Source organism: Hippopotamus amphibius, chromosome 5, assembly GCF_030028045.1.
Source record: "Hippopotamus amphibius kiboko isolate mHipAmp2 chromosome 5, mHipAmp2.hap2, whole genome shotgun sequence".
NCBI classification, from domain to species: Eukaryota; Metazoa; Chordata; class Mammalia; order Artiodactyla; family Hippopotamidae; genus Hippopotamus; species Hippopotamus amphibius.
The window spans coordinates 124,142,657-124,286,835 of record NC_080190.1 but is presented as its reverse complement, the minus strand read 5'-3'; the positions used below and the strand labels follow the sequence as shown (position 1 = coordinate 124,286,835).

The following is a 144,179-nucleotide window of genomic DNA, read 5'->3' as shown; positions in this document are numbered from 1 at the left end:
TAAAGCATCAAAACTGTATCAACCATTTTTTTCTAATTGAAAATATGTTTATTAATTTTTCTAATTGTTAAAGGAATACAATTTCATTTCAAATAATTTAAGACTAACTGAAACATATCTTGGTAGAAAGGGAAAGTCAATTCATAATTTATCTACTCCATAACTCCGCACTCAGAGCTAACAACTGTTAATTGTTGGGTATATATCCTTCCAAACTTCATCTCCATACATACTTATATAGTAATTGAGCATCTACTCTGTGCCAAGAACTCTTCAAAGGTATTGTGGCTACAGGTATTAATAAGATGGACTGATTCCCTGCTCTAATGAACACACTATTTCAGTAGAGAGAAAGATAATAAAATACAAGACTTATGAATAAAATAAAGCAAGGTGTAGAGAGCGATCAGGGGATGAGAACACCTGTAGGTATAGTGATTTGCTCCTCTGAGATCTGAATGACAAGAGCGAATTAGCCAAGTCAAAACTAGAGGAAGAGAACTCCAGGCAGAAAAAGCATCAAATGCAAAATCCTGAGTTAAGGATGAACTTGGTCTATCTAAGAACCAGAAAGAGGTAGGATAGGTCAGAGCAGAGTGAATGAGGGGAAACTTGGTTAAGATATAAGACCAGAAGATAGGCAAGAGCTAGGTCATGTATAGGGACGCTTGAGAACAGGGAGAGTTTGGAGGACAGCAGATCAAAACACTATCTTCAGCTGCACAGATTGCTGTGTTGTCAGGTTAACAATTGAACTCAAGTCTGAAGCTAGGGAGAAAAGTCAGAGGTGCAAATAGGAACCTCAAGTCAGTGCTTGAATGGCATTTAGAGCCCAAAGACCTTCTCAGATCACCCAGGGAGACAATAAAGTCCAAGAAAAGAATAGAATCCAACACCAGACCCCAGAGTAAGCCACTTCTTAAGGTCAGTCAGAGGTCAGGTGAAGAGGAGATGAGTAAGGAAGAACCAAGAAGAAAACCGAGAGAATACAGTGTCACAGGAAGCAAGAGGAGGGTGCACTTGAAGAAAAATAAGACATTATCTACCTCACATGCTCCTTTGAGGTCAAAGAAGGTGACAAAGAAATGACCACAGGATTTGACAACATGGAAATAATTGGTGAGTCACACATAAACACATGCAAAGATGAGGTTCTATTACAGACTTTTTTACAGCACTAAAAAAATGGGTACCATGTTGTGGATGTTTCCCATGACAATCCATGTATATGCATTATGTGTGTATCTGCACAGAGCTCTTCGTTTTTACTCTGTGTGTAGTCTTCCATTGACTAAATGTACTGTACTTTAGTTAACTGATTCGCTATTGGTGGGCATTTGGTCTGTTTCCAGTTTTTGGCTACAGAATCCATAGATTCATTTCATGCTTTCTTACCTCCTTAAACAGAGACCACAAATATTTTTTCACAGGTAATTTGTGATTATAATTATGAATATCTGTCATTGTGTGGCAGTACACAGACTTCTCAATCCGTTTAGATTTTTTTAGGGCATTGCACCCGTTAAATATACTTAGACTGATGTGCTTTTTGAATTACTGTCTGTTTTCTATATGACTCATTAAAAGCAGAACCTTTAGGTGACCTGTCATAGCAGGACATCACAGTCAGAGAAAACATCCATCTAAGAGCCAGTTTAACCCTTTGGAGTCACCTCTCAAGCAAACAAATGGAAACAAACTCATGAAAAAAGGTACATGGGACCTCTAGGAATTCTCTGCAACTTCCCATGTATCTGTAATTTTGTCAGAATTAAAAGATTTTCAAAATGGTAAAGGAGAAGTACATTCACAACTCCAAGAAAATGTCCTTAAACTGTTTTCCCCACCTGCTCCCAGAACACCATAAACTCCTTTCAAATATAGCCTGGATTCCCCTACCCTGACCTAGTCTTTCTACTCCTTCACTCACTATCCTTCTTCCAGGCAACAAAAGCCCAGGACGCACACACACACCCAGTTGTCTTCAGTGGGCTGAGGAAAAGGAGAGGCGTGAATACCCATATTCATTTTTGTTTGTTTACATATGGTTTATGTCTTCCTTCTAGGGATGTCACTTCTCGCTACTGTCCCATGTCCACACATGGCATCTATCACACCCCTAACATGCTGCCTCTAATCTGATGAGTGGGGACTGGGATGCTGGTTACCGTTGTCACAACTATTAGGCGGTGAGGAAATACCTGCAAGGTTTCCTGATGAGTCAAGTGCATAGAGTTTCGCCCTTGGACTTTATGCTGTCTTAATGTGTTTACTGCAGTGATCGGAGTGTCAGGAAATAAACAAATGCTAGCTGAGTGGGAAAGTCATGAGCTTGCTTTTTTATTCTCTGTTATGTTTCAAACTTAATCTTTCATATGCAGAAAGGAGTATGTTTTAGTTGCCAGAAGGCCTGGCATGAACCGAGCTTATCTAAATGCTCTAACCCCTCCGTAGTCTGTCCATTTCCTCTGTATTTGTAGAGTCGTGAAGGGACCACACTGAAGTGCAGAGGAAGAAGTTCTGGGCTTCAGAGAATACAGGGCCGAGTCCAACACACCATCCCCACGAACAGATACATACAAAACATGGGAACTCAAACTAGAGGAACAGAGAGTAGAAGGAATGGCTCAAGCTACCTGCTTATGTAACCTGATGGCAAACAGGTCGTTTCTGTTAAGAAATGCAGTAAACATAGCTTACATGTGTGTGATTGCTCTAAATGAGCTGTGAATATGGTCAAACAATTGAGTCAGACCAGTTGTTTTCCCAAATTCACAAGTGAAACCAACTCAATGGTGCAACGTAGATCACCTCAATCAATGCAAATCTTTTCACTTTCCAGGAGAATCATGGGGTTCCCATGGACCAAGGCTCCTCCCATGGACCCTGTGAATCAGGGCAGGTCAGTGCGAGAACAAAGTGAAAAGGGCTGGTGGGGTGGGTCTTGTTAGGATTAATTTGGAGCTTTCATAATAAGCTCTTAGGAAATGTGTCTACTCACATTTGTCTATTCACGTCTTCAACTTTTTCTAGGAAAAAATCAGTTTTGTTATGGCATGTACGGAATATCTTATTCTCAAACATTGTTTTGAATCTTAAGCACAGAGGTGTCAAGGTTGTAAATGCACAGTGTATCTAAATGTGTCCATTGAACAAATACAATTTTACAGGACTAGAGAATAAGGTGTTGATAAATTCTATTTTAGAGAATCATAATTTTTACGTTAGTTTTGAGGTTTTCACTTTTTAAAGCTTCCGGCATATACTTTCCTACTTGAATGAAATAATCAACTCAGGTAGGGCAGGTATTTTTGCTTTTTGAAAGATGAGAAAATAGAGGCATGAAGGTTTAATAGCTTGAAATAGTTCAGATGGTCAAGAGAGTGGAAGCTGGGATGAAACCAGGGTTTGCATCTTGGCTCTGCCACGAGCGTACACCTTAGCACAAAAGGGTATCCTCCCCAAGTCTTTGCTTTCTTCCCTGTAAAATGGGGATGATCACAGTGCACGACTCGTAACACGGATGTTGAGATGCTAGAAGGTGTAACATGCTGCACCCAGGGCTTAGCACCATCTGTGCTCAAAACTGTTTGTTGCCATTAGTAAGGGGAAAATCCAGGACACGACCTCAGATTTTCTGAACTGAAGCCCAGCATTCCTCCTTTACAGCTCAGAACCCACAAGAAGTTCAGTGGCACCAAACCTGACTACAGATTGAGGAAAGTGTAAGCACGCCACCTACACGTTCAAATGTAAAGGTGGTTCGTCGAGCATGTGTGGAACACAAGCATGTGGAAGGCGCTGTGAGGGGATGAGGGGGAGATGCAGAGATCATTCAGCAGATATTTCATTCATCCATTCATCCATGTTAACGTAGCACCCGCTTCATGTAAAGCACTTTTTAGGTGCTGGAGATACAGAGGTAGATAAGACAGGCAGACTTAAGGGGACACAGCCAATCAACGGGAGAGCAAATCCACTATTTGATGTCTGACAAAGCATCATTTCTATTATCAGAAAAGGTCAAGCAATGCATCAGTTTCATGCCTGGATCCTCAGGTGCTTGCTCATGTAATCCACACGGTAGCAGGAGGAGTGGGGCAGGGTTGCCTGCATTCACAGGGGGCTTCATGCTGTGAGGTTCTGGCTCCGAGCCCCAGTGCAGCCCCTGCCACGCTGTATCACAGGGGGTGGCCCATCCCCCAAGGAAAAGGCAGGCCTGAGGGCTAGAATCAAAGGCTAAGTGGCAGCTTTGCTTTTATTTTAAGTCTCACCGTAATCTGAGCCTTCCGGAGCTTATCCAGGAAGCTCAACTGGACAGAGGAAGAAGTGAGAGCAATGGGCCCTTGGACCCACTGGGCCCAACCAGCTTCCCCAGGAGGGTAAGAGAGCTCTGGGAGAGAGAGAAGAAGAAAGCAGTCAGTATAGAGAGATTGGGAGAGAGAGAGAGAGGGAGGGAGGGAGCGAGAGAAGGGGAAGTTTGCTGAGACTTTTTCCACTTCTTTTTTACTTGTTACGAATCGTGCTGCCATGAACGTTCACGTTCAAGTTTTTGCGTGAACAAACGTTTCAAACATCCTTGCTATAGAGCTGGGAGTAGATCTGCTGGGTCATGTGGTGACCCTATTGAACCCGACGGCAGTCATCAGTTGAATCCACTAAACAAACTTGCTTAAGAAATAATGAGGGGCTTCCTAGGTGGCGCAGTGGTTAAGAATCCACCTGCCAATGCAGGGGACGCGGGTTCGATCCCTGCTCCAGGAAGATCCCACATGCTGCGGAGCAACTAAGCCCGTGCGCCACAACTATTGAGCCTGTGCTTTAAAGCCTGTGCACCACAACTGTTGATCCTGTGCTTTAGAGACCGTGCACCACAACTATTGAGCCCATGTGCTGCAACTACTGAAGCCCACACACCTAGAGCCTGTGCTCCACAACAAGAGAAGCCACAGCAATGAGGAGCCTGCACACCACAACGAAGAGTAGCCCCCACTCACTGCAACTAAAGAAAGCCCGTGCACAGCAAAAAAGACCCAACATCAGCCAACAAAATAAATAAATAAATAAATTTATTGAAAGAAAATGAACCGATCAGCCTTCGCTGATCAAGCTTGATTTAATTGTCTTCCAAGGGTCATGTAGCCTCAACAAGATGGTCCCCTGAGTTGTTTTTCAGAAACTTGGACTCAGCTGTGTCCAGTTTGAGCTCAAGCCGGCTAAGACGGGTCAGGACCACAGACCCTCCAACTGCGCAAGCTCAAATGTCTGATTGGTGACCTTTTGACCTCAGTGAGCCCCAAACTCCATTCAGAACAGACAGGTAGCTTAGATGCACCTGGGCAGAAGGAGGATTACCTTGTCTTTTTTCTTATCCCAATCACCTTTCCCCATGCCCCCATGGCCCCCCCCCCGCCCCCCCCCCCCCCCCCCCCCGCTTATTCCATAAATAGCCCAAGCCCCTGCCCTCTGGGGAGGTGGAGCTGAGATTTCCCTGCATGGCTGCCTTGTGAATAAGCACTTTCTCTGCTGCAAACCTCAGCGTCTGGGCATTTGGCTTGCTGTGTGGTGGGCAAAGGAACCTGTTTCCCTAACACTATGTTTTAATTTTTTCGGGCAAACTGTTTTCCGAAGTGACTGAGCCATTTTACATTCCCACCAGCAAGGTGAGAAGGTTCCAATTTCTCCGTGTCCTTGTCAACGGTTACTTCTGGCTTTATGTTTTTAATTACAGCCTAGTCGGTGTGAATATCGCATTATGGGTTTGATTTGCATTTCCTGAAGGACTAATAATGCTGAGCAACTTTTAGCGTGATTATTGGCCCTTTGTAAATCTTTGGAGAATGTCTATTGGAATGCTTTGCTCATTTTTTAACTCTGTATTTGTCTTTTTGTTGTTCAATTGTAAGAGTTCTTTCCATATTCTCGATGCTATCACATATGATTTTCAAATATTTCCTCCCATGCTGCGGGTTGTCTTTGCACTTTCTTGATAATATCTTTGGATGCACAGAAGTTTTTAATTTTGTTGAAGTCCAATTTACGTATATTTTTATCGGTGACATACTTTGGGGGTCATATCTAAGAAGCATTGCCAAATTCAAGGTCATCAAGACTTAACACCTGTGTTTTCTCCTAAGAGTTTTATAGTTTTAGCTCTTATATTTAGGTATTTGATCACTTTTGTGTTCATTTTTGTATATGCTATGAGGTTGGGGGTCCAAGTTCACTCTTTTGTATGTGGATATTCAGTTGTCCAACACCATTTGTGGAAATGAATGTTCCCACTGAAATCTCTTGGCACCCTTTTTGAAAACCGATTGACCATATACGTAAGGGTTTACTTCTGGACTGTTTTCCCATTGATCTATAGGTCTATCCTTATGCCAGCACCACAGTCTTGATTTACTGTAGGCTTGTAGTCAGTTTTGAAATCAGGAAATGTGAGTCCTCCCACTTTGTTCTTTGTAAAGATGTTTTGGATATTCTGTATCTGACATTTGCTTATTAATTTTCAAATCAAGTTGTAAATTTCTGCAAAAAAAGAAAAAAACCTGGGATTTTGATAGGGATTGCACACATTCTGATCAATTTGGAGAGTATTGTCATCTTACCAATATTAAGTCTTCTGACCCATTAAAATGGGATGTCTTTCCATTTATTTGTCTTTAAATTTCTTTTGATAATGTTTTGTAGTTTTCAGTTTACAAATCTTGCCCTCTCTGTTAAATTTATTCCTAAGTTATTTTATTCTTATTGATGCTATTTACAAGGAATTGTTTTCTCAATGTCATTTACAAATTGTTCATTGCTAGTGTATAGAAAGAAGCTGATTCTGTTACCCACCAGGGTTCTTGGCCTCCTTAATCAATAGAAATTGATCAGAGGCCAGACAAGAAATTCAGGTAAGGCTTTATTGGGGCCCCTGCTACAGCAGGAGGGGAATGAGAACTAACAACAGGTTCCCTTGCTTGCTTGCTCCTTGGCGGGAGGAGAGGGGGTCACCCAGCTGGTTCCTTATAGGGGGTGAAGGTAGGGGTGTGTCCGGGGTGGGCCAGAGGGGTGGCTTAGGGGTGTTGTGTGCAGGTGGCCTGCGCAGGAGACTGCTTTTGCTCCAGGCTCTTCAAAAGCAGCAGCTGGGTTTTTTGGTCTCTTTGTATCTTTTGTCCAGAACTTGTCCCAACTGTGCATGCATGTAGTTATTTTTAGTTCCATACAGTTTCTATGTATTTTCTTGCTGGAGGAGAGGGGTGTCCAGGTGCTCCAGTAGAGGGCTGTCCAGGTGCAGGCGTTCCAACACTGCAGCAAAGCATCCCAGATTCCAGCCGGTCTCAATTTGGGGGTGTTGATTTTGCGTTTGCTGAACTTGTTTATTAGCTCCAAGAGGTTTTTTGGTGGATTCTTTAGGCTTTTCAATATACAAGATAATCTCTTCTGAAAATAGAGATAGTTTGCCTTTCAAATATGTCTGTCTTTCATTTCTTTTTCTTGCCCAGCTGCCCTGGATGTAACTTGCAGTACAATGTTGAGAAGTGGTAAGAGCAGATGCCCTTGTCTTGTTCCTGATCTAAGGGAAGAAGCTTTTAATCTTCTACCAATAAGTATGATGTTAGCTGTGGATTTTTCATACACTCTTTAGCATGTTGAGGAAGTGCCCTTCTGTTTCTAGCTTTTTTAGTGTTTTTGTCATGAAAGGGTGTTGATCTTGGAACTCATATATCCTCTTTTATGTGCATACTTTTTCTGCATCTATTGAGGTAATCATGAGGTTTCTGTCCTTACTGTGTTAATAGGATGTATTTCATTAATTGATTTTTGTACATTGAACCACCTGTGCATTCCTGCGATAAATTACACCTAGTAATGATGAATAAGGCTTTTCATATGTTGCTATATGCAGTTTGCTAGTATTTTGAGTGTTTTTACATCTCTATTCATAAAGAATATTTGTCTGTAGTTAATTTTACTTGTAATAACTTTATCTGATTTTGTATCAGAATGAGAAAGCGATCTCTCCTCTTCTAAGTTTTGAAGAATTTGTGAAGAGTTGTTATTTCTTGTTTAAATGCTTGGTAGAACTCACCAGCGAAGCTGCCTGGTTCTGGGCTTTTCTATCCACAGGAATTTTTTAAAAAATTTCAGCTTCAATATTTTTCTTGTTAAAGGTCTATTCAAATTTTTATTTCTTCCTGCATCAGTGTAGATAGTTTGTGGCATTCTGGAATGTGTCTATTTCATTTGGGTTATCTAATTTGTTCACATACAGTTGCTCTTAGAATTCTCTTATCTCTTTTTTTAATTTCTGTAATGTTGGTAGTAATGTCTCCTTTTATTCCTCATTTTAGTAAATTGAGTCTTCTCTCTGTCTCTCTCTGTCAGTCTAGTTAAAGATTTGTCAATATTGTTCTTTTCAAAAGAATCAGCTTTTGGTTTTGTTGACTGTATCTATTGTTTTTCTAATCTCAATTCCATTTATTTATGCTCTGATGTTTATTATTTCCTTCTTGCTGCTTGATTTGGGTTTACCTTGCTCTTATTTTTCTCAGTTCTTAAGATGAAAGGTTAGGGTATTTGAAATCTTTTTTTTAATACATGCAGTTGTAAGTTTTTCTGTAAGCGTTGCTTTTAATGCGTTAATTTTGGTATGTTGTGGTTTTTTTTATTACACTAGTCTTGAAGTATCAACATTTTCTACTTTCCCTTTATCTTTTCTTCTTGGCTCCATTAGCTGAGAGTGTTAACTTCCACATATCTGTGAATTTGCCAAATTTCTTTCCGCTATTGAATTCTAATTTCATTCCATCACGGTTAGAGAACATACTTTGTATGATTTCAAACCTTTAAATTTATTAAGACTTGTTTTCTGGCCTAACGTATATCTGTCCCAGAGAATGTTCCACGTAGACTTGAGAGGACTTTGTATTCGGCTGTTGTTGTGTGACGTGCCCTATATACGTCTATCAAGTCTAGTTTGCTTACACTGTTGTTCAAGTGTTCTGTCCCTGTTGACCTCTTATCTAAAATTGTTCTGTTACTGAAAGTTAGGTATTAAAACTTCTGCTATTGTTGAGTTGCCTGTTTTTCTCTCTAGTTCTGTCAGTTTTGCTTCATGTATTTTGGGGCTCTGTTGTTAAACGAACATGTATCTACAATTGATCTATTGTTATTTTTGATGGATTAGTCCTTTTTATCATCCTAGAACGTGTCTAGCAATAATTTTTATTTTACATGTGCTTGATTCTCCTATTAATGTGTATTTTTAGGAAATATTAAACATGCTCCAACCATAGCGCAAACCAGAAGGTAATATGAAAAGGTAAATTTTTGTCGTTTTATAGTTTATTACTTTTTTCATTAATGTACATTTGTGCTAGAAATCTGATGGTCATGTTTTAAAACATTAATGCTTATGTCGCCCTCTAGTGGAAAACCATATACACTGACACTTCCTCTGTAGTAAGGGAAACCAGAAGAAGCAACCCTAACTCTCACTGATGGAACCATGAACTAGAATCCTAGAAAGCACTGTGTAAACCCAGCTCATAGAAACAGAGCCCAGTCTCACCCCCCACACTTTGGAGCCACCAAGTCCTAGGCTTGGGGAGCCTCCATTCTGTTGTAAGACAAGGCACTGGTATTCTCAAAACAAGGTAGCAAAACCATGCAGGTGCAAGGCCCAGGAGAAGCTCCGAACCTGGAGACACCAGGACTAGTCCACACAAGTTTCTCTGTTTTCATAGCATGTGGACAAAGATGAGAAACCCAGCAGTGGGTCAGGTTGCCAGTTACAGCTGCTGCTTGACTCCTGATGACCGCAGGGGGTTTGCAGGGTTGTGGTGCTGGATCTCTGAAATGAGCTTCCCTCTGTGACTGTGTTCGAGATTTTTCCCTTCACTTTGGTTCCTAGCAGTTTGACAACGATGTTTTTAGGGGGTTTTGTCCTTTTTGAATCTCTGGCTTGTGTTCTTTCATTGATTTTTTTTTTTTTTTTGGAAAATTCTTGGCCATTATCTGTTCAAATATTCTTCTGCCGCTTTCTTGCTCTTTTTCTGGGACTCCAATTACATGTATGTTTGTTATCTCACAGTTGTTCTTTATTATTTTTTTCTCTTTGTGTTTCCATTTGTACGATCCCCTGTTGACTTATTTCAGGTTCACTGCTCTGGGTGGGCAGACCTCAGCAGTTGCAGCACGTGGGCTCATTAGTTCTGGCTCACAGGCTTTAGAGCACAGGCTCAGTAGTTGTGGCGCACGGGCTTAGTTACTGTGTGGCATGTGGGATCCTCCCAGACCAGGGATCAAACCCATGTCCCCTGCATTGGCAGGTGGATTCCCAACCACTGTGCTACCAGGGAGACGCCAGATAACTTTTCAGCTTTTCTCTAGGAGTAGCGAAGGACAGATTTCCTCAGTTTTCTAAAAGCTGTGGTCCAAATCAGCAAGCAAGAGTGAATTTCTGTGACCTAGAGCAAGCTATAATGATTCAGTAGCACATCGCATACTTTTTTCCTCCTTTTGCTCTAATTAATATAAACTTCCTCTTGAAGGGGGTGGCCTCAAATTGTGTAGAACTCTGCTCTCCCAAATGACAATTTATTTGGTCTACCCTTCTTCCCCACATGAAGGAAGTATTGTGACATGGCAAATTGCCGAGAAACCCTAGCTGGTGAGACACAATTTCTAAAGATTCCTTAGCTTAATCTACTTTTCAGCATTTATTGATTGGAAATGGATGGGTGTGTTTGGAGCATGATAAATCTTTCTATTTGGCCATTAGCCAAGACAAAGTGCAAGAAGATAGCTGATAACTGGTTGAGCTGCAACAGTGAAATAACGACATGCAAAGGCAGGGCCGTCACGCATGGGTGGTTTTACCCCCCTGCTTCGAGATCACCATCTGTGAGTTCTAAACTGATGACTAACTAGGCAGTGTGTCCACCCTGTTTTTAGCTTTGTTTAATGAATGACGTCATGGCCGCTCTATATTGTACTGACTTTTCATACAGCAGTGGATAACATTATTTATTTTGGTTTAAACTGCTAAAGATGATCGAAATTTTAAGCTGGTGAGCCCAATGATGTATTTCTGGCTCTAAGAGATTTGATCCAAAGATCAAATTCTCCTTTTGAGGTGTTTGATTTTCCTTCAGCCAATGAGGCTCTGTGCCTTCAAAGCAATGTGGATAATGACATTCATTGCTTTCGCTAAATCATCATTCCTTGTTCTTTGGATCAGTGTAAGAACTGCCCAGTATTTTCCCAAGCAGCAGTGGTATGACGTGGCCCCCACTGTCCCTTAGGCTTAGAGCAAGGCGGATATTTTTCAGAAGCTGCGGCAGCAGAATGCCAGGGTTCCCAAACTAAACCAGTAAAAGCTCTGGTAGGGTTAGCCACGTAGAAAGGGAAGCCATGAATCACCAGCGTAAGTTAAAAACTGAAGACATCTGGTTAGAAGAAAATTAGAGAACTGATACTTCTGAGGATGTGAAAACTTCCTCAGCAGATCTCACATCTTATATACCATGGGACTCTGATATCACCCTGGAAATGAAGCATAGTTTTCTTCTCTTATTAATTATCTGGCTGTTATCAATTCTGCTTCCTGTGTGACGCACGTTTTTAGTGTACTGTGACTCACTACGAAAGACTACTTTCCAGTTTCTCTGAACACGTCTCATCATCCCACAGGTTGTCTGTACCTGGTCCACCAGAGGTATTGATTGGGCACAGGTGCTATGCTGGATAACTGAACCCACAAGGATAACTAAATACTGAAAACTCTGACACAGTGCACTGTGAGCTGTGCACAGCTGCAACCCTGCCCAGAGATCCCTCCCACCCCACCTCTCCTCACCCCCAACCCTCCCTCCCTCCTACCTCAGTCCCAGCCCCTCCCTTTCTACAGCCACATCAGTCTTTATTCCTTTCTACACATCCTGATTCCAGTTTTGCGTGTTTCTCTAGTCTGCAGAATTTTTAAGGATTGGAAGCAATGAAACATCCCCACATGGCATCCCTGTTATATAGTGCAGATATAAGGTTGTAAAAGAATTTCTTTACAGATTCTATCACTTGGAGTCATATCAGTGAACACTTAGCGAATGGTTTGCCTTGCTGGTAGAAATATTTATTTATACTCAAATATTGTTGGGTATAATCTGGCATACTTTCTCACTCTTGTTCACATGCTAGTCATCTAGACATTGTTTTAAGGTCTAACGTGTAGACACCAATTACCAATGTTATTTGTTTCAGTACATTGATTCTTCTTATCAGTTACTTCGAAGAAGAGTTTGATCACTTCTCTGTAGATGGGTTTGCTCCCATACAGCTCAGCCTCTTCCTACAGGTGCTAATTAGGGTCCTTGGCTGCTTCTCCACATAGAGGCCACCCAGTAAGGGGAGGCTGGTACACAGTCCTTCCTAAATATAAGGATTTATCAGATATTATAAATCATGACACTTATCAGTAGAGGTAAGAGTCTCTTCTAGATACGATGCATGGAAGTCCAGCCTTGAAGAGAAGTTGCAGAGGATCAGGAAAACATACTGGAAAAGGAAAATAGCATTAAAGGATTAACGTAAAGGATTGCCAGGGACTTCCCTGGTGGCGCAGTGGTTAAGAATCCACCTGCCAATGCAGCAGACGTGGGTTCCATCCCTGAGCTGGGAAGATCCCACCTGCTGCGGAGCAGCTAAGCCCGTGCACCACAACTACTGAGCATGCGTTCTAGAGCCCACGAGCCACAACTATTGAGCCCATGTGCCGCAACTACTAAAGCCTGTGCACCTAGAGCCGATGCTTCACAACGAGAGAAGCCACCACAGTGAGAAGCCCGTGCACGGCAAGGAAGAGTAGCCCCCACTGTCCAAAACTGGAGAAAGCCCGTGCAGCAACAAAGACCCAGTGCAGCCGAAAATAAAAATTGAAAGAAAGGAAAGAAGCTGAAAAGATATGACACTGAATGCAATGTGTGGTCCCAGAATTTCCTTAAAAAAATTAAAAAATAAAAGATTGCCAGATCTTAAGTTATACTTACCACACATTCTTTCATCTTGCATATTCAGTATTACTTGACCATTAGTTTTGCACTTTGTGGCTTAATTCCTGGATAGTTCATTTTGACAAAGTGAAGTTTCCCTTTTTACCTAAATCTTTTTGGCACGTAAGTTGTGAATTCTTAAGCTGGTTTATTCATTAGATTGCTATCAAATTGTTTCCCAGGTTTATGTGAACAAAAATGTATAAGGATTAAGCAAACAAGTAAAGTTGGAGTCTTAATCCAAAAAATGAATGATAAAAATCAAGGCCATCAGCTTTGTTAAAAATGGTTAGTAACTATCAGTATTTGGTATGTGTTTTGTTTTTATATTCAATTGATATAGAAAAATAATACACTAAGTTAATTTAAAAACCCTTGTTTCTATTTGTTTCTTTACCCAGGAGTTACAGTTGACCCTTGAACAACAAGGGTTTGAAGAGCATGCGTTCAAACCATCCTGAACACGCCCTATCATGTCTGAACTGCATGGGTTCACTTATACGCAGGTTCTCTTTGGTACGTATATAAATATATACCTGTCGAACATCGTGTGGAAGACTTGAAGTAGACAGGCTTCCTTACATAGGCATAAGGTGAGTGATATTTAACACAAAATTAATAATGTGTTAGTTTTCTTACTGTTTTATAACTTTGCTCTCAATTACATTACTGTACCGTGTGCCTCATTCTCATAATTGGAAGAACTGCATGTCAGCCTATCATCACAAGTGTTTTTTTTGAAGTGTAACAATATTTCCAACACTATCATGAACATGACTATAACACTATGTGTCATAAAATTCTATAATGATTCATTCATTCTTGTGTAGGCTGGTCTACTGGGACACAATCCCATTGCTGCCTCTTCGTCATCAGTGCATGAATTGTTATACCTGTAAATAAACATAAATTTCTTTTTCACTTTTTTTCATTTTTGGTGTCTAGTGTTAGTAATATGTATAACAGATACAGTGTTTTGTATCATATAAGACAGTACAGTATTAATACAGGTACTGACAGATGATTCATTTTGTAAACAGATGACATAAATTTACTGTATCAATACAGCACAGCACTGTAAATGTGTTTTCTCTTCCTTATGATTTTCTGAACATTTCCTTGTCTCTAGCTTACTTTATTGTAAGAATACTGTATATAATATGTATAACATACCAAATATGTGCTGATCTACTATTTGTTATCGGTAAGGCTTCTGGTCAACAGCAGGCAATTAGTAGTTACGTTTTGGGGGTGTCAAGTTATACATGGAGTTTTGACTGAGTCGAGGGTCAGCACCACTAACCCCCACATTGTTCAAAGGTCAACTGTATTAAAAGGATGATTGTAAATTTCCAAAGGCAGGAAATGGAGGAGGTGTGTTTTGTTTTGTTTTATCATTTGTTGTGAGTTTCCACATTTTCTGCTTTGTGATCAGAAAATGTGATCTTTTGTGAATTCTGCTTTTGGGACTCTATTAGAAATTTTTCATTGTGGCCTAATATATCATCAATTTTTGGTGAGTACTCCATGTGGATTTCACAGTAAAGTACTATACATTTTTACATGTTAAGAGTAGGTTCTATATCCTTTTATTAATAAGAATTATTACTCATACTAAAAGTTTTTTATAGCCTTACTCTCCTCAGTTTGATATTTTGATTTCTGAGTTATAATAAACTTTCCGAGTACGGTTAAGGATTTGTCAATTTCTCCTCATCATTCTTTCAGTTTTTGGTCACTATATATTTGGAGCTGTATTGATAGGTATATGCAACTGTGGAATCAACCAGCCTGGGATCGAAAATATTTGAATTTTAAAAATTCCAGAAAGTTCCTAAAAAGAGAACTTGAATTTGCACGCTGCCATAGCATTTACATTGTGTTTACAACTATTTACATAGCATTTATATTACATCAGGTATTATAAGGAATCTAGCGGTGACAAAGTATATGGGAGAATTTATATAGGTTATAAGCAAATACTGTGCCATTTTATATGGACTTGAGCAACCGCGGATTTTGGTGTCCATGAGGGGCCTGGGAGCCAGTCTCTGAAGGATACCAAGGGACAAGTGAATAGGTTCATGATTAAGGAATGACTATCTCATTAATAAAGCCTTTTGCTATATAGTCTAATTAGTTTTATATTAACTTATCTTTTTTATATTAGTGTTTGCCTTGAATATCTTTTCCAGTCTTGTAATTTTTAAATTTTTAATGTGTGATTTTTAGATACCAAAGAGCTGAAGTTTGTTTTTACCACAGTATGAAATGAGAGTCTCTTTTAATAGAATGAAATTATCCTTTTCATGTTTATTTTGGTTTCTCATATTTGTCCATCTTTTTATTTTCCAATTTCTTATTTCTTATCCCCTTCCTACCTTCCTGGCTGGAGGGTTTTTTTCCCCTCTATATCTAATTTTTATTCCCTTGTGGCATAGTAGTTATATATGCATATATATACATATATGCATTTGAAATTATGTATATTTGAAATAATATATATTATTGAAATTGTATATAAGGAGAATATCTACATAGAAGCAAATCTCCAGGATTATGTCCTAATAGTTCTGTACTTCAGTTCATACACCTAGAAGCAATCTGCTGTTTCAGATGTTCAGTTACTTTCTAACAGCCGCAATATATATCTGTATATTCATATATTAGCTATTAGGAGTTAATGTTTCAATGTTAATAGTGCTCTCTTGCTTCTTGTATTTACTTAGTTGGGTTTGGAATTGCTGTGAAATATTCTTGCCTTCACATCAGCCGTTCTGCCTGTCTTTGGGGCTAACGTTTCCATCCGGCCTGGTTGCTGGTGGGAGAAAAAGCGACTCGGCACCTGTGCTCATTGCCTAAGTGCTTCTGAGTGTCCCAGGGGCGGAGTCTGTTCCACTAGGACCTGCCTCAGTGAGCTCCCAGCAGCAGAGGGCCTGCGGGTGGAGTCAGATGTCGCCTGGGGAGAGGCATCTAATGCAGGAAGCTAAACAGTCTCTTGTTTTCACAGAGGCCACACGTGCTAGGGTGGTACAGTAGACAGAATAATCTTCCAAAGATATCCATGTTCTCATCCCCAGACCTTGCGAATGTGTTAACTTACATGGCAAAGGGATTTTGCAGGTGTGATTAATGATCATAAGATAGGAAGACGAGCCTGTAATCCCAGGGTCCTTATAAGAGGGAGGGGAAAAGTAGATGTGGTCACAGAAGCACTTTGGAGGAAGCACTTTGAAGATGGAGGAGGGCCCTGAGCCAGGGAATGGAGGCATTCTCCAGAAAGGGAAGGAAGTGACCTCTCCCCTAGAGCCTCCAGAAGGAACACGATTCTGCCAGCACTTTGAGTTCAGCCCATAAAACCCACTTCTGACTTCTCACCTCCAGGACAGTAAAATGATAAACTTGTGCTGCCTTAAGTCACTGAGTTTGCCATACTTTGCTACAGCAGCAACAGGAAACTAAGGCAGGTGGCATCTTTCTCCAGGATTCGTGATCTTTGGGTGTGGGTTACCTATTCTCCACACTGTCTTCAAGGAAGTGTGGTCCCAGCCAAACTGGCCAAAGCTCTTCAGGTAAAGCTGCTTCGTCCTTCCCTGCCCCAGGCTCAAGAGAACAGACAGGTGCGGGTCACTGCCCAGATGGGGCAGCATGGAGGTTTGTGCTTTGGTGGAACAATGCTGCTGGGTCTTGTTGGCTGCTGGAAAGGCAGAATGGCCCAGGCACGGAACTGGGGCTGGTCAAAGATGAAATGTTGCTCAGAAACGTGGGGGAAACAAAGCAAGCTGAAGAAGCGCCCTCTGCCCTGATGGAACCATGTCTGCGAGTGGGAGGAAGGCGTGGTCCTGCTGGTTAACTGCCCTGCTCTGGCTACTCCCCCAGAGACTCTTGGCTGTGAGTCTACAGGGGGAGGAAATCTCCAGGATTATGTCCTTACAGTTCTGCACCCCAACTCTTACATCTAGAAGCAACATGCTCTTTCAGATGTGCGGGTGCTTCCCAAGCACGAGTTGTCTTCTGGAGACCGTGACCTGCAGCCCTGGGACCCGCCCTCACTGGCGCCAGACGGACCATCCCTTCATCTCTCTCTCTGACTCAGTATCAGAGCTGGTCCCCCCTCTAACTTTACAGTAACTCTATTTGGGGGGTGGGGGTCCCTTTTCTATGCCTAGCCCTGAAATTTCGTCTGAATTGTTCTTGTTGATTCTGCAAGACTCCAGAACTTCAAATCTTAGAGGATTAGAGTATAGCTTCTTCTCCTCCAAGAAGTCTCTGACTTTAACTGAGCTGGTTCTTCTTCCTCCCTGTGTAAGAAGAATCTGCTTCAAGGTGATTTTTCTGTTCCTGGCTGTGACTGTAAAACAAGCGGCAATCTCTCTGCGTAACAAGAAAAGGTAAGCAAACGTGACTTTTGGTGGTGCACCCGTGATTGGGCTTGAGTCCGCATTGTGTGACTCACCAAGAGTTTTGCCGACTCACTTTGTACATCATATTCATCCTCTCTACTGACAGAAATCGAGCTTTACTCACCGTTGACAGTTTCTGGCATATTAAAAATGCTCAATACATATTAAATATTTTGAAATGATATTGTGGCAAAGAATGCCAATTGCCTGTCAATATCCGTTCTCCCTTTTTCTTGAATGTCAAAACTCCGGGGAAATGTGCTTGGCTACAAAGTGCTATTTCTTAGACCCTTCTGCAACTAGATGTGGCCAGTGAGATATAATTTAAGTGGTCTCTGAAACTTCTCAGAAGGCTTCTGTTGGGGCCCAGGGTAAAAGTGCCTCAAATAGCATATTGATTATTTTGAATTAAGGTTACTTAAGAAATGGCCAACACAGGAGGAATACTCTGACCCTTCCTTCTGTCTTCCCGAAAGCAGGAAATATATCGCTTATGTGAAAGGTGCTCTCCCTGCATTTGTGTAGAAGTACACCCTTGTCACCAAAGATCTGGAACTTGGGGCCAAGAAGCTTGTTACTTCTGTAAATGACAACCCCACACCCAAACTGTTTACAGTCTTCACTAACTGGGCACTGCAAAGCTAAGTTTTTTTGTCCTGTCCATTTCTCACAAATTTATTGTTTCTTTGTCTAAAAAGTATAAAGGCTTCCTGCTTTGGCCATTTCTTAGGTCCCATTTCTATGGAGCCTCTGTGAACAGGATTAAATTTTTTTTTTCTCCTGTTAATCCGTCTTGTGCCAATTTTATTATGAGTCCAGCCACGAGAACTCGACAGGGCAGAGGGGGAAATTTCCCGTTCCCCAACACCTCATAAAAGGAGGGGGACTTTTTGGCCCATCTCCCCTTCCTCTTCTTTCTGTCTGGGATGTGTATGTGATGGCTGGAGCACAGCAGGAATTTTGTGTTATGAGGTGATTGTAGTTCTGAATTTCCTTTATGTGAGAAAAATTAATGTATCTTATTTAAGCTGCTTTATTTAAGGTTTCTGTTTATAGCAGAACACAATACTACTAAAAATCAAGGCTTTGTTGTTGCTTGTGGAGCAAAAAAGAAAAGAAACATGGAGAGAGGATTGAGGAAACACGATGAAAAAAACCAAAACAGTGTTAAAATTCTAGCAGTGGTGTTTTCTTTAAAGTCTTTCAAAGAACAAAATGTACAGTTTGTTCTGCTATCATGTGTTTTGGGAATGGGAATTAGCTCATACACAATTGATAAATGAGGGGTGATATCAGTGTCATGATGCTGATATGGGATTTCCAAGAGACCAGGAGCAAAGTTTCTCCACAATTAAAAAGCAAGCCATAGCAATATGCAAACACCTTAAGAAAGAATTCCTGCAGAGGTACCTTCCTTTAGTGAAAGCGGGGGCTGGGTTAGTGGTTTCAGGAACTGCTATGCATTTCCCAATGTTAAGTTATCTGGTAAAGTCATGAAGACAGAGAATGTAGTTAGAGAAGTATTTTCCTTTGTGTTTAAAAAAAGAAAATAATGATGAAGGCTCCTAAATCAGATTTCTAATTTTGAGAAATCTGGCCTCTTAGAAACAAATGCCCCTATTTCTCAAAGAAGAAAAGGAAAGCCCCCCCAAGTTCAAAGGCTGCATAGGGCAGGCTCTAGTGGAGATTGACTGAGCTTTTTTTTTTTTCTTTTTAATAGATGCTTGTTGTTTTTGTTGGTGCCCCTGCTATAAAGTTGGGTGGTGTGGTCTGCCTCCACCCTGTCCATCCCATGTGCCCTGTTATTTTTAGTGTATGCTTTTGGAGAATGCAAAGCTTCACATGAATGCATATATGACTTTATAAAGAAATAGCAGTTCAAAGGAAACAGTAAGAATAGCATCAGAGCAAACTGTAACCAGAAGAGGTACTCCTCTTTCACATCTTAACACCAATTCTTCCGTCAAGGTTGGCTTCCCAAACTGCCTCTTTCCATGATTTTATTTTCTCTTGTCATCGAGAATAAAATCTTTTTTTAAAATTAAAAAAAATTTTTTTAAGGATCAAAATGTTTATTTCACCAGGGGATAGAACTTTGAAAAATATTTAGGTCTAACTCAAAGAGTAGTCTTATTTTCAATTTTATATTTTTTCTAATTTTTTGATACTATAGATAATAATGGATAAATATTTATAGATGTTTTGGGGATAAAAGAGCATGACACTAAAAGACATTTTTTAGTATACAATCATTTTTCTCTTATGTACTGCTCTTAGGGCAAAGCAGTACCATTATTGTTTCCATAGGAACAGTTATTTTTTGAAAGCCAGAAAGAATGCAAAGCGAGGAAAGTGCGTGAGGAAAAATAGTCACTCAAAACATGCGTTCATGCCTCCCGAGTACTGTTTGGAACAGTCATTGCATTATTCATCTGCATGAGAAATAAACAGAACAGTCTAAAGAATATTGCTCAGGGTTTTTGTGGGGGTTTTTTGGTTTCTTTCTAAATGGATTTTAGAGTTTTGCAGCTTCCATCTATACCAGAAAGAGGAGAAAATCTTGAAAAATGCAAAGCCTTAAACACTTTACCATTCACACTCCTTTTCTCAGGAAGCTACTAGAGGATGTAGCTCTTCCAAAGCCAGGAGCATGAGGGAGGGGATGCAGGAATCAGGGGTGCAGGAGACTAGGGGTGTTAAAGGACCAGGCTGATGGTGATGGAGAGTCCCCAGAAACCAGCTCTGAGGCTGACAGAGGAGCAAATTACTGAGACGGGGCTCGGGAAAGGAGGTCCCAGGGAAATGGAGCCAAGAGGATGTGCATATGGACAAGTGACGTCAAGGTCTGTTGCAGCTCAGTTGGGGAAACCAGGAAGAATTAGCTGTAAGACCACGCAGAGCTGGTTCTAAGTTGATTTAGAAAGAAGAGGTAGGACAATACTTGTGCCTCCCGCTGTGTGTGTGTGGGCGGGGGGGGGGGGGTCACACATCCTGCATCCACTCTTAGGATTTAAGAATAAGAAAAAGGGACGTCATCTTATTACTTTTCAAGAGTTCCAGTAACAACCCTGTACTTCAAATAGGTGATTTAATTGCAGTAAGCACGTGGAATTTTTCCCCTTTTTGTGCCTGTGGCCAAGCACAGAGGGTGGCTCGACCTCCCAAAATCCTGGTTGGAGAGCCTCACCTCTGCACCTTTCCACGGGAGTAAAATTTCTGTTGTTGCTGTTCTCTTGCTGAGTATCCTTATCCAGACCTCTGGCTTCAGATAACATCTGCGCACCTCTTTCTCCCAGTTTCCCAGGTCCTGCCCAGATCTGACACCTCAACGAGTTCCCTGCTCATTTGATCCACCTCTTTTACAGATGTTAGGTTTACAGTCACATACCCCCTTCTTGCAGAGGGAGGGCCTCCTTCGTGTCAATCTCTGGAGAGGAGGCTAATCCTCATGGAGGAAACGAAACCCCCCCCCCCCCATAAAAACCACGCAGGGTGATAGAGAGGAATTCTGGTCTTTACATTCTTTCTGGTCTTGTTTTGTTGCCTTTAGTTGCGTGAGCCACCTGCTTCTTCCCTAGTGGTTTCCAATGACAACCAGGAATCCAAACTTAAGTTAAAAATGTAACAGTTGAAATGCTAATAATGCAACTAGTGACCTGTTCACAGGGTTGCCAGGGAGCTGAAGGAATCACTGAGTTGCCAAAGAACAGTGTCTCAACTTCCTCTTCTCCCAGCAGCTGAAATAGTCTATTGACACTGATTATTACAGAAATCTTAAGTTCTGAGTTGTTACAATGTGGAAAAAAGCGTGGTTCCTAGAAACAGGAAAATACGGTAATTTTAGAATTCTAGAAAAGTTTTTTTGTTTCTTGGGCATCTGCCAGGCATCAGAGGCGTTTTAAAGCATAGCCCCAGCCCTCAGGAAGTTTCTATAAGATGAAGTAATGATGAATACGGAAGAAACCACAGGGAAGAAAAGCAAAGACCACTTCTGATCACGTGTAAAATACGGTGAGGACTGTAACATGAGCTGAAGGACAGGGTGAGGTCCAAAGGTCAGATTAATACAACTGCCCTATTATCCATCCACACAAGGAAATAAGTGAATGAAAGAAAGGACGGTAATTTTCCATATGAATAGGGTTCAGAAGTTATACATTTTCCTGGCTGCATAAACACAGCTAACATGGTTGATTCTGAACATCTGGAGTGCTTTTGGCCACGTATAACTTGGAACAGTATCTGGCATCCTTTCTAAGGGTGTGTGTATTCACAACTTGGGAAGGAATCTCAACTAGAATTCCACAGTTGAAAGCAAATACAATTTTTTAACATACTGATAGAGTGCTATCCTGTGTGATAGAGAAACAGCAGCCAGTAAAAGATGGAACCCCAGGCAACCCAAATGTCCATGTAGCATGTCTCTTGTGGAATGTGGGTGTATTCACAGACTTCAATGATTTTACATTCTTAATGGAACCCAGATGCTCGTAAGTATTCCGGATAGTATTAAAAATCAAACTTAATAGAAGTGGCCACAAAATATTGTAGTGTTCCTGTAATAATTGTTTTGGACACTGATGTGCAAAGAGCTGTATTCTTTTACCAATACGGCTATTTCAAATTGTTTGCCGAGAAAAACCTGGCATCTGTTCACCAATGCCAAATAGAAATATGGAGACAGAGCTTTGGAGGGGTAGAAAGGGAAAGCTTTATTACTTTGCTGGGCAAAGGGGGAACACAGTGAGCTAGCACCTCGAGAACTGTGCCCCCCTCCCTGGGGAATAGGGAGAGGTCTTATCGTCGGGGCTCATGGTCAGATGCAGGCGATAAGGACCAAGGCAGGAAAAGCCGTGCATTCTTCTGATGGGCTGGTGGTGAGGTAGGTAGGAGTCAGCATCCTCAACCTTCAGGTCCAGCTGGTCTGGGGTCTACATGCCTGTGGGCAGCACACCCTCGTTAATCATTAACTTCTCCCACCTGGAGGGGGTTTCAACGTCTGCACAACAGCTCGAAGGTATTATTGTGTGTCTTGTTGATGGGGACACAAGGCCTTGCCCCGAGGCTGCTTTTGACCTTTCTCCCTGGTCTTGTGCCTCCCCTCCCTTCACGAATTAACAACGGCTTGAATCTGCCCATTGGAACTCAGGGAAGGTCAAGGAGGCTGAATGAGGGCTGTTTTCTGCAATCAAAGAAATAGAGGACACCGAAAGGCTTTGTGCCCAGGAGCCCCACAGGGCCCTGCTCGGTATCAAAATCTACTCTGGTAAAGTTTTATATATTATGAATCACTTTTCTAATATTTTCTGTTATAGAAATCCTGTACCAAGGGCGTAAGATATATTTAAATTTCTTTCCTTCTAATTATTCATCATGGCCAACGCAAGAAGGTAGAAAATAGAATCTTGAAGCAAAACAAATGACCCAGCTGGCAGTTGAAACTCCTTGTTTTTAAAGTCATGTTATTAAAAGTTTTTCAGCAGCCCCGTACTTTGTGGTGGAAAGAAATTTCTAAATATCATGAAATTTGTTTTAATTTTTAGGAAAGCAGAATTCCACATACACCTTTGAAAGGGGAGCCAAATGCCATACTGTAAGTTAATTTAACTTACATTTGCAAGTTATGTTTAACTTAGTGTTATGTCAACCAACCGTCTTGGTGTCAAATGTCAGAGACATGGCTCATGCCCGTGATGGGATCCTTAGTGCAGATGATCGTGTCACTACGGGCAAGATAATCTCTGGCGAAAGAACTGTAAAAGTAGCTTTGTAAAAATGGTAACTACCTGGGGAAATGGTAACTTAGCACCAGAGACGTCATTTACACAGGAAAGTTCTATTACCAAATAACCAGCTATACTCAATCCAAACTTAAAAAGTCATATTTACGCAGGAATAATTACTCAGCTGTCACAAATGTCTAGGCTTTACAAAATGATTTGTTGTTTCAATGTTCTTTTTTAAATAGGGAGCAGCCCTTTTATTTATTTTTTAAATAAACAGCGATCACGTTGACAAAATATCATTTACATTTTTTTTCAGGAACATATTTTCTTTTCAGTGAGATTCTCTAGAAGGTACATAAACAAATTTGTTCCAGGGAAGTCAGCTGAGGAGTGTTTCGAGTGGCAGTTTCACTTCTCAACAAAGCATATTTCATAACCTCGTTACTGTAAAACCCTGAGGAGGGAAGCATGTCCGGAATAAAGGCTGATGTCATAGGGAGTTCAGGGCAGTCGGATTTGTCATGTAGCTGAGATTTTCAAAAGGAAGAGGAAGTTACTTACTTCAGTAGAGCGAGTGGTCAGCCAGGGTTTGACCATTTTGGGTCTTGTTGGTGAAGTTAAATCTTTAGAAATAACAATGCTACTTAAGATAGTATGTTCATATTTCAGGGACCTTAAAAAGACAAAATTCTCAGCTCTGAAAATTGAAGAACAATGCATGCTAACTATTCGCCTCTTCACTCTTTCCCATAAGCAACATTACCAACCAGAGAGATAGATCTAAGAGGTATCTTTTAAAGTAAGAGCACTGCACTTTAGGTTTCCACTGTACATGGACTATTAAAGAGATTTTAACGTGCAGTAATATCTTTGGGTAGTCATACCCTACCACGGTAATTATTAGCGTATATTCATATTTGTGAATCTATTTTCGTATCAGACCACTGAAAGTCCTAAAGAAAGTAACATGTTCTGGAAAACAACTACATTCGAGTTGTAGCTAATATATTTATGATCATGGTTTGAGCCTAAACCAATAATATTTCAGTCTTACTGTGTCTCCATAAATATTATCCGAAGATGAGTCATGTCTAGTGACATGACTATATATCTTGGTCACTTGTCCTCACTTTTTCACTGCTTCATACTCTACTTCCTTATCATGAATTCACCTCCCTACTCCCAGAAGCACGAATCCCACACTGGGTTCAAGTTATTACTTTTGGGGGAATTCCCTGGTTGCCCAGTGGTTAACACTCTGCACTTTCACTGCCAAGGGCACAGGTTCAGTCCCTGGTCAGGGAACTAAGATCCCGCAAGCTGCACGGTGTGGCCAAAGAAACAAAGACAAATTATTACTTTTCATGGAGATATTCATCCCAGAGCCTTCTATCAGTTTTGTATGGGACTGCATAGCCATCATCCCAGTATCTCCCTTCACCATCGTCCTTCAACTTTTTAGGCTACGCTCCAGTGCTGAAGCCTCTGTGTTGTGGGAACCTTCTCATCCCATTTTCCTTTTCTTGCAGTGTTCTTATTAAGTGCAGCAAAAGGCACATTTGCTTTGTCTTTTACTTCCTGACAAAGGGAGCATGAGAGAGAAGCTTGTTGATTCCTTGTTGATATCAGGGTGTCTTCATTCTGTCATGCTGGAATGATATAGTTTGGCCCAGTACAGACTTCCAGGTTAGACATCACTTTCTCTCATAATTTTGAAGGCATTGCTCCATTGTTTTTTAGCTTCAGGCATTTCTGTTGAGAAGTCCAATATGTTCTGATACTTAACTATGGGTATATGATCTGGGAACTCTTAGGATCTTTAAAGTTTCACAATGATGAGCTGTGGTGTGTGTGTGTGTTTTTTTTAATTGGAGTATAATTGCTTTACAATGTGTTAGTTTCTGCTATACAATGAAGTGAATCAGCTGTATGTATACACATATCCCCTCCCTCTTGGACCTCCCCACCCCCATCCCACCCCTCTAGGTTGTCACAGAGCACCGAGCTGAGCTCCCTGTGCTCTACAGCAGGTTCCCACTAGCTATTTTACTCATGGTAGTGTATGTCACTCTAATCTCCCAGTTCATCCCACCCTCCCCTTCCCCACCACGTCCACATGTCCATTCTCTATTCCTACCCTACAAATAGGTTCATTTGAACCATTTTTCTAGATTCCACATATATGCATTAATGTACAATATTTGTTTTTCTGGCTTACTTCACTCTGTATGACAGACTCTAGGTCCATCTACATCTCTACAAATGACCCAATTTCATTACTTTTTATGGCTGAGTAATACTCTGTTGTATATATATGTTCTTCATCTTCTTTATGCATTCACCTGTCATTGGACATTTAGGTTGCTTCCATGACCTGGCTATTGTAAATAGTGCTGCAGTGAACATTGGGGTACATGTGTCCATCTGAATTATGGTTTTCTCAGGGTATATGCATAGCAGTCATATGGTAGTTCTATTTTTAGTTTTTTAAGGAACCTCCATACTGTTCTCCACAGTGGCTGTATGGGTCCTATTAATGTGGAGACATTTGTTCTCCAGTTCTGGTCGTGTTCTGGCATTCGTTGTTTGAGGATTTCCTCCTCTTCCTGTTTCCTTCCTGGAAATTTTAGTATTTGGATGCCAGACTTCCCAAATCAATGCTTGATTTTATTATTCGTCTTCTATTTCCTATCTTTTTGAAATATTAGTTTCCTTTTCTGGAAGATACTGACTTTATCTTCTAAACCTTCTAGGAAGTTTTTATGTTTTTGTCATAAGACTTTTTAATTTCAAAGATCTCTTTTTTAAAACATAATATTTTGCACAGTCCTTAAAATATCACCCTGTTCCTCTGCAGCAACTTGCTTCTCTCTCTGAAAAAGATCAGTAATGGATGTTTAATATTTTTGTCTCTGTTTCTTCCCATTTCCTTTTTTTTTTTCCCCTGTTCATTTCTTCATGTGAGCCTTCCTCAAATTCAGGAGACTCCTAGGCTATCTGCTTATTTTAAAGATGGGACTAAAAGATGGGGCGTGTTAACTGAGGGGCTGCAGTACAGAACGATCAGGTCAACTGTCAGTATCTTTAGGTCTTCTCTCCTGAGTTTCTCCTGAGAGGAATCTTTCAATCTACTGCTTGCCTGAGGTCAGGGGATGGCTGCCAGTCTGTCTGTGAATGTCACTGAAGCCAATGGACAGTTGGGCAAGGGGGCTGGGAGTTTCACTATTCAGTGTATAGATTTTCACTCATCAAGGTCTGCGGAACAAGATGTTGACAGGGCTGGTTCCTTTTGGAGCCTCCAAGGGGAGAATCTGTTCCTTATCTTTTCCAACATCTAGAGGCTGCCCACATCCTTTGACAGATGACCACATCATTTCAATCTCTGCTTTCTTCCTTACATCTTCTACGGCCAGCTTTGATCTTCTCGCTACCACCCACCCCAAGGACCCTTATGACTACTACAGACCCAACTGGATAGTGCAGAACAACCTCCCTATCTCAGACTGCTTAACCTAGTCGCTTCTGCAAAGTCCCTTTTACCATGTAAGGTAAAGTATTTACAGGTTTGGGGGATTAGGACATGGGCATCTTTGCGGGGGGGGGGGGGTGCTTTTTCAGCCTACCACCACTGGTAACTCACTTCAACTTTAATAAATGCAAAAGCAACCCTCTAACCTTCCCACCTCCTGCACTGCTCACCCTGCTCTGCCCCACCTCAGCAAGTGTGCCGACCAGCATCCGCGTTTGCTCATCCCACCAACCACTACGTCATCCTGATTTTCTTTATTCTAATATTTTTTGGATTTCTCTGATTTTCTCCATCTCTACTGTAGTTGATGCATCAGGACTACTGTAATAGTCTGCGAGTGTGACTCCAAACATGCCAGACTCAGCCACGCATCCAATCCATCCTACAAGCAGTAACCAGAGTAATAATTTAAATGCAAATCTAATCATGTTACTCTTTCAGGAGCCTCTGAAGTAGGAGCCCTGCCTACTTCTCCAGCTTTATCTTAAGCTATCCTTCTTTTACTGTTGTGTGATGGTGGTCTTTCAGATCCTGAAATGCATCAAGCTGCGATCTCTTCTCTTTGCCTAGAACAATTCCTCCATTTGTCACTTGGCGAGCTCCTACTTTTCAGCTTAAGAGCCACATCTTCAAAGATGCCTTCTTTGAACTCTTAGACTAAATTTTGTTCCCTTATAATATCTTTCCATAGTCCCTTGACCCTTTTCTTTTAAAATTTATTTTATTGAAGTATAGTTGATTTACAATGTTGTGTTAATTTCTACTCTATGCCAGAGTGATTCAGTTGTATGTAAATATATTATTTTTCATATTCTTTTCCTTTATCGAAGGATATTAAATATACTTCTCTGTGCTGTACAGTAGGACCTTGTTGTTTATCCATTCTTTATATACACTTGAGTTTTTCTTGAACACCCATCACAGCTCTGTGTAATTATTGTATTTTAAATTAATAGACTTTATTTTTTAGAACAGTTTTAGGTTTACAGAAAAATTGAGTAAATAGTACAGAGAGGTCTCATGTACTCCCATCTCCCCAAACACAGCTCACCCTGTCCTTAACCTCTTGCATTAGTGATGTTGGTCTGTTACAAATGAAGGCCCAATATTGACACATTATTGCACATCAGGTTCACCCTTGGCATTGTGCAGTGTGTTCCATTCCATCCACAATTCTTTGACACCGCCTGGGTGTCCTACAATTTCATTCAATCTGGCACTAACCACCCAGAGTTAGTGTCAGATCCTACAAGTCAAAGGACAAGGTCTCTGACAAGACCACACCCACATGACACAAGAACCACAAGTGGCATCCTCATGATGTTGGCACTTCTGTCCAACTTCGTTAGGGATTCGGTGATTCCCACAATGCACCTTCAAGTTTATACTTGGAATAACAGTTTTATCATAAAGCACAGAAACAGCCAGATGAAGAGATACACAGGGCAAGGTCTGGGAGGGTCCCAAGTGCAGCAGCCGCTGTCTGGAGTTGGAGGTGTGTCGCTCTCCTGGGACATTGACACATTTACTAACCAGGAAGCTCCTTCAGGCCTTGGTGTTCAGACTTTTTAGTTGGGGTTTCACGGCACAGGCATGACTGAGTACATTATTGCCCCTAGATGACTCGCTCTTCAGCACCCTCCCATTCCTGAAGGCTGGAGAGTGTGTCTGAAAGTACCAGCCCTCTAATCTCGTGTTTGGTCTTTCTGGTGACCAGCCTCCACCATGAAGCTCTGTAGGGCCCCTCTCCCTCCACCCCCACTGCAGCCATGAGCCACCTCATTAGTGTAACAAGGACACAGTGGTCACTCATGAAACTCCAAGGATTTTTGAAAGACTAAATATATATACATACATAATTATACCACATACTGACCATAATGTTATGTATCTACCATTATAGTATCATACAGGATAGCTTCACCATCCTGAAAAAAATTCCCCTGTGCTTCACCTTCCCCATCCTTCCCCATATTTTCCAAACCCCTGGCAACCACTGATCTTTTTACTGCTGCTATCATTTTGCTTTTTTCCACAACGTCACATGGTTGGAATCACATAGGAGGTAGCCTTTTCAGACTAGTTTCTTTCACACACAATATGCGTGTAAGGTTCCTCCATGTCCTCCACGGCCTGGTAGTTCGTTTCATTTTATTGCTGACCAATATTCCATTTATGGATTTACCATGGTTTATTTATCCATTTACCTATTGAAGGATATCATGCTTGCTTCTAATTTTGGGCAATTATGAATAAAGCTGCTATGAATATTCCTGTGCAGGGTTTTGTGTGGATGTAAGCTTTAAGCTCATTTAAGCACATATCCATGAGCATGGTAATTGGTTCACATGTCAAGACTGTGTTGAGCTTTGTAAATTCCAAATTGCCTTCCAAAGTGGTTGTAATGTTTTGTGTCCCCGTTAGCAATGAATGAGCATTCCTGTTGCTCCACATCCTCACTGGCATTTGGCGTTGTCGGTGTTTGGGGTTTTAGCCATTCGAAAACGTGTGTGGTGGTGTATTTCAAATTGTTTTGCTTTGCAATTCCCTAATGTCATGCTGTTGAGCCTCTTTAAATACGCTCATTTGCCATCTGCATATCTGCTTTGGTGAGGTGTCTCTTCAGCTCTTTTGCCCAGTTTTAAATTGGGTTCTTTTGTTTTTGTTGAGGTTTAAGTGTTCTTTGAATATTTTGGATGCAACTCTTTGATCAGATATGTGTGCTGCAAATATTTTCTCCCAGTTTGTGGCTTGTCTTTTCATTCTCTAAACAGTGTCTTTCACAAAGAAGAATTTTTAAATTTTAACAAAGTTTAACTTGTCAATTTTTTCTGTCATGGATTGTGTTTTTGATATTATATCTAAAATCTTATGACCAAATCAGAGGTTACCTAGATTTTCTCCTATGTTACCTTCCAGAAATTTTATTGTTTTGAATTATAAATTTAGGCCTATGATCTATTTCAAGTTAATTTTTGTGAAAGGTGTTAGGTCTGTGTCTAGGTTCTTTTTTTTTTTTTTTTAATTTTTTTTCTTTTGCATGTGGAGGTCCACTTGTCCCAGTACCATTTGTTGAAAAGACTACCCTTTGTCTACTGACTGCTTTTGCTCCTTTCAAAGGTCTATCAAATATATTTGTGTGAGTCTATTTCTGGGCTGTGTATTCTGTTCCATTGATCTGTTCTTCTAGTCTTTTGTCAGTGCCACCCTGTCTTGATTACTGCAGCTTTATAGTGAGTTTTGATGTGGGGCACACACAGGCCCATGACTTTGTTCTTCTTCCACCTTGGGTTGACTCTTCTGGGACTTTTGTCTTTCCATACAAACTTTCGAATCAGTTTGTTGATATCCAAAAAATAACTTGCTGGGATTTGGACTGAGATTGTGTCAAATCTATCAAGTTGGGAAAAACTGACATCTGGACAATGTCATCCTGTTCATGAACATGGACTGTCTTTCCATTTATTTGCATCTTCTTTGATTTCTTTCATCAGAATCTTATAGTTTCCCTCCTATAAATTTTGTACATATTTTTAGTTATACTTATTGTTTCATTTTTTGTGCTAATGTCAGTGATACTGTGTCTTTAATCTCAAATTCCAACTGTTGGGACTTCCCTGGTGGTGCAGTAGTTAGGGATCCGCCTGCCAATGCAGGGGACCTGGGTTCGAGCCCTGGTCCAGAAAGATCCCATGTGCTGCTGAGCATCTTAAGCCTGTGCACCACAGCTACTGAGCCTGTGCTCTAGAGCCCGTTAGCCACAAATGCTGAGCCTGAGTGCCACAATTACTGAAGCCCATGTGCCTAGAGCCTGTGCTCCACAACAAGAGAAGCCACTTCAATGAGAAGCCTGCACACTGCAACGAAGAATAGCCCCCACTCTCTGCAACTAGAGAAAGCCCACGCACAGCAACAGACACAACACAGTGAAATAAATAAAAAAAATGAAAAAAAATTCCAACTGTTTATTGCTGTTATAGGAAAGCAATTGGCTTTTGTAATGTTAACCTTGAATCCTGCAACCTTGCTATAACTGCTTATTAGTTTTAGGGGTTTTTTGTTTGTTTTGTCAGCTCTTTGGGACTTTCTACATAACCATGTCACCTGTGAACAAAACCAGTTGTTTCTTCCTGCCCACTGCAATTTATTTTTTTTCCATTGCAATTGTTTTTAAATGTCATACCACAACTCTCTGAGGGCAAAGTTTTCATCTTACTGTCATCTCTTTTATGCTCAGATTTTTATTTTACCATAGATTAAATTATTATGGCACTAAATTTAGCTAGAAATAAAATACATCTAAGCTAATGCTATTTTGTCAAGTACTCTGTTACTCCATGGTAAGTATGGAAAACTTAGGTAAACTGTGCCTTTGCATGTTAAAGATGATGTATCTATCTTTGATGTAAGGACAAAGTAAGACTGCTGTATATATCACGTTCTTAGGACAGTGCCTCGAACGTAGCCCTTAAGAAATACAGTTTTTCAGTTTTTGTATTAGGATTTCTTGTGTGCACTACCACACATAACCTTCAACAACCAGCAAACTTTAGCTCAGATGGACAAAGTAATAAAAACCAAAGAAGAAAGTTGTGACATAAAGAGGGCAGGAGTCCAGAAGGGTTAGTAGGAGGAATGTTTTAGAGCCTGTGGGTGTGGTGGAAGTTCAGGGCTGGCCAGGAAATCGTCAAACGGTAGGTTCTCAGGACTCTGTGTTGGAGGTGATGGGAACTAAGCAAGCAGGAGCGCAGATGAACAGCACTCAGTGGGCAGCACCGGGACGGTTAGGCAGGGACTGCGAGGGCAGAGCAGGTGGGAGGGAGCAGCCGGCTCCCGTCTCGCCCCGCCCCCGCCCTGTTACCATGGGGACCAGGTCACCTGACGGGGCGCCGTGCGCCTGCGCGGGTGGAAGGCGGGGGCGGCGCGGTGCCGCGCGGCGCGGGCGGTGCTTGGGCGCACGCCGCCCTCCCCTCTCTGGGTCTCCGAAGTCCGAGCCAGTGACCGGCAGCGGCGACGGCGAGCGGGTGTCTGTGGCCTAGGTGAGCAGCCTTGCGGGGAACGGCGGACGCTCGCGCGGGGACGAGGGGCGCAGGCGTGGGGCGCCGGGCCGCTGAGCGGAGGGCGTCTCGGCGCAGCGCTTTGTGGCGGCGGCGTTTTCCCCTCAGCGGGCGCCGCTCCGCGCCCCTCCCGGCGCCCACCCGGGCCCGGGACGAAAGTTTGCGCGAGCGGCGCCCTTCGCCCGCCCGCGACCCTGCGGGTTTCGGGGTCGCGTTCGGGGTGGGGGGCGCGGGCGGGGTTGGGGACGGAGCCCGAGGCCCGGCCGGGGCGACGCCTGCAGCCCCCCGCCGCCGTCCGCCCAGACCCTTTTTGTTCGCGTCGGGTGAGCTCCGCGGGGCGGGCGGGGTGGGGGGACCGCCGGCGCTGGGTCGTCCCGTCCCGGTGCCGCGTCCCCGGCCGCGCCGAGTCGCCGTCCTCGGGGCCGCGTCGGAACGTCCGCGGCTGGAAGGAGGAAGGAGGTGTGTGTTCGGCGGGCGAAGCCTTGACTTTGTGCGAGGGGGTGGGGGAGAGGCTGTTCGGGGGCGCTTGTTTCTGGAGAAGTTGGAGGAAAGGGAGAACCGCCCCTAGCAGGGTGTGCTCAGCAGGAAACATCCCTCGAGGGCTCGTGATTCAGAGCTTTCGTTTCAGGATTTCCTTGTAATAACGGGAGGCGGAGGCATATGGATGTGGAAAGTTTGCCTTCTTACCAAAACGGGTTTATTTAATCTCGGAGTCTTTTAATGTGCCAACTTTTAACAGGAAATTTCTGGGTCTGTCTTGTCTGTGTATGTTATCTGCACACTCATTTACTGCTATTTTTAATGTGTACATTTCTTGGTACATTTGGTTTAGGAAACTCATAACATCCAAATTGTTTCAAAGAAGAAATAGTTGATTAAAAAAGGAAAGATACATGGAAAGACAGCCGCAGGCTGGTTAGCTTTATCTCAGATATAAATTTGTCCATTCTTTTAGTTTTTCTCTTCGAGGTTGAGGGCAAACAGTAAAAATGTGTTTTTACATTTTCTGTTTTTAACTGAATTCTACAAACTTTTGTTCTTTAAATGGTATGTAACTATTATAGTTCAGGTAGTTTGTGCTATACAATAAAAATAAGGAAATGGAATGTCTTTTAACAGGTTTAGGAGATATTCTGTTAGAATAAATACTTTGGCACCATTAATTTTTAGTTACGTTTGGGCATTATAAGAAAGGATATGAAAATCGTGAGTAAAAGAGGAAGCATTTACTAATAGTTGGCAGTTGAATGTGCTATTCAGTAAACAGTTTCTTAAATTGAGCATGACTCAACTATTTTTTTTTCCTGTTTTTGCCGGATTTAGGTACTTATTTTAGGTAGTAAATGCTGAAAGTTTCTAAAAAGAAAGATCGCCCCCCGCCCCCAGCAACATCTGTTACATCTAGTAATAGTTATATTCACATTTATTAATTTATTTCCAAGTGCTGCCAAGACTTTTTGTACATTTAGTTTTTGAGGAGGTAAGCAGTTACAGGCTCACCACTTAAGCAAAAAAGGAGTAGACAGTGTAAAGTCTCCTTCCTTCAAGGTCCTCTGGCCAACCAAAGTCTCTTCCTGTAGGAGCCCACTGTTTTGCATTTCTTAGGTATCGTTCCAGGATATTTTATACCTACACAAACAAATATGTTTTCCCCTTTGTTTTTCTTTTTTTATTAAATTGTAAAATACACATAAACTTTACCACCTTAACCATTTTTAAGTGTACAGTTCAGAGGTATTAAATACACTGACATTGTGTAACCATCACTGCCATCCATCCCTTGAACTCTTTTCATTTTGTAAAATTGAAACTCTACACTCATTAAACAATAACGCCCCATTCCCCCCCATCCCTGGCGACCATCATTGTACTTTGTGTCTTTATGATTTTGACTGCTGTAAGTACCTCATGTAAGTGGGATCACAGTGTTTGTCTTTTTTGTGTTTGGCTTATTTCTCTTAGCTTAATGTCCTCAAGGTTCATCCATGTTGTATACTGCAGAATTTCCTTCCACTTTAAGGCAGGATAAAATGCCATTCTGTGTGTCTACATATACTACACACACACACCACGTTTTGCTTGTCCAGTCACTTGTCTATCGACACTTGGGTTGCTTCCATGCTTGAGCTGTTGTGAATAATGCTGCTGTGAACGTGGGGATACAAATATCTCTTCAGGTCCAGATTGCTATTCTTTTGGGTATATACTCAGAAATGGAATTGCTGGATTGTATAGAATTCTATTTTTAATTTTGGGTGGAACCGCCATGCTGTTTTTTATAGCACCTGTACCATTTTACATTTCCACCAACAGTGAATAAGGGTTCTAATTTCTCCACATCCTCACCGCCACTGGGTTTTTTTTGGTAGTTGTCACTCTGGTGGGTGTGAGGTGGTATCTCATGGTTTTGATTTGCATTTCCATAATGATTGGTGATGTTGAGCATTCTTTAATGTGCTTATTGGCTATTCCTCTTTATTTTTTTTAAATTAATTAATTTTATTGGCTGTGTTGGATCCTCCTTGCTGCACACGGGCTTTCTCTAGGGCCACTCTTTGCTGTGGTGCATGGGCTTCTAATTGCTGTGGCCTTTCTTGTTGCAGAGCACAGGCTTTAGGTGCGTGGGCCTCAGCAGTTGCGCGCATGGGTTCAACAATTATGGTTCACGGGCTCTAGAGCGCAGGCTCAAGAGTTGCGGCGCACGGGCTTAGCTGCTCCGCGGCACGTGGTATCTTCCTGGGGCAGGGCTCGAACCCGTGTCCCCTGCATTGGCAGGCGGATTCCTACCCACTGCGCCACCTAGGAAGTTCCTCCTCTATATTCTTTGGAGAAATGTCTACTAATGGTCTTTGCCAGTTTTGTTTGTTGTTTTAGGAGTTCTCTAAATACTCTGGATATTAATCCCCTATCAGATATGATTTGCAAATATTTACTCCCATTCGATGGGTTGCCTTTTTTTCCTTTTTGGTGGGTTGCCTTTTTACACTATTGATAGTGTCTTTTGATGCACAAATTTGTAAAATTTTCATGAAACCCAGTATGTCTGTTTTTTCTTTTATGACCTGTGCCTTGGTGTCATATCCAAGAAATCATTGCCAAATCCAGTGTTGGAAATCTTTTGTCCTGTGTTTTCTTCTAAGAGTTTTACTGTTTTAGGTCTTATATTTAGATTCTTGATCCATTTTGAGTTATTTTTTGTATATATGGTGTTAGGTGAGGGTCCACCTTCATTCTTTTGCATGTGGATATCCAATTTTCCCAGCACCATTTGTTGAAAAGACTGTCTTTTCCGTTGAATAGTCTTGGCACCCTTGTCAAAGATCATTTGACCATGTATACAAGGGTTTGTATTTTAGGCTCTCTGTTCCACTGGTCTGTTTGTCGTTATGCCAGTACTATACCATTTTGAATACTGTAGCTTTATAGTAAGCCTTGAAATCAGGAAGTGTGAGTTCTCCAGTTTTGTTTCTAAGATTGTTTTTAATTTCTTTCAGCACTGTTTTGTGGTTTTCATTGCACAAGTTTTTTTACCTCCTTGATCGAATAAATTCCGAAGTTTATTCTTTTTGATGCTGTTGTAAATGGATTTTTTGTGTTTTCCTTTTCAGATTACTCATTATTTATGTATAGAAATGCAACTGATTTTTGTGTATTGACTGTATCCTATTACATTGCTGAATTAGTTCTAATGCTTTTTTGTGGAGTCTTTAATGTCTTCTAAACCCTAAATATATAAGATCATTTTTGAAAACAGAAGTAACTTTACTTCTTTTCCAGTTTGGATGCCTTTTATTTATTTTTTTGCCTAATTGCTCTGGCTAGAACTTCTAGTATTGTGTTGAAGCATAGTGTGAAAGTGGGCATTCATGTCTTGCTCCTGATCTTAGAAGAAAAATATTCAGTCTTTCATCGAGTATGATGTTTGTTGTGGGTTTTGCATATAGGCTTTTATTATGTGGAAATTGTTTCCTTCTCCTGTTCCGTTGTGTGTTTTTATCATAAAAGGGCGTTGAATTTTGTCAAATGCTCTTTCTACATCAGTTCAGAAGATCATTTTTTTCACTTCATTTTGTTGATATGTTGTATTACTTTGAACAGTTTTCATATGTTGAACTATCTTTGTATTTCAGATGTAAATCCCATTTGTTAAAAGGTGTCTAATCCTTTTAACGAGCTGTTGTTCTGTTTGCTAGTATTTTGTTGAGGATTGCATGTTCGTAAGGATGTGGTCTGTAGTTTTATTTCCTGTTATGTCTTTATCTCACTTTGAAATGAGGGTAATGCTGTCCTCATAGAATAAAAGTGTTCCGTCTTCTTCAATACTTTTGCAAAATTTTGAGAAAGATTGGTATTAATTCTTCTTTAAATGTTTAGTAGAGTTCACCAATGAAGCCATCAGGTCCATGGCTTTTCTTTGTTGAGAGATTTTTGATTACTGATTCAGTCTCTTTACTAGTTATGGGTCTGTTTAGATTTTCTGTTTCTTTGTGATTTAGTCTTGATAGGTTTTGTGTTTCTGGGAATTTGTCCGTTTCATCTAGGTTATCCAGTTTTTTAGTGTACAGTTCATAGTGTTCTCTTATGTAGACTGTTTTATTTCTGTAGAATCAGTGATAATAGTCCTACTTTCATTTTAACGTGTTGTTTTCTCTTTTTATGTCTTAGTCCATTTAGCTAAAGGTTTGTCAAGTTTGTTGATCTTTTCGAAGAACCAAATTTGGGTTTAATTTTTTTTTTCTATTCTGTATTTCATTTATCTCTGTTCTGATCTCTATTAATTCCTTACTGCTTTTAACTTTGAGTTTAGTTTTTCTTTCTCTGGTTCCTTAAGTTCCCCTTTTTTTAAATTTTATTTATGTATTTATTTATTTTATTGGCTGTGTTGGGTCTGTTTTTGCTGTGTGCGGGCTTTCTTTAGTTGCGGTGAGTGGGGGCTACTCTTCGTTGTGGTGCGTGGGCTCCTCATTGCTGTGGCTTCTCTTGCTGCGGAGCACGGGCTTTAGGCACATGGGCTTCTGTAGTTGCAGCACATGGGCTCAATAGTTGTGGCTCACGGGCTCTAAAGCGCAGGCTCAATAGTTGTAGCGCACGGGCTTAGTTGCTCCGTGGCATATGGGATCTTCCTGGAGCAGGGCTCGAACCCATGTTCCCTGCATTGGCAGGCGGATTCTTAACCACTGCGCCACCTAGGAAGCTCTTCTCCTTCTTTTTAACACAAATTTAATCATACTTTATGTACTGCCCTGTATAATGCCTTGTCTTTTCCAGTTAATAATAATATCTTGGACCGCGTTCACTATCTTGGATATCTAGTGCTTCCTCCCTTGTTTCAAGAATTTTGCTGTTACAGTTGGTGCTTCAGTGAATAAAATTTTAAATTTGTTGCTTTTTTGTATGTAGATATATTTGTAGACTAAAAGCTGAAGTGGTATTGCTGGGTCGGAGGGTATTCGCGTTTGTGATTTTGGTAGATATTGCAAACTCACTCTTTATGGAAATTATAGTACTTTACATTTTTACCAGTAATGTGAGAGTATTTCTCAGAGCCTCAATATCTGAGTGTTGTCAAACTTTGGATTTTTGCCAGTTCAGTAAGTGGGAAATGGAATTTATGGGTAAAAAGCAGTTATTCTACTTAGAGTTCTTCATGTGACCGTAGTTCTCAATGGCTTATCATCATAATCTCTCTGGGTATTTATTAAAAGAATAATTCCCAAGTCCTTCCATGAAATCTGTGTCATCCTGGGGAGGTATTTTTAACTAGTGCCCGAATAATTCTGATCTGGTGATGAGCCGAGTTTGAGAAACATTGCTGTGGAAGACTGCTTAGGATTTTATCAAAGTGTGCTGCTTGACAGCGAATCATCTGGGATGCTTATTAATCTTTGGTGTACTAGAAAACAGGGGCATTACTATTTATCATCTGGGTTCAATGGATATTTTTTATTTTTATTTTTTATATTTTAGGTCGTGAATACCTTGCGGAAGCAAAAATAAAGGCATAGGGAAACCCAGTTTTACTAGAAACAGAATTTTAATAACAACTTGAACATAAGAAACCCAAAATTTTATTCTAAACTTTACTGGCTTTGAAGGTATGTATAGCTGAAATGGGCAGCATCTTTGAGTATGACTAATTGCTGATCAACTGTCATCCGTAAAGTTGGGAGATATCCTTTTTATAAATATTGATCCAGATTCAGTTACCTCTCTAATATGTCTTAACTTGTCATTACTTTTAGTTCTTCTTCATGCACTTGATTGTCAAAACACAATACTGATTTTAGATTTCACATCCATCTCAATAGGTGGTAACGTTACTGTCTGGTAATTTTTGTACTTGCGTTGTCAGAGTGCAGTACTTTTGCGTACTTTCATGGTTCATGATTTTGCGGGGATGACCATCTACTTTATGTTTGCAAAGAATTTTCATTTATACTTTTGTAAATAAATACCAATTAGAGCAATCAGAACAACAAATTTTTAAAAATTCCTGTACATTGCTGTTTTCATCTGGTCACCTTTGTTTAAATACTTCGCTTCTTTTGGCTGCTTACAAAACCAAATCAAGTAAGTTTTGCTGTGTAGATGTAAAAGATGAAAGAAGATGGTAAATCTCCTTTTTTTTTAAGCTCTTTATTGGAATATAATTGCTTTACACACTTGTACCAGCTTATGAGGTACACCAGAGAGAATCAGCTGTATTTATACACATATCCCCATATCCCCTCCCTCCTGCGACTCCCCTGCACCCTCCCCGTCCCAGCCCTCCAAGGCATCACCCATCATTGAGTTGATCTCCCTTTGCTATACAGCAGCTTCCCACTAGCTATCTACTTTACAGTGGTAGTATATATATGTTTATGCTACAGTCTCACTTCATCCCAGCTTCCCCTTCGCCCCCCTGCCACCCCCCCCCCCCCACATCCTGTGTCCTCCAGTCCATTCTCTGCATTAAATCTCCTTTTAAACAGGATCTGGGGACGTGTTTCAAAATATTGTATGGTAAAGTTCTTTCTGAATGATTAGCTGAAATATCTTATTTCATTTATTAAGTAAGGCATATTGTTTACTCATTGATCCTTAAGTTTGAGGGATTTCAGTTAGGGTAACTTCATCTGAAAACTCAGTCTGAGGTTTGCTTATGTGATCAATTGCCTCATTATCATAAAAGCCTACAGTACAGATATTTGTTTCTTTGTATTCATCTCTGATTTGTCTAATAAATATCTTCCTCCAGTTTATTCTTTCTGCCACCATGAGTGAAAAGTGAAAAAATTCCACATTTTATACTGTGTTGAAAGAATACATTTTAGAAAAAAGGCTACAAAGATGGTGTCTACAGACTTTATACATTCTTGGAAGAGGATGCAATACTTTGGGCAATATAAACTGAAGGATGACATAATATATTCCTAGAATGAATAAGTGTAGAGTGATTCTACTTTTTGTTTGTATTGTCATTTGGGGTGTTTTTTAAAGCATACTTGGGAATAACTGATGAATAATGATTAAGGAATTCCTAGATAAAGTAGCAAAACTGTTTCAAAATGAGAAAAATAAGTTCACTAAGATTCAGTAATGGATCTTGGATTAATAAAGGGGTCCAGTTGAACCCTTGTGATATTTGTAAGGTGGAGTGATTTTACTCTGTTTAAAAATTTTTTTTCCCAGTTGCTTCTTCCCTTCCTCCCTGACTTCATTTTTTTTTGTCTAAGAAAGAATAAAAGTCATGAAATAGAACTTATGAAAAAGAAACTCAAAATTTAAGATTGTGTCCATTGGATCCTGATGGTATACAAAGGGTTAAAGGGCAGATTTCTGGACTCTACTCCAGACTTAACTGTTTTAGTTTCTGGGGCTAGGACTCAAGAATCTGTTTCATTAACAAGATTTCCAGATTATCTTTATGGACTTAAAGTTGAAGACACAATGTTTTAGGACCTTAAAAAGGTTTATATTTTATGACCATATGGTAGTACTTTCGGTTATTTCTCTGATAGAGCATTTCAGTCCTGTGCTGTGAGGTGATATCTCGTGGTTTTGATTTGCATTTCCCCGATGATGATACCCTTTCATGTATCTGTTGACTATCTGTATGTCTTTTTTGGGCAAATGTCTATTCAGCTCCTCTGCTCATTTTTTAATTCCTTCTCTTTCCTTTCCTTCTCTTTCCTTTCCGTTCCTTTCCTTTTTTCGTTTTTTTGCTATGGATTTATATGAGTTCTTTCTTTAGTTTGGCTATTAATCCTTATCAGGTACATGCTTTGCAAATATTTTCTACCATTTGGTAGGTTGTCTTTTCAATTTATTGATTCCTTTGCTATACAGAACGTTTTTAGTTTGATATAGTACCACTTGTTTATTTTTCTTCTGTTGCCTTTGCTTTTGGTGTTAAATACAGTCATCAATCACCAGGAGTAATGTCAAGTGGCTTATTACCAACATTTCCTTCTAGAAATTTTATGGTTTTAGGTCTTATGTTCAAGTTTTAATCCATTTTAAGTTAATATATTTGTGTATGGTGTAAGATGGGTCCAGTTTCATTCTTTTCCATGTGGTTGTCCAGTTTTCCCATTTATTGAAGAGAATATTCTTTCCCCATTGTACGTTTTTGACACGTTTGTCATAAATTAATTGACCATACGTGCGTGGCTTTATTCTTCAGCTCTGTATTCTCTTCCATCGATCTATGTGTGTGTTTTTATGCAGTCATACTGTTTTGATTACTATAGCTCTGTAATATAGTTTGAAGTGAGAGAGTGATGTGTCCAGCTTTGTTTTTTCCCTCAAGATTGCTTTCAGTAATTGAGGTTTTCTGTGACTACATACAAATTTTAGGGTTATTTTGTTTCTTTTAAAAATGCCATTGAAATTTTGACAGAAGTTGCATTAAGTCTTTAGATTACTTTGGATGGTATGGATATTTTAACAACATTAGTTCCTCCAGTCCAGGAGCATGGAATATCTTTCCATTTATCCGTGTTGCCATTTCTTTTGTCAATGTCTTATAGTTTCAGTGTACAGGTCTTTCATCTCCTTTTTAAAATTTATTTCTTTGATGCAATTGTAAATTGAATTGTTTTCTTAATTTCTCTTTTAAAAAATATAATTTCTTTTCTTTTGTTTATTTTGGCTGCATCAGGTCTTAGTTGCAGTATGTGGGATGTTTGTTGAGGCATGTGGGGCACGAGCTTCTCTTTAGTTGTGGTGTGTGGGTTTTCTCTCTCTAGTTGTGGTGCGTGGGTTCTGTAGTTTGCAGCATGTGGGCTTAGTTGCCCTGTGGCACGTGGGATCTTAGGTCCTCGGCCAGGGATTAAACCTGAGTCCCCTGCATTGGAAGGTGTCTTCTTTACCGCTGGACCACCAGAGAAGTCCCCTGAATTTCTCTTTATGATAGTTTATTATTAAGGTATAGAAATGCAACAGATTTTTGTCTGTTGATTTTGTATCTTGCAGCTTTGCTGAATTTATCAGTTCTTACAGTTTTTTGGTGAATCTTTCAGGTTTCTCCATATTAGTAACATGTCACCTGCAAATAGTGACAGTTTTACTTCTGGCTTTCCAATTTGGGTTCCTTTTATTTTTCTTGCCTGGTTGCTCTGGCTAGGACTTCCAGTAGTATGTTGAATAAAAGTAGCAAGGTGGGCATCCTTGTCACTACATTTTTACACCCTCCCCCAACCCGTTTTACGCTTTTGATGTCACAGTTTACATCCTTTTATCTGCGTTTCCCTTAACAAATGATTGTAGTTGCAGTTTTCGTGTGGGGTTTTTTTTTTTTTTAACTTTTGTTTTTCAGCCTTTATTAGTGATTAATCCACCATCTTAATAGCTTTAGGTTATTCTGAACTTCTCTATACATTTACTTTCACCATTGGGATTTATACTTTTTTTCCTGTTGCTAATTAGCAATTTTTTGTTTCAACTTAAATCTCTTTACAGTTTCTTATAAGACTGGTCTAGTGGTGATAAACTTCATTAGTTTTTGCTTGTCTGGGAAACTTTACCTTGCCTTCAAATCTGAAGGACAACTTTTCTGAGTATTCTTGGTGGCAAATTTTTTGGTTCAGCATTTTGAGTATGTCACTGATTGCTCGGTCAGCTGAAGGGAAGGCCTGGAAAGAGAATTCTGTCTTTCGTTGGTACAGTATTAGTGTTTGATAGAGTTTTAAGTGAAAGTGAAATGAGAATTCTCACGCTGATGTGTTGGAATTATTTTCAGAATCCTCTTAAATCTCATTGTTGGTCATTCTGAAATTCCAACCATCATTGAAAGGATTTCAAGGGTAGCTTTGTGGTTCTTCAGAAAGGGCTAAGTAATTTTGATGCTTAGCTTTAGGTCAAAGGTTTAAGTACTGTATGCAAGTGAGTTAACTGAGCCCTTCAGGAAAATGATACAAAAATTCATTATTCTTCTGGAAAGCTTTTAACAGTGTTGTTCAAAGTAGTAGACTTGTGAGTTCCCTGGTGGCCTAGTGGTTAGGATTTCAGGCTTTCACAGCTGTGGTCCGGGTTCAGTCCCTGGTTGGGGAACTGAGATGCCACAAGCTGCTGGACATGGCAAAAAACAAAACAAACAACCCAAAAAACAAACAACTCCCCAAAATCAACAAAGTAGTAGGCTTACAAGATAATACAATTAGGATTTTTCAGTAAAAGTTTTAAAGATATCTTGTTTACAGTAATTTTGATAATATTGGCTGACATACTTAATACACATTTGTTTCCTGTCAGGATAAGGCATGGTGTTAGATACATAAAAAATTAAATGTGGGCCTTGATCTCAAGTAGCAGAGTTAAACATACACTAGCTATAATGAAAAGCAGAGTGAAACTGCTGAACTGAGAGAGACAAATAATGTTGGACTGAAGTCATCAAAGATGACCTCACAGAAGTGGCTCTTCACTAAGATTTTGATAGAAAAGTCCTGGAAGAATATTCCAGGAAGCAGACAAAGCTTTTACAAAGATGTGGAGGCACAGAAGCACTTGACTGGGGTGGGAAATGGCAAGTAGTTTGTGGCTGGAAAATTGTAATGTTTGGAAAGAAATTGGATGAAATGAGACCAAGAAAATAGTTTGAAGTAAAATCATTTAGGTATCCTTTGTATTTTAGGAGAATGGTGAGGTTTAATTAAGGTCAACATACTTAAAGTGAACAAACCAAAAGTGTTTAAAAAGTATAAGTTGGGGGTGATATTTGTTATTTTTTTTAAAAATTCTGAAAAGCCCGTTTCTTTTCTAGGCCTGAGTGTGTGGGTGTGAGTGATCTCAGAGTTGTTCAGACAACCTCAGCTAATATTTGTTTGAAGAAAAGCTTCTGTGGGGAAAAAAATTTAGAAAACTACTCAGTGAGTTTTGAAATGAACCACTCATGCAGTCCATTTTTCATGAGGAAAATGGGATCTTGCAGGTGACCAATGGCAGAACCAAAAATAGAAATAGCACCTGGATTACCAGTCAACATTAGTTCCAGTGAATCTAAAGTGATTTTGTATATGATGTTGATAAAATGGCTGAAAGTTTAAATAAAATGTGTTTAAGAAGAAAGCTTTTAGGGAACTGATATTTTGCAGTACAAAAGGTACTTCGTTTTATTTCCCTGGGTTAGTAGAATTAAGTCATACTTGATTGTGCTTTCTCAAGAATTTGCATTTTATTCACAAGCCTAAGCCCTATTTTCCTCTTAAACTGTATCAGGCTACTTCTTTTTCTTTTTTTTTAAATATAGTGTATTTATTTTTTAATTTATTGGCTGCATGGGGTCTTCGTTGCTGCACATGGACTTTCTGTAGTTGTGGGGGGGGACTACTCTTCATTGTGGTGCATGCGCTTCTCATTGCGGTGGCTTCTCTTGCAGAGCACGGGCTTTAGGCATGCGGGCTTCATCAGTTGTGGTGCGTGGGCTCAGTAGTTGTGGCTTGTAGGCTCTAGAGCACAGGCTCAGTAGTTGTGATGCACGGGCTTCTTAGTTGCTCTGCAGCATGTGAGATATTCCCGGACCAGGGCTTGAACCCGTGTCCCCTGCATTAGCAGGCAGATTCTTAATCCCCAGGGAAGCCCTATCGGGCTACTTCTGTTCAGCATTTTATTGGAGGTTCTATCCCAGAGCAATTAGGCAAGAAAAAGAAAGAACATGGGCAAAGGATTTAATAGATGTTTCTCCAGAGAAGATATACAGATGGCCACTAGGCACATGAAAGATGGTCAACCTCATTAGTCATTAGGGAAATATGAATTAAAACTACAAGATGCAGCTTCACATCCACTAGGATGGCTGTAATTAAAAAAAAAAGACAATAGCAAGTATGTATTATGCCATTCTATATAAGGGACTTGAGCATTCACAGATTTTAGTGTATATGGGGGGGGGGGCAGGGGGCTCTTAGAACCAGGCCCCTGCAGATGCTGAGGGACAGCTGTATTTGCCAAACTATTGAGAAATTAGAGCCCTCACACATGCTGGTGGGAATGTAAAATGGTGCAGTTACTTTGGAAACCAGTTCAGTTCCTCAAAAAGTTAAATATGGAGTCCCCATATAACCTGGTGGTTCTACTCTTATCTGTATACCAAGACAATTAAACATTATTTAGTTAAACATTACTTAAGTTTAAGTTTTACTCAAAAAGACTTGTATGTAAATGCATCATTAGCAGCATTGTTTATAAGTCAAAAGTGTAAAGCCACCCAGAATGTCGTCGACTGAGAGGATACCCAGAGGCGTCCTAGCCATACTATGGAATATTATTCAGCCATAAAAAGGAATGAAGTACTGGTATAGCTGCAACATGGATGAGCCTGGAAGCATTATACTAAGTGAAAGAAACTAGACACAAAAGGTCACACATTCTGTGATTCCAAGTTAAATGTCCAGAATAGGCGAATTGAGAGGCAGAAAGTAGATTCATACTTGCTGGGAGCTGGAGAGAGGGGAGAGTAGGTAGGCGTGGAGTTTCTTTTTGGGGTGATGAAAATACTATAATATTAGATGATAGGGATGGTTGCACAAGGCAGAATTTACTGAAAACTATCAAATTGTATACTTTAAAAGAGTGAATTTTGTGGTATGTGAAATGTATTAATTTTAAAAAAAAGAATTGTCATTTAGCATCTGGCTAAGAGAGAAACCATATAGTAATTTGAATAGTGAAAGTTTAATGTACAGAATTTTTGATGATAACATGATTGAAGAAACAGGGATTGGCTAGTCAGAAGTAAAGGAAACTTTAATGAATACAGGAAGAGCAGATTTAATAGGTGTCTACTCATGCCAGGGCTGAGATATTGTGTCCCAGGATGAGATGTCCTCTTCCTGTATCTGGGATCTAGGCTTTATTGGAGAGAGTGCAGCCGTCACTCAGTGGATGGTGAAGTTGCTGAGATACCAAACTTACTGGAAAGTCTCCCTTGGGGGTGCTGGGGAAGGCCATCCACAGGAAGATGCTGCACCTTGAAACTTGTGGGAAGCCACAGGAAGGGGTGCTAGGGAGAGCCACTTGAGGAGATGCCTTGCTGGTGACACCATGCTGGGAACGTGCTCCACAGATTGCTGGACCGAGTGCTGGGGAAGGTTGGCTGCTGTGCGCTGCAGGAGCTGGATGCATAAGTTGCTCCCTGCATGAGCGAGGTGCTGGAGAGGCGCTGTGGCAGGAGCTGGGCGGGAGTGAGTACGCTGGAACTTGGAAGAAAACCCTTTCTCCTCCAGTGTACCGCCAGCTTCCTCTACTGACAAAGCTTAGCATCTTACCAACTGGCAAAAGAGCAGTAATTAAAGGGCCCATCTCCATTTTCACAGAGCAACCAATCATGGGTGGATTTTGATTGGGAGGTAATAAATTGATAATGTCAAACAGTATACCAATTTAGAATATATTGTTTTGTTGGGCTTAAAGGAAGTGTTCATTTCAAAATAGCCAAACAAAACTTTGGAGCACATATCCCTGTATTTCTTTTAGAGAGTTTTGTTTTAAATTACTACAAAAAGCAATTCACAGTCACTAAAAGTCATTGAACCATATAGGAATGTTTAAAATATAAAAATTTCCCTCTTATCCCTCACTCCGTTACCATCTATTTCATTCACGTCACATAAAGATAGAACTATTGTTAACAGTTGGTGTATGTTGCTTTTTATATATACATATTTATGTAATATGTGTATATGCCTATTTTTTCTTATAATAGAGGTTTACACATAGATAACACGTATGAGCTGTTGTAGATTTTTGTTAGAAGGATATAATACTCAGTTGCCAAGAAGCCCTGTGTAAGATAAGTGAGTCACATAATTGTTCTCTTTGATTTTCTAAACTTTAGAAATGAAGGGACTTTTACTAAGGGAAGTTTAAAGTCTGTAATGGATATAGTTTGATCATAGAAGGGAGGAAGGGGTTTGGCAACTGTTCGCTAGTCAGCAGTTTTTAGTATTAGCTAGATGGTCATATTTTTCCATGTGTTTTGCAATTTAAATGTCTCTTGTGTTAAATATTTATACATGTTCATGTGTATGTTGCTGGCTGCATATACTATTTAAATTTCAATGAAATCTGAATCATAGAAAATGTTCGTTTTTTTCTTTAGAAAAATCCTACAAAAATGTCTCTGTACCCATCTCTCGAAGACCTGAAGGTAGACAAGGTGATTCAGGTATGTTTAAGTCGTTTAATTTAAATACTTTTTTTTTCCATGTACGCTGTGATATGTTCTGATTATAGGTGAAGTGAAGCAAGACACTTAAATAGTCGATATAGTTCTTCATTTTTACACTTTATATAGACTTTTCAATTTTTTTCTAAACAGTTTTTCTAACTAAAAAGTTAGAAAAGCTAGAGATTCATTTCACTGAATTAATGAGCATGGGATATTATTTGAAACAGGACTTAAACTCTTCAAAGATAGCTTGGTTTTATGACAAAGGTTTAAATTAAATACATTTTTAAGTTGGTAAAAAAATACTCCAACTTCTTAGACATTCATTGTCTTGTTTAAAGTTCTGTACATTGTTCTTTTGGGTTTTCAGGTATAACCAGTCTTTAAAATAATTGTCTTCTCTAAAGTTAAAAATTACAGAAATTGGGAGGTACATGCTGCTTTAGAAAGAGTAGTAGTGTAAAAGCACAATGAAAGCGTAGTGATTTGTTTCCTTTTAAGTGTAAGCAGCAGACAGTTCATGTGTTCCTGCTCTAAATGGCAGTATTAGAGAGGACAGTATTTCTAATTTCATTGTCAGAAATTTTTGTATTCCTTTATATGAGTATTAACTTTGAAGATAGATTGTTCTGCTTAAGAAGAATGTTTGCGATTGGGATGAATTGTTGCTGTTTTGTAAATTTTTATTGTTCTTTTTAACAAGAGTTAATTGTAGTATTTAATGAACCCATCTTGTATCCAGTTTACTTTCAACTTGTTCTATCATGAACTCAGAATTTTTTCAGCTGTTATTTGTTTTTCTAATTTGACAAGATAAATTGAACTCCCTGTTATATTTCTTTATTCCGAAAAACTTTTTGATATAAGTGATGAAGTTCTTTCATTTTGAGTTGTTTAGTACTTCAGAGATCATTTAACTGAGATCTTGACCTCAGCTTACTATAAATCAGATTTACTTCTTAATAATTATTTAAAAAGTATTAAATGTTTATTGCAAACTGGTGAGATGAATACAAGTGTTTTTTAGGCAAAATGTTGGCCCTTTTAGGGTGAAAAAAAACAGTAACAAATGTGTAGCTGAAATATTGGATAAATATGGGGGGAGATCGTGAACACACATTTTCCGTCATAGTTCCCCTTGGGATATTGATGGATGGTTTGTAAAATCTCACATCTGTTCAGCTGCCAGGGCTTTGATACCTGACGGTTTAAGTGGTCTGTTCAGTCATCTCAAATCTCTCTTTTTTCCTTTGGTATTTTTGTCATTTTTCACATATGGTTTTTATTTCCACATAGTTCATCTGAACAGGCACACTTTATTTTTAAAATGCTTTTATTTGAAATATTTACCCTATAAGAATAACAGTTAAGCCATTAATATGATATTAGAGCACTAAAGTGTTAGGATTTACAGATGGGTCTGAGAGTGACTGATTTCCTTTTTGTCCTCTTGTTAATTTTTATGGAATTGAACTTTAACCATAGTAGGCTTTGAGCAGAGGTTTTTTTATTTTGAAAGCAGAAAAAGAAGGAAACAGTTGATACTGGCAGATGTTGGATTGGAAAATGAAGAGGGCCACAGTCTATATCAGGCTGACCTCTTTAAGGAGAAGCAAATTATGTGGATATTTCCATTAGAAGACTTTTTATGTTCTGAGCAGAAAGCTAGCTGCCTGGAGATATAACAGCGAGTAAGGGGGAGGGGACAGGTGGTTTTTAATTCTCACTGGATTTAAAAATGTAGCCACTGAAGTCTTGGGCTATTTTTGTTGTTTTATTTTTTTCTCCATTTTCTGTGGTAGGTGATATGTGGATTTTTGTTTTTGAGATGCCTCTGTAAAGGTAGTATTCATTTTCTCATCTTCTGGCCCTTTACACCACAGCAAAACTAAACTGCAGCAGTGAGCTGACAGTTCATATTTTATAAATTGTTTTACAGTAACCATTAGGCTGTGGCTTTCAGTATCATATGGTCCCTGAACCTCTCTGTCCATTATGAGTGTTTAACAGGAGCCTTTGGTTGCCACATCTATGCAAAATAAGCTGGTAAGAAACCGTGATTTCATCAATTTCCTGTCACGGTGAGCAGAGATTGATACTGGTGGCTCCAAGAGCATGGTGTCTCCACATGCTTCTGTAGTGGCAGAAACAACACGCTCTGGCATAACTGTGCTGCTTGGGACAGCCCCTGTCTCCAGACATCACCCCCCCCCCTTTTTTAAAATAGTTTGAGATTTCAAGTTTAAGTGTGAAATAATTTGCTACATTTAATGGCTTAATAGTCCTTAAGCCCTTGTTGTACCATGTTTCTTTTGTTTTTACTGCAGAATATATAGTGATTAACTTTGTAGAGAGCTTTTTATATATGTTCTTCAGTGTTCCTTGGATAAGAACAATAGCAATGAATGAAAGAATAGAAATAATCGACCAATGTAAAAAATGATCAGTTTCTTAACATTAGTAAATTCTATTTTTCAGAGCGGTTTTAGGTTCACAGCAAAGTTGAATGGAAGGTACAGTTTCCACTCAGTGACCCCTCCTTGTGCACCTCTCCCCCACTCTACCTACACAGTGCACACAATGCTGGCCTTCCCCCACAGCCAGCATCCTCACCAGAGGGTAGATTTGTTACAATTGATTAACCTGACACATTATTGCCACCCCATTCACTCTTGCTTGGCCGTGTTCACTCTGTTGGTTTGGACAGATGTATGGTGACATGGCCACTACTGTAGTGTCACATAGAATACTTTCACTGCCCTCACAGTCTTCTGTGCCCTGTCCATTCCTCCCCCCTTTTCCAGAATGTCATATAGTTGGAATCATGCAGTATTTAGCCTTTTCAGATTGCTTTCTTTTGCTTAATAATGTGCATTTAAGGTTCCTCCATGTCTTTTCATGGATTGATTTTTTTTTTCTTAGAGATTATCCAAGAAGCAATCCATTGCCTCCTTTTAGCTGATCATTGGTGAAAGAATTTTCAAAGTTCAGCATACTTTAAGTTTGTGGATATATTTAAAATTATGAAGATTTTCATGCTGCATTTTATTTCAGTTTAGATGGTGACAAGTTATGAAACAATAAATATTTAAGAATGACTCAATAACAAGCATATCAGAACATTTACAGTCCAAAGGAGCTAAGTACCTTCAGTGCTTTTGTAGACTTTCCTTATTTAATTAAGCTTCCATCTCTCCAAGCATCTTTGGGACTACTCTTAGCATTAATTTCAGGGCTAGGTTGATATATAGGTATAAACTTCATTACTTGACATATTTCTGATTAAGTAAAAAATGATATTACAGATGGATCTTACTACTTACTGCCAACCAAAGACGCATGTCTATTTTAGAAAGTCAGATGTATCTGTAAAGGAAAAAGGAGTTCCATCAGTGGAATACTGAACACGACTGAGCTGTTGAAGGCAGTCCGGGAGGAGTTCCTGGCCTGCTTGTGCATGAGTCATACTGATAAGTGTACACACTGTCAAAGTTTTGGCAAGCTCAACAGTTACATATTACATTACCATCATGTTTATGTCAGTGATAAAGTATGCGTTTTGCCTACTTCGTAGTAGTTTTGTATTTAGTATAACATAACCCCTTCTTATACTTGCTAAAATATAAATATTTAAGTGAGATATGCTAAAATGGCAAAATAAACATTAGCAACTTAATAAATATTTACATTTTTAGGTGTTTTTCTGATATATGACATATAAATATGGTTAAGCTTTTTTCTGTATGTAAGATACTTTTATGTTTACTTAGACTGATTAACAAAAGAATAATGAAAGTATAAAATGTGTAACCATCATTTAATAATTTATTTTGAAAATATTAATTGCAGTAGCACTGTGAAATATTGGTTATAAGATGTGTGGAATGGTGCTTAGTCAAGTTTTATATGATAGTGTTAAATATTTATAATATGAAATATTTACTTTGTTTTTGGCTGTGTTGGGTCTTCATTGTGGTGCGTAGGCTTCTCACTGCGGTGGCTTCTCTTGTTGTAGAGCGTGGGCTCTAGGCATGTGGGTTTCAGTAGTTGTGGCTCATGGGTTTAGTTGCTCCATGGCATGTGGGATCTTCCCGGGGCTCAAACCTGTGTCCCCTGCATTGGCAGATGGATTCTTTTTTTTTTAAGAACTTTTATTGAGATATAATTGACATACAATGAACTGCATATATTTAAAGTGTACAAGTTGAATTTTTTTTTCTTATTAGTAATATATATATATATGACAATCCCAATCTCCCAATTCAGGCAGGCGGATTCTTAAACCACTGTGCCACCAGGGAAGTCCCTGCAGTGATTCTTGAGTGCAGTCCTTTGTTTCATGGATACTTGAGGTGTTTGAATTGACAGAAATTGGGGAGGGGGTATTTATGCCAGCACTCTCTTGCACACGGCTAATGCTCTTTAGGTAGCATGAAACTACAGCTTCTTTTAAAAGCAGGTTTAAATGTATAGCTAAGTATGTGCACTTGTTTACATGGGAGTTATTTGGTTGCAAGCCCAAAACTGGATGTTTAAGCTCTGGTTATATGTTTTTGATTTGTGTATTTTCTTTGAAAAATATATTGCTAAAGAGTTTGAAATTAAAATTTCCTGAATAAAACTAAAGTGTTTTAGTTTCTTTTTGGAATTACAGACTTTAACTTATAAATTATATAAGAAGTTTAAGTATCTATATAGCATTGTTGTTAGAATTTTCTTCTTTTCTTTTTCAGGCACAAACGGCCTTTTCTGCAAACCCTGCGAATCCAGCGATTTTATCTGAAGCTTCTGCTCCCATCTCTCAGGATGGAAGTAAGTGTATACTTTGGGTTCATTCTCCTTGAACCAGAGATATTTCTTAAACCTTCTTTTGTTGAAATAGGGGATCCAAGGGGTTTGTTTTGTTTTTTGTTTTTAACATACACAGCATGAAATTGGTGGTTAAAGTTCTAGTAGTAAGAAGAAAAAAAGTTTATTTAAAAAAATAACCCTTTAATCAAGAGAGTGAACTAGGAATAGGGTGTGTTTTACGACTTAATGAAGATAAGTTACTTAAATTTCAGCCCTTAAAGGCCTTAACTTATGAGTGATTCATTTATGAAAAAATGGAACTTGCTGAACTGTCCTCTGTCTTTGCAGGGCTTGGAGGTTGGTTCAGTTGAAATTTCTAACCGCCTCCTTTTGAGGGAACTGCCTAAATCTTGGAATCTCTCCCCAGGCTCTATATCCTTTCCCCTGGTCCCTTTTCTTTCTCAGTTCATAGGGTTTCAGGACACAACCCTTAAATAACATGACTTAAAATACAAAGGGAGTGTTAAATAGGTTTTTATGGCCTGTCATAACTATAACATTGTTTCTTTTAGAAAAAGAGCTTTGGGACATAGTACCTAACTCTACTATTGAGTTGAACACTGAATAGTAGAGTTAGTTTAGTATTTAAAGGTACTGTTTCGATAATTTCATTTATGTGGTTAACATTCTTAAAATGATGTGACACTAAATAAACTTACAAGCTTTGAGTTTTTGTTTGCTTTTTGTAGTTCAGAAGAAACTTTTCATACTTGCGTTTACTGAATGAATTAAAAAGTAGCTGACTTGACAGTGTACATTTTTGGTCAGTTGTTCTTAAGTGGAGAATCAGGGTATGTTTACAAAATTCCTAATCAAATAGGTTAATAAAAAGGAAAGGCAAGATAATTTGGAAAAATTATTTCTACTCTTGAGTATTGAGAAATCTGAGGTTTCAGTTCAAATGTCTTCATATTTTACTTCCACCTTTAACATTTTCTGTATTTTCCACTTCTAATTGTCATTACAGAGAGTGGCATTTTCCAAATTGCTAATTTAAATTCATCTTAGGTTTTATACGTGAAATGTAATTTTTTAACACAAGTAAAAGTCCATGATAACAGGTTTTGAATATTCTATCAGTGCTTTTCTTTCTTCATTCACTCATTTGTATTAGATCTCTATCCTAAACTGTATCCGGAGCTCTCTGAGTACATGGGCCTGAGTTTAAATGAAGAAGAAATATGTGCAAATATGGCCGTGGTCCCCGGAGCACCAAGTCAGGGGGTATGTATAGTGTAATTAATTTTGAGTTATTTAAAAATCATACTTCACACATAACATATAAGCTAACTCATCTTTGTGGCTAACTCACAAGTTTGTAACTTTAGCATTGACCTCTTCTCAGGAATTTTAGATTGCCTTCTGGATATCACTTTTTATGTAGTCTACTTCCTTCTGTGCTATTACTACTTTCTAATTTATTAGGAGTTAAAGATTCACATGCCTTTGGTCCGTTCTCCTTTTTAGTCAGTTAAAGACCTAGTGATTCTGCTCCTGCCCTGCTGCTTGTATTCATGTTGTCCATCCCAGTTCTGCTATAACCCTGTTCAGGGTTGGTTTCTATACTTCTGCCCTAGATTATTATAGTAGTCTCTTACTGTCCCTCTAGTAACTTCTTATATCAAACAGTACTAAGCTGCTGCTAGGTCTGTCATATATTTTTTTTTGCTCATAATCTTTTAACATTAAATCTAAAGCGTCTTGTAATTAGACCCCAAATTCTCAGCTTAAATGTAATGTATCTGAGTCTTTTGTTAAAATCATTGCTGTGAGACCACAGTACTTTGTAGCACTCGTCATAATCACAGGTAAATGCTGAACTTCATGGAGACGGAGTCCATGTCTGTGTTGTTGCTGTGATCCCAGTGCTTAACGCAGTACCTGGCTTTTACGTATTCACCACGTATTTAGTAAAAAAAAAAACTTGCTTACATCAGTCGGGGTCCCGTTGGGACAACAGAAATCACATTAGATTTTTCAGTAGAGATAACTTAAGAAGTCAGACAGAGAGGCTGAAGAATTTAAAAAAGCAAAAGTGGAACACAGATGTAATTGCAGAAGGTAGCTGCTTCTCCTAGGACCGGGGCTATGCAGGTTGGAGGTTGGAGTTATCAGAGCCGACAAGCTTGATGGAAGAGCCCGTGTGCTAGGCCTTGAACCTGGGAGGAGGGGAGCCTGCTGTGGGTACTGATGCCCCGGACGGGTCGCGATGAGGCTGGTCCTAGGAGTGTCAGTAACATCTAGAGAATGGAATCTACTGCTGCCAGCGGCGCTGCGGGCTAGACCCAGGCAGTGCTGCCAGGGGCAGGGGCAGGGGCAGACAAGCAAGAACAAGGCACGTGCCCGCCTCCGCGTGGTGGGTGCAGACCTTAACCCTGGCAGAGGACGTGTCGTGTGCACAGTCCAGGCCCTGACCTCACCGAGTAGGGTGGCTTGGAGTTGACAGATAGTAGCTTATACCTCTGCTGACCACTCCTCTGACCATTCAGTATATCCACACACTTTTTTTTTTTAATTTATGTATTTATTTTATTGGCTGTGTTGGGTCTTTTTTTTGCTGTGCACAGGCTTTTTTTAGTTGCAGTGAGTGGGGGCTACTCTTTGTTGTGGTGCGCAGGCTCCTCATTGCTGTGGCTTCTCTTGTTGCGGAGCACGGGCTCTAGGCGCATGGGCTTCACTAGTTGCAGCACATGGCCTCAATAGTTGTGTCTCACGGGCTCTGAAGTGCAGGCTCGATAGTTGTGGCGCACGGGCTTAGTTGCTCCATGGAATGTGGAATCTTCCTGGAGCAGGGATCGAACCCATGTCCCCCTGCATTTGCAGGTGGATTCTTAACCACTGTGTCACCTAGGAAGCCACACACACTTCTTTATAGTTTATAGTTTCCCCTTAAAAGATGCAGTTTTTCGTACATTTAGGTTCAGCAAATATTTTCTATTAAGGGAACCATGGAAAGTATTTTAGGCTTTGCTAGCTACGTATGTCAGTACAGAGAACTCGAAGGCCTTCAGGGAGAAATGAACTTGGCAGACCTGAGAGAAAAGGCCTAGGTGATGGGCAGGTAAGGCAGCACATAGTAGCAGGTGGCATTGGAGGGGTGGCCTTGGAAGGGTAGTCAGGGCCAGGTGGTCTGTGGCCTTGTGCAGCATGGTAAGGGCTTGGGCAGTGAAACAATAAGCTGAGTTGTGGGAGTGACATAGTCTGATCTGTTATAAAAGGTTCCCGTGCTTGCTGTGTGGAGAATGCATAGAAGGGCAGGATGGAAGCAGGGAGACTATCTAGAAGGTTAAAGTAGTCATCCTCACCAGGAGTGGGCAGAGGTCACGTGGTGTTGGTCATGTGGTCATAATAAGACACAAAGTAAGTACTTAGCAGTACTTGCTGGAAAAAATGGTTTCTTTTCCAGAAGTAAAACCCACTCCAAAGCTACTCCTTTTTTCCCTGTATTCCCCCTAAGTAATTCATTTGCTTCTTAAGTTTTTGTTTTTCTATCCTATCACCTTATTTTCCTATGCTCTTATAGCTGTAATCATTGAATTTTTGTAGTTCTTCAAAAGTTATATTTTGTGGTATTGTTATAATTTGTAGTATAGCTCTGTGTGTGTGTTACTCCGATAGATTATCAACTTTAGAATATGCTGTCATAATTACAGTGAATTCTGAATGAAAAAATTTGCAATCTGCGGTATGTGTGTAGCTGAGATTCCTCTCTCCCTATCGTTGCTGCTCTGAGCATCACAGTTATTAGGTAAATCAGAGCTTTTTGTGAAAGATTCCAATTAAGAAGCCTTGGTAATAAATAAGCTCTTCCCTCACTGTCTCTTTGGTAGAGGAAAGGGTCCACTTAAAACAATAAGCTGATTTTGGTCAAGAAAACTTGAAAAAAAATGAGGAACTTGACACATGGTACCCAACAGAGTCCCTAGTGCAGCTGTTCTAGGGCAGTTTGGTGTGTCCGTATAGTTGGTTAATCCCTAGATGTGTATTAAAGAGGACGAGAAATCATATTTACTGTCTTGTGTGTCAGTAGTCGTGTAACATGCACTTTTAGTCCTGCCAGTGGAGCTGTGAAGTAAGAAGGTTGCCCCTTTTATAGAAACTGAAAGGGTAAGTAGATTGTTGAAGACCAGGCCATTCAAAGAACCCTCTGGAAAATGCTGTGTGAATTTCAAAAGTATGATGTGGCCTTTATAAATTTCAAGGATAATATATTTGAGCTGAAGACAAGCCTAAGTACACATGAAACAAATGCCAGTGAATTCACGAGGCAGCAGACAGACAGTCATTGAATCTCCTGGAGACAGTGTATGTGGGAATAAGTTACCTGAAGAATTAGTTTAAACAAACAAACAGGGTCATTTTTTCAAAAATCAAATTTTATCTGAAGGAAATAATTTGCAGATTATATTTTGGGAAACCACAACTGAATATATTCAAGTAAATTATCATTTTAGATTTTTTTCAGAGAAAATGTTTTTAAATACTGACAGGTTGTGTGTGTTTTTGTCAGCAGTTGGTAGCAAGACCTTCCAGCATGAACTATATGGTGGCACCTATAACTGGTAATGATGCTGGCATCCGCAGAGCAGAAATTAAGCAAGGGATTCGAGAGGTCATTTTGTGTAAGGATCAAGATGGGAAGATTGGGCTCAGGCTTAAATCCATAGATAATGTAAGTATTTTTAGTGTTTATTTGAATTTGTCTAAATAGCTATTAAGTAATCAATGTTAGAATCATTTAAAATGTAAATGCTTTAATGAATTATAATGGTGCTCTGTGATCGGGAACATTTTAAATCTGCTGCCTTTCCACTTGGAGATGGCTGCCCTATTCTGAAGAGGCAGAGTTGGGACTTCCAGCATTACCTTGAATGAATTTTTTTTTTTCTTTTTTGACTCCTTTTCCCAGAATGAAGTTTACTAGTCTGCATGTATCATAACATAGGTTTATACAAATAGAATTCTGGCATTGAAATAGGGCAGCACATGTGAAAGTTGAGAGAAGACAGATCACTGAGAATCAGTGGTTTTATAATGTGTAGTTTTAAACTAAATGAAGATCATATAACTTATTATAATGTGGTTTTACAGGTTTTTTATTTCTATCCTTCAGTTTGGGTTTAATAGGGCATTTTCTAGGCAACAGTGACTTTACCTCTCACCTTACCAGGTTAAAGAAATTAAACCCGGTTACTCTCTGAGGAAGCCTTTAGGATTGTTAAGAAAGTGCTGAGTCTTTACCCCGATTTGTGGGTTTACGTGTTGTTTATTGGATTCCTTGTCCTTTTCTGTCTTTGGTCTCGTTAGCTCAGTGTGTCCCCCTTTGCACATAGAAAATGAGGATGTGGCACATGGTGGAAGTGGCTGAGGCTGGTCCAGAGCCCCACTGCCTCCCAGAGGGCTGCGGGCATTGTGTCTTCGCACACTTGTGGCTTGTGCAGGACACGGGAGCGTGCTGCTCTGGGAAGCTCAGATCCCACTGCTCTCCCTTCCTCTTCAGTGAAAAGAGCACGTGCCCCTTCCTCTGTCCTAAAGAAAGAGACCACACTCTTCGCAGCCCCCGTCCGCTGTAGCAGTTCTCCTGGCACTGGTTTTGTCCACTTGGCTGAAGCTTGTTGGGCCGGCCACTTTGCTGGGTGCCGCCTAGGTTTAGGCACTGCCCTAAAGTCTAAGACACGCAACATCATACCTGACCCAGCTTAAGATGGGAGAAAGGATCTAGCTTTGTAGATGCATTCATATTGATATTTTACTAAGCTTAGTGTTTTATATTTATTTATATTGTGTTCACCATCAGTGATTGAGAGTTTACACGAGGAAAAATATCCCTGTGGGTTTAGTTCTCAGTTAGTTGTATTTGAGTTTTCTGTATTTACTTCATAGTAGATTCCTGTAAGAACTGGAGTGGTGTTGAACGTGCCCGCCTTTTTAGGCTGTTAAATCTCATTGTAGTGATTATGCATAATTTAGCAAGTGGGTAAAGGAATTCTTCCGTTTAAAAGGTAGAGTTCTGACCTTATTTCATTTTTTAAACTGTAAGAGAAATCATGAAACTAACACTTTCCCCCTAAATAATCATCAAGTGCTAATACCTGTTTGGTATTCTTCAGACTCATAGAAAGCTTATATTCATTATAGTAATCCGACTTTATTTTCCTTAGTCGTCTGATTCCAAGATGAGGTGCTGGAGGTAGATTTGAGGTAGAACTTACCACTGAGATCTCACTTTTCTACCTGTTTCTTAGGGTACTGCCTTGATAATATTTTCAGCTTCTTTCTTGGGGGTAATGACACATACTCATGCAGTTTTTCTTTTTTCCTTTTTTCTTTTCCTTTTTATAATTCCTCAGGTAGATTGCTAACCTCAACAGTTGGTTCCTGATTTTCCAGCATTTTAGACCTACAGTAGTGGTGAATTACCAGTGATTTCCTTGTTCCCTAGGGTGTATTTGTTCAGCTAGTCCAGGCCAATTCTCCATCCTCATTGGTGGGTCTGCGATTTGGGGACCAGGTGCTGCAGATCAATGGGGAGAACTGTGCCGGCTGGAGCTCGGACCGGGCACACAAGGTGCTCAAACAGGCTTTTGGAGAGAAGATTACCATGACCATCCGTGACAGGTGAGCTGACCAGGCAATTCATGTGGAAACTCAAGACTAGTGTTGTTTTCTTGGGCTTTTAAGATTCTTTGAAGGTAGTATTTTGTTCCAGAAAATGATCAAAATAATCAACATTAGTCTTATACTCTTGCAATTGTGTGGTGCATATTTTTCTTACATAGTTTGACTTTTTTAAAAACAGCATTTTGGTTTTGCATACACCTTATTTCAGAGCTTATAGAAATTTGTCCTCTAAGAAGTTACTTTCCTGTCTTAATCCATTTTTCTAGAAAATAGAAGAGGTTAGAAAGGTCGCCAAGCAGGGATCTCAGCCTCGCTTTCCAGTTTCCTGCTCAGGGTAGACACGCGGTGCAGCCCCTGCAGAACTCCACGGGGCCTATGGGTTCAGAAAACTCAGTCTGGCTGCCTAGGTGGATGAGGCTCTAGTTGACACGGTGGGAGGATGGAACTTTTTCTTTAGCTCGTTTATAAAGGGAAACATTCAGCATGTGTACCAGGGGCCTCCTTTCCAGCCACGGCTGTTGAGGGAGGATCTGGGTCACATTGGTAGTTAGCTCTGGGGCTTTGTATTTATCTCAGTTAAACTTGTTTTATCTACTTCTGTGTTTCTGCTTCTCACACAAGGTAGGTATTGAGTAAACGTTTTGTAGATGAATGCCACTTGTTTATATCTAAGGAAAATTTCAAAAAGTAACTTGGACCAACAGGAAGACATGACTGTTGGGAACTTTATAATGTGAAAGTCGTGTTTTGTCATGAAACCCACGCAGTAACGTGGCAGCAGAGTTGTGGAGAGTGAGCGGGTGCAGCTGGTGGACAGGGTGCCCGAGCAGACGGCCATCTTTCGGAAGCTCTTTTTTTTCCTAAGGGGCTGGGGAGCTTCTGACTTGCTGCTTCTGTGGTTCTTTTAAAATAGAACAAAATATCTTCTATAAAGTTTTCAGAATCAAGATATGAGAAATATTGTAAAGGTTCTAAATATTTCCTAAGAAAAATTAAGCTGAAAAGTTAAAGATAATTCATTTTTAAGACTGATTTTTGTTCAAACCTTATTCTTTTTTTTTTCCTGTCTTATTCTTAATGTTAAATTACAGTGAGTACTTTAAAGGAAAAAGCATATTGATAAACTGCATGAAGCAGTGTGTTAAATCTTTGATGCTTACAAATAAGAAGGAAATCTTAAGTTAGGCCAACCATAACGGAGAGAGCTTTTAAAAAAAATAATCTTTCACACTAAGATGTGTAAAATCAGCGCCATACATACTGAGTCGCTCTTATTTGAAACTCTGAATTTATTGTAAGAAAGTATCCAGTATGTCAGAGTGGAAATCCATTAAAATGTTTACCTTGCAATTGAAATTTTAATTGAACCATTACATTTACAGGCCCTTTGAACGGACAATTACCATGCATAAGGACAGCACTGGACACGTTGGCTTTGTCTTTAAAAACGGGAAAATCACATCCATAGTGAAAGACAGTTCTGCAGCTAGAAACGGTCTTCTCACAGAACACAACATCTGTGAGGTCAACGGACAGAATGTCATTGGACTGAAGGTCAGGAGCAGAACTTATGTCTTATTCTGTTGCAGTTTTATTTTAGCAAGTGTCGTTTTCAGTAGTGCTGTTATTGACCAAAATGTAGAAACTCAGTGGGGACCTGGGCTCTGGCCGTGCTCTTGGGCCGGGGCTGTGTCCTGGAACTGTGGCTTCTGTACCCCTGGGGCTGGGCTAGATCTCTGAAGTTCCTTGAACTAGGATTCTGTGGAGACCTGAGCATAGACAATTTTGATGACATTCTGGATGAATGATTGCTTTTTTCAGTGCAGGAGTTGCAGGAAATGAGTAATAGTTGATGTTCAAATTAGTTCATTTTTATGGTTTATTCCCTCCACGTATTCCTAAACAGAACTATTTTGAGTTCTAAAGGTTGTCATTAAAACCTGCTCACTTCATTAACTCAGGTTAAGAATACCCAGTTGGCCGAGGGGATAAGATCATATTGTGTACAGGGCCAGTGATTTAATTGTAAATAATGAAAGACTGAGTTGTTGGCTAATGTATTCAACTCGGTTTACTTAACAGTTTTGTTACCACCTAGGAAATTGTGATTCTATTGAATTAAAACTAGTAAAGAAACTAGAAAAGTTATAAATACCAAGGGTCACATTAGCAAAACCTCACAGGACATGTATAAATATATTTCTTTAGCAAGAATAACTTAGCTTTTATATGTATTTAGTAAAACCTTAGTAAAATGAGTTTTCATTGTGTGTTTTCAACAGGACTCTCAAATCGCAGACATACTGTCCACAGCTGGGAATGTAGTTACTATCACAATCATGCCTGCTTTTATCTTTGAACATATTATTAAACGGTAAGTAGACAGTTCTTCAACTTCACGTGACTTCGGAGAAGCACTGTGCTTCTTGTAATTCTCAAACCTTTGGGCTTTTTTTTAACGTAATGGATGACACTGGCATTATCTAGAAATTTGAAGTAAATTATTTAAATCAGAGGAGTTGGGAATGTGTGGGGGGTCATCCTCACTAACCAAGTATGGAATAAAATCCACTTCCTAAATTTTGATGTTTCCTAGTAGAAAAAAGGTACGCAGCAGAGGTGGACAGGCTCGCTCATTCGCACTCTGCCTGCAGCTCCTCTGCTCAGGAGAAATCTACTTGTGGTTCACTAAGGAGAGTTCTTGGAGGTGGGGTGTTGGAGGAACGGTGATTCTCCAGAGCATCTCAGGAGGCAGGCAGACATGTGAGGTGTGCTGTCCGTCCTCAGGAAGGAGGTCTGGGAAACTGAGGCGGGGGGAGAGAGGGGGGTGGCCAGGGCTGTCTGCCTTGGAGCCTCTACCCTCTGGCCTAAGCCAGTAGAGAATTCTTTCAGAATCTACCTTACATGTGGAACTACTATTTAAAATATTAAAAAACATACCTGTAATGAAAGTTTTGTTTCAGCCTCTGGGTAGAATGTAGCTAGCTCCTCTTGGGGGTTTTGGTGGGGAGAGTTGTCCAGGACTAATCCTTCAAGAGCTCACTTCTCTTAAACCAGTGATAGCTCCCCCTTCCCCCATTTCCCTCCCGTTAATAGCAGCGTTGTCATTTTTTCTTTTTTTAAAGGTCTGGCCTTAAGATACAAAGATACAAGGGCTTGCTTGTATCTTATCTAACTTCACAAGGATACAGACAGCTTTTCACACTGGGTATTTTGCAAACAACTAGATTACCTGAGACCCTTAGATCTGAACTCTCTGAACTCATTAAAAAAAAAAAACCCTTCCCCCAGCATTCCAATCCTTGGTGCCATCAGTACTGAGTTTAAATTGGAGTTTTCTTGGGTCAGTGTAGTATTTTTGAAAAAAGCCAAACCTCAGTGTTTCATGGAAGTGACTCTCTCGTAGGATGGCCCCAAGCATTATGAAGAGCTTGATGGACCATGCCATTCCTGAGGTTTAGAAGTCACAGCACCGTGGAAACTTCGTTGAAGTTCTTCCGTTTACGTCTTCTGCAACTTACCTTTCTCTTATGCACATGGAGCTTCCTAGGAGCCAGCGAGCATATGCTGCAGGAGGACCTTCCTGTCTTACAGTCAGGCTGGAAATCTTACTGTTTGATCTGATGTCTTGTTCAGACTTCAAGATAGTTGTAGCCTTATCCTGGTTTTACAGTTGAAAAGACTTACCTTCATAGACGAGTTTCTTTACTGGAAACCTGATGCTTTTACAAGCTGTGTGATGAGGATGACTGATACAGACTCAGCTTTCTGTTAGAACCAGTCAACCTTCATCTTGAGTATCAAGTAGTGCTGTTCATATCACTTTACTTCTATGGTATATTTGCATTTTTACTGTGTTACCATAGTACATTTAGAATTACTTTTTTTTTCTCTTTCAGTTGTGTGTGTGTAAAACACCAATTAAGTAACACTGGTTTCATTCCATGTGAGCATTATTATACAGTGTATGTAGGCTGCAAGGGACTGTATTGATTATCATTACATTTTTAACTGCCTTCACTTAATATGCTTGAACTGTCGCCTTAACTATGTTAAGCATCTAGAATAAAAGCCAAAATATAACTATTGCTGCCTTTCTAAAAGCCCGAATGCAGTTCTATATTAAACTGAAATGTACCAGAGCAGCGTAGTGGCACACACTTGCATTGAGATTTTCTAGTCCTTGTGTAATGGAAACTTCTTTCTTCTAAAAGTTACTGGTATCACTTTCTCAGAAATGAATCACATATATTTAATTAAAAATTCTTGTACTAAATAGGATAAACCTTGACTCCTTTTTCATGTGTAGATTAAGTGGGATGATACCTGATTTTGGCATTTACCTGTAACCTGTAACCTAGCTGCTTTGGGATGGTCTTAGAATGCTGTCCTGGTAATTTGTTCCATTTCCTGACTCCTCCCTGCAAACAAAATGACAGAGACATGTCATCCTGATTTTTTTCCCCTTCTCTTTGGTTTATGCCTATTCTATTTTAATTAAAAATGTATAAATAAAGTTAAATTTTAGTCTGTCTGTTATTGCATCATTGGAAACATTGGGCCTGTGGGAGAGAGTCATCTCCCAGAGAGGCCGACACCTGGAGCCTGAGAAGAGCCCTCCATGCTGAGGGCCTGAGTGTCGGGAGAAGTGCTTCCAGCCAGGAAGCCCAGGCACACTTGAGGCTGGGCAGCAGGACCTCAATGAGCCTATTGATTCTCCCTAGAGGCACCTGGGCTGAGTTATGTTTCACAGTCAAGATACACCAGGGTTTTTAAACAGTAGCGAAAAATCTTAAATCACATACTTTCTGTGGTTCAGAGGTTGAATATAAAAGAAAATCAATGCTACTGCTTCACGGCTTACCTTGTGTGAAATTCAGAAAAACCAACCAATGCACATTTCTCAGTTTGACTCTCCACCTTGTTATCTGGACTTGGGTCTGAAGATAGTTCCAAAAGTGTAGGATGACGTTCACGATACTAAGTATGGTTTTCTAGAAGGATCAACACTTGAAGTACAGAGTACTTTGTAATATATCACTTAAATAAGAAAGTGAAAACTGCTTTCATTACAGAAAAATATTTTTAATGTAGAAAAGATGAACATTTAATAGCTATAGTGAAATAAACCGTTCCTATACACAGTAAACTGTTATAAGAACTGCTAATCCTTCCCCAGGTTCTTAGAATCTGGGGCCAGTAGGTTACAGAAAGTAACCACTCCGTGAAAACACACACCCCCAAATCCAGCGGGCAGCCATCCTGTCACGAGGAGGACATGATCGAGAGACTCGGCAGTAGCAGAGAATACTCACACTTTCTTGGAAAATCCTTACGTTGTTCAGTGCTTTTGGGAAGTTTCCCCAGCCTCTTCGCTACGCTCTTTGCCACCCAACCTGTCTCCTGCCCACTGTCACCCTGGGATGACCACCTGCCTTACAAACGTAATATTTTCTCCCCTATACTGCCACGTCTTCATCTGCCTTAGAGGATGACAACTGGTGGCTTTCAGTGAAGTCACCATGATTTATAAAGTTTAAAACCACAAATTTCTCATGTGGTAAAACTTCTAATTACTGTAATTGCACATTCACCAGTTCATTTAAAAGTTTGGTTTAAAAATGCATTAAATAGAGTTCAGTAATATTCGAGGAAAAGGCACTTAATACTGCAATTTCCAGAACGTGATTTGTCTGTCTTCCCCTCCTGTGATGACACTGCTACACTGTTCATTCATCCACATACACGTCACAGCACCTGCGAGAAGAGAGGTGTGGTTAGCTTAGGGGGCGAGCAGACCAGGAGGCTCCACGTGGTTGCATCCTATAATACAATTTTGGCGTCAACTGAGAATAACTACTCAGTACAAGGAACGTGGGAAGAATGAGAAACTATTTAAATGTAAAGTTAAAGCTAAAACCACTGGGAATTAGGATGCAGAACAGAATACAAATATTACGTACACCTACGACGAAAGTCAGGAAGCAGATGAGAGAAGTAGGGAAATGGTGTGAGTTTGCCGATTTACTTCCATTTCTATCAGAGGGAGTCAAAGTGTTATTGAAAGCTAGTGAGCTGAGGAAGAAAGGCACAGACACATCACTTTAACGTTTCACGTTAAGAAGAAATAACCACACACAACCGTGACAGAAGGGACGGGAATGAAGGTGGGCAGTCGATAGATACTTATAATAGTAGAACACAGGAATTAACCATAAATCCTCCAGGTTTTCAAGAGGAAGACATGCAAGTGTAAGCAGAGTGAAAAACCAACAGGCAGAACAATGACATACACAACAACATCGTTCAATAATAAGAGACACACGTCCAGGACACCAACTGGAGAAAGTCCTCCAAGGAGGAGATCTGGGAGGTGGGAGTTTGGGAGGAAGACTTCGTTTTCACTAACTCATTACTGCCTTTTTTTAAAAACCATGTGCATGTATTAAATGCATATACAGCTTTTACTTTGTTTTTAATTCTTCATGTGGAAGTTAATGTAAAAGCTTCTGTTGGGTTGGCCAAAAAGTTCGTTCAGATTTTTCTATAATCCAAATGGACTTTTTGGCCAATCCAATATTTTGGAGTCAAATATCTGTCAACATAAATCTAAATCCTGAAGGACCCAAGAGATGCAGATGGCTTGGCCAGCCAGGATCTGGAGGGGGACGTCCATGGGGAGTTTTCTGCCTGAGAAGAGCATGTCTGCTGGTGGGAAAAGCAGGTCTGAGTGGAGTATTTAGGGAGAAGGGTCAGGTCAGCAGCAGACAGCTTACCTGTGTGGCCCTGGATTCTCTCGCTGATCTTCCCCCCGAGGAGGTCCCAGACAAGCAGCTCACCGGACTGACTCCCAGATAAAACAGAATTTCCATCCCAGAGAAAGCACCTGCAAGAAGGATTCACAAATCCTTTCACTGTCGGTCACTGAAGGAAGGGCCAAAGCAGGCCCAACGCCCTGACTGTGAGCCTGTCTGTAAATGTCTTCACCACGAATAACTCGAGAAAGTGTACCTCTGGGGCTCGTCTGAAGTCATAGAAGAGATGAGCATTCCCGTCTGCACATCGATGACGTTTAGACAGCCGTCTCCTCCTGTGCTCAGGACATGGCGACTGTCTATAATGTGAGGCGGAATGTGGATACGGGTTACAGCTTCAGAAGTGTGTTTTAGGTGAGTCAGAAATTTTATTTCTGAATCCAGAGGCTGAATGTTCACTTGAGCTACTTGTATTTAACCAGTAATGACTATCCCCCTGAAATGCTTCTGTTTTTAAGACACTGGGCTGATGACCCTTTGGTGTAAATTCATTTACACTTTACAAATTAATTTCTCCAGTGACAAGCAATTAAAAATATCCAATACAGCTTTTCTAATAGTTACAAATGCCACATATACTGTATTCTTTTTTTTTTTTTTCATATACTGTATTCTACCAAGAAGCAGCCTTACCCATAGGTAAAACTACCTGTTTTATCAGCAGTGTTTTTCTTCTTATATTCTTATTATTTGTTTCAAAATAATAAGTCCAGTTCCCCTGGTATCATCTGTATTAAAAAGGCTAACACTACCTGGGCTGAAAGCAGTATCACATACGATCCCTGAATGACATGGAATCTGGTGCAATATGGTGGCCGTGGTGAGGTCCCAAATATTCACTGTGCCTTCTCTGGTGCCTGAAACCAACAGCGTGCTTGCAGCGTTTAAACTGATTGTATCAACCTAGAGAAGAACACAGTATTGCACTTAGAATCACGGCCATTAAGCTGTGTTTCCCTAGCCCATTTTTTCAACACCACCTACTAAGTGACAATTTAAAAGTGAAAATCTTCATATGCCAGTGAATACAATGAAGCACCTGCTGGGGTAAATGTACTGCTGTTCTAAAGAGCCTAAAATACAGAAACAGAGACACAGATGAAGAGAACAAACGTATGGACACCAAGCAGGGAAAGCCAGGGGGTGGGGGTGGGGGGATGAATTGGGAGATTGGGGTTGGTACATATATACTAACGTGTAAAATAGATAACTAATAAAAAATTTTCAAAAAAAAAAAAAGCCTAACATGGACAGTCTCAGAATGATAACTGAGTCATAAGTGGTAGCGGGCGTGCCAGACTGCCTGACCTGAAGCACCCCAGCTCCATGACGATCTGGGGGATTTGGGGGGTGGGGGATCTTTCAAGATTATACTCACATATAGTATGACCTTGAACTGCATAGTAAATAAATATTTCTCAACCAACCCCAGTTAATCTGCTGACCATGCAGATTAGGCATCCGTTCACCTCAGAGGAAAGGTGAGATGCAGCCATGACCTTGTGGAGACAGAGAGAGTGAAGAAGACGCGGTGCCAGCCTTGTTCTGCCCTGACGGAGAGCACCGGGCCATGCAGATGGGTCGGTGTCCTCACCCTAGACAGAGGGCCCCTCCCACCCTTGGTGTCAGAAAACACCTCTAGTTGCCCAAATAGTTTGAGGATACCCAGATACTCAACGTCGTCCTCAGACACTGGTCTTTTGAAAGTTTAGCTGGGTGGTAGCTAATTGTCAAAGAAACAGCAAACTGGAGGGAAAAAGACAAAGCAGACTTGGAAGCCCAAAGAGTCAACTCCAAGAAAAGAGCTGAGAGCCTCTGCTCTCCTCCGACGAGCAAGATAAACAAAGCAAAAGATCATCAACACCCATGTGGAGCCAAGAAGCCCCGCCACCCTACGCAGGGCCCCGCCCCTGGTACTCACACTGACGTCATGCTCCAGCTCGGCCAGCAGGTTGAACTTGTGTCTCCTGGAGCCTGTCATCTCCGCAGGCACCCCGGACCACACCTATGATGGGACACATTGCAGAAGGTAGTTGCAAACACTTACTATAAGAGCATTTCTAACACGTGCAGCGGAAACTCTCCTGACTGATCAACTCCTGTTCAACAGCCGCCAACAGAACGAAGAGCCGTCCCTCTGCCGCGCGCCTGAGCTTTTACTCCCGCCACCATGTACTTCCCAAGGATCCACTGTACCCGTGTCTGCTTCCATCTCTTGCACTTGCTGTTGTGACTTAAGTATTGTGTGAACTAAAGAGATCAGGGTGCGGAAGTGTTTTAGCATCTATTCAGGTTTTGAGAAAACTCAAAAAGGCAAGTCACCAAAAAAATTTACTGAAATTATGTGTAGGCAAGAAAACTTACTTACAAGAGCAGAAATGATGAAAGACTGTGGAAGGAATTCTAATGGTTTTAGGTTCTTGCTTTCTGTTTACATAGATGCAAATTGGAAACCAAAGATGATGAATCCTGCTGTGGTTTATGCAATAAAGTTGCGCAGGATTCTGAAGAAAAGGTCAAGCATGGTCTTACAGCAATAAAGGTGAAGGAATGTGCATTTCTTGTTCTAACTTTAAATAAAATGTGTTATAATTTAATGGTTCCCCACTTTAACTTACTATTTACTGATCAACTGCTAGTTCCATAGCTGCGTGAGCTAAGAGGGGCCGCTGTGTGTTTCCCTCTAAGGCTGCCATCTAATGAACCATCCAACCCCAGTGGAACACAGGACAAACTCAGGAAAATGTCTTTTTATATTAAGATGTGCACACACTAAACAAGGAACTAAACAAACATGGGCAATAGCCTTCTACATCCTTACGTGTCACTGACACTGAAAAATAGTCAAAAAGTGACTGAACACATCAACAGCAGGGAGCTGAATGGCTTGTGATATTTATATGAAGATGAGTTAAAAATTACCCGCCCCCCGGTTATATTAAAACTTCTGTTGGCCGCAGTATCTCAGTGCGGATAATTTTTGACTCACCCTCATATTATCCAAACATTTTAATTTAGAAATCGTATATAAACCTTCACAGTAGAGTCCCACGACGCAGAATACAGCCTGTTGTCATGCCAACAGATCTTACTAACAGCATCATCATGTCCCATTAATGTGTCCTGGCGTCTTCCAAACGCTATGGAATACAAATAGCTAACATAAAAGATAACGAGAACTGTTAAGACAGCATTCCAGCTTCATGGTAAGACTCTTAAATACATTTTCAAGAAACGTTAGATTGTTTAATTCTATACTTACTAAGGCCCACTGGCATTACAAATTACTTGTTCTCATGTTTTAAACCAAAATACTCAAAATGTAAATTTAAAACTAGAAATTCCCAGGTCTGGCTCATCTGTGTTTTCCCCTCAATTTAAAAACTTATAGAAAATAGAGTCCAACTGCAGAAATGATTAGATTGAAATAATTTGAAATAAATATTTAAAAAATAATAAAATAAATAATAATCACATCCAAATCCAACCATCCTCACCTGTTCCCTTTTGAAACTAACGGGAGATCCCATGTCCTCCTGTCTCAAGTCCACACAGGAGCTACCCTGCGTGTGGAATCACAAAGGGGCCCTCACAGATACGTACACATTGTTATCCCACGACGAGCTTACGACGGTGGCATCTCCTGGTAAAAGTAAACACGATGACAAAGCCTGAAATACAAATGATCTGACATTAGTAATTTACAAAAATTACTGAATCCTTAATGTGGTAAAAACTATCATACAAGTTCCCACCAAAATTAACACTCAAATTCTGTTTATGTTGGCCTTCCTCATATTTATGAACTTCCTTTTCAGCTGGCTAATTCCAGATGCCTAGTTTCCTCCCAAATGTAGAAAAGAAAGTCAATGTGTTGAGTGCACGAGGACCTAGCCTGCTGGTCCTCACTGCCCTGAGCTGAGGGACCTCCACTTATATCAGAGTGAGTCATGAGGGGTGCAGGTGGGAACTGTCTTCAAGAGTCCAAATACCTGCTCTGAGTTATAGAATCACGTGGGGAAGGAAAACTTCCAAAAGTCTTCAGGAAATTTCAAAATCTTTCAGATGCTGTACATTAACAATAAAATGTGTTTTTTCAGAACTGGTTTTCTAGTATTAGGCATCCTATCAACTCGGAAATGCATTAAGTTACGTAAGCAGCACATACACATTTAGTCTGACAGTTCCAAAAAAGGCAAGATTTATTAAGGAGAATTCTACTGGGTAGCACCTCAAGCTTTTTAGGTTACAAATAAAACCACAACAGCATGAGAAAGAGGCAACCTGAAAAAATTTTTAATTGAATTTAGAAGGAATCTATCTAAGGCATTCTGTAGCTACCGCACAGGAGTAAACCCGATTATTTGGGAAGAAACAAACTGTCACATACGTGTGTGTATAAAACAAACTGCTACATGAATTTCCACCATGACACTGATGTAAAATTAAAAAGAACTTGGACTTCCTAGGTGGCGCAGTGGTTAAGAATCCACCTGTCAATCAATGCAGGGGACAAAGGTTCAAACCCTGCTCTGGGAAGATTCCACCTGCCACGAAGTAACTAAGCCCTTGTGCCACAACTATTGAGCCTGTGCTCTACAGCCCGTGAGCCACAACTATTGAGCCTGTGTGCTGTAACTATTGAAGCACATGCGCCTAGAGCCCGTGCTCCACAACAAGAGAAGCCACTGCAATGAGGAGCCCGTGCACCACGATGAAGAGCAGCTCCCGCTCACAGCAACTAGAGAAAGCCCGTGTGCAGCAGCGAAGACCCAACACAGCCAATAAATAAGTAAAATAAATAAATTTATAAATTAAAATGAACTCAACTCACCATATTTGAAAATGATATACTTCTTTGTAGCATCTTGGATTCTTTGGAAAACATCTTCAAGGTGGAATCTAATTTAATAATGACAAAGCAAACATTTATAAGGAAGACTTCCTGACCCTTAGAGATGACCAGCATACATGGAGGTAACAGGCAAAGTGACAGAGAGCCATCTCCCCCATAAGGACTCTACAGTCTGTGAAGTTCTATGATGCACAGCAAGGAGGTCAACTTAAAGCCACAAATGAAGGCAGTTAAGCCTAATACCTGACAGAAGTTAAACAGGAGGAAAAGATCAATTTTAATATTAAAGAAAACAAAAAGATCTTGGCAATGTAAGTTTTTTTTTTTAAACAGCCCAAATTATGGTGTGATATCCTTGTACTGCATTAGCATTATAGAAGAGAAGCACTGACTTTCTAAATAATAATAAGCTAGGGATTATTGTGTCCAGGCTTGTAATTTCCTTGCCTAACAGAAGCTTTAGAAGTGCCTCAAGGTAACCTCTTAAACAACAAGACTGCAAATTACCAGGTGCTCCAAATGTCCCATATTTGAAATAGGTAACAATATGTTTCCTAATTTCAAAACACACAAGATAAATAAAAGGTCAGATGAGCTTTAAATAATTTCTTCTGTATAGTAAAATCTAATATTTTCACCTAATTTTTGTCAACACCAACATGCAGGAGCACGCTGGGGCGTCCTACAGAAAACTGTCGGCCAGCCTGGCGTGTAAAGATGCTTTTCTCAAAATCAAAGCTTCCCTCTCGCACTAGAGGTGACCACGTCAGAGGCTGCTGAGAGCTGGTCTCCCACGTGACAGGGTTGCCTGCACACCTAGACACACAATACTGCACCTCTGAGAAAGAACTGTAACTATGGGGTGACTGTCAGGGTGCACGTAAGTCAGTAATACAGGTGTAAATAAAAATGCACAGAGATCAGTAACATGAGTTATTAACAGTGAAGAAACAAACAAAAAAAAAGCTTTTGACTAAAAAGAACCCCTAAACCCCTTTATTTGCCAAGCTCACAAAGAAGCACTGGGCTTTATAAACCTCAGAGGTTTAAAGCCTTGATGCTCGTAAAACTCATGGTTTACAAGGACAGACCAGCACAGGGAACTGAGGGGTTTAACAAACCATGACAGACCAATCCAGTTAAGAACGCAGGCTTTGCTGAAAGATAAGGGCTTTGCCTTGTGTGATAATGTTGGTGGGGTCCCGGCAAAGCGCGACTGCCTCCTCCCCTCAGAGCATCATGTCTTGGCGACCCTGGCAGGCCCAGTGGGCACACTGCACGGGACCCTCGTCTGGTCCACAGTAGGATCATTTCCTGTGCTTTGTGGAAAATTCTGCTTTATAGAATCTGAGATCATATTTGAAAGAGAAGGACACACTACAGATGCAAAGCCACGACCCCAGAATCTGACAGCAATAACTCTGATTTACCCGGAAGCATGTAGTTGGACAGCACTTTTCCTCACCTTAATGGATGAAAAATAGAATTTCCTACGGTGGCGACTAAAGCACAAGTAGCCAGCCCCTTACAAGCCACAGCTACCAACTCTGTCCAAACCAGGGGTCTTAAAGCTCAAGCAGGGTGGCTAAGCTATTCCCTTCTCACCTTCACTCCCTCCAGTGCGCCCGTCACCATACTTCAAACAGGACGGGGACGAGACACGTTTTAAGTAGGTAAACATTGTGCAGTCTGCCAGGAAAAGCAACGCTGTGGCTAGCAGGAGAGGCTGGACGCTTAGCCCTTTTTCAGGATCAAAACCGTGAGGTTCTAATGTGTCACTAAGACACAGTTACAAGTCCTATCAACCAGCCACTGCAGGGCTCCTGCATGATTTTGATAACGTACAAGACATTATCAACGTATGAATTAGATTTCGAGCTAAGTTCTACAGTCAACACCCAGAAATACACACTGCGTGATGAATGTGAAAAACATCACAGCACCTCTGCCTCCCCACGTGCTGATGGGCTCCGCGCCGGCGACGCCCCGCCTGGGAAGGCATTTTTCATTATTGTTTTTGGCTAATTACAATGAACTTTTATGTAATATACCAAAACTAATTGCTCAAAATTTATTTTACATGGAGGTGGCATCAGTCCTGGACCGAGAGACACTTTATGATTCCAGGTAACTCACCTTTCAGGTAGAAAAACATACCTTGTGAGGTTGTGAAGACAGACGACCCGTTGCGAGAGACTGCTATTCCAGTGACAGCCCTGTTGGAAAACAAACTTTCATAAATCACCATCAACCAGGCGCTAGGACAACGGTCTCTTTCAAAGCCCTGATTTAATTTAACTTAGCCCACGTTTCTGGCACTGTTTTCTTCACAGTTCCTCTGCTGGCCCTGCCCCACCTTCCACCAGGCATTAGCAAGTTACAGTGTGGCAACTCCTAACTCCATCCAGCACCGCGTGTGGCTGGAGAACACCCCCACTCTCAGCTCCCACAGGCTGCCCTAAGCAAAGGCTGCCTCACGGCTGCCCGCTGGAGAACCAGCAATGCTAGCTGACCGCCACCCAGACCACTGAAACTGCCCCGTGCGGTCACTGTACTCGTGTGGCCACTTAGCATCTGTGCAATGACGATGCCCCTGTCTGGTCCTGAGACAGGCTGGGACCTGGGACCCTTTGCTGCAGGGCTTGCACTTGGACAAACGTCTCCTCGAGCAACAAAATACAAAGAAACTCTAAGGGACTAAAAATAACTGCATGTGCACTTGGGGCAAATTATGGACAGCAAGATACAAAAAGACCAAAAACCCAATTGCCACTTCTGAAGAGCTGGGAGCAGAAGGAGGGTACTGCCCGTGCCCCCTGTACACGACACCACCAAAGGGGTGGGCAGAGCCCCTAAGGCACCCCTCCCTGGACACCGCACCCCATATAAGGAACCAGCTCGCCCCTGCCTCGTGCAGCAAAAGGGAACCTGCTGTTTGTTCTCACTCCCCTCGTGCTGCAGCAGGGGCCCCGATACAGCCTTTTCTATCGATGAAAGAGGCCAAGAACCCTGAAAGGTATCAGTCCCAGCACGTCCTCTTACAGGTTCACTCACGCCTCCACTGCCTCGGGGGGCAAGGCCCCTTTCTACGTGCCGTTTAGATAAGGTGACAAAGCAAAGCTGTTGTTATAGTGAATAAGGGGGGCTACGGGCTTCTTTGAAGGAGGCTGTGCTCTGATTCGGAGCCACTGACTGGAAGGGGACCGGCCAATTCTGTTCCACCCACGACCCAGTGTATGTGACATCAAACGTCAGACGGGACGTCGGAGGCCCTGGAGCAGGACAACGGGCCTTGTATCCGGGCCTGAGCTCTGATCTGGAACAGGACGGGTCCGCAAGCTCAGTGCTTCCCCAGCCTTCCCGCCAAAGGCCCTGACCATCGCTGCAGACGGGGTCCGAGGACACTCAGGACCCCTCTGGGGCCAACAGCAAGCCCGATTTTGGGGAATTAAAGTTTTTTTTTTTGGTTGTGTGTTTTAATTCTTGTGAACTTTGCAATGTTCTGTGTGTGTGTGTGTGTGTGCGTGCGCGCGCGCATTTGTTACCATTTTTAAAAAAAGATACATTTTCCCCAACAATATCTGTAAAGGGAACAGGTGGGGAGGAGTGGGGAGGATATAGGCTGTTCCTCCCCAAGCTTCACACCATCAAGGACCCCTCTGAGAGGCACACAGCCACCTGCTCTCTGCAGACCCCAGCCCGCGCTCTAGAATGACCGATGGCAGAGAGCTTTCCCGTGTCACACTGACCCCGGGTGACTGATCACTGTGGACAGTTCAGGGGGATAAAAACCGATCAAGACAGCTTACAACACAACACCCCCCGTGACTCAGCTTACACCGGCTTCACCCCAGGCCAAGACCCCAGCGTGTGAGGCCGCGGCAGAGACGTTCTTACTCTTTGTGGATTTTGTGTTGCTCGTGGAGCTGCAGTCGGGTGATGTTACTCCAGGCCAGGGTTCGGCTTTCCTCGGTCAGATCTTCAAAAGACTCTTCGCCTGGAGAGACTACATTAAATTGCAGCTGAGTCAGTCAACTACATTTCCAACCAGCGTTGGAGACAGCAAGCATCAGTCACAAGATTTTCTATTAAAATGAAGCAATCAAGAAACAGAACTGCCTTGAAATGTGCTTGTTAGATAGCTCCGTTGTTACTCAAGGGAAAAGAATGAGGTGTATAATCTAAATAAAATAACGATCATTTGGAGAAAGATTGACATGTATCTTTGAATACTACAGTATTTGTATACTTTCATCAATGTTTACAGTTTTCACTCTGCACCTAAGTTGGGCACTTCCGGAAATATGACACTGAGTAACCATTTCCTTGTCAGCAATTTCTGCAAAAACCTGACAGTTCCCTAAGAACGCTGCAGTTTGCTTTTGGTTTCCAGAGGCAGAAAGAAGACATGAAACCAGGTACTATCGCACTCTTGGACAGGACTAGCTAAGCAATCCCTTCACTTCTGTTTTAAGAAGGGCTGGAACAAGTTCTCTTTTGAAATAATCCCTGTGGATGGGCCCGGTGACTAAGCAGAGCATGGGTTTAGGGACATCACGAGATCATCTACAGTCTTCATGACTTAACCCATGGGGCTTTATCTCCAGAGAAGCGCTTCCGGCCAGGCCTGGGTCACATGACTGCAGGGAGCCCAGCTGTGCGGCCCGAGAAGCCTGGACATGCCTGGGGCAGAGAGTAGAACTGGAGAAGAGGAGAAACCAAGGCACTCTGCTCCCGAGGTTCCTACAGTGCCAGACTCCTGGGAGCCTGGGGTCTGAGGCTGTCTCCTGTGAAGTGTAGGACGTGGGTAACTGCATGAAGGGGAGTACTCTTTCCTCCCTTTCCAAATACCAGACGTGAGAACAGGGTCAAGTTCATTTTAGCACCTGGCGCAGATACTCTGTAAATGTCTGAATAAGAAAACAGAACTGGCTTCCCTGGTGGCGCACTGGTTAAGAATCTGCCTGCCAGTGCAGGGGACACGGGTTCGATCCCTGGGCTGGGAAGATCCCACATGCCGCATAGCAACTAAGCCTGTGTGCCACAAGTGCTGAGCCTGTGCTCTAGAGCCCGTGAGACACAACTATTGAGCCCACGTGCCATAACTACTGAAGCCCGTGTGCCTAGAGCCCATGCTCTGAAGAGAGGCCCCCACTCACCACAAGAGAAAGCCCGTGTGCAGCAGTGAAGACCCAATGCACCCAATAAATAAATTAAAAAATACATTAAAAAAAAATAGAACTAGATAAAGAAAACAGCACCTTGAATTCAAGACCTGTATGTGGGGGCGGAAAAAGAGTCAGGACGTTGGAAATCATTTCTGGGAAGAGCTGGGCAACAGGACCTTTGCAGCAGCCACGGCCAGGACGGATCAACATGAAAACATGAACCACTAAGAATCAAACATCAGCTCGGAAAACCACTGAAAAGACCATAAGAATGACAACAAAAAATACTGCCAAGTCTCATTAGATTACCAGAAAGTAAAAGTGATTTGATTACCTTTAAAGTCAACAGTTAGACACAAACAAAATGACAAAAAGAGGTTTACTTGTAGGAGAAACGCAGTGAGACAGTAAAACAGAATCATCTCTAAGCTGCCCAGGGTCCACGATGCATTTCCTCTCCAGAATCTTCAGAAACGTCTTCATCAGAGAAGAGAAGGTACTCACGCTGTTTACTCTCTTTACAAAACATACCTGGGGAACCTGCTGTGGAAGCATTGTAACTGCAGGGCTGGGACGAGCTTTTGAACTTTGGGGTGATCCTTCGAGGATGCGGTGTCACAAAGAGCTGCTTTGGGGTCTGCCCAAACTCCAAGATCTGGGTGAGCATGGCTATCTTCTCATCAGGGTCCTCGATGCTTTAAGACAGAACACAAACCATGTGGTGACCGCTAGGTGCGAGCTCTCTGAATGCACGGATTTCAAGTGATGCAGCAGAGAGGTTAACCCTCAAACAGTAAGAGCCACTACACGCGAGGACTGTCTAGACCGTATCACAGAGCTTGAATTTCTGAGGCTCCGTAATTTACATAATGGTGAAAGCAAGCTGTAACGCATTGTAACATTTCCATACCTTCATATTACCAAAAAACTGCACTAATCGTTTATAAAAGGGGTCATCTGGAACAAGCAGAAACTCCTTATAGACATATAAATACCTGTTCAAATCGACACCTCCTTCGTAGGTCAGGGGATGAAACACTGAAAAAAGAGATGTAGAACACTGTTGAGAGACATACTGCTTTGTTATAATATACTCTGTTCAGAATTTTAAAAACTCAACAACGTTATTCAAAGGAACTGATTTTTATTGTGCAAAACAGTCTAATAATATGCAACTTGGGTAAATATCAAGTGTGAACTATTATCTTTTCCGAGCGGCAGTCTAACTGGTGGAGAGATGGTCTCATCTCCGTGTATTTCTGGCTCAGCATTCCTCTCCCTGGGGGAGGACAAAGCAGCCTGAGCGGCGTGCGAGGGTCAGGTCCACATCCATCCCCATCACCAACGCGGAGGAGCCTGGAGGAGGAAGAGCTGACCCTGAAGAGGAGGGACTGCTGCCGGCTTCTCTCTGCTCAGTTACAAAGACCCTCGGGGCCTCCGTGGGAACTGAGGCTGCTTTTCCCATCCTGCTCTGACTGAGCTTTACTAGAAACCATTAAACGGGATGGAGAACACATGCTAAAATTAGAAGACGTTAGCAAAAGGCCTCTCGGGATCATGGAGTAGTGGATGCTTTTAGACAAAAGCACTTCCTCCCTCTTTTACTCAGTATCTAATCCGGGGTCGCGGAGCCAGGAGGCACCTTCTGCTGAGACAGGAAGCTTCTGCTGAGGAAATAAGCTGCTCTGAGCTCATTTTGGGGGGTGTGCTTTAGTTTCCATCAAATGCAAAATGGAGTTTCAAGACCCTTACACACCGTTATGGGCTCCAACGGCATCCCTCCCCTTCTGCTTGTAGCCAAACACGAGGTCGATCCACTCGTGCAGGTGCTCTGACACATAGTCGCTCTCCAGGGCGTCTCTGCTTTTCTGGAGAAAGTCCTCGGGACCTAGGAGGTTAGACTCGATCAAAACACCCCAAGTCGCCACTTGACTTTCTCCTCTTCCTTTCATCTGTCCACGTGCAGACAGAGCTTCTGGGACTGGCAAGAGGGACCCATTTCTTAATGAGGTTCCCCACCTCCCCATCACATAAGATATAAATCTGGGGAAGGGAAAAGCAAAAATCATTTTTACAACATTTACGTCTCTCAAATACATAATGTGGGTTTACATCATAGACTCATAGAGTACTTACAGTTTGGAATAAGACTTTACCATCTCATTTAGATAGGGTATTATAGTGTTATTGTTAAAAATCTAAATAACTAAATAATTACTAATACTGACATTGCATGACCAGGTAGAGAATTCCTGTAATTCCATACTTCCAAGGTGGTACTCACTCCGTGCCCAAGGTGGGAGTTCTACGTCATCAACCATCTGCCCTCCTTGTCTCTTTCCCAAATCCAGCTTCAGACTATTGACTAAAAAGCTGACATCATCACCATAGAATTCCGGAATCAGCTGCAAGTTTCAGGGGAAGAAAAAAAAAAAAAGAACAGCAACAAACATTTTTTAAAGCAGTTAGAAACGACAAGCCCAGTGAATCATTAGCTTGGTAACTGCTTACCTCTTTAAAATCGGTGGCACCATCCAAACAGTTTTTCCAAGTTTCTGCAATACTAAACAGGAAAAAAATTCAACTCATTTTAAATCTAGGGTATGGAAACAGCAACAGCAGCGCTTTCTAGTCCCCTGGGTGCTATTCTACACGTCACCTAAATTAGATCATTTTTCTCATTAATTCATATTTCCCAACATCCACATGAGTACCCCCCACCCCCCTTCTTACAGAAGAGAAAACTCTGGACCCACACAAGGAATGAGCATGGAGTCGGGACATGGACCCGGGGGGGTGCGGGGGGGTCATTCCCAAGCCCAGGCCAGGAGCCTCCCCCACATACGGCCTCACTGAAGAGCCGCTTGGGGCAAGTGCTTAAACATGAAAAATTAGTACAACTATTTTAATAGCTCATTTCGAAAAGGGGTTATAAACAGACGTGCAGAGCTTAGAAAAGGATTGGAAAGACACAGACCGAAAGATGAACAATGCGTATTAGCTCAGTGTGGTCAGATGCCACGTGAATTTATTTTTTTCTTTATATTCTGATTTTTGTGGTAAGAAAAATATTACTTTTACAATAAAAAAATTATTTAAACACAGGGAACTGTACTCAATTCATATTTAGAAAGATTATTCTAGAATAATGAAATGCTGGAAACAGCATAAATGTCCAACAATAGAAAAACAGTTAAAATAAATAATGGCAGTTAGGATATGATATGGTAATTTTGTAAAAAAAAAATCACCTTTTGCAGATCATCTAATAATATGGGGAAAACTTTAAAATCTAATATAAGGCTAAAAAAGGCAGGACAAAAAAACTATTTAAAATATGTTCTCACATTTACACACACACACACACACACACACACACACTACACAAAGCCTGAGAGGAACAGATATAACAATTACTGCAGTGATTTTTTTTACATTTCCTTCCATTTTTGTTTATATCTAGTTTTTTGAAATAAACATACTGTGCATATGTATAATGAGAAAGTTTAAAAAGTGGTAAGTGAAGGGACTTCTCTGGTGACACAGTGGTTAAGAATCCACCTGACAATGCAGGGGACACAGGTTCGATCCCCGGTCTGGGAAGATGCCACATGCCATGGAGCAACTAAGCCCGTTCGCCACAACTATTGAGCCCATGTGCTGAAACTACTGAAGTCCATGCGCCTAGAGCCCGTGCTCCGCAACGAGAAGCTCACCACAACTAGAGAAAGCCTGTGTGCAGCAACAAAGACCCAACCCAGCCAAAAATTTAAAAAAAAAAAAAGTGGTAAGTGAGGCACTTTATGTTGAACCTGTTGAACATTCTGTCTGCATTGTCAAATCTTCCGTTCTGCAGACACAGCATATACTCTGGTGCTAGAGGGGAGAAAATCAGAGTTAGCAAGATCACAGAACCACTGAAGAGTCCACATGAACTAACATTTTCCTGGGAGTGATGACGAGGAAACTTACCAATCCTAACCAGGTAAAACAGCACGTAGCCCGGGGAGGAGTAGTGGCTGCCGTACATGAACTTGGGCTCTGGCATCTCCTGGTAGCGTGTCTACAATACAGGGAGGAAAAGTCCTGCTGAGTGTTTGCTGTGCAGAGAATAACTGACTCCAGCAGTAAAAACCTAAGGAAGTCATGGTCTGGACACATCTTAGCCCCTAATTTCTCTCCTAAATAGGGAAAGGAGAAGACAAAAAGAGGGGGTAAAATCTGAGTAAGCACAGCATCCCTGTGACAAGTATCTTGGTTTTCTGGGCGCAGTGGTGACAACGTCTGTCGGGGCGGGACTGAAGAGAAGAAATGTAATGCAACTCTTGTGCAATTCACCAGAGAGCACCTTCGTGAAGATAAATTGGTAAACCTGTGATCAGCCCAGCTTCCTACCTCCCTGAATTGTAGGCAAAAAGGCAAATGGTGAGCAGCTAAACTCAGGGGGGAAGGAAGGCAGCTGGCAGAGAGGGGAGGGAGAAGGAATATACTCAGAACCTCTGGTCTCTCCAGATACACCTACCCTATGTCTTGGAGAAACGAGTTTCAGGTGCTATAAAAACATAGGGGACGTGTGTTCAATCCCTGGTCAGGGAACTAAGAGCACCCACGCCACATGGGATGGGGGATCCCCCAGAAATAAATCAATTTATTAATTATTAATAAACAAATTTATTAATAACCAATTAACCTATTAATCAACTTATTAATAATTAATTAAACCAACAAACAAAAAACATAGGCAAGGCTCCCAGGTGGCTTAGACACCAGGAATCCCCGAGTCCACGTACCAGCAGCCTCTCCAGACGTTCCTTGTTGAGGGCCCCTACTGGCTTACTGAGATCCCGGAAGGTTCCTGGATTTGACAGATCTATAAAAGAAATAAATTTCAGAAAGTTAGTTAAAATAAATAAAGCAAGCTTACACTTAATAACATTATCCCCCTGAATGAATTCACATGCACACATTTATCTCCAAATAATAAATAGCATTTTAAAAATTGAGGCAGATCCATTAGAATTAATACTTCCAATGGTCATTTATATTGCCGTAAAGGTTAGAATTTAAAGACCTACTGATAAAAAAAAACTATACTCCAAGTAAAACAACAACGAAAAATAAACAAATTTCAAAAGCCATTATGCTACCAAAATTTACTTTTTAAGTTTGAATTACAGTGAATATTGTTATTCTGTGATAAAAGCATAATTTGAGAACTGGGGACCTGAATATTATCAGATAAATAAATGATCATATTCCTAGAAAATCTGTTACCTCTTTCAAGTACAAGGGTGCAATTAGTGAACTGTCAGAAGTAATCTAATGTTCACAATATCTCATTTTAAGATGTTACAAAATAAAATTATAATGCAATCACACTTTTGGTAAAATAATTCGAGAGACAGAAAGAACTATATATACCACAAAGTTAAAATGGTTATCTCACAGTAATGTAATTATTGATGATTCTTATTTCCTTCTTTGAGTATTTCAGTACTTTCTGAGTGTTCTGTAATGAATAGCTATTATTTTTAATAATCATATTTTTGAGTGTGAGTTGAAAAATCATATTATAACCTGAGACAAGTTTCAAAGTGAAAACTTAAGTATTTGAGAACTGTACTTATTGGTAATAATGGTAACACGGGCTGAAGACCACACGCAGGTTTTCTGGGCGTGGCTTTCAAGATGTATGTGAGTAGTTTTTTCAGGATTAAAAAAAAATTCAGAAACAGTAGAGAGAACATACAGAACACACGTAATTCATTTGACACCCATCTGGTATCGTGGCACAGAACCCGGCCGTCTTGAGTAATAACACTGAACAGGTCCTACTCTGCTCACGAGTCACGACACGGTTTTAAAAGGGAACGTGTTCTCTGCTCAAGGCCCAGCCCCGTGGCACGCACCCAGCTCAGGGCTGCCGTAGTCGCCGACGACCCAGGGGAACACGGGGTACTGGGAGAGGTCGTTGCAGCTGCGGTCGGCCAGCGTGTTGAGGTGCAGCAGGTACTGGTAGTTGGACAGAAGCCCGCGCTGCCACTGCAGCGTGTAGCCCTCGGCCGTGCGCTCCGCCACGTGGTGCTCTGGGGGGACAGGGGAGGACAGGCCTGGGTCACACCCAACTCTGCACGCAGACGGCGGTCACTCAGCATGTGAAGGCGCTACAGAGGCTTGCAGTGCAGACCCTTCAACCCATTTTTGAAAAGTACATTTTTTAAAAAAAGAAAAGTAGGGGGAAGGGGGAGAAAAAGAAAAGTAGGCTACAGTTTTTCACCAAAGAGTTGTTCCATTGAGTATGAGCATCTCCAAGATCCAGGAGGGAAAATTATTAAACATATAAGACATATTGTATCTATTAAATATATGATAGAAAACATTTCACATCTATTAAATATGATACAAAACATACCACATCTATGAAATATATGATATAAAACAAATACAAAAGTATGGAGCAAATACATAAATATTACATGGCAATATATATAATATTTACTATATTTATATATAGTCTACAATATGTACTAACAAAGAATCCTTCCAAATGTGCTTGAGTTTTAATGCCTTTAAGAAGCCATTTGTAAAAGCTCATTTCCTCCATTTATTATAAAGCCAAAACAATCTTTTACTTTTCTTTCATATCTGGAAGAGGGGTACTATCGCTAATTTGTCAATGACTACGTATTATTTATGCAAGTGAGGAATAAGGAAAATAGAAACTGCTGAAGGAGAAAACAACATCTGTCAGATTTCTCCAATGAGAAGGACCAGAGAGACTACCCCCAGCAATAACCTCAAGAAAGATGGAACCACAGGCTGTGTGGCACCAATGCTAGTAAAACGAGTCAAGTGTTCTATTTTGTTTAGATAACTCTGCTTTCAACCTTTTATTGGCTGCATCAAACTTATCTAACTCATTTGCTGATTCAGTCTTTATTCTTACATACTTTGCCAAGTTTTTTCTCTAATCAGCTACCAGGTAAGGGCTTAAAAACTCAAAACACTTATCCTCTGATTTTCCATTCTCAGGACATCTCAGAGGAAGTCTGAACCATCTCAGGAATAAACTCAGAGAGAACAGATGCTTCACAGAAGTGGACATTTTAGGCCATGGCAAGTTTTTTGACTTGGGATTTTAGGACTCACCATGAAAACTGAGTTTTTGTTGTTATCTTGTTATAGTTAGAAAAATTAAATGAAAAAAATTAAATCAGGAGGCAGGAGATAACTGTAAACTTATACCAAAGCTATCCTCAGGCATTAAGTTACACTGACTAGCTTGGTGTGAAAAGAAAAAAACATGAACTCTAAATCTACTGCAAAATATGTTCTTTATTGATATTGATAATAAACTATTCCTCCTTGAGGGAAAATTTCTTTTCTAAGGGAGTAACTCACTATATATCTCATAAATGGTTTCACTGCACCCTGGAACAGCAAACAAAGATGGTATTAATAAAAATCCCAACATCGATTTTTACAAATCATTCCATTCTAGTCATCTGGCAATTTTGAAAACAAGAACAATTTAATTCAACCATACAACTTAATATGTTTATGCTTGAAAAGGAAAACACAGGTGTTCTCTCTGATAAAAGTGGGAAAATTCACATTTCCCATAGAAGATTGAGAAAACAGTAGTTGCAAGCAAACTGAGTCCCACAATACCATATTGAGCATAGAAGGTTCATATGTTCCTTCTGTACCGTTTTCCAGCTTTGTGATTAAGACCACAATTAATGGTCACAAACACATGACTGGATAACTGACTGTCTCACAGGAAGAAACCGAGTCCTGGTTTTCATAAACTAACACAAGACAGGACTGGACACAAAAATAATTAGGTGGATTCTTCATAATCCATTCAACCTGGGGGCTGTTAAGATACAAAAAACATTTAAATATATTTATCAGAAGTTTTTAAAACATAGAACTGGAGTGAACTATTATCAAATTTCATTTACATTTCCCTCATTTGCTAAAATGCCATTCTGCTAACTATAGTTACTGATGAGAAGAAATAAGCAGAACCACAGAGAGGTGATTCTAGATACAGCGCTGTTCTCGGGAGCTGAGCTACCTTCACGTGAACACATACAACGGAGGGGGAGTGGCAAACCTAGATACGTAGCAATGTAAAAATAGAGGTCATCTCGGTCCTGACGTTCGTAGAACTTTAGGTAGATGTCGGAACACAGATCGTCTTCCGTGCAAAATACTTCCAAGCCCTACAAATCCAGAAAGAAGAGAATAAAACAAACAGCATCTCAATGTAAGTAACATAAGTACAAAAGCCTTTCAATTAAACACCTGCATTTTTTATTTGCAGATCGACTGCGCAGCTGGTGGGATCTTAGATCCCTGACCAGGGACTGAACCCGGGCCCTCGGCAGTGAAAACGCAGAGTCCTAACCACTGGACCACTAGGGAACTCCCTGTACCTGTAGGTCCTGTATGCATATTCCCCAGCTACAAATGTGATTTCTATAAGAACAAGACATGTATCTCAGCTAAACTTTATAAAATACCTTTTGATGTTGAATATTTTTTATTGATGATAGCAGTTGTGAATTTATGACGCTGAAATTCAACATTGGCTAACCTGTGTCTTGACATATCTTTTTCAGACACAAATGTTTAGCTTTCTTTTATAAATTAAATCATAATTATGTCAACTTAAACTGTAAGTGAATAACTCATTTAATTAGTAGTTGCAATTATTCTTTTTTGTTTGTTTTTGGCCGCACTGCACAGCTTGTGGGATGGAACCCAGGCCCACAGCAGTGAAAGCACCAAGTCCTAACCACTGGACCACCAGGGAATTCCCAGTTGCAATTATTCTTAAGAAAACTATGAGCTATGTGAATGTTGTGTTGGTGAGGCCAAGACAGGACAGGAATACACAGAGAAAGGAAGAAAGCCCAGCGCTGTGCTCGGTCCAATACAGGCTTCCCCCATTACTAGTGAGGGAACTGAGGAGTTAACTCCTGGTGTCTCAATTTCTTTGTAAAATAGGGTATCACCTACCTTAAAGGGATTGCACTGAAAAACACATATTGTACATAAATTGCCCAGTAGACATAAGGTACTTCATCAACGCCAGTGTCTTCTCTTTCTCTGACTGCCTCTCTATACCCAAAGGAGGAGATTTTTAATAGGATCTGTTTCCCTAATCCTCTAATAGCACTGGAAATGGAGAATTGCCTTTTAAGTAAAATAGGCAGCAAAACGGTTAAATTTCATAAATATAAAACACCAAAATGAGATGCTTAAACATCCACAATGATTTTGAAATGCTATCAACTTATTCATCTTCAAAGAAGAACAAACAGATTTATATTGATGTCAAGCTAAAACCCCTTGGAGTCACACCTTCCGTGGGGACTGGTCTCTCCAGTGAGTGTGTGAGCTCACAGAAGCGTGGACACGGGCTTATTCAGGGGCGTGGTGGGGAGGACCGCCCAGGTGACTGAAATGGTTATTTTATCCATGTCTCCCTCTCACCAGGCCTGAAGGCTGAATCAATACAAGTTAACAGTGAATATACTACAGCTGCACTGAGAGTTGATGTTGCAATAGCTTCCAAATTTTGCTTGGAGACCTTGCTGCTATGACTGGGTGGTGGAAGGATCACGGGACTGGTTCCGCATACATGATCCCCACAAAAACCCAGAACCCGAGAACTGGGGAGGGAGAAGCTCAAGGGCACTCAAGCCCTCTTGCTCTCAGAGCCAAAAACATTTTCCCAACAGCCCTCCCACCTACAGAAAGAGCTGCTCCTTTATAAACTCCTAGCTCATTCCAAAAGAAGGAGCAGGAGACGCAGAGCCCATCTGCTTACAACACAAACACCTACAGTTTTCAGACGAGCCTGAGCTATCTGCAGGTCGATAAACCACTGGCCAAACGGAAGACAGGACAGTCATCCTGTCGAGGGGACGGTCCCCTTGGACTCACCAGCGGCATGAGGCCGTGCCTCCTCTTGTAAATGCGGCGGATGTCTTGGAGTGTTATCTGGACCACGGGTTTCTTTAAAAGTAGAAAGATCGTCTCAAACATCAAGATTCTGACACAATTAGAAGCTGCCCTCCAGTATCAGAAAGAGGAAAGATGACCTCATCACAACTTCCCGACTGGTCACGTGAACAACGGGAACGGGAGCTCTTCGAACAGGGCACGCCTCACTTTACCCGCCAGGCTGCGCTTTGTGACCGTTGACAAGTCCCCCTACCTCACCTCGGTAGCCCCCAACATGATAACGGAGGCATCTTCCAGGTTTTGGCAAAGTTGCTGAGTGATAAGAATATTAAAGGATTGGTGTAGACAACCTGTCTGGAATTTTGCTATTTTTATAGACCCACGGTTTGCTCAGAACTGACATACATCTTTTTTTTTTTTTTTTTTTACATCTTTCTTTAGAATCCTGTCTTTTATCTCCTTCAACTATAGTAAAATAAGCTCATAAGCAGTTATAGTGTAAGGCAGGGCCTCTAAACTTTCTTTATAAGGAGGAAACTTTTTTTGCTTCTCTGGAGCCTTAAAAGGCTACTGAGAGAGGAACAAGGTCAGAAAAGGCACTGAGATTGGCCAACAGGCCGCATGGCCACCCTCCTCCGCCCAAGTGAGAGTCAGGAAGAGCCTGCAAAGGCGGGTGTGTAGCTGCTGCCTGAAGACGGCCGAGGCCCCCAGCCCAGAGACCTGGGTCCCTGAAGCTATGGCTCACACTCAGATGTTTTTGCCAAAGTACGGACCCAAGCCACAGCGACAGTGGTGGTCCAGCCAATCTATGCCACCACACAGAATGCCACCAGCCACAGGTACTGTGTCCACTAGAGGGCCTGGCGCGCGTGCCCCATCTGGACGGAACTGTGATAGCACCGCCTTTCACTTAGGAAAGCATTTGCATTTCAGGACATATAATGCCTGACCAGCCTGAAGGATTTCTTCCACAGCGGAAAAACTCCTGTTCTTGAAGCTGCCGGCCAAACGGTCCAACTGCACTATCAGAGTATTAGGATTTCTGGTCTTTCAATGAACCACTCTGAAAAGGGGCCAGATCCAGATAAAGCCGCCAAGCTTTACAAGTTTCAGTGTGGAAATCTGAGTTTATCTTTACTGTCTGGCCTGGTGAGTCTAAAGTCATCTTGAAAGAGAGGATGTTTCCAGCATCACAGCAGTAGCACCGCAGCTGCCCCATGATAGCATCTCCATGTGCGCCTCTGCACTGGCTGGAGAGGCCACTTCACGCTGCTTCTCTGGGAAAGACGCAGATCTACTGATTTTGTTTGTAATTAACAAAAAAGTGAGAAATACCAACACAGGTGTACGTATAAGAAGATACACAGAAAACATCCATTTCTTCTTAACCTTCATATATTTCATTGCTCTCTTGCAAAAGTGCTTCCAAGCAGAAAGGTATACACCTCCAACGGCCCTTTACTACAAGTGGAAGGGGCAGGGTTTCTTTTCATCCGAAAAACAGTAAGTCAGAAGAGTTCAAACTCGGGTGGGTGTGCAACAGGATGACATGGGAAGCCTGTTAACTACCAGGAGCTGGACAGGGAGGGAAGGTAATTCTGACTCCCACCAAAGTGTGAGAACTCTAACTGTGAAGTCCAGTTCACAGGAAAGAGCCTGAAGACGAGAATGGGAATACCAAAGGAGCCCCCCGCCCTGGCCTGCAGTCTGCTTACCGGGTACCCGTTGAGAGGCTGGAAATACAGGCTGCTGTCGGTGATGCACACGTGGCCAGGATTCGTCACCAGAGGTGTTACCATTTCTGCTTTGCATTCCATGTGCAGCTTTTCAGAAACACTTTGGAATCTGAGAATATGTTTTCCAGCAAAAGCAAGAAAAATCAGAAATCAGCCTACTTTCTAGGCTTAACTTTATCTGAGTGAGCTACAGGGTGACTCTGCAGAACAGGTGTCTAAACACTGCATTTTACAAGAAAAATGGTGACAGAAATTAGTTGCCTAAATAAAACTGCCTTTATTTTGAATGGTATAATGAACACTTGATTTCTAAAAGCAGATGAGGTTGTGTATCACAGAAGACAGAGAAGTTAAAAAACACCAATTAAGCCTTCAGCTGAACTCTTCATTTCTCCCCAAATAAATCTGCCTTGAAACTATTCTTACATTAACGTAATTTTCTGTTTTTGTGTCATTAAGACATATTTTATTGTCACAGAAACCGTTTTGGCATCGGTAGCATTTATTTCACACTACACTCTATAAGGCTGTGAGTACGTAATTACAATTACTTGAATGTCAGTTCTAAAGTATAGTCCTTTGTGGATTTACTGTAGTAAAACCAGTCAAAGGTGATTACTACTCCCTCCTAAATTATTAACTAGTCAAAAAAGTCCATTTTCTTTTTCCTTTACTAATTAAAAAAAAAAATAGAAGGGAAACAACCAAATCATCAATATTTTAAGGCAATTACTTAGTTAAAATAAGTCTCCCCTATAAGTAACAGAACAAAAGCACACAGGAGCAGGCTTCCTCTTCCAGTTCAGATGTGAAGCAGACCTCACAGCTCTCACCTCAACCACAGAAACCTGCCAGAGGAGGTACACAACCCTCATTAGGGAGTCAGGCCTGCAGGGCAGAGACGCAGAAAGGCTGCAAGGGGGTGGGGGGTGGGCAGATGGTGCCTCAGGGCAGAGAGCTGGCGCTCCGCTGTAAAGCACAGGGATTCTTCAAGTGCCCTGATCCCAGGTCCCGCTGAGGACAGTCCGGCCCGCTCCCTCAGCGGACCTGCAGGCAGTGGGGACCTGGATTTAACCCAGCTCCATCACTCATGACATGGACGGGGCCCCCAGGGCAAGCAGCGGGCACAACGGGGGTGGGCACGACCACCTCTGGAGGCAAACAGTCCTTAGTTCAGTCTCTACAGATCCTTTAAAACAAACCACCCAGCATACAAGACAAAATTAGAAGAATCACGAAGAAGAGAGAAAATAGGAGCCACGCTCAGGAGAGAGGAGAGTCCACGGAAGAGGACCTGGATGTTGCACCTATCAGGGGGAGACTTTCAGATAACTGTAATAAATGCACTAAAAGACCTAGAAGAGAAGATGCACGACACTTGTGAAAGGAAGGGGAATTGCATCAGAGAAACAGAAACTATGAGAAAGAACTGAATGGAAATGCTAGAAATGAAAATCAGGACAAGAGAAATGAAGGGTGACTTAAATAAGCTTGACAGACCAGGCACCACAGAGGAAAAGTCCAGTATACCTGAAATCAGGCCAATGAAAAACATCCTAACTGAAACAAGACAAAAGGAGAAAAAAAAAATAATAAAAACCCCCACAGAACAGAGTGTCTGAGATCTAAGGGAAATTAAAAAACATACTAACATGGGACTTCCGGATTTCCCTGGTGGTCCAGTGGCTAAGACTGCGTGCTCTCAATGAAGGGGGCCTGGGTTCCACTCCTGGTCAGGGACCTAGATCCCACATGGTGCAACTAAAGATTCTGTGTGCTGCAACTAAGACCTGGCACAGCCAAATAAATAAATATTAAAAAAAACAAACAAACCCCAAAACAAACATACTAACATGAGTGTAACTCAAGTCACAGGGGAAGAGACAGGAGATGGGGCAGAAGAAACACTGAGGGGAGAGTGGTGAGAAGCGTCTCATCTAAGACATCAGTTCACAGACTCCGTAACCTAGAAACCCTGACACCCCCAGTAGGATGGGCACAGAGAGACTACACCTTATTTACAGTAACAGCAAGACAAAGGACATGACTTTTTACAGGAAACAATGGACACCAACGTACAAGCAACGAAAATCCTTCAAGTAGTGAAAGAAAACCCTGTCAACCTAGAACTCTGACTCCAACAAAAACATGCTTCAAAGATGAGGGTGAGATGAAGGTGTTTTCAGACAAAGCTGGGAGACTCCATCCTGACCAGATCTGCACCGCAAGAAATGCTACAGGAAGTTCCCTGGGCTGAAGAGAAAGGACGCCAGATGCAACAACGGGTCTGCAGCAAGGAAAGATGAGCACCAGGAAACGTGAATATTAAAATATCCGAGTAAACAGAAAAGAACTGCTTCTCAGTATTTCAATCTATGTACCTACAAGTGCATGTATCTCAATGCTTGGGATTGGAAGTTTGGGAATGACATGTACACACTGTTATATTTAAAATAGATAACCAAAAGGGCCTATTGTATAAAAATTTTAAAAAATTAAAAAAAAAATTCTTTAAAAAGCTAAAATAAGAACACCATATTATGTATTTTATGGTACATGTAGAAATTTCATACAAGAGCACAGATCACAAAGGGTGGCAGAGGTTATGTGGGAACACTGCTGTAACGTTCCTGAACGGCTGTGGGGGGGGGGGGGGGGGGTAACACACTTACCTGAATACGCACTAGGTGCAAGGTGCACAGTGTGAGCTCCAGAGTGACCATTAAGAATGACACCAAGTGCTACAGCTAAAAGCAGAATACTTAAAAGTATCAGATTTACCCAAAAGAAGGCAAGAAAGGAAGATCAGAGGAAACAAAGAACAAATGAAACACTAGGAAACAACTAAGACAGTGGGTTTAAAACCAACTATATCCAGAATCACATAATTATGAATGAATTAAACAATTCAATTAACAAGCAGAGACTGTCAGACTGTATAAAAAGACTCAACTATATAAAGTGTGTGTTTTGCGGAAACAGAATAAGACACAGGTTAAAAGTAAAAAGGGTAGAAAAAGATACAGCATGCAAACACCACATGAACGAAAACTGGTGTCTTATAAATGTATGTAAACCTAATAACAGAACCTGACAATATACAAGGCATAAATTGACAGAAATACAGGGGAAAATAAACAATTCTACAACCATCATTGGTAATTTTAACCCCCTTCTCTCAGTAATTGACAGAGCAAGTCCACAAAAAGTCAATAAAGTACAGATGATCTAAACACCATCAACAGACTGGCCTAAATGACGTCTACAGAGCACCACACTCCACACCCCAGAGCACACATGCCTCTCACGGGCCTGTGAAACCTTTGCCAAGACAGACCGTGTGCAGAGCCTTACAACAAACCTCAACAAATATCAAAAGACTGAACCATATATTCTCTGAACCAAGACAGTACTAAAATAGAAATCAAGGACAATAAAACAATAAAGTCCCCATAAATAGAAGATAAACAACATATTTCTAAATAACCCAAAGAATAAATAACCCAAGGAAAAAACCCAGTGGGTCAAAGAAGAAATGACAAAGGAAATTATGAAATATTTCACATGAATGACAAAACATACCAAAATCTGCAGGATGTAGCTGAGCAGTGCTTAGAGGTAAATTTTTGTTTTAGTCCTATGTATGTTATAAAAGAAGGTCTAAAATCAGTGATCTAAACTTTGCAGGAAGCTGGAAAAAGAACAAGTTAAATCCAATCTAAGCCGAAGGAAGGAAATCCTAAGAGTGGAAATCAATTTTATACAAAATGGAAAAACAGAGAAAAATCAGTAAAGTCAAAAGTTGGATCTTTAAGAAGGTAAATAAAATTGGTACACCTCTGGCGATACTGATGAGGAGAAAACACAAAGCATCAGTGTAAGGAATGAAAGAGGGGCCGTAACTGCAGACCCTACTGACGTTAAGAGGACACTGACAACTCGATGCCAACACCTGACAGCTTACATGACCTGGACGAAGCTTTTGAAAAATGCAACTTGCCGAAACAGGTGCAAGAAGAAACAGACAATCTAAATAGTCCCCTGTTGAGTAAATAATCTGAATAAGTAAGAACACTTCAGGCCTCCATGGCTTCACCAATAAATTCTACTAAAAATTTAAGAAAGACACATAGTCCTACACAAACTCTTTCGGGAAACAGAGGATAAAGGGACATTTCTAAACTCAGGTTATCAGCATAACCCTGATACCAAAACCTCACAAATACACTCAGGTTTACAGAGCAACAGCCATAAAGAGAGATGCAAAAATCCTTTACAAAATACTAGCAAAGCAAACCCATCAATATGTAAAAAGAATGAAACACCGTAAGCAAGTTGGATTTATCCCATGAATACAAGGTTGTTTTAACACTGAAAAAAAAAAATCAACATAATTCACAATATTAACAGAATTAAAGAAAAAATTATCACCTCAATAAATGCACAAAAAGTACTTAACAAAATTCTAAACCTACTTTTGAAAATACTCCGGGCAAAGCAGGAATAAAAAGAAACTTTCTCATTCTGGTAAAGGGCACCTATGAAAACCTACGGCTGGCATCATCATTTCATGGTGAAACTCTTTTCCTATAAGATCAAGAACAAGGCAAGGACGTCTGTTCCCACTGCATCTATTAATCAAACTGTGCAATGAGGCAAGAAGCAGAAATAAAAGCCATAAGAATTTCTGTGAAACTGTCATTATTCACAGAGTAAATGATTATGGATATAGAAAACTCTATAAGAAAACCTGCTAGGACTAACGAGTAAATTTGGAAAAGTCACAGGATACAAGGTCATTGTTAAAAAACAAGCAAAAAACTATTTCTGTGTACCAGTAAAAATAGTTGGAAAATAAAATTTCAACAGCATCAAAAAAAAATATGCAGACTATAGAAAAATGGTACAAATCAACCCGTTTGTAAGGCAGAAATACAGACACAGATGTAGAGAACAAACATATGGACACCAAGTGGGGAAAGCAGGGAGGGTTGGGGAGTGATGAATTGGGAGATGGGGATACGAAATTGTACACTCTAAATATATGCAGTTTATTATCTGTTAAAAAAAAAATCAAAAACCTAGGATTACACCCAACAAAAGACAGTGGCAGCCACACACTAAACTTGTAACAATGGGGGAACTGGATGAGGGGAAAAGAACTCTTTTTACTGTCTTTACATCTTTTCTTTAAATCTAAAATTAGTCCAAAGTATTTTAAAGAGGCCTTTTTGGGGTTCAAATGCAGAAACCTGAATATGGAGCTATAAACTACCCGGCACACAGAATACTGCTACTTGAGTATTATAATAGTACAGAGCAATGTCAGAGAACTTCCTGGTGAGAGATACATGTTGAAGTAGTTACAGGTGAAGTGTCAGGAAGTCTTGCAGTGTCCTTTCAAATGGTTCAGGAAAAAGTTATACTCGTATATTTCATATATATCATACAAACACACATATGCATACCAGCTATACATGTATGCACATATATATAACATACAGACAGACATGTTTATACATGTGCACACACAGCAAGCAAGGGCATGAGTACGCAAGAACCAAAGCAAATTTAGCAAAATGTTGACAAATTAACACCTGGTGACTCACAGAGTATCTGTGTTCACTATATTAACCTTTCAACTTGTGAGGATTTGGCATTTTTCAGAATGAACAGTAAGGAAAAAAAATAGTTTCAATAAAAAAGTATTTCCTTGGAAGCATGACGAAAGCTTATTTTAGCAAAAGTTTACCTTCTTTTTTTTAGCAGAATGACACAATCCTGCAGTATCTCACTTCATGCTGCAAAAATTTCTCCCCCAAATTCTTCAGCCTAACAGTTTGGAGACTGGATAGATTAAAACTTTCAGAGTGAACCATTTTAAAAATTAATGTCACGCTGAAGCCCAGGATTAAAGTCTAAATTGCTACTTAGAAAAATTATCCATTCTAAGTACATCAAAAGAAGCTAATTCTTCTTCTTATTTCTCTCCCTAAAATGGGACCTACTCTTTCCCCTCAGCAATCCATTTAACTAATACATCCTACAAGTTCAAAAGTGAAAATTAATGCTATGCAGATGAAGCAGAAAAAGAAGCAAACAAACATAACCACAGAAAACACATTATTGGCCAGATGGCTTTACTGGCAAATTCTCTAACATTTTAAAATATAGTGTAAGGGTCACAAATCTCACAAAGGTAGCAATAAAACAGAACATTACAAACTAATCTCATTTATACACATAAGCTTCTAGCAAAAGCCAACACATAGTAAACCACAAGTGAATCTATTCAACCAATATGTTCTACTTTGTCCTAAGCTGGAAGGATTCCAAATGCAAACATCTAAAATAAAAATGATATCTAGTGACTAGAGTGCAATAATCCACACATCAGGTTTTGTACATATTACAGAATCTGTATACAAGGTGAATGGAACTGACCACAATGTGTGGCAGCGCCGCTGAAAACAAAATGAATACACAAAAACACACTGCATGCTATCCACCACCAACACAGAGAAAATGAAGTATTTTAGGATATCATTTACACCACCATCAAAAATACAAAGCACTTGGAATAAACCCAGCACAAGACAAGAAAGACCTTTATAAAGAAAATCATAAAGAAACATTAAAGAAGACTTAAACAGAGAGATCACTGCAATCACAGTCAAAATCCAGCAGGCTTTTCCTCTACGGAACTTGCAGAAGCACATAAGACCAAGAACAGGGAAGACGTAAGTTAGAAAGGGAAATACCATGTGGGACCCTGCACTACCAGATACCAAGAGTTATCCTAAAGCTACAGTGATGAACATAGTGGTACTGCAGATGCAGATATAGACAAATAGCCCAAATCTACTTAATAGAAGGAAATCTACTTAAAATAAGAAGCAAATAAGAGAACAGGTTAATATAAAAGTATAGTTTACTTGCAGAAAATATATTACATACTTAGAAAAGTTAAGACTTTACCCCGAAGGCAATGGGAAGTCTGGAAGAGTTTCAAACAGACAAGTGATATAAATAAATTCTTTAGAAAGAATGTATTTTAAAAGTGCATTTGGAAGTGTAGGGAAAAGAGGATAGAGCAGGGAAGGCTGGAATCGGGGGATGAGTTAACTAAATGCTGTCACCATGATCTGAGCCGCAGGGGCTGGTGGCCTGAACTGAAGGAATAACGTGTGAAAAGACAGAAGCTCGCAGACTGGGAAGATCTTGGGGAGCGCCCATCACCAGGCCTTTCTGATGGACATATATCAGCTGGGAGAAGCGGCACTCAGGCTGGGGCCGTTCCCACAAATAAGCAGTTTGGGTTGAGGCGAGGCGGACGGTAACACCCACCATGGTTTTTGGACACATCGAATGAGGCACGAGGTGACGATGCCACTGCTTTCATAATCAGGAAACAAAATCAATGGAAACGTACCTGTTTTTGTCAAATGACGTCCTAGCCAAACGGGACTGCAAAATAGCTGTTATCTATTAAAAAAGAACCATTTTAAAAGTATGGATGTAAGTATTTATAAGTGACATATCAATATAAGTTCATTCGCAATAAAGATACAAATCTTTAGAAACTTACCATAGCAGTTTGGTCCCCCAGGTTGTCCAGACAGGATGCTCTGTGAAGCTACGATTATATAAATACACATGAATTCATTTTTTCTCTCGGATGATATGAAGCTATTTCCTTAGAAGCAATGAAACACAACCACCATTCTGTTACTTAGTAACAGGTAAGAGAGATCCTGATATATCTACGGCTTCTTCCTAACGTATAGTTTTCAAGTTCAACATATTCAAGGAAATCTGTTTCAGATTTACGAAAAAGGTTATGGTTTTGCTAAGAGATATGAGTATAAAATTCTTTAAAAAAATTTTTCTGCCTAAGTTTGCCAGTGAATGTCTGAGAAAAGCCCCAGCTTACCTGAAGCACTGTCTCCACGACATCTTCCACTTTCCCTGAGACATCCAACTCAAAGACATATTCCATCGTACCCTAAAGAAAGAGGGAAAAGCAACATGTTAGGACCTATCACTTTAAGAACACTTGCAACCCCCTGCTGACCTGTGCACATACCTGCCTGGCTTGTCCTCGCTCAGCCCACCTGGAATGAGGGCCCTAGGGGGAGCAGAGTCTAGCGGATTTACTGCTATATTTACTATTTCCTTCTTTCTGCTAACTTTGGGCTTAGTTTGCTCCTCTTTTTCTAGTTTCTTGAGGTGTATAGTTAGGTTTTTTAATGAGGTCTTTCTCTTTTTTTAAGGTAAGCGTTTAACTCTCTAAACTTCCCTCTTAGGACTGCTTTTGCTGCATCCTGTAAGTTTATGTATGTTGTTGTTGTTCTCATCATCTTGAGGTATTTTTTAATTTCCTTTTTTATTTCTTCTTTGACCCATTGGTTGTGCAAGAGTGTTGCTTCATTTCCACAGATGTGTGGATTTTCCCGCTGCTATGGATTTCTAGTTTCATTCCACGGAGGCTGTTAAAGATACCTGGAATGACTTCAGTCTTCTCAGTGTTGTTGGTTGTTTTGTGACCTGACACATGACCTGTCCTGGAGAAGGTCCCATGTGTGTGTGAGAAGAGAGTGTGCCCTGCTGCTGTTGGGCGGGATGCTCTGTGTCTGAGGACCATCTGGTGACAGTGCTGGTTGAGCCCTGTTTTCTGAGTGATCTTCTGTCTGGATGATCCTTCCACTATTGAAGGTGGGGCACAGAAGTCTGTCCTGTGCTGCCGTCAGCCTCTCTCTTCAGTCCTGTCAGTGCTGGCTTCATACCCTTGGGTGCTCTGAGGCTGGGTACACATGTGTTGTGACAGTTAATTTTCTGTGTCACAAGCTGCACTCTTCTGTTTCGCCCAAGGATGGGTCTGCTGTGCAAGGTCCCCTGGAGGAGCTGCACGATGCCCAGCTCTTTCCCGTTTTCAGGGGTCCCCAGCATTACAGGTCTTGTCAGAGCTGCAGGACAGGTGAGACAGAAGCCCGTCCCTCAGGCAGCTGCCCCCAAAAGCCAGAACATTGGACCTACGGTTCTGTCTTGTCTTTCCCTCCCCAGGGAGAAGACGGAAGCTGGGAGTTCCCTCCAATCGCATGTCACGGTGCCGGGGGAGGGGCTACGGTGAAAGGAGGCTACAATGTTCCCAGCTCCAGTGTGGCTCATTTCATGCTCAACCGGGGCGCAGGGCCCTCTGAGCTGGCTTCTGGATTTCTCACAAAGGGAAGTGCGTCAGTCTCTCCCTAAGAGGCACGAGGGTCTGGGGCTTCCTAGTCTATCACCTCTCATCACCGCCATCACGGACGTCACCATCCCCCCACTTGAAACCTGAGACTCCTTTAATTTCCTAATTCACATTGGAACAAAAGAGCTTTTCTTTGCTTCAGAAAACCTTCCTCATTTCTCTTCACGTATTTCTTCAGCAGCTTCGCACTTCGGGTGGGTGTCAGGAGCGCCTCTGCAGGGCGAGCACACCAGGCAGTGGTTCTCAACTTGGCGTGGAGGGGGAGGGTGTCAGGGTGTGGAGGTGCCACACCATGGGGGACAGTGCAGAGGGGGCCTTCACTGGGTGGGAACAGCCTGCGGTATCAGCAACAGCCCCTCACAAGGAAGAGCCATCCTTCCCAAAATGTCAACGGCACCGCCTGTGAGCAGCGAGATCCCAGCATCCGCCGATTCTCAGTGACCCGCGCACGCAGAGTCGGCTGCAGGTGGCCGGCGCGTCCCCCGGCTGCTGCTGAGAACCCACAGGCCGGGCTGTGACCACAACTGCCATCCAGCCTGCGGGACGTCTGCTCGGGGCGGGGGGTTTCCTCATTCAGAGGTGTAGCTATAGGAGCACTAGGCCCGTCTTTAGGTCCCATAAAAACTCTTCTGCTAGGAGTTACCCCTTTACTGCACACTAGGCTGCAGCCTAAAGCACTGAGTAAGGCACAGAATGGCTGAAGGTAACCTCTAGTTACAAATCCTGTGTTCACAGCCCCTCAGAGCTTCTACCCAATCAGGAGAATTTATAAATTATCACTGAGCTCTTAAATAAGGGTATTTTATAATCTATAAATATTTCCCATTTAAAAGAAGTTCTCAGTGACACCCAGTAAATAATCTTACAAAAGATGCACATTCTGCTTTCAACTTTTAACCTAATATATTTAAGCTTTATTTTTCCCCTAACAGATACACTTATTTTTAAGTTAAAAAGTTAATTGAAATCTCTTGGACTAAAGTCTGTGGCTCCCTTGGGTAATTCTGTTATAACTGCTAGTGACAAGCTTTTAAATACCCAGTATTTTACCGCATTAAAGAAATTAACAAAGGCACAGAATCTTACTGCTCAAAATCACCATATAAATTGCTAGGGATAAATGAAAAGCTTTACTCACCCTTTCTATTTTATATGGTGCAACAATGTTGTGTTCTTTAATAAAATATACCTGAGAAAGACAAATCAATACTTGTAAAATAAGCGCCGTCATAGTAATGGGTTATTATTAACTAGGATGTTATGAATCGGATTTAAATCATTGTTACATAATCTCTATTTCCAAAAGCACTTGCATTAATATTAGTATGGCTTTGAAGTTGTGATGTTAAAACAACGAACATTAAATTAAAAAAGAGATTCATCAAGGCAACAAGGTAGCAACCACTGCTGGGTAAACACAGCGTCTAAGATGTCTTGTGAATGTCATCACTGGTACCCAGTAACCAGACGGGCAAAGGAAGCTAATCTAAGTGCTGATTTTCTAAGAAATGAGTAAAATGAAGTCACTGTGGTATGAAATTCATTAACATAAACAAATCTCTCTTCTCTAGAGGAGAAGGGCACACTGTTTTCACATGCACAAGGCCACCTGTCCTCACGCGGGACACTAATAACCATGTCAAACACGCACCACCATCCACCAGGGCCATCAACCTCCTGGTACCCGCACCCTAATCCCGCCTTCCTGTCTGTTATGATGGAGGGTCTGCCTGGCCTCCCCAAACCAGTCACTCTACTGGTGCGAGAACATGGACCTGCCCACACCTGTCAGCTGTCCAAAAACCTAGTTCCTGTGATCACACACTGCGCTTTCTCCCATTTAAAACAAACCATAGATAAAAACGCTCCTGCAGTCTCACATCCTCCTTCTGCCATTTCTGTTCCTTTTTGTGGCAAAACTCTCTGCAAGAGCTGCTTGTACTTCCTCGGCCCAGGACAGGTTTTCCTCCAACCCGTGTTACTGTAGCCACTGCCGACAAGGTCAGAAAGGATGTACAAGATCATCGTGTCACCAAATCCAACCACCCATTCTTAGGACATCCTGATTCTGTTTCTCAGATGTGACAGAGTTGGTGGCTTTTCCTGGAGCAGGTTTCCAGCTGGCTTCCCACCACCTGCTCTGGCTTCTCCCAACCTCACCAGCTGCTTCCTCCATCTTCCCGGGGCCCCTGCTCTCCTCCCAACTTCGCATGTTCAAGGGCAGCAGGGCCTTGCAAACAAAGCCTGCTTCCCCCGGGCCACTCTATTACAACAAAAGGCACTGCTGCCACCTCGCTGGAGCTGTCCCTGGCTGTTTGCCTTCGGACCCCACGACTTACCCAGCAGCACCCCTGTTAGGTTTTCTTCAGGACACACCGGGACACCGACCCCCTCCCCCTCCCCCTGCTGCCAGCCTGGGCCACAAGCCTGCGTTCCCAACGCCCCCAGACACTCGCCCCGAGTCTCCACCCAGCCACTGGAGAGAGAGACACACACAGACAAATCAGACCGTGGCCCTTCTCAGCAAGGCAGCCCCGACCCTGTATCTAAAGTAGCACGTGCATTCCTTCCCATGTTCTGTCCTTGGTCCTTCTCTTCGTGGCATCTCTCACTACCTGACATCACAGAAGACATCTGCTTGCTTCTGTTCTCCCACTGAAAGGTAAAATCTGTGTGGAGAGGAGCTCTGGACATTTTGTTCTTCCCTCTGTTTCCAAAGCCTTGACTGTAACACTTACAGGATGCATGAGTACTATTATTTACACACACACACACACACACACAAAATCTCTCCTCTTTGTTCTACCAGCAAAAGAAAATTTGGAAGCAAAACTCTCCAAAGCCTAAAGAATCATTATAACATATTTCTGAAAGACTGCGACCTGCTAAGTAATTTTAAAAACACAAAAGGTGCGGGTTTTTTTTTGGTTGTGTGCTTAATCCAGGGAAGCTTAAAAGAATACTTGAAAGAGCAGCTTATGTCTAGTCACCCCTTGATGTAAAGCTGAGTTTGAGTTTGATACGAGACCTCTTATATAAATTATTGAAAGGAGGTGGAAGGATTTTGGGGCTTTATTTCTAAGTTTATTAAAATTATACTAAAATGTATATTTTTATAATGGAAACCACACTTCCAACTGAAAAAGTACATACTCCTTTCAAGATATGAACTTTCTAGAATAAAGCCACAGTGTAGAATGATACTATAGAAATAATGAGAACACAGGTATGGACCAGAATTATCAATAATGGTGTTCCTTCCCCAAATTAACAGATGGCTATAACTGCTTTAGTAAATACACGCCAGTCAAAACAATATGAAGTCAAAGATAGCCTTTGAAATGTTTTCTTCCCTAAAATTATTAGAATCATGGGGAAGGCAGACCTAGAAAATCACCTCATCTGATATCACCCAGCTTTCATAATAATTTTCAGTATACATTAAGAAGAGCCATGAAGAAGAGGTTAAGTAATCCAAAAACCACCGAGGCGCTCTGCTCCCGACCCTCCACCCCTTGATCCTCTCGATGCTCTGAGTCAAGTCCTAAGTGAAGAAATCTCTGTATCTCTGTTTCCCACAGCTTTTCCTACACTTACTTGGTCACAGAATGATACTTTTTTTTTCTTTAACAGAATGATAGAATCTTTATTTTTTAAGAATGTTTAAATACAAAGTTGGAAGGAAAATCCTAACAGTAAGGATAACAACCTATAATATGGTGAAATTTGTTGTTTTTATATTTTTAATAATCTTTGTATATGTGGTATTCCAACAGAAAAATTATTTCACCAACCCTGCAACAAATCTATGAAAAGTTTGTCAATGACGGGAACAATTATCCTTCACGTCATGGGAGGCCTGTAAGCCAGGTGTCAAACTAAGATTTATGGTTTTAGTGGTTGAAAGACATGTTTTCTTCCAATCCCGGAGGTATACCCTCTTCATATAAACTGGTATTATTTGAATGAATGCATGCTCTAATTCTCTCAAGTTGCATTGTATTTCTGAGCTAGTGTTTGAATTATGGATTACTTTTACTTAAAAATATTAACATACAAGGATAAAAGTAACTTTTATGTATGCCAGCCTTTGACAGAATGATACTTTTCTTTGAACACTTCAAACAGCTGGGGCTCTGCAGAGAGTGGGGGCAACGCTGACCTCCTCTGCCCTTTCATTTTCAAGGTGAAGGAGGTGAGATTCACAGCAAAAAGACAGCAGTAACCAGCTCTACTCTTTTCTTATTTATAATTTTTTAAAGATCTACAGATGAGTTAAGTACTGCTAACCCTTGAACAACATGGGCTTGAACTGCATGGGTCCACTTATATGTGGATTGTTTTCAATAAATATATTGGACCTAGAGGAAAACATAGGAAGAACACTCTTCGACGTAAATAACAGCAAGATCTTTTTTGATCCACCCTCTAGAATAATGGAAATAAAAACAAAAATAAATAAGTGGGACCTAATGAAACTTCAAAGCTTCTGCACAGCAAAGGAAACCATAAGCAAGACGAAAAGACAACCCTCAGAATGGGAAAAAATATTTGCAAACGAAACAACAAAGGATTAATCTCCAAAATATATAAACAGTTTATCCAGCTCAATATGAAAAAAACAAACAACCCAATCAAAAAATGGACAGAAGACCTGAATAGGCATTTCTCCAAAGAAGACATACGGATGGCCAAGGGGCACATGAAAAGCTGCTCAACATCACTCATTATTAGAGAAATGCAAATCAAAACGACAATGAGGTATCACCTCACACCAGTTAGAATGGGCATCATCAGAAAATCTACAAACAGTAAATGCTGGAGAGGGTGTGGAGAAAAAGGAACGCTCTTGCATTGCTGGTGGGAATGTAAATTGATACAGCCACTATGGAGAACAGTATGGAGGTTCCTTGCAAAACTACAAACAGAACTACCATATGACCCAGCAATCCCACTGCTGGGCATATACCCAGAGAACACAGTAATTCAAAAAGACACATGCACTCCAATGTTCACTGCAGCACTATTTACAATAGCCAGGACATGGAAGCAACCTAAACGCCCATCGACAGATGAATGGATAAAGAAGATGTGGTACATACATACAATGGAATATTACTCAGCTGTAAAAAGCAATGAAACTGGGACATTTGTAGAGACATGGACGGACCTAGAGACTGTCATACAGAGTGAAGTGCGTCAGAAAGAGAAAAACAGATATTGTACATTAACACATATACGTGGACCATAGAAAAATGGTACAAATGAACCGGTTTGCAAGGCAGAAATAGAGACACAGATGTAGAGAACAAACATATGGACACCAAGTGAGGAAAGCGGGGAGGGTTGCGGGGGGGGAACGAATTGGGAGACTGGGATACCAAATTGTACACTCTAAATATATGCAGTTTATTGTAAAAAATAAAAAAAATAAGAAGTTAAAAAAAAAGTTTGTGGGGATTTGGGACAATTTTAAAAATGAACTGCTTAGCCTAGAAGTATCAGAAAAATTAAGAAATATGTATGTCATAAGTGCATGAAATGTGTAGATAGTCTATCATATCGTTTACAACCATAAAATATACACAAACCTATAATAAAAAGTTAAAGTTTATCAAAACAGATGCACACACTTCCAGACCGTACACGGCACCAGTTGTAGTCGAGAGAAATGTAAACAACTATAAAGATGCAGTATGCGACCACAGCTGCAAACCTTCGCTGTGGCTCACACCGTACCACAGTCACAGCTTGGTAGCCGCCTCCTGTGCGACTGCAGTGAGGTCAAGCGTTAAGAGTGAACTCAAAAGGCTGCGGGGCACCATTCATCTCCGTGTGAGCAGCTGTCTCTACAGTAAACTGTGCACCGCAGTAAAACGCGATCCCTCCTGGTTCTTGTGCATTTTTCATCATGTTTAGTGTGAAATCTCACTAAATGTTGAATGACACCACGGGACCCATGCGAAGGGCCACTAGTGATGCTCCCAAGAAGCAGGGAAAAGTCCCGACGTTACAAGAAAAAGCTGGATTACTTGATAGGTGCCATTGATTGAGGTGAGGTCTGTGGTTGCCACCATTTCAAGATAAATCAATCCACTGTAAAAACCATTGCAAAACGGAAAAGGAAAGTCACGAAGCCATCACGTGGCTACCCAGCAGGTGGGAGAACCGGGCACTTTTTGTGGAATACCTTTTTCTCCTGTGTTGAAAATGCAGCTTTTATGTGGGTGCAGGATTGCAGTAAGAAAGCCACCCGTACAGACTAACATGAAGTCATCCCATGACAACTTAAAGCAAAAGGAAGGTGAAGGATCTAAAGCTGGAGAATTTAATGCCAGCAAAGGAGAGTTTGATCATTTTAGAAAGAGATTTGGCTTTAAAAATGTCAAGATAGGACTTCCCTGGTGGTCCAGTGGTTAAGACTCTCTGCTTCCACTGCAGGGGGTGCAGGTTCGATCCCTGGTTGGGGAAGTTCCACATGCTGCATAGTTCAGGAAAAAAAAAGAAAAAGTGCACACACACAAAAGAGTAAATTTTTTAAAATGTCAAGATAACAAGAGAAGCAGCTTCTGCCAACCAAGAAGCAGCAGATGAGCTCCCAGACGCCATTAAGAAAATCACGGAGGAGAAAGGACATCTTCCTGAACAGTTTTTAATGCAGATGAAAGTGCCCTCTTCTGGGAAAAAAAGTAAAATTCCACAAAGGACATTTATTAATAAGGAAGAGACACAAGGACCAGGATTTAAGGCAGATGGGATAGACTAACTCTGCTGTTTTGTTCACATGCAGTGGGGTCGATGACCAGGACTGTCCTGATCTAAAAAGCTTCTGACCCCCGGCCTTGAAGGAAGAGAGAATCCCAGCTGCCAGTCTGCTGATTGGACAAGATGGTCTTTTTCTGGATTGGTTCCACTGATGCTTTGTCCCTGAAGTCAGGAAGTATTTTGCCAGTAAGGGACTGCCCTTTAATGTTCTTTCAATTGGACAAAACCCCTGGCCGCCTAGAACCCCATGAGTTCAACACCAAAGGTGTCAACGTGGTCTACTTGCCCCCAAACCCAGCATCTCTAATTCAGCCTCTAGATCAGGGGTCATAAAAACCTTTAAGGGTTATTACACATGGTTCCCTATGCAAAGGACTGTCAACGTTGTGGAAGAACATCATGAGAGTCTGGAAGGATTACACCACTGACGATGCCATGCTTGTTACAGAAAAAGCCATGAAAGCCATCAAGCCCAAAACAACACATTCCTGCTGCGGAAAACTGTGTCCCAGATGCTGTGTGTGACTTCACAGGATTTACGACAGAGCCGATTATAGACATGGCCAAAAAGATAGGGGGTGGAAAGTTTCAACACACGGATCCTGGAGAAATTCAGGAAGTAACAGACACCACACCAGAAGAATTAACAGAAGACAACTTGATGGAGATGAGCACTTCCAAACCAGCGCCGGACAATGAGGAAGAAGCTGTAGAAGAAGCAGTGCCAGGAAATAAACTGACATTAGACAGTTGAGCAGAAGGCTCATTTATGAGAACTCTTTTGGACTTCTTTTACGACACGGACCCTCCTATCACACAGGCACTGAAACTACAGCAAATGGTGGAAGGATTGGTACTGTATAACAACATTGTTAGAGACATGAAAAAGCAAAAAAGTCAGAGAGAAATTAGGATGTACTTCTGTAAAGTTAAAATGAAGGTGTCTGCCTCTCCTGCCCCCACCACCTCCTCTGCCTCTGCCACCCGAGACAGCAAGACAACACCCCCCGTTCCTCCCCTCGCTCAACATGAAGGCAGACGACAGGATGAAGGCCTGTGATGGTCCACTTCCACCTACTCACTAGTAAGCAGTCACCCTGCTGCGCAGTCCATAAACTCATCTGCTGTGTCTGCGTGTGTCTTCGCGGGAACATCTAATGAGCATACGGCAAGACGTGGAGGAGACGTTTCTGTGGCTACACTGTCATCCCCACCTCAGCATTCATCGTGCAGAACGTCGTGTGCAAGGCTTGGAGGGCCTATCCTCGCACAGGCAGGAGGGGCGTGACATTTAATGTAAGGTTAATCATGTGTTAGTTTTCCTGTTCTATAACTTTGCTTTCAAAGAATTACATTACTGTTCAGGATGCCGCTCTCTCTCCTCTAGGAATTGAACGTCAGCCTCTCATCACAGATGACATTAACAACTTCTTAACTGCAAGAGAGGAGATGTATACACCTTGCCTGGCTCTTGACAGGAGATGAAAAATGTTGATGAACCACCACCTTTCACATGTGGGGAGAACGTAAGGTCAGGTGGCAGTAAGATGTTCAAAAGTCAAGAGAAAGCTGCCTCTCCTTTCTTTCTTCCCTCTCTTTTAATTTTATATTTTTAAGTAAACCCAAAAACTTCATACTCAGTCCTGAGTGAAAGAAAGGAAAGTATTAAGGACTTCAGATGGAGTAGCAATGTTGTGAAACTTGACAGAAGGTTGCATTTTTATAGTTAACCATTTCAGTAAAATTTTCCAGCAACTAAAAATTGTCAAAACACATCTAAGGCTGCTGCTGGCCCAGAAGGACATTTTGATGCCCCTCCTGTTTTCTGCTTTTAAAAAATAAGGGATGTGGGTTTGTAAAAAAGAAAAAAAAAAATCTATATATATATATATGTATATGTAGAGGGAGAAATATCCCCTGTTGATCATTTTTAAAAGACTCCAGATTGGGTATTGTGTTTTAACCAAATTTTAAGACTAATGAGGGAATTGTGGGAGGGAAAAACATTCACTACAACCATACAGATTTCATAAATGTGCAATAAAAGTATTTGTTAAAAAAAAAAATAACCATGTTTCCCATCTTGAATCGTGCCATAACCCTCATATAACAACTTGCTCAACAGTGCCCAGGCTGGGCTACTGGGAAGCAATGGTACTGATGACATGAGGCAATGATTAGCAGTCATGCCGCTGCTTCTTTGTTATCCGTTCATGAATCGGTATACCTGTAAATAACACGTTCCTTTTTCATGTTATCTTTTCATCTTTGATGTCTAGTGTTAGTAATATATCAACATCTACAGTGTTTTGTATCATATATGTATAATCATATGTGTATAAATGCAGCTGATTGACTGGTGTACCTCAAAAACTGGTACAAGAGTGTAAAGCAATTATATTCCAACAAAGAGCTTAAAAAAGAAAAATAAATAAATAAAATATACATACTACTATATACAAAATAGAAAACCAACAAGGATCTACTGTATAGCACAGGGAACTATACTCAGTATCTTGTAATAACCTATAATGGAACAGACTGTAAAAAGAATATATATATATATTTATACATATATTTATAATTGAATCGCTTTGCTGTACATCTGAAACTACCACATTATAAATCAATCATATTTCAATAAAAAAAAAAAAAGACGATGTTGATGTGGGTACTGATAGGCAATTCATCTTGTAAACAGATGACATGAACTTACAGTATTGATAAACACAGGACATACTGCAAACGCATTTCCTCTTCCTTGTGATTTTCTTAACTTTTCTCTAACTTACTGTATTGTAAGAATACAGTATGTAATACATATAACATACAAAATATGTGTTCATCAACTGTTTATGTCATTGGTAAGGCAACAGTAGGCTATTCATAGTTAAGTTTTGGGGGAGTCAAAAGTTTTTCATGAATTTTCAACTGTGTAGGGGGGTCAGTGCCCCGAACTCCCGCTTTGTTCAAGGGTCAATTGTGTATGACAGCAGAAAAAACATGTTGTAATTTCTCTCTGTATTGCCAATACTAAGCATGGTCCTGGATGCACAAATCTATACTGAGTAAACCTGAAATGAATAAAAGGTCACGACCCCAAGTATTATAATTAGATAAGGCTACACACCCTGAGCCGTGCCTTGGTTGTCACCACGAGTCAATTTGAGCTCAGTGAAGTGGTGGGCGCTGGCCTCCCACCTTCCAAATGGCGAGGAGGCTGCAGGAGAAACTGCGGTCCTTTTATGTCAACCGGCACACGCTGAGGGCTCCTGAGGATGGACCCACAGCTGCAGGTACCACACGCTTAAGGAACAGTAAGGATCTCATCAGGGGTCACAGCTTTCAAAACATATTTCTCAATGACTAAATTTTAAGAGCATTTAAACATCTTTTCCAATGGTTTTCATCTGAGATTTCTACAAATAATTTCATGGTGCTAAAAAAAAAAAAGTGCATATATATATATATATGCATGCATGTTATGTAAGTATGTATTTATTCATTTAAATATTCATTTAAAAGTATGTATTTATTCATTTAGAAAAAATATTTACCAGGTGCTTCTTACCTGACTGAAAATGAGTGAGATTCCCCCGGATATTGCCCTAAAACGCAGATAAAAGTTATAAATATATATAATTTTTTGGTAGAAGTAAAATTAAACAGTTGTGACAATGACATACTTTGAAAAGTGTCTATTGGCTCCATTTTCTTCATGTTTTCCTATTTTTATACAATCTCTCAAAGGAATCTAGATAAAAAATAGAAAATATTATAAAAATAAGCCAAAATATATACAAAAGCACAGTACATATGTATATTATCTATACAAAAAGGTAACATATATACAAAAAGTAGGACTGTTTCTGTTCACATTTATAATGCACTTACCTTAATGATGGGCTGGGATATTGCATCTGGTTCAAAAATAACCGATTTTGAACATATTTTTAAGGAGCCTCTGATTTTCCTAGAGATGAAAGTACAAAGGGTTATTATTAATGAACATAACAAAAGTCACAAAAGAATCAAAATACATTTTAACTAGAATGTAGATGACTAAAGCATCAACTAATAAAAGATCAACAAAGAAGGGTATGAAAGGTTGGAAAATACAGCAAATAATTTTCCTCCTCCCGTCCTCCCTAAAGGTTAGAGAATCTGCACGTGTTGTAACACGGTCTCACTGGTTGAGCACCGTCCCATGTATTCTATTCGTATTACTTCATCTGGTCCTCACAACTACCGTGAAAGGGAAACAGTTTTCTGGTCCTTAAGAAACGCTGATTCCATCCTGTCTGCTATAAATTCTTCTGACTTTTAATTTCCTATATCTTAACTATTCAGAAGGAGATACTAAATATCTAACATGGATTAGGCAAGAAATTTTTTTTTCTTATTTAAAATCATGGAAAAATAACAGTTTGCATTTAGCACATAAAATGCTTTTCCTGGTGATTCTGGGTTAAGGAGGAATTCAGGGAAAACTGGTCCTATGGTAATAAGCAATTTTAGAAACTCTGTGCTACCACTACAATATCGAAGAAATCTGTTACTGACGTCACTATGTTCCTCCTTTCTTGGGACATTTATAAGGTTCCAATGAGTCTTGGGGGGAAGCCTGCCTGAGCATGTTAGAGGCCAATGTGTCTCACCTGCCTGAAGCCAATAAAAATCTACACACTAGATTGTCTTTTACCGACTGGATGACTTATCAACGATCAAACCAAGGCAATATCTTATTATGTAATTAGAACACAGATTAAGAAATGCTGGAACATTACCTTATAAAAAAAGTCACCTTAAGAGTAGTTTCTAAGAGTACGTGTTTGTCTACAAGGATCTTATGTTTTTTAAAATCACTTGTATGACATTTGGACTTTTTCTCCAGCCGCTCCTTAATGTCCTAGTGAACTCTTACTCTGCCCATCCCAAGGTTCTCCTAACTGAAGCAATTATTTTACTTAAACTCCAGAAAGACCCACCTGCTTCTGTGTCATCCCTCGCCCACCAACTCCCACATCAATTCTTCTTCCACCAAAGAAATCTCACATCCTTCCTGGCTTACAAATGGCTTTCTAGAGCCCAGGATAAAGTCCCATCACAACTTGAGAAAGGCCTACCTCTGCGTACACGTATATGTGTACCAAGTGGACGAGAAGGCTGGTCGTGCTGAAGGTCATGAGTTAGTCTGCAATTCTTCTTCCTCAAGGGGTCTTTTAAACGTTGATTTGATATCATTTTTTTCTATGCTGTTAACTGCATTTACTTTTCTAATACCCCAAGTTACCTAATAGTAACTTAAGCACTTATGGCAATTGCTAAACAAATACAAACAGAATAAAAACCTCCCACGTATCAATCAGCTGGTTTCTGCAGTTGTTAACAATCATTCCTATTTTGTTCACAACACCTCAGAACCCTGCTGGATTTTAAACAAATTCCCAGACATCCTATACTTCATCTATACATACTTTAACATGAATCTCTAAAGATAAACTCTTTCAATGAATGACCTATCACTAGCACACCTAAAAAAATTAATAATTCCTTAATGTCATCGAGGATACAGCCAGGGTTCAAATTTTTCTGTTTCATATGTGTTTTTATAGTCGGTTTATTCAAATTGGAACCCAAAGTCCACATCACATTTAGCTGATATGTCTCTTTCTCTTAATCTAAGACAATTTTCATTTCCCACCTTATGAACTGTGTTAAATGCATCTCAGTGGTTTTCCTCTATCCCATTTCCTCTATATAATCGGTAAAAGACGACCAGCGTCTGGTTTGATTTTCTGGTGAGGATATATCAGAGAGAGTGCACATGTACTTCCCTCGTATCAGGAGGCCCCATTGGGTTTGGGTCATGTCAGTCTTGACACGTGCATTAAAAGGCTTCTCAGCAGCTTTCACCTGCTGGTTTAGCAGCCACTGAAGATTCTGTCTAGAGAAGAAGTTTGCCAACCCCTGATCTAAAGAATCAGATAGTAAATATATTTTCAACTTTGTGGGTCATTTGGTCTCTGCCACAACTATTCAGCTCTACTTCTAGAGGAAGGAAAGCAACCACACACAATATGTAAACAAAGTGGGTGTGGCTGCATTCCAATAAAACTTTGTTTACAAAAACAAGCGGCAGGCCAGATTTGACCATCGTCTGTCGACCCCTGATATAGATCCATCATTCACTAGGGATTGAAATTTTTAACATTCCCTGTGTTTATTATCTAGAATTCATCAACAAGGAGCAGCTTCAATGATCTGTGATTTGGTTACCCTGAAGTACAATTTGTACAAGGAAAGCAGGAAAAATACTTGATTCTTTACCTTTATTTATCAAGTTTTAGAAAAATGAGTTGGTGTCCTAATATCCTTCAAAGGCAACTAATATATGAAATGATATATATATATATATCGTTATTAACTCATGGATTTGAGCCCTACTGATACATTTCAACCCACTGCAGTCATTCTCTTCTGATGCTCAATCTGTTCCATTTTTTGCCCAGCTCTTCAGGCTGGTCCCGTGCCCTTTTAGTTCATGTGCAGTCGTTTCTGATACCTTCCTTACTTGCCAGTATGACAAGATGTTCCAGGCTCACCTCACCCATCTTCTCCCCTGACTTAAACGCAGACACTTCTCTTAAGAGTCCTCCTTCCTTCTAGTGGAGAGTAGCGTTTAGAGTAGCTCATTGCTACTGAGTTGTAACTAGGCCTTTTCAGAGGGCAGAGCTAGAAAATACTTTCTTTTAAAAGAAAAGCATGTGAATTTATATAAGCTTTTCCAATTCAAGTGTAAGATTCCAAGGTTCTTACTTAACTCCTTTAATACTAGATCTGTATCTCTTTTATACCGAAATTATTAACAGATACATTTTTGCTAGAATAACTTGCTTTTAGTTCAAAGTTGGCATTTTAAACCAAAAAACCTTCATTATATACTTTTGCACACAGCTTTCAAAATGTATGGCCATAAGACAAACAAACAAACAAACAAAAAACCAAAAAAAAAGTATGGCCAAAGAAACAATCTGTTTTTATAGTAAGAACAGTTACTAAGATATAGAGAAAACTGCCTTTCCTTCTAGTTCAAATCAAATTATCCATGGGAAAGTACTGGTTTTTATACCACACACACTGGTGTTTTATGATCATTACTCTGGAACACCATAATCCAAATAATTGAGGGCATAAGTAAAAAAAGGGATTCAAGAAAAAAGTGATGGAATGAATCAGAGCCCTACCCAGCTGATTTAAGAGACCAGGTACCGGGACTTCCTAGCTGGCACAGTGTTTAAGAATCTGCCTGCCAATGCAGGGGACACAGGTTCGAGCCCTGCCCCAGGAAGATCCCACATGCCGTGGAGCAACTAAGCCCGTGCGCCACAACTATTGAGCCTGTGCTCTAGAGCCCATGAGCCACACTATTGAGCCCATGTGCTGCAACTACTGAAGCCCATGCACCTAGAGCCCGTGCTCCGCAACAAGAGAAGCCCACGCACCACAATGAAGAGTAGCCCACGCTCTCAGCAACTAGAGAGAGCCCGTGTGCAGCAACGAAGACCCAACACAGCCAATAAAAAAACAATAAATCTAATAAATAAAATAAATAAATTAAAAAAAGATACCAGGTACCTACAACCTTAGAGGAATTAGTATACACTTAGAAACAATTTGAAGTTATGGCAGCAATGTACACGTAGGATTTATCAATCCCTTTCGTCTCACTACTTTCCCAATATAACAGGGGAAAACTATATGATTATACACGTAATTTTTAAAACATCAGACAACAGGAAAGTCTGTAAGTCCACAGAGATCCGAACACCTCCCTTACCTTTCACTCTGACAGCCCTGGTGCTGAATATGATTAGCTGTATGCTGTTCAAAGTAGTACTCCTCCAAGTTAAGCAGGAGCAAGGAAAACCTAAATTTGGAAAAAAACAAAACAAAACCTCATGTTTGTTTTCTTTTTTTAAAGTATAAGAAAGCAGAATACTTCAAGCATGTGTTCCCAAAATGCTTTTCCATCCATTACATCAATACTTATTAAGTGTATAGTATATGCCAGGCATGCCTCTCTATCCAGACAGGCCTGCCCAGCTATGCCAAAAATAAAATAAAGAAATAAAATTGTTTACCAGGTGGATTTATTGTTCCTTTACAGAAACTCCAAATTTCACGAGACAAAACTTACTCTTCCCTGAACCAAGCTCGGAGCTTTCCCACCTACGGAATGTTCATCCTTTGCTTCCCATGACTACACACTAGGCTTCCCCGCCTCATACCCACTCCAGTGTCACGGCTCGTGCGTGGCTGAGTTTCTCTTGCTACTCTCACAAGACTACATGGCTACAAGAGGTAGATCTTTAGATAGTCCCCTGTTATAAACCAATTTAATGCTTTGTATACAATGGGTATTTGATAAAATAAGCTGAACTGAGATTGAAAAATAGTTCTTTTTAAAGTTTTAAGTGCTTTAAACTGTTAAAAACAAAAGAAAAAGAAAAAGTATTAACTTAGTTGTATGGCCGCAGAAACCAATACATGGCAGAGAAGTGAAAATAACTGTTTTGTGTGCTCTGTGCTAAGGACCAGGAATGTCCATGGCACCCAGGCTTACAGGGAGAAGTTTGCGTGGCACTTGAGATGCGTCTGGAAGTTCCAGTGTATTAGAGAAAGACATCTAGATTCAATACGGCACAATAAGCAAATGTTGATTTCTGCTCCTCTGGAAACACTAAAATGTGAACAAAAATAGTTTTTAAGAGTAAAACCCACAGATTAAAAAAAATTGGACAGACATAAAAGCAGATGAGAAATAAACCAATAAATTTTGTGAGAAATGGAAAGCAGATGGGAGGAATCAGTACACATCAAAAACTAGAAGAGCAGATGCCTCCAGAAAAGGTACCAGTCAGCAGAAAACCAAAAATTCCACAACTGCCGGTATCAGGTACCAAGGAGGCAGGGATGAAGCCCAGGGGGACGGCTGAAAGTCCAAATGAGGCCCGTGGCCCAGATTCCTCCCCTGATGGTTCTCCCTACACATGGTTTTTCAAAACCAAAATTAAACAAGAGGCTCCAAACTAGACATCAAGTACAGTGGAGAGCAGGGCTATGGCATGAAAAGACGGTGATTAGCAAAAAGCAGGAAGACATATAACACTCCAAGAAGCAGTCCAGTAGATTATTAAAAAAAAAAAAAAACTAGCCCTAGAGAAAAGACCTATGGATACTAGCATTTGAAAAAAAAACCTTCCACATCATCATTCCAGTGAGGCCCAATAGAGTAGCCTCTAACGTGAAAGAACTAGACCAAACAAACAGAACACACCTGAAGGACTAGAGACAATGCACAGAAGAAAAGGTCAAAAGACTATAATTAGTACCCTTACAAAGAAGAAATTATCCATGAAATATACATGCAACAAGATACTGCTAAAAAAAAATTGAACCAACAGAAAAATAACTCATAAATTAAAAATGACAGCGGGAATTAGCTTCACCATCACAACAGGCAATTTTTATTGGCCTGTTCTACATTTTAAACCTCATGGACAAGAATTAATCATAGGCTAAGCTGCCAGAGGTCAATATGAAATGTTCTCTATTAATACTTACTCTAAATTTCAATACAATCACAAAAGTTAAAATTGCTAGCAATGTCCTTTGATGCACCAGATAATTTCCAAGAAGGTATAAATCAGAGGGACACTAAGTACCTTGCCCCTTACTTATAGCTTGTGTCTTAAGTCAAAACCTTTTGCTTGGGCTGGAGCTATGCAACCCTTCCTCCTCTTCCTTCCTATCCCCACTCCTCCTCTTACAGAGGGTAACATAAAATAAGTATTTGTCAATAGGACACTGGCATAATCTTGTTGCTATGAAGAATAAGTAGCCTTCACAGACAACAACCTGCTCTTCCTTATAATTAAGATGTAATCCTACCTTTAATACTGTTAAAATGTCCATACCAGCCAAAGTGATCTACAGATTCAATGTAATTCCTACCAAAATCTCAATGGCTTTACTACAGAAATTGAAAAAAAAAAAAAATCCTAAAATTCATACAGAATCAGAAAGCCAAAACAATTGAGAACAAAAAAGCTGGAAGCCTCACAGTTCCTAAATCAAAAGATATTACAAAGCTACAGTATTAAAACAATGTGGTACTGGCATTAAGACAGATGTATAGACCAAAGGAACAGAATGGAGAACTCAGAAATAAACTCTCATAACTACAGATCTTTCTGACAAGGGATCTAAAGCCAGAGTCTCTTCAGCAAATGGTGTTAGGAAATCTGGATATTCACATGCAAAAGAATGATGTTGAACCTTTCATACTATATATAAAAATTAACTCAAAATGGACTAAAGATCTAATTTTAAGACCTGAAACTATAAAACTCCCAGAAGAAAACATAAGGGGAAAGCTTCATGACACTGGATTCGGCAATGATTTCTTGGATATGATACCAAAAGCACAGGCAACAAAAGCAAAAATAGATAAATGTGACTATGTCAGATTTAAAAACCTCTAGGCAGCAAAGAAAACAATCAACAAAGTGAGAGGGCAACCTACAAAGCTGGAGAAAATATTTGCAAACCATATATCTGATAAGGAGTTAATGTCTAGAATACATAAAGAACTCCTACAACTCAACATCGACAAAAATTAACCCAATTAAAAAACAGGCAAAGGACCTGAATAGACACTACTCCAGAGAAGATATGCAAATGGCCAGAAAACGTATGAAAAAGATACCAAACATCACTAATCCTCAGGAAAATGCAAATCAAAACCTCATACACTGTTTAAAAAAAAAAAAAAAAAAGTTGGGGAGGATGTGGAGAAATTGCTGGTGGAACTGTAAAATAATGCAGCTGCTATGGAAAACAGTATAGAGGTGCCTCAAAAAATTAAAAATAGAACTACCATATGCAGGTAGGCAGATGACTCTGGTAGGCAGATGACTTCTATCCTCCCTCATGGCCTCATGGATTCAAGTCTCTCTCATTACCTGCTTCTTTAGCTCTTCTTCCTAGTCATCTAATTGCTCCAGCAACCAGGACATTTTAATTGACTCCTGTTCATTAAAAGCCTTGGCTTCCAATGCTCCATGCCTAGAGCCAGAATCAAAATTACCGTGAGGTATCACCTCACACCGGTCAGCGTGACCATCGTCAAACAGTAACTGCTGGAGAGAGTGTGGGGAACAGGGACCCTCCTGCACTGCTGGCGGGAATGTAAACTGGTTCAGCCATGATGGAGAACAGTATGGAGGTTCCTTAAAAAACTAAAAATAGAACTATTATGTGACCCAGCAATCCCACTACTGGGCATATACCCAGAGAAAACCATAATTCAAAAAGACATGCACCCCAATGTTCACTGCAGCACTATTTACAACAGCCAAGACATGGAAGCAACCTAAATGTCCATCGACAGAGGAATGGATAAAGAATTCGTGGTACATATATACAATGGAATGTTAGCCACAAAAAAATGAAATAATGATTTGCAGCAACATGGATGGATACTGAGATTATATCATACTCAGAGAAGTAAGTCAGAGAAAGACTAATATCATATGATATCACTCATACGTGGAATCTAATTTTTAAAAATGATATAAATGAACTTAGTTACAAAACAGAAACAGACTCACAGATTTTGGAAACAAACTTAAGGTGACCAAAGGGGAAAGGCTGGGGGGACGGATAAACCAGGAGTTTGGAATTAACATACACACACTGATAAATAGAAAATAGATAACCAACAAGGAACTACTGTATAGCAGAGGGAACTCTACTCAGTATTCTGTAATAACCTATGTGGGAAAAGAATATGGAAAAGAATATATATTTATAACTGCATCACTTAGCTGTACACCTGAAACTAATACAACATTGTAAATCAACTATACTTCAGTAAAATTTAAAAAATAAAAATAGAACTACCATGTGACCCAACAGTCCCAATTACGAATATAAATCCAAAAGAACTGAAAACATACTATCCAGAGATGTTTGCATATCCACATCCACTGCAGCATTATTCACAATAGCCAAGAAGCAGAGGAACCCAAACGTCTGTTGATGGATAAAGAAAATGTGTCATCTACATACCATGGAATATTAGCCTTAAAAGAAGGAAACCTTTCACATGAACACGTCACAACACACATGAACCTTGAAGGCATGACTCTAGGTGAAATAGGTCACCCTCAAAAAAGACAAATAGCCTATCATTCCACTTCCGTGAAGTATCTAAAACAGTCAAACTCTTCCTAAGAGAAAACAGAAAGGTGGCTGCCAGGAGCTCGGGGGAGGGGGAGGGAGGGAAGGCGAGCAGCTCGGTGGGGACAGAGCTTCAGTTTTGCAAGATGAAGAAGTTCTGGAGATTTCTGTCCCACAACAATGTGAATATATGTTACATGACTTTATTGTGACTTAAAAATGGTTAAAATAGTAAATCTTGGGTAGTTTTTAAGATTATTTTTAAAAAGTTTTTTGAAATATCTCATGTTTTTTATGTCAATAAAAATATAATCACATCAGCTATTGTAGAACTAAAGTCATTATATTGGTAAATGAATTCTATCCTCTTTAATTTACCAATATGCCTATTTTGTAAAACACATAAGGGATATAACCAAGTCATATTATTCAAAGTCAAAGGATTAAGAAACTTTCCTGAGTTTTTTCCTTTTTACTGAGGTGTTCAGTTACACCTGCTTGAAAATTTTTGCATGTAAAAATCATAATAAATTTGCATGGTGTTTTGAACAATGATTTTCAAACTGTATTCCACGGAGCAAAACATTCCATGCTTTAAAAAAAAAATTAAAAACACGTTTATAATTTTATGATCTCCCTCATTGGTGTTCTATCAGACTGTAAATTATCTCTTTAGGAGACTCTGGGCCCTGCTTCTGGGTATTCCTTAGTTTAATCCATCTTTACAGAGGTGTAGTGGCATTTTCTACAGATAAATTGACTCACTCTGCAATTTAACTTTCCTGAAAAAGATGCTGTTCCATCCTCATGTCGCCTAAACTGCAAAGCGTACTGTTCAACACTTAACCAACAATGGAAAACAAGTTCACTCCAGGCAGCCCTCAGAGCTGTGAACCCTGCATTCACGGCTACCCAACAATTACTCAACACTGTTGCTAAACAGGATTTATAATGGAGCCAGAAGATTTTGCTAGTCAATCTTTTCTCTAGTTGGAGATGTAAAACAGGCTTCACTGTGTTGAGGAGGATTGTGAGATGGGAGGAAGTGCCAGGACACTTCAGTGACGTGTGCACAGCAACGGAAAGGGCCTGAGTGGCCTGTATTTGCATCTCTACTCTGAATACCCCACTATCCTTGTACTAAGCTAGACATAGGGCCCCCACTACAACTGGTTTAACTAAGCTGGGCATTTTTGGTAAGCTTCTTAAAATGGCCTTTGAAACAAAGAATGAATTAAGAAAATGTTGAAGAGACAAGAACACAGTCCAGTGACCCACTGTTAAAAACAGGCCCCCAAGGGACTTCCCTGGTGGTCCAGTGGGTAAGACACTGTGCTCCCAATGCAGGGGGCTAGCGTTTGATCCCTGGCCGGGGGCCTAAGAAGTCTGAATGCCCCAACTAAGACCCGGCGCGGCATGCATAAATAAATAATTTTTTTTAAAAAAGAAAAAAACATGCCCCCAAGAATACATTTGACAGCAACCTCTGTCAAACAAATAATAAAAAAGACAGTCAAACAAATCTTACTCCACCTAACTATATGAACATCAATTTCTCCTTTCTCAATTCTACTATTAGGACATCACAAAAACAAATCTTATTCTCTGCCAAAGTGCAATTCAACTAAATCTACTGCACTTTCCTGACCTACCAGTCAGAACTCTGTCAAAAAGATGAGATTAGCATGAGATGACTTCACAGTGAATTCATGCCGGAGATGGGTGACAACTTCCTCTTCTGGCGGTTTATAAATAATCTGTCTGATCTAGAATCAACCCTAAACCTACTTGTGCACATATGCTCTTTCTGCACCCTTCCAAGTTCCTAGACACGGAAACACGCTGTGGTTCCAAACTCAAACTCTCCCAGTAGTTTACGCCAGGAGACCTAGGCACATGGGTGCCCTCTGCATCTTCACCCATCGTCTGAGGGTCTAGCCTGTCACTTTCCATCTCATGGTATCATTAATGGAATACAAAATACGAGCCACTTTCTCTTGTCAGGAATCAATTTTACACCACTGGGCTGAGCCCTATGCAGGAGCCTAGCTCTAAACACAACGTCAGGAGACTTTAAAAAATGTTACAGATTAAAAAAAAAATGTTTAAGTCACCATTCATTTGGGGCTTTAACTTTCTTGATGCTAATTTACAGACTGTGACATCCTCTTAATCTGTCCTTAGTTATTGCCCTTCTTGCTTTATATTTTATTTTTTAATTAGAAGCTCAGAGGAACATGACATGTACCACCATTCTATGTTTTTTTGCTTGTCTGATCTTCTGTAACTCTTCACCAAGGACCATTTGGATTGGATATTCTGAATCACCTTTCTGACACTTTAACAACCTTCCTGGGTCAGCATGCTTTTCAGAACTGTCCAGCAACACTCCTGCCTTTTTCTTTTTTTCCCCCTTTCCTTGAAACTTACAATATCTGCCTTCTGAAAAATTTATATTCTATGCATGTCAGAAGCCTTCTTAATCCCCCTGGGCTTCAACAATAAAACACTTGACACAACTGCCTTTTCTGATGGTTTCTGTCATTGCTACTTGGTTAATTAACTTCTTTTTAATACTCAGAATTCTGTAAAGTTCTCAAGTTCTCTGCCTTAAGATAATTTAAAACTCCAACAAGGGAAGTGAAGGAAGGGGAATTAGATCTCTTAAGCTTTGGCCAGGTGAGGTCTCATTTTCTGTGTTGCCACTTCCCGTTTCACTCTCCATCAGGTATACATCCACCATCTTCTCACCACTTAGGTGGCCCGTAACAAATGAATTATGTTCTCTCCATTCCTCTTTGCAGTAAGTCCTCTGGGTTCTTCCATGTGGTTCGTGCATTCCCCTGAAGATGCAGATCTCGGCATTCAGAGCCCACTGCCTCACTGCCTAACAGGTCTTCCCTTCTGAACAGTCTACGGCTTCTCAGCACTAGATTCTAATCTTGAGTCCCATCCCAACAAGCTCCAGTGACACCTAAACACATATGAATCCCCTTTTGTAATAAAATTCGACTCATTTTACTATCCACGTTCTATGCATTTGCATAGTGACACCTGAGGGAGTAAATGTTATTTCTAGTCCCTGAACTAATTGTTTTCTCAGGTAAACGACTGGTCCTCCCTCCACTGGAGCAGCACTTCCTGCCCACTGTCCTCCAGTGAAACCAATTTCACTCTTTCATCGGGCCTTTGAATCCTTCCCTTGGGAGTAAGTTTCTACTCTCTATCAGACCTAGGAAATTACATTCTCCTCCGACTATGTGAGAAGCAGTTACTTCCTGGCCAAGACGGTTGGGATATTGAAACCCCTTTCACTGACAGCATCCGTAAAGCCAGTTGTTCCTGTTTTCAAGTCTCAACTGCCTATGAGAACGAATGGCTAAAGTATCACCTTTGCTCTCAAGGTCTTTCAATTTCTTCACCAAGGGTCACAGCCCCAGGGAGGATGCTTCCATGAGCCTTCTCTACACTAGCAAGACGATAAAGGTGGAAGATAGTTTGAAGAAACAAATAACAAGAAATGTAGAGGAACGCTTAACTACGGTCATCTACAACAGTGCTTCTCAAACTGTAAGCATCTGGGGATCTTGTTAAAAACGTAGATTCTGATGCGGAAGATCTGAGTGGAGCCTGAGCTTCTGCGTTTTCTAGCAAGTTCCCAGGCACAACTGATGGGATGGCCCATGGACCACACGTAGAACAACAAGGTACTAATGTCTCCATAAAGCAGGCTTGGAGCATTCCTGAATCATTCTAACTTTCAGAGATACCGTAAAAATAAGCACTGGCCTAAGGTTTAAAACAGAAGCAGCATGCTGTGGCAGAAAAGGGGCTGGACTGGCTTAGAGGACATTTGTTTGAGGTTTATTGCAGCCGTGTCTTGCCGTTTGGACTTTTAGTCAAACCACTGTGCTTACTCAGGCCTCCAACTATAAAGTGAGGGGAAGGAGTTATAGATTAGATTAACTCAGAATTCCTTTCTTAACCCCTGAGTTTATAGATTAAGTAAACCTGGGCTTAAAGAAATAAGCAGGAATTCCATTTCAGGCATCATGATAGAAGTCCAAAGAAACAATCTCGATACAGAGCCTCTAAAACTGATGGATAAATTACTAAAAACTTCAAATGCTTGGCTGAGGTGATGGAATAGTAAGGGAAAGTCTTAGAGAAACAAAAGTCAGCAAGCACTGGAGCAGTCTCTTCTCAACTCGGAGTAGCAGAGCCTGAATTCAGGAGGGGAGGGTCACGGGAGGTGGCGGAGGGAGTAGAAAAAGCTAGGATCCCTAACGTAATACACTCTGAGCGTGGAAATAAAAAAACCACCCATGCTACCTTCCCCAGGGGGACATGGTAGGGCCTTGGCGTGGGGGCAAAGTAAGTCTCCTTTACAGTCTGAAATGACAACCCTGCCTTGACATACATTTGGGGCTAGAATTCACACTACCTATTTAGCCCAATAAAACTCAAAACAAATTAGTCTGGTCTCTCCCCCAACTCCAGGCGGATACACATGCAAACACTTTCTGGAAAAATACACTTTAATCCCAGATCTTCAAGGATTCCTGAGAATAAACGCAAGGAACAAGAGGCCACAATCAAAATTATAAATCAAGTGAGCAAGTAAAACTATTGAATGACGGTGAGTACAAGCAGCAAAGTGCTCAATCAAACCTGTAAGGGCTACAGATAATCTTCTGTATCTGATAATTACAAGGTTAAGTTTAAAAAAATAGGAGGACATCAAAAGTACAACAAAGGGGGCTTCCCTGGTGGCAGAGTGGTTAAGAATCCACCTGCCAATGCAGGGGACATGGGTTCGAGCCCTGGTCCGGGAAGATCCCACATGCAGTGGAGCAACTAAGCTCGTGCGCCACAACTACTGAGCCTGTGCTCTAGAGCCCGTGAGCCACAACTATTGAATCTACTGAGCCCGCATGCCACAGCTACTGAAGCCCACGCGCCTAGAGCCCGTGCTCCGCAACAAGAGAAGCCACAGCAATGAGGAGCCCACGCACAAGGAAGAGTAGCCACCACTGCTCTCCGTAACTAGAGAAAGCCCGCGCACAGCACAGACCCAATGCAGCCAAAAATAAACCTTTCACATGAACAAAAATCTTTAAAAAAAAAGTACAACAAAGGAACACACTTTTATCAAAAATGACCAGGTAATTGTAAGCAACCCAAACAAAACTAGAAATTTAAAAATATAATAATTGAAATTAAAACTTTAGAGAGACAGCAAACTAGGCAACTAGAAGAAAAAATTAGGAAATTGTAAGATGGATTTAAATAACCCACAATGCAGCACGGAAAAATCAAGATAAACACTAAACAGTCGTTATGAGATATTAAAGAATGGGGAGAAGCAGTATTCCAAAAGCTAACGGCTTGGCTACAAATTTTCCAAAACTATTCCAGCTTGAGGAACCTCAACCAGAAGAGATGAATAGAAGGAAATGTCTATAGAGCAAACAGCAAACACTACAAAGAAGCGATCTTAAAAGCAGCCAGAGAAAGGCAGCTTCCTTGCAAATAACAATGAGACTTGAATGACAAGGCTTTGTTGCAGGCTGGTTTCCCAGAATAGAAGGTGGGCGGCCACAAAGCTCCTTGGAGACCTGCCCTGCCCTGTGTTAAAGGCAACCATCTAGATCAACAAGGTTGGACCTCAGTGCCTTCATCATGCCAGAGGAAGTGCAGGCAGCTCCCTAACCATGAACACAGATACACAAATCTACCCCACTGTGTCATGCAGACCTAAGTGCAAGGCTTAGACAGCCCCCCAACAAGCCAGGGAAGGGGCCCAGCCAATCCACAGCCACAAAGGTTGCACTGGGCCTGGCGAACAAGGTTCCATCACAGAGTAACTCTGCTGGATCCTGGCCCTGGGTCACCCCATGGGATCCAGGCTTCTCCTGGAGTCTGAAGCCTGCCCCTGCCAGGGGGCTAAGAGCCACACCAGCAGGGCACGCACTCCTGTTACTGACCTCTCTCTCCTCTGTTGAGTCTCCCCCACCGAATGCAGCTCCAACAAGCCTGATGCATATTCCTGGCCATCTGCCTTCAGTTCCAGAATCTTCAAAAGGCTGAGAGAAGTATACCTCCAACAAAACTTACTTGCAAAACAACGGCAATGGACTTCCCTGATGGCACAATGGTTAAGAATCCACCTGCCAACGCAGGGGACACAGGTTCAAGCCCTGGTCTGGGAAGATCCCACATGCCGTGCAGCAACTAAGCCTGCGCACCACAACTACTGAGCCTGTGCTCTAGAGCCCGCGAACCACAAAGACTGGGCCTGCACGCCACAACTACTGAAGTCCAGGCACTCTGGAGCCCACATGCCACAACTACTGAAGCCTACATATCTAGAGCCTGTGCTCCGTGACAAGAGAAGCCACCACCCTGAGAAGCCCACGCACTGCAACAAAGAGTAGACCCCGCTCGCCACAACTAGAGAAACCCCACGTTCAAAGACCCAATGCAACTGAAGAAAAGCAAAAACAAACAAAAAAACAATGGCAATATAGGGATATGTTCAGGCAGACAAAAACATGGTTTATATCATCAGACCCTCACCAGGGGAACTTCTGAAGGACATTCTTCAGAAAAGAGAAAATTCTGTCAGGAAGATATTATACGCAAGAAAGAACACCAAGACAACGTAAATATGCATGTAAACTATACAAGCATTAACTAGACAATTATAATGTCTAATCTGTAGGTTTAAAATATAGATGGAAAATATTGGACCATAACAGGCTATAATTTAAGATGGGCCAACAGGACTTAAGTATTCCAAGATTCTTATACTGTTAGGAAGGAGGGCAAAGAGAATGATTAGCCTCAGACCTTACATTAAATATAAATGTTAAAATTTCGAAGGTAAGCACTAGAAAAACAGAAACAATATATAACTTCCAAACTCTTCAAGAAAAATGAAAGGGGACAAGGGGATCTTAGTTAATTCAAACAAAGGAAAAAAATAAGAAAATTAAAGAACAAAATGAAAAAGTAAAAATGATTCCAAATATATCTGTAATATTAATAGATGTAAATGGACCAATCTGTCAAGACAAGAAATATCAGAATGAATTAATAAAAAGTCCAACTACAAGCTATTTATAAAAAATAAGCCTAAAATTTAAGGACAAGAAAAGTTGGAAGTAAAAGCATGAAAAATTATATATAATGCAAAAACCAAAAGAAAACTAATATAGTAATATTAATATCAGACAACATAGAAAACAATCATTACTAGGAGTAAAGAGGTCATTACACATTAATGAAAGATTCAATTTGCTAAGACGTCAATTCTAAGCTTATATAGTTATAGCAGAAATGGACAGAAATACAAGATGAAGTTAGCATCATGAACCCTCTCCCAATCAGAAAAAATTCATTAAGGAAATAAAAGACCTAAACAATAAACAAGCTTAATGTAATAGATACATATATACAATACTATACCAATATTAATATACATCTATTTTCAACTTCACATTGAACATTTATGAAAACTGACTACATACCCAGTCATAATACAAAGTTTCAAAATATTAGTATTACTCAAACCCCATTTACTGAACACACTTTCAAAAATTAAGAAAAACAAGAAGATAATTTTCAAAGTCTATTAGCTAGAACTGTTAAATATCTGGTGAGTAACAGATGAAAGATGAAATCACAATGGTATTCAGGAAAAAAACCAAGCGATGAGTTCATTAAATGCCCACTCCCACTTTATATCACATTTGAAAAATCATACAGCAAACACACTCAAAATCCACGTATGGGTAGATTCTGGTGTCTTCTTAAATAGTAGCCATTTTGGAAGAAGTTAATTTGAGACAGTAGAAGGGAATAAGGTAACAGGCGAGTAACGCATTTTGGGTACAGCCAGTGTAAATTCTAAGTTAATCAAAAATTAGCAGCATTTATTTCCACTTTCACTTTTTTGTTACATAAGAAAAATAAATCCTATTTATTTATATCATAGTTTCATCAATTTCTCTCAGCCCATCAGCGCTCCTGACTTACTGAGCACTGATGCTGCAGTTTATTTGCATTTTCAAAACCCAGCAAATCCCACAGAGGTATTTAAAGAATAGGATGACCAGTCTTAAAAACAAAAGATTAAATCAAATCAGAGTATAATAAATCACTTTGCCCTCTCGGCAATTATTTTCAATCTAACAAATACAGAATTGACAAAATAAACATATTAAGTAAAAGATACTTAATATCAGCCAAGAAATTCAATATCAGCATAAGCAAGTGAATTATCCACACATGGAATGTTTGAAGCAAAGCTGAGGTCTAAGGATGCCTGTAATACGACTGATGTAATAGATGAGCCCAGTACAGAACTCATGATCATTATATTTTGTTCTGGAATGATGGCTTACAAGCCACGGCCAAGTAGTTTGTTCTGTGACACTATAGAGAGAAAACTGACTCGCTCCCAGTATAGACATGCCTCAACTATCTCAATTTCTGTACCACCCAAAAAGAAAACAGCTGTAATCCCACCACACCACTCCCAGATGTGAAGATAAATGTTTAGCAATCAGCTGACTCCTAAATCTTGAAATAAAAATACTGTAAATAGCAGCAGTTTGTAGAATATACTCCTATGCTAACCGACGGTACACAACTGCCATTCCCAACAATTCCAACATATGTGAATTGTCTTTTTAGATTGTTTTGCATTTATCATCATTAACACTTGCAAGGGACATTTTAGAACACCAGTAAGATCAATATGGCTCCTTCCATCTAAGTCTTAACCAGGATAACAGTGTACTTCACTTGAGTAGCCAAGTATCTCTTTGTTTTCTAATACTAGAAACTACTGCAAACCTTTCTTTACAGCATCACCGATAAATGATGCCACTGTACAGTTGTTCAAATCAGAAACCTGAGAGTAGGACTGGTATGTTCAGCAAATAAAAATACAGCACACCTAGTTAAATTGGAATTTCAGATAAATTGTAAAGAATTTTTAGTATAAGTATGTACCAAATATCACACGGGACATACTTATACTAAAAGATTATTCACTGTTCATCAGAAATTCAAGTTTAACTGGGTGTCCTGTATTTTATCTAACAACTCTAAGCTGGGATTCCTCCTCTGTTACCTCCTACAGGCAGTCCACCCCACCGAGACCTACCAATTCTACCTCCTAAAAACATGTAAAATTCATCCAATTTTCTGCATTTCTTTTGCCACTACCTTGGTCTAAGCCACCAATCTAAGAATCACCCAACAGTCCCTCTGCTTCTACTTTTGTAGAAACATCACTTATTCTAAACGTATCAGCATCAACTCCGTACTAGGAGAAATAAATGCTAATTTCAACTCTCTCTTTCCCGGGTCATTACTAGGTAGCAGCAGAAATCGAAAATGTCTAAAGCAGCATGAGAGGGACCAATGAACCTGCAACTCTGAAGAGGTGAGGCCTTTCATGGGTAACCTCTGAAACAGTTCAGAGGAAAGTAACAGTTCTCTTGGGTGTGCTGGAGTCTACACCTCTGTCAATCATTTTGCTAAATGGTGTTTATTGCCACAAAGAGATAAGCTAGGGGAAAAAAAAAGTCTGTGCAGCCACCGTCAATTTGGCACTCAATAACGTTGTTTTAAGATACTGTCTTTCAGAAAGAACTCGAAGATGTAGAAAGAGACTGCTTTGACTGTGAGGCATATCCCTGTTATTTACACTGCTATTCTAAGGACACCATCCCAGGAAGTATGCCCAACAACCCAAGCCACCGGGCAGGGGATTTGAGAATCTGGGCAGTCAGCAAGGATGGATTTAAATGAAGATAAAATACGTGGCACTGACTTTTTCAGATTACCGATGCGCAAGAACAGTTGCTGCCTCCTGACTGATGAATCAATATTTTGGTTGTGCACGCTACAGTCATCCCCGCGGGCTGCTGACAGCTTGCCGCGCTGCCCGATCAAGGGATACCAACAAAGCAGCTTACACACAGAAATGCCAGTGCACACTTTAAGAGGTGTGTGACACTGCAGAGCTCTACAGCTAACCAAATTAAACGCAAATTACTGCCATGGAAATAACCTGGCAGATCTAAAGAAGACAAGTTTCCCTGTATATCAAAGAGGCTATAGAATTGTTGCAATTGACTCTGAGATCATAGAACATGATGGCAATTCAAGCGTTTCAAAGCTCTTACAATGTGAATTTGAACATTCCTCTAATACAAAATAGCAAGTCTTAATGTTGTTGGCTCTGAACAAAGAAACGATTCAAGCTCTTTCCACATGAAACAAGCATTACAAAGAAGTCAGAACAGCCTCTTAGAAGAGTGAGTTACTTTCAGTAACAAGAACTCAGTATGATGATTTGACCTTGACACTAATAAACTGTGCATTTCGGGCATGTCTTTTACCCCCCCCCAAAAAAAAGTGAGTACTTTATTTAGGGTCCAGTTATTATTCATCAATAAACAAGGCTTTTTGTGGATAAAACCTAATCATGATACCAAAATCACTCTTGGAAGCCCTATCCAAGATACGTTTTTTGGTCTGTCTTCTTCTCTACAGCGGGAAATGAAATTTCAGATAATGGATATCCTAGCGGAGGCCAACATTAAGATCAGGAAGGGGTAGAAACGTCTGCATCCGGGTCCAGTCAATCCCTATAAAAAGAAGTGTGCATGCTGTAGGATCACACGAGCCTTAGGTCTGCACTGGTATTTCACGTACAATCTGCTTTGCTGGTCTCCACTCATCACACAACGTGACAGGCCAGCAGCACTCCGAGGTAACTGATTCCACAACCAAAATACTATATGTAAAATGATTCATTCCCAGTTCCTTCTGGCACCTGCGACCACAGACCCGAGGACCAGCAAGCTGCTTCTGTCAGTAGAAATGCACTGGAAGTTCTACGTACAGCAGGAGTGAGCTTTCTTCTAAGGGACTTCCCTTGGAGACCGAGGATCAGAAACTCTGAACCTTAACTGCTTTGAGGCCGTTTCAGCCTCTGCTCGGGGCCCCCAAATCCTCACCGGGACCCCCAAATCCTCAGCGGGATGCGGGTGGTAATGACTGTCCTGCCCCAGCGCTAAGGAGTGCGCAGCCTTCACAGGCACTTACAATAACGTCCCCTGTTCGGCAGAGAACGTTTGGGGGTTGGACCTCGGCTTTCCTCAGAATAAGGCCTCCCTTAGAGGCTCCCTCCCGGCGCAGGAGGGCAGGGGGCGCCCAGACACTCGCTTTAGGGCTGCAGCTGGCGGGAGCGAGGCGCCGGTGACCGGGGGCACCTGCGCCTACCCCGCAGGCGGGAGGTCGCCGGCCCGCGCGGTGCCGCCCGCGCACACAACCCGGCGGCAGGGGGCCGAGGGCTGGGACCCGACGCCGGGGACCCGGGGGTGGGTGGGGGTCCGCCGAGCCCGCTCACACCCCACTCCCACCCCGGGCCCCGGCTCCCAGCCCCGCGCGGCCCCTTCCGGGTGAGCCGGGACGCGGCGGCGGGACCCGCGTGGCCCGCCGGGCTCCGCCTGCGCTCGGCTCCGCCGCGGGATGGGCCCCGGCCCGGCCCGGCCCGGCCCGGCCCGGCTCCAGCTCCTGCCCCCGCGGTCTCGGGCCCACCGGCTCGACCCTCCCCGGGGCCGGACGCTCACCTCTCCTTGGAGTAGAGCTGCAGCTGCTGCTCGCGCTGCTTCTTCCGGATAAACGCCATGGAGGGCGGGCGGGGCGCGCGGCTGCGGCTCGGGCTCGGGCTCGGGCTCGGCTGCGCCGCCGCGCCGCCGGCCCAGCAGGTCGCGGAGCCGCGGAGGCGGGCCCGGCAGCCGGCCCCCGAGGCCCGGCCGGGAGAGCGCGCCTGCGGCCTGGCGGCCCCGAGCCCACGCTGCGCCCGCGTCCCGCCGCGCTCAGCGCCGCATCCTGTCCGCGTGGGGACTCGACGCCGGAGCCGGGGGGGGGGGGGGGGGGCGGCGCGGCCACCCGAGACCGGCCTGGGGTCGCTCCGTACTCCTCGAGCCCCCGCCGCTTCACCAGCCGCCCCGCGGCTCCATTTCAATGCTTTACGCCTGGAGACGGCAGCCTGCGCGGAACTAAGCCAATCTGTTGGCCACAGGGGTCCCGAATAACATTTGGGTCTTTAATCTCTTGGTAATTGAAATAATTAGTCACATGACTTTCTCTTTTTCTTAACAGCTTTATGTAACTCACATGCCAAACAATTCAGCCATTTAAAGTGTCCCATTCAGTGGGTTTTAGTATATACACAGATGTACCCAATTATCATTACAGTTGAAACTGGGCAGGACCCTGCGGGGGGGAGGGGGGGACTCCTGGGTACAAAAGCCTTTCCGCCTCCCCCGTTTTTTGTTTGAAGAAAAAGGCTTTGGTCCCCTAGGCCTTCCCTGAGTTCCAAAGGGGAGATTTAAACAGTTACTAATCAGGGAAGTGAGGGAAGGCAGAAACAAAGGAAAAGCAGTGACCAATAGTGCAACTACAAAAGCAAAGTCCTAGCCCCTCCTCAAAGGAAATAATACATCATGTATCTCTGAGCTCTTCTATAGCAGCTAAGGCTCCCAGCCCGGTGGAGGATGGTAATTTCAGGCTGAGCACGATTCTTGGGGGAGTTCAGGTCTTTTGGGCAGGAGCCACCAGTTCTTCCTGACCCCTGTGATAAGCATTTCTCAGCTCCAAACTGTGACACTTTCAGTTTGTTTGGCCTTACTGTGTGTCAGGCACTCAAACTTGGGTTTGTCAGCACAGTTTTGGAACATTTTCACCACCTGAAGAAACCCATACCTTTTAGAGATCACCCGCCGCCCCCACTGACCAATACCCTTTAGTTATCCCTGCAAGTCTCCCATTTCCAGCAAACACTAATCAACTTTGTCTCTAGGAATTTGCCTATTCTGGACTTTTCATAAAATGCAGTCTAGATTATGTAGCCTTTTATGTCTGGCTTCTTTCATTTAGCATAATGTTTTCAAGGTTCATATGTGTCTCAATACTGTAAGCAGACAGTGTAGTGAAACAGGAGGGAAGAGGGCAGGGCACAACCTTTGAAAGAATGACATAGCCCTAGGACATAACACAAACTGATTAGACCCAAATGGGTCCAAGATGGTGGACAAGTCAACTTCCAGGTGCCATGACAGTTCCAAGGCTGACCTTGAGGATCCAAAAGTGGGTGGTGGCCCAATCTGGAATACTCCGCCCACTCATTAGCCTAGAAAATTACCCACCCTTACAAACACTGACAACCCCCATACCCTGGTGCCTTTCTCACCTTCTGAGATGGCCCACACTCTGTCTGCAGAGTGTTTCTCTCTAAATAAGTCTCTAAATAAACTTCTTACCTACCACTTTGTCTCTCACTGAATTCCTTCTGTTATGAGACATCAAGAACCTGAGCTTCATTAAGTCCTGAAACCAGGTGTGTGACCTCAGTTGGAAGATCTTGGGCTTCGGCCGGCTTTGAGTCCTGGCCACGTGGGTTCAAGTCCCAATCTGAGTTCAGCTGGGTTTAATTTATTTTGTTGAAGTATAGTTTTGTTTGTTTTATAAATTTATTTATTTATTGGCTGTGTTGTGTCTTCGTTGCTGCACACAGGCTTTCTCTAGTTGCGGCGAGCGGGGGCTACTCTTTGTTGTGGTGCATGGGCTTCTCATTGTGGTGGCCTCTCTTGTTGTAGAGCACGGGCTCTAGGCGTGTGGGCTTCAGTAGTTGCGGCACATGGCATGGCTTTCTTGACATAAATCTAAGCCGTTTTGTGCTTAGGTTTTGTGCTTCGCACTGCCTTGAGCTGTTTTGCAGAATTTAAATCCTGCCTTAGGACCTCAACCGCCAGATGAAGTGGAATCTAAGGATGATGATGATGACCTTTTCTGACCCTCAACTTCAATCAACTAAAGCTTGGACTCTGCCTACTGCCCAAGCCCCTTCATGAATATGCATGTACCTATAGCATAAGATTTCCCTAATTTTGTTGTTCAGAGAGACACTGCTTTGGGAAACATCTCCATGTTCTCCTTATTCACTGCAAGTAATAATAAACCCTTCCTCTTCCAACTTTGGCTTGGTTGTGTCTTTTGCCTTGACACCCACCACGAGGTGAACTTAGTTTTCAGGTAACATGATGTCATTCCTTTTTATGGCTGAATAGTATTCCATGGTGTGGATTTATGACATCTTGTTTATCCATTCAGCAGTTGATGAACATTTCAGTTGTTTACACCATTTGGCTGTTATGAATAATACTATGAACATTCATATACAAGTTTTTGTATAGATGTATGTTATCATTTCTGTTGACTATAAACCTAGGAGTAGGATTGCTGAGTCACGTAGTAACTGTTTAAACATTTGAGAAACTGCCAAAATGTTTTCCAAAGTGGCTGCACCATTTTCCATTTCCAGTGTATAAGGATTCCAATTTCTTCATGTCCTCAGCAACACTTGTCATGTTATCTGACTTTTTTTGATTATAGCTATCCTAAGTGGATGTGAGTTACGACTCCTTAACATATTCTAAGAAAGAGCCTGTGGTTGTTTACCTTTGAGGGATTCTTCAACAACAAACTTTAAATTACATATATGCTGACATACCCAATATTGTCTTCTAGACCAGGTTATGCAAGGTTAAATTTTTAAACCTTCAAGGTCAATGTGTATTTCAGCTCTCTAGTATGTGGAAAAATGATGCATAAGGTGGCCACTGTTACAATTTTTTGAAATGAATAAAGGTGCATGGGTACCCTGTGACCTGGATTGAGTCTAACTGAAACCGTGGACCTCATGTTGGGACTCAAATCCACATGCCAGACTCGAACCCAGCTTCAACCCAGATTGCAACTTGAACCCACGGTCTTTTAATAGAGATCACACACCTGGTCAGAGGAGTTAATGAAGCTCAGGTTCTTTATGTCTCATCACAGAAAAAATTCAGTGAGAGACAAAGTGATAGGTAGAAAGTGGACTTATTTAGAGAGAAACACACGCCACAGACAGAGTGTGGGCCATCTCAGGTGAGAGGCCCCAAAATATCGGGTGGTTAGTTTTTATGGGGTGGGTAATTTCATAGGCCAATGAGTGGGAAGATTATTCCAACTATTTTGGGAAACGGGTGGGGATTTCCAGGAATTGGGCCACCACCCACTTTTTAACCTTTAGTGATTAGCCTCAGAACTGTCATGGCGCTGGTGGGTGTGTCATTTAGCTAACGTATTACAATAAGTGTATGAGGCTCAAAGTCCACTGGAAGTGGAATCTTCCGCCATCTTGGACCTGGTTGGTTCTAACCAGTTTTTGTCATGTCCTATGGCTATGTCATTCTTTTAAAGGTTGTGCCCTGCCCCCTTCCCTCCTGTTTCATAATAACCAAGCGCTACACAGAATCTATAACTATAAAAAGTTGTCAGTGACATTAGCCCAATGTTCCTATAGGAAATTGTGATGTTGTTGGGTAGCCAAGACAAGCATGAGCAGGTACGTGATGAAATAAGTTAATTTGTCAAGAGATACATGATAACTCTCTATATGAGAAATACTACAACAGATGCTGTGAGTTCAGAAGAGAGAATTCACTTTGGCTGGAATAAGGCCAGAAAAGAGCATCCAAGTTTTCTTCTTTTAGGTAAACATTAAAGGATGATGAGAACCTGGTGGGTGGAGAGTGACAAAGATTCTCACCCTGACTGAACTCTAGCCATGCCCCTTTGGGCCTTCTTCTCAACTAGGCTTCAGCCTCGGCCTAGAAAAACTACACTCAGCACAAGTGATTTTGCCCACCACCCTCCCCGCCACATTAAAAGACTCAGACAAACACTAACCCAGTTTCTGACAGCTCAAGGCCTCCTCCTTAGGGGGACCCCAGCCCCCCTTAAGTGCCTGCCTGAGAAAGCTCAAGGCTGCCCAAAGAATTTGCTGTTTGGTATAGCTGACACCTGACATGGGCCCTGATTGCTGTTTCTTAGGGCATTTACTAAAAAGGGCTTACAGCTGTGAAGTCTTTCTCTGAACCCTTGAGATGTATTTGTATCTCCTACAACCCAGGAGTGCCTTTCTCAAGGACTTGAAAGCCATTCCTTTGAAATGAAATCATCAGGAAGGACAAGGCTTCTGTCTCCTGCGCTCGGTGGGAAGAAAACTACCAGCCAGCAGATAGAGACACAGCACTTACAGTGACCCTCTTCTTGTGATGTTTCGCTTCCCAGCCTTATCTTTGAGAAGAGAAGAGGAAGAAACGCGCCAAAAGGGTTTTCTTAAACAGCGCGGAAGCACACGCCTCTGCTGTCACAGGGTTTGTGTTTGCGGAGCAGTAAGGGAGAAAGGAGGTGGGAGCCCCGCACCCTCCTGCCCCCCAGCATCTGCTCCCTTCTCGTCATTCCTGCTGTTTTGAAGTATGTTTGCTCCCATCAAAGGCCAACTTCCCCTTCCCACTCAACAACTTAGCCTTTGTAGGGACCTCCTAGGTGGCGCAGTGGTTAAGAATCCACCTGCCAATGCAGGGGACACAGGTTTGATCCCTGGGCCGGGAAGATCCCACATGCCGAGGAGCAACTAAGCCTGTGCACCACAGCTACTAAACCTGTGCTCTAGAGCCTGTGAGCCACAACTCCTGAATCCCCTGAGCCTAGAGCCCATGTTCCACAAGACAAGCCACCGCAATGAGGAGCCTGTGCATCACAATGGAGACGAGCCCCCGCTGTCCGCAACTAGAGAAAGCCCACGCGCAGCAATGAAGACCCAGTACAGCCAATAAATAAGTAAATAAATAATTTATAAAACAAACAAAAAAACCCAGCTTAGCCTTTGTAATTATCCTTTCTCGCGTCCCTCTTTCTCTCTCTCGCTTTGTCTATTTCTCCCTATCGCGCCATTCCCATCCAAATATGTAGTTTTCAAAACGTGTTCCCTTTATTCCATGTCTCTCTCCATCTTCCTGTTCTTAGCGAATCTTCTTGAAACATCTGCCTCCCCTGCTGTCTCCGTTTTCTCACCTGCCTTGTCTTCAATCCATGCCACTTGGACGTCTGTTTCCACTCTAATGCTTCTTGTCAATTGGCCTCATTCATTGGTCACTTTTCCAGCCTCGACTCTTCTGAACTCTCTGCAGAATTCAGCGCTGTTGAACATGGCCTTCAACACAGCTCCTCATTGGAGCTCTTCCCCTTTCACCTCTGAGACCTCACAGTTTCCTTGCTTTCCTCTTTCCTTGCTTCTTCCTCTCTCTCAGTCTCCTTGGTTGGTGTCTCTCCGGCCTGACTTCTTAATGTTGAGTCTCTGTATTCACTGTGCATTCCAACCAGTGCCGTGATTGGGTATGTATGTTGGGGGGGGTGGGGCGAGGAGAGGATAACGTCTTCCCTCCGTGTGTGTGTGAATTAAATTCAGTAGCAAATTTCCATGGTTCTCTCACGTGGATATCTACCAGGGAAGACATGGAGGAGAAAAACTCAGGATATACAGCCAAGTAAAAGTTTTCAGTGGAGGCTGAGTGAGAGGTCACTTTGAAATGGACATCCCTCAGGAAATACAAGTTTTAGAGTATTGAACCTCCACTAAAGCTGAGGAAAGCCTTGAGCCCGTCTTACCTTGACCTTGAGTTGCTGACAACTATAGTTTGAGGTAATAATACCTACCTCAAATGAAGGGAATTGTGAAACTGCACAACTCAGACTGGGACTTGAACCCACTGTCTTTTAATTGAGATCACATACCCGGTCTCGGGACTTAATGAGGTCCAGGTTCTTGATGTCTCATCACAGAAAGAATTCAGTAAGAGGCAAAGTGGTAGGTAAGAAATGGATTTATTGAGAGAGAAACACGCTCCACAGACAGAGTGTGGGCCCTCTCAGAAGGTGAGAGGCCCTGAAACACGAAACACGTGCTGGGTAGTTGCGTAAGCTGATGAATGGGAGGATTATTCCAACTATTTTGGAGAAGGGGCAGAGATTTCCATGAACTGGGCCACTGTCCACTTTTTGGCCTTTTTTTTTTTTTTTCTTGAAGGGTAGTCCAGCATTGTTCTTTTTTTTTTGTTTGTTTATAAATTTATTTATTTATTATTTTATTGGCTGTGTTGGGTCTTTTTTGCTGTGCGCGGGCTTTCTTTTTAGTTGCGGTGAGTGGGGGCTACTCTTCGTTGCAGTGCGCAGGCTCCTCATTGCCGTGGCTTCTCTTGTTGCAGAGCACGGGCTCTAGGTGCGTGGGCTTCAGTAGTTGCAGCACATGGGCTCAATAGTTGTGGCTCACAGGCTCTAGAGCGCAGGCTCAATAGTTGTGGCGCAAGGGCTTAGTTGCTCCGTGGCATGTGGGATCTTCCTGGAGCAGGGATAGAACCCGTGTCCCCTGCATTGGCAGGCGGATTCTCAACCACTGCGCCACCTAGGAAGCCCCTTTTTGGCCTTTTGTAGTCAGACTCAGAACTGTCACGGTGCCTGTGGGTGTGTCATCTAGCTGATGTATTACAATGAGCGTATAATGAGGCTCAAGAGCCACTGGAAGTTGAACCTTCCACCCTCTTGGGCCTGGTTGGTTCTAACCAGTTCTGTCATGTCCTCAACGGCTCTGTCATCCTTTTAAACATTGTGCCCTGCCCCCATCCCTCCTGCTTCAATTGCACGTCTCAGGAGATACAGTAAGCTCTGGGAGAGACCTCAGCCCTTCTCCAACCACCCCCCCCCCGCACCCCCCGCCCCAATTCTCATCCCCATAAAACTCAGAGCTTTGTTCTCTTGAAAGAATTTCCATTTAGAGTCTTTTGCATACACAAAACACATCTTCGAGCTCTTGGTAATGTTTTTATTTTCACCTCACAGACTAAGCTCTCAAAACTTCAAAGACCTTTGTACTTCTCAGTCTTTAAAAAGTGCATTTGGTTGTAGATGAGGATATGCAAATTTATGTACCTCCCACTTGCAAGGTATCACTTAGAGTAAATGAGAACACTGTCTTTACTATATTCTGTTTGTAAAATAAATATTTTTCAGTAGTGCGTATCTCTGCCTAAGCTATTTTTAAAAATCTTATGAAGGCATAAATATTTACCTGTCACCCTTTCTTTAGTTAGAAGCAGTAGCATACACTTTTTTACCTAGAAAAAAATGCCCATTTAATCTCCCTTCTCTTATGTATGTTTACGGCTTCCATTAGGCTTTTGAGCTTCTGTTCTCTCTGCCTAAGATGTCCGTCTACCTTTCTCCCACCACTTCTCCTGTTGAAATCCTACCAATACTTTAAGTTGCCACTCAAGACTTTGAAGTCTTCCCCGATGCACCCAAGGGGAGTTCCTCTCACATCCATTCACTCAGTACGTTTATTTCACACCTGTATTATACGTCAGACGTGGTGGCAGGCACTGGGTAGTGACTTCACGAATCTCACAGTCAGGTGGGGACTTTACCAGTGATCCCACTCCACCTTATATTTTTAGCGTCCGTCTCCCCACTAGGTTGGAATCTTTGGGGGACCAGGAACAGTGACTTGTTGGTCTTTGTGCCCACACCGCCACTCACCACAGTGCTGTGCGCCTGTGATGCTCGATAAAAATTTAACGTTGCACTCTTTTCAGCCATCATTCTGTTATGACTTGTTGCACTTTAAGTATAGAAAACTCGGTCAACAGCCGGAGTTCCTTTCCTCATTATCAGCACTGTTTGAATAGCTCAGTCATCTGATGTCTTGTCTCTTAGTCCTGTAGTCTTTTGGTCACAAGATCACTACTTAAGGTTAATCACCGTGATCAACCCGGCTTCAGAACCGAAATAAGGAGGAAAGACAGTCAGCTTGTTTGTTCCTTTTGCCAGGCAACCAAAAGCACTCCCAGAAACACACTCCAGACTCTCACTTACATCTCATCAGCAGAAATGCTATGTAGGCAAGCGCATAGCAGCAGCGGAGGCTAAGAAAACAAGTATTTGAAATATGCAGGCAGGGACTTCCCTGGTGGCGCAGTGGTTAAGAATCTGCCTGCCAATGCAGGGGGCATGGGTTCGAGCCCTTGTCTGGGAAGATTCCACATGCCGCAGGGCAACTAAGCCCATGACCCACAACTACTGAGCCTGGGTGCTGCAACTACTGAAGGCCACACACCTAGAGCCTGTGCTCTGAGAAGCCACTGCAACGAGAAGCCTGTGCACCGCATCGAAGATTCAACTCAGCAAGAAAAAAAAAATTTGCAGGCAGCATAGTGGGAAGAAGCGGGTAGAGAATGTTCTTGGGTCGCCCGACAAGCAGTGTGCACCCCATGACTAAGATAAAAATAGCCGACGACCGGACACGGAGAGCCCTTCTTAAGGGCGATCACTCTTTGAGACTTGTATTTTCTTCTTTATTTTCTCTTCAGTAAATATTTATTGACTACTTACTGTATGCCAGGAAATGTTCTAGGTATTGGAGACAAAGTTGTGAGTAAAGTCTTACATTTATGGAACTTACATTCCGGTGAGACTGACAGATTTAAAGAGGGAATTACATACATTCAGGCAGGGCTAAGTACCAAGAAGAAAAATAGAGCAGAGCAAGGGATAGAGTGTGAAGGCACTAGGAACTGCTTTGGATAAGGGGGTCATCGAAGCCCCTTCTGCTGTTTGATAGTTAAGCTGGTACATGAATGAAGTCGGAGACTTACTTGTGAAGACCTTGAGCAAAGGCATTCCAGACAGAGGGACGGTAAGGGCAGTAGCCCTGAGACAAGACCTGTAGCACCAGGAGCCCCTGCAGGAGGGACTGAGGCTACAAGGGGCCGGGAGGCCTGGGGCCAGGGAGGGTGCTGGACGGTTCCCTATTATTATTATTGTCACTGTCACACATAGTAATGTGTGACAGAAGCCACTGAAGGATTAAGAGCAGGGAAGTGACAATATCTGATTTAAATTTTAAAATCTGACAACAGTGTAACTAGCCTGATAGAAGCTCAGAACCTAGACTGACAGCTTTGAAAGTAGGTGGGAACAGTTACCAGCTCTTTTCCTTTTCACTTCTTGCCGAAATAACAGAGTGTTCAGCTCAGGTACCTGGAAATCATAGGTATAACGGGCTTCAGGGTGCATTGAGCCAATGGCTTATCAGTGTCATCAAAGACAGTTTCCTTCCATCTGTGTTAGATCTTCAGCATCATTTAACTGGATTGGAAGTCTAGTTCCCCTCCCTGCCGGGCTCATGGTACCTGCTGGTAGCAAACCAGCTGCGCGTTTTCTCCCTCCGTGAGAGGTCACATGTAGTCCAATGTGCACAGTGAGAGTCCAGGGTTCCCCTTGATCAGACCTCATAGGTCATGGCTACCCTCTGTATGTCAAAGACTCTGGCGAAGGGAATGGAATCGTCTCTGGGATTGAGACAGAGGCCATCTCTAAAGTTGAAGGTGGGAGCCAGCTTTCCCCAAAGCATGTGGGCTAAGTGAAGAAAGGGAGGAAAAACAAGTGAAAATGTGCATGTGAGAAGGACCAGGTCATGGGGCAGCAACGAGACTAGGTGGACACTACAGGTAACCACTTGTGTTTCCTCATCTTAGCAATGTGGGGCGCACGTCTTCTCCCTTTCGTGCCTGTCCAGGCTTTTGATTTAGTGCTGAGGTTTCTGGAGGGAGAAGACCTCATGTTTTTTCAGACAATTCTTACAAACTAGATTAAAAAATTTTTTATTGATTTCCCCACGTAGTTAATATTGTTTCTGAAATGCTGATTTTTATGTCCAGTTGCTAAATCACTGGGTGCCTCAGGAACTACACCTCCCCACGTTTGCATCAGTGTCCCCTTCCCGGGTAATGACAGCAGTCAGAGGGTACCTGTCGACTGTCCCCTGTACACTTTACCTTCCCTGTGTGAGTAAACATGACTGTAATTACTAGAGCCACCCCTCATTTAGGACCTTCTCTCTTGTACCTTGTAGATCCAGGAACTTTTTCCCATGCACACTACCCATCGGAGTTTAATGCAGATTAGATTAGAAGTCAAGCAGGAAATGATAAATAAAACCGTGATTAAAGATACACATTATCTCCTCTAGAATAGAGAAATGCCAACTTCATTAATAAATACATGAAAATTGAAACAAAATGCGATGCCACTTTTGGGTATCAAGTTAGCAAATAATCAGTGCTGTTTACAGTAACATCCAGTGCTCATGTGAGGCACTATTATACACCAGGGACAGAAGTAAAATTTGGGATATTTTCCCAGTGTGGCTGGTAAAGGGTTAGCAACCAGCAAGCTGGGAGAAAACAGGCTGATTTGGAGTGCTGATTTCTGCAGTATAAATACTCCTGTCATGGTCAATCTCAAGGTAACAGCATGACATCACTGAATGCAGAGCTGGGAGGAGATGTGCCCCTGTGAGCTAGCTCTTTCGGAGGGCAGTTTAAATAGATGGCTAGACCCATGAAATTCATGTCTAGGAATTTATTCCTAAGGAAATATTCAGCTGCACAAAGATTTATGTATAAGAATATTCATTGTAGTTTTATTTTTAATTGGTGAAAAATGAACAATAATCTAAATGTCTACTAAGAGGTCAATGGTTAAAGTAAATTGTTGAGTTTCTATTCAATACAATATTACGTGGCCACTTAAAATTGTTTGTTAGAAAGATTTAATTGTAAATGACTACATGTCAAAATCAGAAAATAATATATTCTCTATATTCTCAGTATATTTTAAGTGCACTAGAAAAAGATATAGCAAGTGTTCCCAGTAGTTATATCTGAGTAGAGAGATTATGGATTTTTTTCCCTTATACTTCTATATGTTTTTCAAAGAATATAAATCATTTTTGTAAAGGGAAATTAAATAGTATTTATTACTCATCTTTTAAGAGTACGTAAACAGCATTTTCAGGGTACATCCTAATAAATCCTCTTTTTCCATTTTTTTACAATTTCTGGACTAGGAAAACACTGTTTCTTTAAATTTTCTACTTCTCTTTAATATTCCAGGTGAACCACTGTCAAAGAGCCACTACTGACCTGGGATCACTTCTCCAGCCTGGGTCTCCAGATCCTCTTTTGCTGCGGTCTTGGGGATTCAGGTTGGTTTCCTTTCTTTCATGACTCCCAGAACACATTTTATTGCTTGAGGTTTGTTTTTACTTAGGCCGGCTGCACCAGAAAACAAAGCTTTCAGTTTTCTTTGTTACTTATCTCCTCCAAACACATTGACATATGTCTTTTGTTCTTTCAAGGGCTGTTTTCTTACAGTACTGGTCCTGGGACACTACTGCTAATGCCACCAGCACCTCTGAACGTCACCCATTAAGTGCTGTTTTAAGTTCTTTGTGTGTCTTGACTCACTTAGTCCTCATGACAATTACACGAGGCAGCTGCCGTCATCCACACCTGACAGGTGAGGAGACTGAATGAAGCACAAGATCACATCCAATAAACAGAGGGATTGGGACTGAATCTGCACAGTTTGGACCCAAAGCTCACTCGCTGAACTAGATTATCCTAAAAACAGCCAATGAAGCCGAGTGGGCTTTCACTTTCTGCTTTCCTCTTCTTGGGGGTCAGAATGATAAAATCCTTTTCCCATCCATCTTCCAATTCCACCTTTAGTACAAGCCATATGGACACTTCCATTCCTTGTAGTCCTTACTCAAGACATAAGGACAACAATAAGCTGAACAAATGAGAACAAGTGGAATATTTATGTCTCTGAGAACCTTTTTTTTTTCTGGCCACGCCATGTGGCTTGTGGGATCTTAGTTCTGCCACCAGAGATCAAATCCTCGCCTTCCGTAGTGAAAGTGCCGAGTCCTAACCACTGGACCGCCAGGGAATTCCCTATCTGCGAACTTTTAAACAGGGTGATACCACATTCATTAGACTTCAGTCTTATTCTTAAGGAAGAATAATCCTTATGTATCTTTCTTAAGGAAGAACAATTCTTATCGTTCCATGGTGTTTCCTTAAAACCAGTCAAGACCTCTGCTGGAGCCATCTCACCACCATGATGTTATTATTACGGCCCACGTGTGGGCTGGTTCTCTCTGCTCCAGCCCATTGACTTGTAGATAAAATTGGCTCTAAGCTCACGGAACTCAAAACCCTTTCCAAGACGTCCCTCCTTCTCTGAGGGCTTCCATCCTCCTGGCTTCCTCTGCCTCCTGAGATCCTGCTTCTGTACACGTGTCTTTGTTTTCACCATGGGGGGCCCTTTACCTGCCCTCCTCCCCACTGTGTTACCGTCCTTACCGGAGAGCCATGAGTCCTGGGGGGAGTAACATCAGTGCAACTGTTACAAAATCCACATTAACGGGACTTCCCTGGTGGTCCAGGGGTTAAGACTCCGCCCTTCCACTGCATGGAGCACAGATTCCATCCCTGGTCAGGGAACTGAGATCCCACATGCCTCACGGCCAAAAAAAATTGTTATTAATATTTTCTGGGTCATTTTAAGTCTTCCACTGAGGATTTTTCATGTTGTTCTACCACAGAGTCCAGGCTCACAAATTCCCACCCCCTCCCATCTAGCCTCTCTACGGCTAAGTGGTTCTGCCTCGGGACCATCTGGGGGGGCTTGTTAGAAACACAGATTGCTGGGCCCCACTTCATCCAGTAGATCTGAGGTGGGGACTGAGAATATGCATTTCTATTAAACTCTTTGAGAAACACTGCTTTAGAACAGATTCCTTCCCAGTCTTAAAGAGAGCAGTTCCACCCCCTTCTCTTGTGTATCAGCAAATACACTAAACCCTGGGGGGCTCACATTTTACTGCAAGCACTTAATCAGCTCATTTTCCCCAACAAAGACATCTCCCTTCCTAAAAGGAAGGATGGGCCAGATTTAAACAAAATAAGCCATTTTCCCCTCACTGTGTCGCCTCATCACTGTAACTGTCAATATGATTGGTATCTGAATTTATGATGATTACTTTGTAGAAAATACTTCGCTTAGTAGTTTGCATTCATTTTCTTCCTCAGTCCTGTTGGGAGCTAATTCCCCGTGAATCTCTTGCACTTCCCCATGTTAGGCATCATCAGTCAATTTGCTCAGATTTATTTCCACTCCAGGAGAGTAAAGACCAAGAGCATCCTCTCCCTGGAGACATCCCAGCATAGTAAGGATGAAGACCTCAGCCTCCCTGCCCCAGGGAAGACTTGCTAGCATCTCGGGATAATTAATGTCATAGTTCTCTCCAGAGGACAGGGTGGGCAGGTTTACCAGCAGCCTCCGGATAAGGTTGGGGGTTTCCTGAGCTCCATGTTCCCGAGCTGTGACGCAGGACCACTGTGCATCCACACCCACTGGGCCTCTTCATCACTCCCGTGGGACTTGAGGGGCAAGGGGACTGATGCTGATGCGAAGCTCATGCTACCGGCTCCGCCGTACATAACACACTATCCAAATCCACATGGGCTCATTGTCCCCATAACAGCCAAATCTAGGGACATGTGCCAAGTCGACGCAGCTGCTGTCAATGGCCACTCCTGAGGAGCTGCTTATCTCTAAGATTGTTCTATTATTTCCGTTCTTTGGAAAAGAACAACTGAAGCTTTATGCAGTTTAATAACATGACCAATAGTAAGTGACAGTGACAAGATGTGATCCCATGTCTGCCTGACTCAGAGTCTACTTTCTTTGCAATTATACATTTCTAGTGGCAATTCTGAGGGCTTTAAAAACAACTAAGAATCGCAATCCTCATTATTGTAGTAAAGCTCTAAGTAACCTCGGGAAGAAAACAAAATCTCCCGCTCCTGTCAGTGTACCCAAGGGGAGCCCCAACCGGCCCACGAGTAAGCGCTGCTCCTGGACAAGCTTCCCTGAAAGCAGTGGCGTCACGGCGAAGAGGGTAGGGGGCGGCAGGGCAAGCTCAACGTCCCCGACGTCATCGGAAAGTCTGCTTTCTCTCGGCTTCTCTTAGTAACTTACATTTGTGAATCTGTATGTCCATTTTCAATCAGGTTTTTTGAGGTATCATTTACATACAGTGACATTCATCGATTTTAAGTGTGCCGTGGCATGTGTGGATAAGTGTGTAGTCACGTGCCCCCATCATGCTTGTGAAACAGGTGTTTCCATCACCCTCAAATATGTCCTTGTGCCCTGCTGTAAGGAATCCCCGCGTCCTTTCCTGTTTCCTGGCAACCATTGACCTGCTTTCTGGCTATTGATTTCCTTTTTCTACACTTTCATATAAATGGAATTATGAAGTATGAAGCAATTCCTGTCTGACTTCCTTCCCGCAGCACAGGGCTCTTGAGATTCATCTATGTGGTTACCTGGGCCATTAGTTCATTCTTTTTTTTTCTTTTTTCTTTCCCCGAACAGTAATCTTTGTACGAATGCACCACAATTTGTTTCTCTCTTCAACAGTTGATGGAAACCTGGGACGTGTTCAGTGTTTTTGACTATTATGAATAACGCTGCTATTAATATTTGAATACAAGTCTTCCTTGGAATATATATCTTCTCCCATGTCCTGGGGGCCATCTCCTGGAAGCTCCCATATGTTCCCAGGGTAAAACCCAGCTCCTAGCATGGCACCTGATACTTTTTAAGAGCCTCTCTCTGTCTATCTTCCCCACTGTATCTCTGAATATTTTCCGACACAAAGTGTGTAGTCCATTCATTCATTAATCCAACATCTGAGCACCTAAACAGTGCTGAGGGCTGAAGGTAAATATGAACAAAGCAGAGACGATCCCTGTCCTTGTAGAGCATCTAGTGGGTAAAATGGACTATAAACAAACAAAGATATAAAATGATTGCAGGGAATTCCCTGGTGGTCCAGAGGTTGGGATTCCACACTTTCACTGTGGAGGCCCCAGGTTCAATCCTTGGTTGGGGAACTGATATCCCACAAGCCACGTGGAGCCGCCGAAAAAAAAAAAAATCAAAAAGATTGCAGATCATGAGTGCTAGGGAAAAAAAGCATGAGATGAGATGACACTAGCTACCTGTCATAAGGCAGAGCGAAACATGGTTGGAGGAGAGAGGATCATAGAACAACAGACTGGGAGGTTGGCTGGGTCAGCCGTGTGGGTGCAGATGTCATCAAGAGTAATGATGGGGTAGGAAAGAGGAACTGGGTGAGCCCAGAGCCAAAGCCTTTCACAGAGCTGGTGGATTCCCAAGATGTCATTAGATGATAAAGCCTGATGTCATTAACTTCTAAGGAATTCTAGTTTTTGAACAATTTCAAAGAAATCATTTGAATGCAGCAAAATGGAGCACGGAAGATATGAGCTCTTGGTCCTAACGTACTTGGGTATAAGAACCCAGGACTGCACAGGATAAAGGACTAAGAATCTGGAGAAAAGGGAGAATGGAGATGAGATCGGATTCAGAGTAAGTGTCCTGTGTCAATGGCTTGAGAAGTTTGGGCTACTAATGACGACAGGAGTAAATAGATGAGAACCTGGAGGATGGGCAGGAGAACTGCAGTGTTTGGTCCTGAACATACGATTCCATGGCTTCTGCTACTGCCCACTTCTGATTCTCCGAGATTCAGAAGCCTGGAAGGGGAGCTTTGACTAGGAGTACGAACATGCTCGTCCACACGCTCAGGTCTTTGCAAAGCTGTTTCGACTCGGTGATTTCCCTGTCCTCCGACTTCCCGTTCGTGATTTGAGTCAAATTTCACTTCCTCCTTGAGCTCCCCAATCACCACTGTTACCCGCTCACACCCTCAGTGAAACAGAGCGTTCTCATAGCTTCCTGTTCAGAGTCTCATTTTAGATCACACTGTAATGTAACCATTTGTTTACAGTCCTGTTTACCTTCCTCTCATAACAGCCCCTCCAGGACAGAGATTATGTTACTCATTTCTGATTCGTAGCAATCACAGCAACTCATGGAGTGTCTGTCCCATGCATCTCTTATCAAGGAAAGTTGGTTGAGAGAATAAGAAATTAGGACTTCCCTGGTGGCGCAGTGGTTAAGAGTCCACCTGCCATCCCAGGGGACACGGGCTCCATCCCTGGTCCGGGAGGATCCCACATGCTGCGCAGCAACTAAGCCCGTGAGCCACAACTACTGAGCCTGTGCTCTAGAGCCCGTGAGCCACAACTGAGCCCGCATACCTAGAGCCCGTGTTCCGCAATAAGAGAAGCCCCCTCGCTCACCACAACTAGAGAAAACCTGTGCGCAGCAACGAAGACCCAACGCAGCCAAAAAAAGAAAAAGAAAGAAAAGAAAAGAATAAGAAATTCAACTCCACTGGTCTATTACCTGCTTTGTGGGATTGTATTTTCTCTTATTTATTTTACTGATCTTGTTCAAGTTTCAGAGTGTGCTCCTTCCATTAGTGCTTTGAGCTTAGCTAACAAATCCATTTTATCTTACTTACGTGGTTTAGCACAGTGTGCGCTGTGTGTGTGAGTCTATATCCTGACACACTGAGGTGTCCACACTTTGCAGCTCGTTCTTTCAATGAACCTTCTCTCTTTCATTGGTTCAATCACTTGCTCTCCTCCACCCAAGGAAGTATAGACTCCCTTTGTTTCATTATTCAAAAAGCACTACTTGTTTCACCCTACTTTTTTTCTTAATCTCTTCACTAGGGCTTAAGGTTAACTTGGAAAGCTCATTGAAAACAGGCCTGGTTGTCACGGAGTGGATGAGTGGAAAATATCACTCTACACATGGCCTTAACATTCAAGAAATTTTAATTGCAAAGTAGACTAGATTTCTGTTTCTTACCACATTTAATATAATCATTTATTTAAAGGGTATTGACAAGGACTTCCCTGGTGACACAGTGGTTAAGAATCTGCCTACCAATGCGGGGACATGGGTTCGACCCCTTGTCTGGGAAGATACCACATGCCACAGAGCAACTAAGCTCGTGCACCACAACTACTGAGCCCACGCACCGCAATTACTGAAGCCCGTGCGTCTAGAGCCCATGTTCCACAACAAGAGAAGCCACTGAAACGAGAAGCCCACACACTGCAATGAAGACCCAACGCAGCCAATAAATACCAACACAGCAAGTAAATTAATTAATTAATTAGTTAAAAAATAACGGGTATTGACAAATGAGAGGTGTGAATGGGTTACCTGTTTTCTGGATACATAAAGAATGTGGAAATTAGAACACAGTCGTGGTTAGGACAACACAAAACATCCAAATCTACTTTAGCACAGATTAATGAATAAGGTATCTGGTAAAGACTACGCAGATATAGCATATTGCTTTTTAAATGGTATGAATTGCTTTTGAAAGTAATAAAGCCTCCTCAGAATGCTGCTAATAATTGTGGAAGGCAAAAGAATAGCTCCCCAAAGATGGCCACACCTTAATCCTCAACATCTGTGAATCTTTACCTCACTTGGAAAAAGATTTTGAAGATGTGATTAAATGAAGGACCTTGCAATGGCAGGATTATACTTGATTACCTGGATGTGCCCATCTAATCACACCAGTCCTTTCCCCGCTGTGGCCAGAGGGAGATGTGACCACAAAAGAAAGAGCCTAAGAGATGGCAGTGGGAGAAGCACTTAAACCATGCTTGGTGGCCTTGAAGACAGAGGCCATGAACCAGGGGATG

At 41.4% G+C, this 144,179-nt stretch overlaps 2 protein-coding genes across 4 annotated transcripts; one reads left to right on the top strand and one right to left on the bottom strand.

Moving 5' to 3' along the window:
• Positions 1-31,595: 31,595 nt before the first annotated feature.
• On the top strand, positions 31,596-62,412 carry SDCBP (syndecan binding protein). Of its 2 annotated transcripts, none has more exons than XM_057736103.1 (9): positions 31,596-31,737; positions 46,340-46,405; positions 51,142-51,220; positions 52,374-52,483; positions 55,773-55,931; positions 57,702-57,877; positions 59,263-59,434; positions 60,163-60,254; positions 61,287-62,412. In XM_057736103.1, exons 2-9 carry the CDS (start codon positions 46,355-46,357, stop codon positions 61,339-61,341), a joined length of 894 nt encoding a protein of 297 aa, XP_057592086.1. In that variant the 5' UTR covers positions 31,596-31,737; positions 46,340-46,354; the 3' UTR covers positions 61,342-62,412. The 2 variants fall into 2 exon arrangements, with proteins under 2 accessions (XP_057592086.1, XP_057592084.1); XM_057736101.1 differs by having other exon boundaries at positions 55,770-55,931.
• A 543-nt stretch (positions 62,413-62,955) lies between these two features.
• NSMAF (neutral sphingomyelinase activation associated factor) lies at positions 62,956-126,582 on the bottom strand. Of its 2 annotated transcripts, XM_057735402.1 has the most exons (31): positions 126,348-126,582; positions 110,288-110,377; positions 106,342-106,420; positions 106,134-106,201; positions 106,019-106,055; positions 96,821-96,871; positions 94,369-94,440; positions 94,024-94,071; positions 93,868-93,920; positions 86,415-86,544; positions 84,679-84,750; positions 82,841-82,949; positions 80,628-80,804; positions 79,509-79,588; positions 78,691-78,781; positions 78,531-78,594; positions 77,230-77,281; positions 77,003-77,123; positions 76,475-76,606; positions 75,714-75,756; positions 75,250-75,413; positions 73,448-73,556; positions 71,708-71,766; positions 69,530-69,597; positions 68,299-68,366; positions 67,729-67,852; positions 66,617-66,700; positions 65,448-65,598; positions 64,892-64,994; positions 64,657-64,766; positions 62,956-63,637 (listed from the first exon to the last, which is right to left on the bottom strand). In XM_057735402.1, the coding sequence occupies exons 1-31, from the start codon at positions 126,404-126,406 to the stop codon at positions 63,543-63,545; spliced, it is 2,763 nt and encodes a 920-aa protein (XP_057591385.1). In that variant the 5' UTR covers positions 126,407-126,582; the 3' UTR covers positions 62,956-63,542. The 2 variants fall into 2 exon arrangements, with proteins under 2 accessions (XP_057591385.1, XP_057591386.1); XM_057735403.1 differs by lacking the exons at positions 106,019-106,055; positions 106,134-106,201; positions 106,342-106,420; positions 110,288-110,377; positions 126,348-126,582 and adding an exon at positions 105,578-105,674.
• Between the last annotated feature and the right edge of the window lie 17,597 nt (positions 126,583-144,179).

Bases quoted from the DNA above. Each gene is read 5' to 3' on its own strand.
- NSMAF (XM_057735402.1), bottom strand. From the start codon at position 126,406: ATGGCGTTTATCCGGAAGAAGCAGCGCGAGCAGCAGCTGCAGCTCTAC. The intron at 94,072-94,368 runs GTAAGCTGGGGC...ATATAATCGTAG, and splicing joins TCGTGGAGACAGTGCTTCAG to CTTCACAGAGCATCCTGTCT. The intron at 93,921-94,023 runs GTAAGTTTCTAA...CTTTTTTAATAG, and splicing joins TGGGGGACCAAACTGCTATG to ATAACAGCTATTTTGCAGTC.
- SDCBP (XM_057736101.1), top strand. From the start codon at position 46,355: ATGTCTCTGTACCCATCTCTCGAAGACCTGAAGGTAGACAAGGTGATT. The intron at 57,878-59,262 runs GTGAGCTGACCA...TTACATTTACAG, and splicing joins ACCATGACCATCCGTGACAG to GCCCTTTGAACGGACAATTA. The intron at 60,255-61,286 runs GTAAGTAGACAG...ACTCTCTCGTAG, and splicing joins TTTGAACATATTATTAAACG to GATGGCCCCAAGCATTATGA.